The sequence below is a fragment of the Esox lucius genome, chromosome 17, assembly GCF_011004845.1.
Source record: "Esox lucius isolate fEsoLuc1 chromosome 17, fEsoLuc1.pri, whole genome shotgun sequence".
Classification (NCBI taxonomy): Eukaryota; Metazoa; Chordata; class Actinopteri; order Esociformes; family Esocidae; genus Esox; species Esox lucius.
In genome coordinates this window covers 13,717,247-13,861,425 of record NC_047585.1, presented here as the reverse complement: position 1 = coordinate 13,861,425, position 144,179 = coordinate 13,717,247, and the positions used below count along the sequence as shown (strand labels likewise).

The following is a 144,179-nucleotide window of genomic DNA, read 5'->3' as shown; positions in this document are numbered from 1 at the left end:
CAAGTAGCTTTGACACTCTAACTCCTCACACTGGTGGTAATCAGGTCCTTATCACTGACCAGCACGCTGCACATCTGCTATGTGTCACAGCGGAGGAGGCAGGCACAAAGTTTAAAGGAATCATTCCTTTTAATGTTTTGCCTCATAAACGTAACCGCAAACTGAACCACATAACACACACAACTGGTGCAAACAATGAGGGAATACCAGAGCAACTTAAATAAAGTACCCAGTTAGAGGCAACACGGGACAGCTGCCTCCAATTGAGGACAACCAAATCTGCAGCGCGGAGGCACCTATATGAAAAGCAGCATTACCACTGGTAGTCATTGCAGAGCTCGCAAACTGTTTGAAGCTCTTAGGAGTCAAATTGGAGGTTAATGAAATAATAAAAATAACATAGGGGATCCTCATATGCAGGCTCATACTGTTTTAGTGTCTTTAGCAATAACATGTTTGAAAACCCCTGCTGTAGACAGATCCGCTCTGTTTTTATTATCCTGTGACCCAAAACACTGTGCCACCCTGGCGAGATAAACATGATGGATTCTGGGTACGTATTTGACCCGGGACCTCATGGCGCTGCTGGAGCTGCCTCTGATAGCAACAGCTGGTGCTGTTATTCTTTCTGCTCATGGAGACTGTGTGAATGTGTGAATGGTGTGTCTGCTTTGAAGCGAGAGGAGTAAGCATGGTCAGTATGTCGAGGTCCCTGTAATCAGAGACCAGGGGTGTGCAGGGAGGGGGGGGGGGTTGTAAACACTTCCGAAGAATATTGCTCTCCCTTCTCTCCCCAAGACTCCTGGCAAGGCGTTAAAATGGATAACACCGAAAAGGAGACACCTTATACAGAAAACAACTAAACAGTAAAAAAACTTTATTAAAAGCCCCTTAAATTGTATACAATCCATTAGCTGTAATGGAGGTCCAAAGTACAGTATCTCACAAAAGTGAGTACACCCCTCATATTTTTATACATATTTTATTATATCTTTTCATGTGACAACACTTTACTACAATGTGAGTGTACAGCTTGTATAACAGTGTAAATTTGCTGTCTCCTCAAAATAACACAACACACAGCCATTCATGTCTAAACTGCTGGCAACAAAAGGGAGAACACCCCTAAGTGAAAATGTGTGAATTGGCCACAAAGTGTGTGGCCACCATTACTTTCCAGCACTGCCTTAACCCTCTTGGGCATGGAGTTCACCAGAGCTTCACAGGTTGCCACTGGAGTCCTCTTCCACTCCACCATGAAGACATCACGTAGCTGGTGGATGTTAGAGAACTTGCGCTCCTCCACCTTCCGTTTGAGGATGCCCCACAGATGCTCAATAGGGTTTAGGTCTGGAGACATGCTTGGCCAGTCCATCACCTATACCCTCAGCTTCTTTAGCAAGGCAGTGGTCATCTTGGAGGTGTGTTTGGGGTCGTTATCATGTTGGAATACTGCCCTGAGGCCCAGTCTCCGAAGGGAGGGCATCATGCTCTGCTTCAGTATGTCACAGTACATGTTGGCATTCATGGTTCCCTTGAGGAACTGTAGCTCCCCAGTGCCAGCAGCACTCATGCAGCCTGAGACCATGACACTCCCACCACCATGAATGACTGTAGGCAAAACACTTGTCTTTGTACTCCTCACCTGGTTGCCGCCACACACGCTTGACACCATCTGAAGCAAATAAGTTAATCTTGGTCTCATCAGACCATAGGACATGGTTCCAGTAATCCATGTCCTTAGTCTGCTTGTCTTCAGTAAACTGTTGGCAGGCTTTCTTGGGCATCATCTTTACAAGAGGCTTCCTTCTGGGACGACAGCCATGCAGACCAATTTGATGCAGTGTGGGGCAAATGGGCTGAGCCCTGACAGGCTGACCCCCCACCCCTTAACCTCTGCAGAAATGCTGGCAGCACTCATACATCTATTTCTCAAAGACCACCTCTGGATATGACTTTGAGCATGTGCACTCAACTTATTTGGTCGACCAAAGGGCGAGGCCTGTTCTGAGTGGAACCTGTCCTGTTAAACCGCTGTATAGTCTTGGCCACCGTGCTGCAGCTCAGTTTCAGGGTCTTGGTAATCTTCTTATAGCCTAGGCCATCTTTATGTAGAGCCATTTTTTTTTCTTCTGATCCTCAGAGAGTTCTATGCCATGAGGTGCTATGTTGAACTTCCAGTGACCAGTATGAGGGAGTGTGAGAGCGATGACACCAAATTTAACACACCTGCTCCCTATTCACACCTGAGACCTTGTAACACTAATGAGTCACATGACACCGGGGAGGGAAAATGGCTAATTGGGCCCAATGTGGACATTTTCACTTAGGGGTGTACTCACTTTTGTTGTCAGTGGTTTAGGCATTAATGGCTGTGTGTTGAGTTATTTTGAGGGGACAGCAAATGTACACTGTTATACAAGCTGTACACTCACTACATTACATTGTAGCAAAGTGTCATTTCTTCAGTGTTGTCACATGAAAAGGTATACTCAAATATTTACAAAGATGTGAGGGGTGTACTCACTTTAGTGAGATATTGTAACTTAAACATGTGTAGGATGTTTGCTAGTCAACAGGTTAGTCAGGATTAGGTCTAGGTTATATCTTTTTATTTGAGAACAAGTCTTTTTATTCTTAGTCTTATTATTTAAAGCTAAAAAACTACGTCGTTGTAACAACTTTTTGACCATTGCTGGATTAAGGTGGTATTGTAGAGATACCATAGATCATGGACACATTTTAAAAGACCTATGAAATTAATTTGTATTCATCATGAAATTCGTTTTCCCTGCTTTTATACATGAAAAAACAAAACATTGTTAAGATTGATCATTTATAAACTATTATACAACCCTGTTTCCAAAGAAGTAGGGATGCTGCATAAAATGTAAATAAAACAGAATGCAATGATGTAAAAATATTTTAATCCCTATATTTAATTGAAAATTGTACAAAGAGAACATATCAAATGTTGAAACTCCATCCATCCATCATCTTCCGCTTATCCGGGGCCGGGTTGCGGGGGCAGCAGTCTAAGCAGAGATGCCCAGACTTCCCTCTCCCCAGACACTTCCTCCAGCTCTTCCGGGGGGACACCGAGGCGTTCCCAGGCCAGCCGAGAGACATAGTCCCTCCAGCGTGTCCTAGGTCTTCCCCGGGGTCTCCTCCCGGTGGGACGGGACCGGAACACCTTCCCGGGAAGGCGTTCCGGAGGCATCCGAAACAGATGCCCAAGCCACCTCAGCTGACCCCTCTCGATGTGGAGGAGCAGCGGCTCTACTCTGAGCTCCTCCCGGGTGACCGAGCTTCTCACCCTATCTCTAAGGGATCGCCCAACCACCCTGCAGAGAAAGCTCATTTCGGCCGCCTGTATCCGGGATCTTGTCCTTTCGGTCATGACCCAAAGCTCATGACCATAGTTGAGAGTAGGAACGTAGATTGATCGGTAAATCGAGAGCTTCGCCTTGCGGCTCAGCTCTTTCTTCACCACGACAGGCCGATACATCGACCGCATTACTGCAGAAGCTGCACCGATCCGTCTGTCAATCTCCCGTTCCATCCTTCCCTCACTCGTGAACAAGACCCCTAGATACTTAAACTCCTCCACTTGAGGCAGGCACTCTCCACCAACCTGAAGTGGGCAAGCCACCCTTTTCCGACTGAGGACCATGGCCTCCAATTTGGAGGTACTGATTCTCATCCCCACTGCTTCACACTCGGCTGCAAACCATCCCAGTGCATGCTGAAGGTCCTGGTTTGAAGGGGCCAACACGACAACATCATGCGCAAAGAGCAGAGACGAAATCGTGTGGTCTCCAAACCTGACACCCTCCGGCCCCTGGCTGCGCCTAGAAATTATGTCCATAAAAATTACGAACAGAACCGGCAACAAAAGGCAGCCCTGCCGGAGTCCAACATGCACTGGGAACAAGTCTGACTTACTGCCGGCAATACGGACCAAGCTCCTGCTTCGGTCGTACAGGGACCTGACAGCCCTTAGCAAAGGACCCAGGACCCCATATTCCCGAAGCACTCTCCACAGGATGCCGCGAGGGACACAGTCGAATGCCTTCTCCAAATCCACAAAACACATGTGGATTGGTTGGGCAAACTCCCATGAGCCCTCCAACACCCCGTAGAGGGTATAGAGCTGGTCCAGTGTTCCACGGCCCGGACGAAAACCACACTGTTCCTCCTGAATCCAAGGTTCTACTATCGGCCGTATTCTCCTTTCCAGAACCCTGGAATAGACTTTCCCGGGGAGGCTGAAAAGTGTGATCCCCCTATAGTTGGAACACACCCTCCGGTCCCCCTTCTTAAAAAGAGTTGAAACTGAGAAGTATTATTGTTTTTGAAAAAATAGATGCCCATTTTGAATTTGATGGCAGCAACAGGTTTCAAAAAAAGTTGGGACAGGGGCATGTTTACCACTGTTTTGCATCACCTCTTCTATTAACAACACTCTGTAAGAGTTTGGGAACTGAGACCAATTGCTATAGTTTGGAAAGAGAAATGTATTCCCATTCTTGCTTGATATAGGATATATGTTTTTTTCTTTGCATGGTAGAGTTTTAACTTGCATTTGTGGATGCAGCGATGTTCACAGACACTGGTTTTCTGATGTGTTCCTAAGCCCATGCAGTGAAGTCCACTACAGAATGATGGTTGTTTATAAAGCAGTGCCACTTTAGGGCCAGACGATCACAGCCATCCAATATTGTTTTTTTACCCTTGTCCCTTGCGTTCAGAGATTACTTCAGATTCTCAGAATATTTTAATGATACTGTGTACCGTAGATGATGAGATAATCAACCTTTTTGTAATTTATGTTGTGATATGTAAATCTTAAATTGTGGCAATATTTGCCCATACAGTCTTTCACTACGTGATCAGTGGCGTTTTTATATGTAAAAAAAAGAAAGAGCGGCTTTCTTCTAGCAGGTGTTGTAGTACACATACTGGAGAGAGAGAGAGAGACCTTCTTGTGTAATTGCTCTCCTTCTCTCTCACACACATAAAATTACCAATGTCACATTTACAAACCTAAATTAGGAATGCAACCAAGCTCAGAACCAATGTGCCTACAGGGCCATACGCAAACAGCAATGAGCTCAACACCACTGAAGGACACAAAGAAGCAGAAAGACAACTTTTTAGAGATAGCGACTCATTCTATGACAACATCCTAAATAGATAAGCATGGACACAGTGATACTCATCACCATCTATATCAATCGATCCAGCACAAAAATATGACCAATGCTCAGATCAGCACCACAAAGGCAGGATGATAAAATATGCTTTCACTCACAAAGGCTGAGGGCTCATTTGAAGAGAAAGGTGGCACGGCAATTCTTCCTCTGGGCAAACTTTTTGATTACTTTGGGAATGAAGTCATGCATCTGCTGAATCAGCTGGCTTTCTATAGACAACATGACCAATGCGTTGAGTCGCAGCTGTCCCATGGTATTGCGAGTGAAGGTTTTTACCCTCTTCAAGGTGGAAAAGTTCCTCTCTGACTCGGATGTCGTCATAGGTGTTGTTATGCTAATGTTCAGCAGAGTGACGGTTGTCCTCTAGGTTGTTCTCATAGATGGATCTCAGACTTCAACTTTTCCTTGTTTCCTAGAGGCCATAGTTTCACCGCACAGTCAAGCTCAGATGTAGGGAATGACAGGACAAATTGTGGGAAGAGCGAGCTGTCATCCAGCTTGGCAGCGATCAGGTGGTCACTTTGTGAAAACCTCTGCTCCACCTGGGAGATCACTGTGTCGCATGCGTCCTTCATCAACGGCGCTGTGTTGGTTACTCTTTGGCCTGGCTTGTCTGTTCCATCGTGAATGGTGGCAGCACATTCATCAGTTTGCTTCCGCATATTCTGGACATTCTCCTTGAAACGGGTGAGCGCACTGCTAATACCAGATGCATTGATGCTCCGTTTTTGCAGAGTGTTGTATAAAACATAAACTTCTGGCATAAGGAAGAAAAAAAGTTCCAGCAGCTGCAGAAAGGCTCGGCCCCGGAGTTTTTTGAAAGGCCGTATGCCTCACTTATGGTAGCCTCATCCCATCCTGGTTGTGTGCGTATGTCCTCCATACACAGGAGCAGCGCAGCGCAGTTTTCCCAAACTGCATTGACAGTTCTACTTTTAAAGTTCCATCATACAGTGGGTGGCTTTGGAATGTGTCTCTGTGTTGCCTCAGCAAGCGCTGCAACACGTTTTGGAGTGCCAGAGAAAATCTGCATTTAAATCAGCAAAAAACACCTTCAGGATGCTCATCCTTGCTGAACAAAGTTGTTGCAAGGTCAGGTTCAGCTGGTGAGCAAAGCAGTGAACAAACTGGGCATGTGGGTATGTCTCTTTCATTAGCGGCTGTACCCTTCGGACGTTTCCACTCATTACAGCCACACCATCATAAGTCTGAGCGATCCGCTTTTCTCTCAGCTTCAGTGGTTCCAGTACACCCTTGATGCTATTAGAGAGGCAGAGTCCAGTTTTATCTTTGACTTCACAACACAACCACCATTTGTGATTTACAGGAGACATCAGTTGTCTCATCTGCCTGTATGGCAACCGATGATGTCTCGTCCACTTGCTTGGCTATCTCCTCCCTGTACACTTCATACATACAGTCTAACAGTTTGTTTTGTACAGTACTAGATGTCCCTTTGAAGATGGGGTGAGCGTCATAGTGCCTTTGAAGTCTCAAATTGCCCTCACATATAGTCACAAAAATGCATCTGGTTATTACAGGATTCAGGGAGTCCACCGACTCCTTGTGCCCCCGCAGTGCAGTTTCACACTTCCACACAGTTTAATACATGTTGTGATCCGACTGAGAATGTACCTGTTTTCATCCACCTATTTGTTATGCTGCTCAATGGAGCTTGGGCTGTGACATTTACCCTTCCAAGTAAGCCCAATTCCACAGCATTGTCCAGATGACTCTAGCTGCTCCCATGTTTTGCAATCCTCTCAGAAAGATGTTTCAAATCTTTGTAACCCGCCCTTGACCAAGTACCATCTCCACCAAATAGCAGACATGGAAAACAAAAGAGTGTCTTCTTTTGTATGCTAACTGTTAGCCATGCAATTTAGGGAGATGCTATATTCATAGATATGTAATCTTCGAGAAATAAAAATAACATAATTTTGTTGCAGTTCTTTCTATTGACAAAAGGTGGGGCTGTGCCCCACCTGCCCCTAATGACCAGTCGCCCCTGAGCGTGATGAACCCCTCCCCATCCTCACTTCTGACAGACCCATCCTCTCTGGAATGATCTTTTAATACCCATTCATGTTACTGACCTGTTGTCAATTGAACTAATTAGTTGTGCGATATTCCATCAGGTTTAGTTTTTAGCATTACACAACGTTTCTGGTCTTTTGGTGCTTCTGTCCCAGCTTTTTTTAAATATGTTGCTTGCATCAAATTCAAATGAGCATGTATTTTCCAAGAAGCAATAACATTTCTCAGTTTCAACATTTGATATGTTGTCTTGGTGCTATTTTGAATACTGGGTTTAAATGATTTTCACATCTTTGCATTCTGTTTTTATTTACAATTTCCACAGCGTCCCAAATGTTTTGTTAACAGGGTTGTAGTAATATTCTTCTACCTTTTAATGAACATTCATAGAGATGCTTGTGGTCATCAAGGACATCTTTGTGTTGAAGAGACTCACTGTGTTTAAACAGTGTATTTGTGATTTTTATTTAGGCGAGGCTTTTTCAGAAAACAGCTGTCGATGACATAAACATTTGTATGTAGCTCTGGACAAAATTTGTCCAGTGGGTTCCCCAGAGTTGTTACTTTCCAAAACGGTCACTTGTTTGTTTGTAGCTCAAACACTTAGGAAAAAGCAGATGTTTTCATGTTCCATGTCTTTTGCAGAACATTTTATTCTGATCAAACACAGCAGAAATCCTGTTCTATGCAATACAATATATGAAATTAGTAAAAACACACATGGAGCTATTTACAAAAACACCTAATGTGATGATTGGCTGCGTTATTGTATGGTGCCAACTTTGTTACATGTATTTGCACTATTCTGTGTGTTTATGTTGTATTGTTTTACAGTGTATGCTGATTTCTGGGCCAAGGCTCAGCTGAAAAAGAGATGAAAATGTGTGTGGTTAAATAAAAAAAGGAGAAAACAGTGTGTGAAGTGTTCATGCTGGAGTGTGATGGACTTGATACAGGTGTGGGGGGGTTCGTGTGTGTCCGTGAACATGTGTGCCCATCGCGGGTGTCAAGAGGTGAGTCAACAACGTTGATTCATTCTGACATCGGTTGACAGTTTCCGTAGCGTGGTGATACAGTATATCCTAACGCACATGTGCAGAGCATGGAAAAGCATTTAAACCACGGGTCAGCATTACCCCTCTGAAACAACCATGAGTTTGGTGTCTGTGAAGGAGGTCTGTCTTTACTAATCACACTTAGTGTGGGCGGCAGGAACAAATGTTGGAGAGATTGCTCCTGCTTTCCCATTATTCTGAGGAATGGAAAACCCTCACACTTTTCAGATTTCCTCAGAGAAAAGCATATGGCTACTACCTACATTTTACTTCTCAATACCTTCATGGGAAATATAAATGGGGATTAAATGGGGATTTGTTCCATAAATCCCCATTTAATTTGCTGGTCCCTCTTAGGACCTGGGGAAAGAGTAGGCATTTGTGACACGTGGATTGGCAGCCGAGCGCCTGTGTTTCCAGGATGGTTCATTAATTAAAAGCATTGGACACAGGCTAAGGTCAAAGGTCACTTCCTCTGCTGTCATTTGATGCCATTGACGTGGCCGGAGGCCCTGGCCCACCGGACCTACGCTCTGCTAATATTTGCTGCCCAGTTTGTTTGGTCTGAGGCGCCTCTATATTGAGACCAGGAGGGAGGAAACAAGAGCACAATAACGTCTAAAGAGTTCAAACTGGGAGAGGAATGAGATTCAACCAACAGAGGAACAGACGGCAAATCTGATACAATAGTGTCTGGTGTGAACTGAAGTCAAATAAATGCTTTTTTCCCAGTTGGTGATCTTTCAGGTTTTTTCCACATTCCCAATTTAACTCAAACATAATGAGTAAAGACATTTACAATAGGCAACCTTTTTCTAACACTGTAATAGCGTGAAACCGAAGTCTTTAATGTACTGCCCTGTAAAAGTCATCTGCAGTCATCTGAGGCCTGGCGTGCATTCGATATGACTTGTTTCATCCTGCAGCATGCTCCACCAGGAAGCGCCTGCTGTCAGGTCAAACACTGTATGCAGCACAGCAGCTAATCGTTTTACATTACATCCTAGTCATTAGGCAGACGCCCTCATCCAGAGTAACTTACAGCTAATGATTCCCATGTCCCATTATCAGTGTGCCCCACGGGTCCTATCGGTTGATGAGGACAGCACCTCCCAGGGGGAGACAATGGGGACAGACAGCCATCTTGGTTTCACCTGGCCAGGGGTTTGAAGGAGGTGGCCTCTTTGGGAGGTGACATCGGGACCTGCGGGGGATCAAGTAAATTCATTTTTCTCATTGCTTTTGATTCCATGAGACAGCTGTTCAGAGGGTGATTTATTACGCTAGCGCTCCCCGGGAGTGTAAGGGTAAGGGGCAGCACATCCACAATTATCGCGCAGGCTTGAATTGGTTCATACGACTTAGTCACGGTCGAAAGAGCAGGCTGCTCCTTTTTGATATGACTGGACAAGCAGAACGGGCGAAAGGTAGGGTCGGGGACCATGAACTCAAAATGTAGTGATAACAGGTCCTGCAAGGTTGTAACTGGAAACGAGGATGAGGTGGCTCGGGCCGAACAAGCAACGTGCACAACAAGTCTTAACACAGAGGGAGGATATTGAAACCAGACTCACATCCATTTCGACGTCAGGGGTTTTAAAACTGCCCTGCGTTGCCCTACGACTGAGGCCCGGATGCCTTCCACGGGTCAGTGAGGTCAGGCATTCGTGTGCGTTAACGATCTGGCTGGTTCGCATGCTTCGGAGCTCTCGATCGGAAATAGAGAGCGGGGCTGGACGTGGATGAAAGCGCGTGGTCCGGGTCCCTGGCTAGCCAAGTCATCCACCTGTTGCGCATCGCCGTCCGCCCTCCAGTTGCACGGCGCTACCTGTGGAGGGATCCTGGAGGATTAGGACCCAGAGACCGAGGGATATGCTAGCATGGCGACAGACACTTTCGTTTGCCGCACGAGTCTTCCATGGAGCGGCTGCCCTGGCATGAATACCCTTGCAGTGACGCAACTGCTTCTCGCATGTCCACTTCGCTGGCTGCAGTACTGACATAGACAAAGATATCAACACACACGGCCCGGGGCGTGTTGTTTGCGGGGGAAGTGGGTTGAAAGATGTTTGTGTGTAAGATGAGGGAGACTGAGTGGTCAGATTGAGCGTGTTTGCAGTTTGGCTTTATTGAATCAACAATGTTTCAGCAGTATTTTTGAAACGGAATTTCCTTTTGTTTGTCTGGGAAAATACACGTTGCTAAATAAAAAGTATGAGTGTCTGTAAGAGAAAACAAGATTGTCTGGATTCTAACCAGGGGGAAAATAGTGAAGCGTGTCCCTGTGAAAGGCCTGAGGCAATTCGGCACTCAGACTGTCTCCAGACAGAGGGGCTTCCTTTAAGGAGCAGAGGGCGCTGAGGCTATGGAGCACAGATCCTTTGGCTGTCTAGTTGAGGTAAAGTTCACATACACCCACTCTCATAAAGACAGGATAACCTTTCCAAGTGGAGAATGAGGTTAGTGGTCTTGCATATGACTGGGGTGTTGTGTGCCTCTAGTTTTAGAGGTATATCTCCAGTACAGATGGTGGGACTGACAGGTTTTATACAGGGTCAGAGACTGTCTGAACTGGCTCTGTGATTTTATGCCCTGGTTTCTCTGTTTCTGAAGATGGGAGCATATGTGAAACAGCCTCAGACACTTTCCGAGACTTGGATGGATGTGTATTAAGAGAAATGCATTTGAATATTACTGGCAGAGATGTGGAGCTATGATGCCATTCACACAGTCTTGCAGGATTTTGTTTTTAAACAAATCATATATCGAGACAATAACCACATTGTCTTCCAGAACAAGAAAACCGAATGTCAATGGCACCTCGCATGCATTCAGCGGTTTTCAATATGATTCAATCTGGCTCTGTAGACTGGCTGACTCCATTATGTGTGTTGAGTAAAGCACAGAACACATGTGACATACACATCCACATTAGCTGCAAGTCTTTCAACAGAGCTGGTCTACAGAGAGGAAACAGTTCCCCAGCCCGTGGTGGTGAGCTCAGTCTCTCCTCCCCCTGAGCTGGCAGGGTTTGTTGGCTAGCTCACCTTGCGGTCATTGAAAAGGCGGGGGAAGTATTCTCCCCTTGTTAGGGGTAGCTGTAAATCACAGCTAGGCAAACCGTGCAATTTTGAACACTTGAGCTTTTTCAGAAACTTCCTGGTCCTGAAATCAAAAATGAGTTCATTTGGATCATTTGGGCTCCGGGAAGATAAGCTGTTGCGTTTGGCAGTTGCTTATCGGGGTCCTAATCCTTAATCCTATTTTGATCATTATTTCTGCATTTGTCCAAACATCAGAGGAAGGTAAACCCTGAACAGAGGGGTGGTTTATTCCTTGTCTCTGAACTCTTCCTCTTCCACCCTGGGAATGAGTAGACCATTAGATGTACTTTAGCAACGCATTGATCCACTCCAATCTACCCTGGCGTCCTATTGTCAACAACTCCATGTGATCACCCTCCCTCTTTCCGTATGGCTCACATTAAACTCACTGGATAGTGTGTTATACACTGTCAACTCTGTAATACACTGTCACACCACCTGTCATAGAGGGCAGAGAAGGAAGTGGCACTGCCATTGTACCAGTAGTAACACAGTAATGTGTGGTAGAAATAGAAAATGAAGAATAAAGGAAATTCTACTTCTCTCTTGTGAGAGAAGCCAGAAGCCTACAATCACTTTGTAGGAGCTACAGAGTTCAATGGCTGTGAGTGGAGTAATGGTGCCCTGGTCAATCATATCAAGAGCTCTGCATAACACTGGCCAGTATATTATGGTGGCAAGAACTCAAAAAGTACCTTTTGAAAGCTTGGGAATTACCCAGCTGTGGTGTAGGAAAATATTTTGTGATCAGAGTTTTTTTTTTTATCAGAGATAGAGGATTGAGGCCAAAACTTAAAGGGTTATGTGTTGCAGGGACCCAACACTGCCATTAGAAGGGGCTGGGCATTTTGTTTAAATTCAAGGAAGAATGGAGCAAATGGAGCAAAATACAGAGAAATACTGTGAGAGAACCTGCTATAGTTCACAGAAAAATACGATTCTGGGGAAATTCAGGGTGTCCCATTGTGCTTGAGACAATGCAAGTGCAACATGAGAGTGGTTGAATTTTGGACAAAAATGTTATTGTCCTAAAGTGGCCCAGTTTAAATCTGGCCACAAGCATCTTCCAACCACTCTGAACAATCTACAGCAAATCTGCCAAGAAGAATGGGCCAAAATGAATTCACTAAAAGGAGAGAATTGTTCAGGATATTGAATACTTTTGCAAGGCTTTGTACTCACATGCACATCATTTACACCAGGCCTCTTCAACTGAATTTCTTCTTTTAGTCTCTTCCTCATAGTGATTTGCACTCACCTAGTGTCCCAGACTTGAATCAGTCCCTGACTAAAATTATAGGTTGAAAAGTGTGTTTTGGCACTCTGGGACTGAGTTGAAAAGCTTTAGTTTACATGCATAGCCGATGGAAAAGTTCTTTGAAAACCCACACATGTAACACAAAGTGTATTTTTATGTGTGCTAAAAGACGCTGTCGGGGGCCAACATCAGATCCAAGGCACCTTACTGGGCAAGACGTATCTTCATTAGGTATGACGGATTTAACATTCTTATTTTTAGGAGTGTTTTCTGGCGGCCCGTCAAAGCGTGTCTGTGCTAATCACAGGAGCTGACGAGAGAGCTGGCGAGACACTCAAGGTCATGTAAGACAGTGCAGTGTGGATCCCATTTTAGCAAATCATTCAAGCCACCTGCTTGATCTCCAAGATCATCTGGCTTCAGCCCCACTGGAGAGCACACAGTTTGTTTGTAACATTGTCACTGACCTCCGATTTAAAACGACTAGGTTATGTATTGGCATGTGAGATTGGTCATTTCCTCTCAGCTTGCGGTATATTTGCTTAATTTTAACCGTTTGGTCAAGTATTTATTCTACGTAACAGGCAAACATTTTAGTTGATGCTGGTTCGACAGGGGAGCTTCGATTTTAAAAAGCAGTTGAGCTTTCTATACATTTCATGCTGAACAGTTTGAAGAACATCCCAGACCATGTGATGTGGATCAATGGTATGTGGCCACTTGTGTGAATTCTAGCCAAGCATTTCGTCTCTCCTAACCAGGTCCAATTCAGGGGCACTGACCTGGGACACTGAGAGAGACTGTCTGCTTGCCAGTCCCTTGCCTTCCTGTCTGCCTCCCTGTCTGCCTCCCTGTCTGCCTCCCTTCCTCCTTTACTGCCTCCCCCGTTTGTCTTCCTCCCTGTCTGTCAGCCTTCCTCTCTGTCTGTCTTCCTCCCTGTCTGTCTGCCTCCCATCCTCTTTCTCTGTCCTCCTCCCTCCCTGTCTGTCTCCCTCCGTCTCTGTCTTCCTCCATCTGTCTGCCTCCCTCCCTCCCTGTCGGTCTGCCTCCCTGACTGCTGTCTGTCTGCCTACTCAGAATCTCCCTGTCCTTGTTAGTACACTCAGTCTCCATGGAAACGGCACCCCGCTGAGCGGGGAGGTAAGGTTGGGGGAACAGTCAGATTGTCATCTTGTGTGTGTTCGTACGTGTGCGTGTGTGTGTGTGTGTGTGTGTGTGTATGTGCGCACGTGTGTGACAGGAGGGGGAAAAGGACAGGTCAGGCTGATGGGATGTCTCTGCGGTTCCTTCCCCGTGGCGAGCCCAGAGCGTTCCTCCCTACCTGGGTCCCCAACAGCCTCAGCCGTCAGCCCAGCCCAGAAAACCCTCCCAGTCACACCGGCATCAGATCAGCCAACCGTGAGCTGCTGAATAATTAATCACTGACAGGTAGGACATGGCTGCCTGTCTATATTCTCATCCCCCTGTTCCCTTCGGGTGATGCGTCCCAAGAGACAGCAGAAAGCAGTCCGTCTTCATTTGACTTGGTACACTTACAGTAAGTAATCTCCTGAAAGAACGGATGAATTATTTCTCGCACAATCAAAAGTTCTAGTATCACTAATTAAAGCGTAGTGCCAGGGAGTATCGTTGTTTTCACTTTCCTGAAATTGATTATTGTGATGCTAAGGCTATGAGAAAGCAAATGGGGCAGGCCCGGTTATAATCTTATTAGCAACTAGTTTGGCAAATGGTCTCACACACACACGTTCACATGCCTTGGGCAGACTCAGCCCATCCGGATACTAATGATGGTGAATAAGTCTAGGCGTCAGTCAGGGAACCAGTGGCCCATGGTGAGAACATCATTTGGCTCAGCTCTGGATAAGGAACCCAGGCCTCCCTGAACACTGTCTCATTGTGGGTTCCTAATGATGAATACAATGAATTGTTGTTCGTGTTTTGATTAGTATGTTGTTGAAGACTAAAGAGTGAGTCATTTGTTTCTAGGTAACACAGTCTAACTACTAATATGTATCGTCATATATATTGTGGCGAGTCGGTTGTATTTGACGACCCACCCCTACCGAGCGATGGCGTTCGGGACCATGAAAATTGCACACTGGGAGATTTCGGAACATCCTGGGGTCCGCTAAGAAGGGCAGCCCTGCTTTTCCACATCTGCCTGTCATGAGGGCCAATTATGATGGAAATAAAGAGGGGGACAGGAGCCTCCCAAGGATCAGTTCTGTTGTGATACGACTACTGATCTGTGTCTGTCTGCCCCCCTCTAATTGACTATGACGATAACATGTACACAACGCCCGAGGGCCTTGCACCTCCTGTCTCGCACCTCCTGCCTCGCACCTCCTGCCTCGCACCTCCTGCCTTGCACCTCCTGCCTCGCACCACCTGCCTCGCACCTCCTGCCTCGCACCTCCTGCCTGCCTCTGTGTCCAGGCTCTGCCCTCACTACTTCAGTAGTGGGCATGGAAAGTCCACCCCCTTTCAAAATGTGGCCTTACAGCGTGAAATTAAGTCACATAAAATCTTAACGAATAAAATACTTTTTTCTGTGTTTGTTAACACTCACAGTAACTCACAATATCCAAGTGAGAAGAATACCTGAAAATTAATTCAAATGAAACCAGTAAAATACAGTTTGGAAAACTAAACTTAATACTTGGTTGGAACCACCTTTTTCTTGAATTACAGCCATGAGTCTCTTTGAATACGTCTCTACTGACTTTGCACACCTATACAGTGTAATATTTGTCCATTCTTTCTTGCAGAATTGTTCAAACCCAGTCCAATTGTATGGTGACCGATTATGGGCTGTAATATTCAAGTCATTCCACAGATTCTTAATAGGATCTGGGTTGGGGCTCTGACTAGACCATTTAACATTTTGCATTCAGACCAAAAAGTAAAAATGTGGACTCATCTGACCACAGCACCTGTTGCCACTTGGCCTCAGAATCTATAATGTGCTTTTGGCCAAAGCTCTAATGAGACACGATGTTGCCTTTTTTGAGGAGTGATTTCTTATGCCATCCTGCCACAGAGGTCAGATTTGTGGAGCGCTTGTGATATTGAGGTCACTAGCCTTTGCCATAAAGATCTAAAGCTCCTTCAAAGTTGCCATTGGCTTCTAGGTAGCCTCTCTGATCAGTCTCCTCAACCATTCATCTAGTTTGTAGAGATGGCCTGATCTGTGTAAGGTCTGGGTAAAGTCTTTTAAGTAATTTATATCCATCCCCTGACTTGTGTCTTTCCACAATTTTATCTCGTAGATCTTTTGAAAATACCTTTCCTTCCATAGTGGATTCTTTACTTCGAATTGCACTACTAAGCTGTGGAGTCCTCTATAAACCGCTGATTTTATTCTGAACGTTATTACAATTGACACAGTTGGGAGACAATTAGCTTGATTTGTGATCTGAGAGTTGATTGTTAATACCTCAAAGCAAGTTTGCAATTGCAGTTCTAAGCGGCGTGTTCCCTTATCCAGACCCAGTGGCATGGGGGGGGCATCACGGAGGGGCATCAAGGCTGGCATCGGGGGGGGGGGCATCACAGGGGGCATCACGGGGGAGCATCACAGGGGGGGGCATTGGGGCAAAATAGTTTAGTTAAAATGCTTCCCAATACTGTACATATTATTGTTGAAAATGTAGCTCTCTGGCCATCTGCAAATCACTAACCTACAAATGTGTAATTACTGCAGTTACTACAAGTAAGCTGTGTATTTTGCTATTATATAGCCTCAGTAAGCCATGCATGCAAAAATGATTTGCTTTCCCTCCCTCGTGCTGAAGTTACTATTCTACATTTGTGAATAGGATTAACGTGCACGCCCATCCAAATCAAATGTTTGTCCAACACGTTTGTTCCAGCGCTGGGCCTGCCCTTATCCAAATACGCTAGTTTACTGTTTGAGTTTTTTTTTGTTTCTTTCATTCGAATATTGTGAGGAAAAAGTCTGATTTTATATGTTTTCATTTCAGGCTGTAAGGCAACATCAGGTGAACATATTGGAAGGGGGTTGCAACTTTCTATATCCAGTGTGTATATACTATATATATATTGCGTACATAACATGCGTATATAAATCCATGGGATTCTGTGCCTTGATGATTGATCTGACAGGTCTGCCTGTAGCCTAGGAAACAGGTCAGGTATGTGAGAGAGGCCACAGAGCTCGGGGTCTGGTAGCGCCTATTTAAAGCGTGACCAGATAAACTTGCACGAAACAGAGTTGATGTCACGGTCGTGGAGTGGCTGTGAAAAAGGTACAGGGTAGATTGGGGTCTTGTAGAGTTCACTGAGGGACAATATCTTTTCTATGTTTTCCGAATTTGTTATGACTTTGTGTATAAAAAGTATTGCAATAGTCTAAGCTTAGCAAAAGTGTGTACAAGTTTCTTGTTTTGTCATTTCAGAAGCTCGTTCTATCCATTTTGTGCCTCATCCCCAAAGGGAGTTCCGCCAAATCTGTCATGGCACAAGAGATCCCAGAATAAATCTCCCAGGGTTTTCTTCAGGTGTCACCCGGACCGAACTTCCACTGGCTCGTTATACAAGAAGGCATCCCTCAGGGTGTTGCGTGGCTCATGTAGCCATGGTAACGCAGCTCAGATGGGACAGCGCAGGCAATCGGGGGGGGAAGGTGAGGGTTGGCGCGTGCTACGTACGCGTGTCGATTTTAATGACCTGCGCAGGTGAACGCATATCACCCCGCGTGGACGCGGAACCCAGCTCCCAGCTGTCACTGCCTCACTGCGGGGGAGAGGGCACATGACCCCAGGGGACGGGAAGTGGAAGGCGGGCCTGTCCGAGGCGTGGGATGTCAGGCTGGCATGTCTCCCTCTCCCTACTGTTCATACAGGGGTGAACCTGGGTCAGCCAGGAGTTTGCTAATGCTCCATTAATATTAACAGCGTAGTCGCTCCTGAATTGATGATAGACCTTAACAGAGGGCTTAGAGGACAATGTGCCAATACAGCCGGTGTTGCCAGATGGGGGCCTCTTCGGAGTTGGACAAACAGTAGGACGAAAGAGAATAGACACATCCAACTTGAGGTGCAGGACTGAAACATATATCGCCACCCGTTACAGTACAGCAAACATTAAGCCTGTTCTCTGCTTAATCCTGAGCCACAATAGCCATATGATGATAGCTAGTTATCTATTGTAACGTCAAAATCCCCCTAGGCTGGGGATTAGCGTGCAGTGATGTGTAGTGCAATGCAACTCTTATGGAGGGCAGACTCTTTTACCTGACTAGTGTGCTAACGAGAAGCGACAGTAAAGATGTGGCTGATTCACTTCATGGCACCAGCAGTCCATTAGCATTAGCCAGAATGACAGATGATTAGAAGAGAGGCTCAGAGTGGGATCACCCTGAGTGACAGCCAAATGAGGGAAACGTGAATGGGAAGGCAACAGGTAAAAAAAGAAATACAGCTTGATTACTTAATCAGACTATCCCTTTTGATGGTGCAGCCTCTAGCAGGCTCTCTGGAGCAGTTTAATGAGAGGAAGAATCAGATTCAGGTAGTCGGCTAGGAAGCCAGGGAAGCCAGGTATGGTTAAATCACCAAGCCAGCAGTAAATTATTTTGAATATCAACTATCAGTAGATTATAATATCCAGTAGTGAACACATTTACAATAAAAATAAAAAGATTATTCAAATTATTTATTCACACCGGTTGTGATGTTTTTACGTAAAAAATTATCCCAGTCAAATATCAGACAGTATTTTGAAATCTCTGACTTAATCTAATATCAACTAACTTCACATATTCAATCAGACTTCAGTATTATCAGCAAAACCCCTGATTGGTTCAAGCTACACCGAGGCTCATCTTGTATTCCCACGCTGCACCCAGCTCATTTGTACAAGGTGAATTAAACAAATTCCATTTCCCTTTGTACACAAACTCTGTCCTCCGGCACTGAATGTCTGTCATGATGAGGGGCAGAGCTCCGTGGAAGCCATTTAACTGCTGAGAGGTGGCTAAGGTCTTCCCATATTGTAAGCAGAGAATAGTCATTTTCCACAGTATTCATCTCTCCCCATGTCACCAACTCCTCATACGAGGAAATCCCACAAGAGAACTGGGAAGGCTGCTGGCGCTCTTGGAGATTTTATAACAAAGAGACACTTGCTCTGTGCCAAAGAGACGGGGCTTCAGCGATAGCAGTAGGACTACTTTCTGTTTCTGAAACCCACTCTGTGTTTGCAATGGCTATTTCTTTACTGCATATGTCCATAATCCTTACGACAGCTCAGTCTTTCCCTCCCTTCCCTCTGTCACTTCTTCCAATAACAGCCTCCGGTTTCCCGACCATCAAAGGGCGTCCGATGTCATTGTCAGGGTAACGAAGGGCTCAGTCCACAGTGTCCTCCATTTTGAAGACCCTACCGTTGAGCCTTGACGGCAAACATCCACCCCAGAGGGAACCCATCCGGAGGGACACATGGCACTCTTTAAAGGAGAAACTGAGACTCCATCCCCCACATTCTGGTATTGACAACACTAGGAAGATAGCAGTTTTTTTTTTATCATTGCTGAAAATATGCGGTAAAAGGTGTTGTATTAGATTATTTCTTTTGCAGTTTTCCCCTGTAAATATGATTTTCCTGTTGTTGGGGATCCTGTTTATTTCGAGGAGACATGGGGGTACCAAACTAGCTTTTGGAGGTGTGTTTTAAGAAGCTGCTGACTGGCCTCTGCTGTCACAAGGGAAAGGGTTAGTAAATCTGTATCCCCCTTATGAACTAGTAAAGTCCTCTGGTGCTGGGCAGGGGGTCACATTCTGTCTTATCCCACCACGCTTTTCACTGGCCAACCCCTTAGGGCTGTTCACTCACAATGACACTCACAAGGACTTCTTACTGAAAGGATAACAACTACTGTTAATACACAGTTTTGAAGTTGAGTGACACATCCTGACTCAGCATGACTCGGAAACATGATGTGTGATAATAATAATTTTGGTTGTTGTCGCCAAATGTGCAGTCGCTCCACAAACAGTGAATTTTATTTAATCCGATTCACATACAAGTGTTCCAGTGCCTGTTCAAATACTGCTTACAGTGTTCATCCATGTGAGTGAGGCTGGGTGGGAAGGTTAGAGGGCATTTGGAATCAGGTTGACCCTGGCCCAGATTCCCTTCGGAGGAAAGCCTCAGCAAAATGGTCCAGGACAGATCAGATTCCAAAGCCCTAAAAATGTCATAATCCCTCAGAAAGGTAACGCTTCACCCACTGCTGAGAACCTCTGACTTCTGACCTCTCCGTCACTCTGCAAAACACCTCAGAACACACTGTTTACATATCTCTCTGACCCTGCAATTCTTCTTACCTGTTCTGAGTGTAAGAATTTCTCAACAAAATCCCGTTTTGGCTTTATAAAGCTTCACAGACAACCAACAGCAATAGAAGCCAGGACAAAGAAATGAAGTTGTTTTACAAGGTGACTAATCTACATTCTCATGGAGCAATGCTGCCTCCAGAGCAAAGGCCTTAGTCATAAGACATGCGATCTGTGTTGGCTCTTTTAAGTAGCTGTCACACTGAGGCTGGGGATTCTGTCCATGTCGGCCTCTATTGATTCTAGTATCCTGGCAGCGGTCAAAGCTTTTCAGCTGTCTGTTGCCTTTCTTTCAGAAGTGGAAACGTTGGTGATTATATAGATTCATACCAGTGTCTAAGTGTCATCCTCTACAACAGCTTTAGCAGAGTTCAGGGATTAACCTTAGGTTGAAACATAACAGCTACAGGCTGAATCAAAACAAATACAGCTTTTAGCTTATAAAATATCAGTGCCAAAGCAAAAGATGGAGAAATATGGAGCCATGCAAAGCTACAGGACGGTAGAGGAACAGGATGCATGAAGTCAGAAGATCGGACTTAACGGTCCATATGCCTCTTCCACTAACTACACTCATCCAGTGGGATGTCTGTTCAAATGGTAAGCATTAGAATCAAATCCGAAAACAATCTGTGAAAATCAAGATGTTAGATTGGATATGCAGGTGTGTTTGTCTGGCCTGGGGAGGTGGTGGTATGAGTGTCCTTATACTTGATATTCTTCATGCTCTCCTGTGGGGGTGGGGGGACGGTTCGACTGTACTAATCCCCCCGGCAGATGACTGGCGTGTAGCTGTCCATCAAAGTGTGACCCGGGGCCCTCTTTTAATGGAATCCATTCCACGTGACAGGCATCGCTTCTCTCGGCTGGTCGCCGCGTCGATCTCCGGCAAAGCGCATGTGTCGCTGCTTAGCACGCGCCTGAGGTGGCGGTGGCCTCAGGGACTGGATGTTTGTGCGTGACCTGCGTACGTGTTTGAGTGCTCACTCGTGTGTGTGTATGTGTGTGTGTGAAGCTCACGTGTGAAAGGGAGAAGATTCGGGGAGATATGGCCAGGCTAAAGACGTGTGTAACTCTGCATCGGATCTAAAAGCTGCAGATGGATGGAGGAAGCGCCAACGCTCAACGTCAGGCTTTAGAACCCTTATTAGCTGGCACACACTATTAGGCTCTTGCACACACATACACTAACACTCACAGACACATAAAGACACACACATTGAGACACACAGAGAGACTCGCAAAGACAAGCACACACTAAGATACTCACAGACACACACATGGGGACACGCAAAGACACACACACAGACACCCACACACAAAGACAGACACTCATACAAAGAGACACAGAGCCACACACAGAGTCACACACACAAAGACACACAGAGTCACACACAGAAAGACACACAGAGCCACACAGACAAAGACACACAGAGCCACACACACAAAGAGAAAAACACACAGAGAGAATTAGCTATGTGTGGCAGCAGGACAGTATATTTATTTAAGACAGTAGACAGGGGCTTGCTGAGGCAAGAGTATTTACTCAACAGATGAGGCTGTCATCTTTGTTTTAGCGTCGGCCCTCTCTGTGCCCAGACCCACATCCCCCACAGGCCCACATCCCCAACAGGCCCACATCCCGGACAGGCCCACATCCCGACAGGCCCACATCCCTGACAGGCCCACATCCCGGACAGGCCCACATCCCGGACAGACCCAGATCCCTGACAGACCCAGATCCCCGACAGACCCACATCCCAGACAGACCCACATCCCGGACAGGCCCACATCCCGGACAGACCCACATCCCTGACAGACCCAGATCCCCGACAGACCCACATCCCAGACAGACCCACATCCCCGACAGGCCCACATCCCCGACAGGCCCACATCCCTGACAGACCCAGATCCCCGACAGACCCACATTCCCCAACTGACCCAGATCCCCGACAGACCCACATCCCCGACAGGCCCACATCCCCGACAGGCCCAGAGTAATCACTGGCCATTGCTGTGGTGGCATCTCAGCTTTAGCTCAGCAAACTTTGGCCTGTGTGTTCACATCAGAAACGTGTCTAACGCTGAGCTTGTGCCACCACTATCAAACCAGTATAAAATAAAGTGAATATTCTCTCTCTCAGAGGGAGAGAGAACGACAGAAAGAGAGAGAGAGGGATGTATATAATGTATATAATCTTTTATTGTGCATATTTAGTTGTTCTCTTTGTGGGTCTGCTGACTCTCCAGATTCTGATTAGCCATCTGTCACTTCCCCTTTGGGAATGGAATTCATAAGAATGGGCTGATGTGGCACAAACATTGTACTTCTCCCAAACACACACCTCAACTAGCTCTTTCCAAAGATAGCCAGTTCAACAGCCTGCTTCTAAGTAGCACACCTCATCGGGAGGAGTCCTGTCCAAGCGGAGGGATGTTTCATTGTGGTGTGAAAGGATAAAGAACAGCTTTCTGGCTGACAGCGACCCATACACAACATTAAGGCAGGACTGTTTGGTTCATTCTGTAAACCTCTGCTGACAACCATAAGCAGGACTAGTTGAAGAGCCTTCTAGTCATTCCTACATACTTAGCAACAGTGTCACGTGTTTACAGCTCTGTGACGCAGGATTTTCTTATGGGTGAGATCATGCTCCAAACCAGTCCGGATCACTAAATCAATTGAAATATTAAAAGGCTTGCCTGCGGGGTTTTGCAGCCAAGGGAAACGAACCAGTGGTGACTCTGAAGATGACCCGTCTGTCAAACCCGTCCCTACATCAACATCTTTAGTAGGTTGTGGTGATTTTTGCGAGGGCTTTACTTTATGTTTCAGATAGTAGAGCGAGGGTGAGAAAGAGGGCAGAGCTATCAGCCAGGGACTTTCCTTTGGGATTTACTGTCCTCCTGTGACTTTATTCTCAAATCATACATCCTCCTGGAAAGTTGTCTTTCTTTTTACATTTTTGGGCACAATATTCTAACCACATTTGTTGATAAAGTTAACCCAAATCAACAAATTACACAAAATAAATTAAACTTTTAAACCATTCATGCAATGAAAATGAAAAAATACACACCTAGCTTTAATTGGGTGGTACTTTCCTTTTATAATGAAGTTACCTCATCTAGCTGTCTTTTGTAACCAGCAATCAGTCTCTTGCATTGACTTGGAGGAACTTCTGGCCACTCTTTACAGTATTGCTTTCTCTGTCTCATGTTCAAGGGCTTTCCCCCACATACAAAAATTCAATAGGCAGTGTTTTGTTTTTGCCAAACATGGCGTCTGGCATTAAGGCCAAACAACTCCACCTTTGACTTTTCTGTCTGCAGCACATTGTTCCAATACTTTTGTTGTTTACCCAGATGTTGTCTGGCAATGGTGAGTTGTTCTCGATAAATTGTATGAGAGGCTTTCCCCCCCCCCCAAAAAGAGGCTTTTTTCCATGTACAGTAGGTCAGGTTTGTGCAGGCTCTTTCTGCACTTTGACATTGATTGTGGAAAGAGAGGCCTGTAGATCCCTTGATGTTGCTCAGAGGTTCTTAAAGAAATCTCTTTCGGTCAGCAGACTAAGTTGCTAATCTTTTTTGGAAGGACTCTCAAGTTATTCTTGAATGATTTTCTAATAATCTCCTACTGTTTTGCACCTGTCCAAGTTCTTACACACCTTCCTACCACTACTTCCAGTCCTACTGAGAGGAGTCAACTGTTTGACAAGTGTGGGACTGTTTCGCAAAATTATTCTGTGTCCTAGATAACACTGTTCAAACAAAGTGCTGCAGTACTTTCAACACACTGTTCACCAGACCTGGAGGAACTAACTGTAAAAGTACGTCCCTTCTACCTTCCTCTGGAATTCAGCTCCTCTATAATCACGGCTGTCTACATACCCCTGCATTCACCTGGTGTTCCAAGTCGAAATTAGTCAGTACTTTGGGTCCCAAGGCCTGGAGTTGAGAACCACTGGACTAGAGGACATTCACCCTGAGGTAGCTTTAATTGTTGTTGGTGACTTCAACAGGGCAAATATGAGGAACGTTTTGCTGAAATACCATCAGCACACTAATTTCCTACCCGTGGGGATCAGAATCTTGAGAATTGTTATTCACAAATACAGAATAGTTACAAACCCACCCCCCCTCCGGCTTTTGGTAAGCCAGAACACACCTTGATTATGCTCCTCCCATCCTACAGACAACACCTAAAACAGGATGAAATGTTTTTTGGGGCAGTTCAACGCTGGAATGAGAGATCCATTACGACTCTCCAGGACTGCTTTGAAACAACAGATTGGCAGATGTTCTGAGTTGCAGCCGATGGGGACATTGATGAATACACAGAGTCTGTCCCTGCATATATCTCCAAGTGCATCGGCGATGTCGTCCAGAGGGAAAATGTCAGGACTCTCCCCAACCAACAGCCCTGGGTTAATGGTAATGTCCATTCTATGCTCAGAGCACGCTCCTCTGCCTATAGTTCCAGGGACCTGGAGGCTCTGAGGAGGTCCAGATATGACCTACAGAAGGCCATCAAAGATTTCAAAAGAGACTACAGGGATAAGTTGGAGTCTAATTACCACAACTCTGACCCTAGACGCATTTGCTGTGAACTATGACACATCACAGACTATAAAGGGAGAAACAGCAATGATGCCCAGCCTGCCGCCTCTCTCCCCAATGAGCTCAACACCGTCTATGCATGGTTTGAGGCGACCAACACCACTCCTTCTGGAAGACTTGCTGAGGGCCAGGACAGCTACACTCTGTCCCTAACCCCAGCTGACGTCTGGAGAGCTGTTAAAAGAGTGAACCTTCAGAAGTCAACAGGGCTGGATGCCATTTCAGGCTGTGTTCTCAGGGGGTGCGCCGACCAGCTAGCGGAGGTTTTCACCTCTATATTAAATGTCTCCCTGACCCTCTCTGCAGTCCCCTCCTGCTTCAAACAGACCACCATTGTCCCTGTACCAAAGAAACCTTACATCACCTGCCTGAATGAGGCATTACCTGGCTCACAACCATCCTGGGTCTCACCCCAACAATGATGTGACCACTTACAGAGAGGAGGTAGAGGACATGGCTACGTGGTGCCAGGACAACAGCCTTTACCTCAACGTCTTCAATGGTATGGCAACTGCTCCACTGCTGATCCCAAGTCCCTCCAGAGGGTGCTGAAGTCTGGGGAGAGCGTCTTCGGCTGCCGTCTCACCTCCGTGCAAGGCATCTACCATACACGATGCCTTAGGAAAGCACGGAACATCATCAAAGACTATTGTCTGTTCACACTGCTGCCGTCTGGCAGACACTACCGGAGCATCAGGACACGCACTTCTAGACTCACAAACAGTTTCTTCCCTCAAGCCATAAGACTCCTCAATCAGTTACACTGATCTATGAGCATAATGATCACATGAACATTCCAAATGCTCTGATGTCTATGTACATTCAATGTACATTAGAATATTTATGAATGTACCATTCATAGGCATATTACACCTATTTTATATTTATAATAGTCAATACTTCTGCCCATATTGTTCATATTCTCCATTGCACCCCCTTTATTAAAATTGCTGCTAGTTTACATTGTTATCAGGGCTTGACATTGGCACCCGCAGTCACACCCGCATTCACACTTACTAGTCACTTTGGCGGGTGGCATTCTATATATCTATACACAATGTTTTTCCTGCAATAAAAGCTCATAGGCAACAGCCTTCCCATAATCTTGCACCGCCTCTATGTGTTGGCAGGGTAAAACATGATTTTTAGCCCATATCTAAAATATCAACTAAACACTGCAGCTAAAATGACGGTAGGACGAAACTTTTTCCATATTGAGTGTTGTCAGGTGTGTTTCCTACGCAATAGGGCTATTTTTAATGGGCTTGGGCGAGTTGACTTTTTTTCTGGAGACAGTGGCTGAATACAGTTTACGGTCAATGAAATCTGGCAACCTTGCCTACAGGACCACACGGGTCCAGACATCGCGGAGATGAGTAATGTCAGAAAAACAAGTGGATCCTAGTTTTCTTTCACACCCAAGCAAAATATTCCATTAAAACTTAATAACCTCAAACTACATCAATTCCGCAAAACATGTTTTTAAACTTTTCAGGTGACTTCTAATAGCCTACAATTACAGACTTGTTTTTAAAGAGAGATTGCGAGAGAATCGGAGATGAGGGGTGAAAAGAGCATCAGATTAGGGTATGTACTATCACCAAAGACTTTAGGCTATATATGCAATATATAGAGTAAAAAACATAATTAACTTATTTAGTTATTATTTACTTATTTAACATTATAAATATATGAAAGTGATGATGCTGGATCAGCGACAACAGCAGAGCCTAGTACAGCTGAAGGAAGTCGAGGGAGATTATCGATGTGGCGTCCAGGCAAAGATGGGGGGAAAATAAGGCAGTAATAAATACTGCTCTGTTTAGTTTTTTTTATGCAAGTCTATATTAACAAGAACATAGCACAACAAAAATAGACAACAATAATATTGACTGTGATTAATTATAAAGCTAATGGGTGATTTCATATTTCTTTTTAAATAACTTGTTAATAGTTCTAGGTTATGTTAAGAATATATATATTGCTTGAATATTTTGGTTGATATTAGGGAGGACATTGAAAACAGGCTAGATTTAACACTATAATAGTTGTCTTTTTCAAGTATGTAGCTACATTATATGAAGTATAACTTTGGAAAACCACTAGCCACAGTGGCTGGTGAGCAAAAAAGTTAATGTCAGGCACTGATTGTTATGTGTATTTTTGCTATATTTTTGCTTTATATAGTTCTTAATTCTTACTGCGTAGATGTCGTGTGCCAGAGGGGGAGGTGGCCCCAAGTCAAATGTTGCTTAGGGGCCCCCAAAAGGCTAGAGCTGGCACTGGGTAGAATGAACTTATGGTAAAAATGTGCACGCCCCATACATGGCGGGGAATCGTCATTTGAGGAAGGAAAACAATATTGTGAACAGCCCACTGATTTCTTACAGTGTACAATCTCCTCTCAACTGAAGTGTTACACATTCTACAGTGATATCATGATACTGCTCAGATTCTGGATGCTAATCTGCTTGGTTGTTTTTACTTTTGGTAATACATGCAAAGAAGGTAAAGTTTGTTTTATTGATTATTAGGTGTTATAGCTTCCCTCTGTATAAATCCGACGTATGTAGATGCAAACTTATTTTGAATTCCTTTGTCCGTTACCTATGATACTATAAATGTTACTTAAAAAATAATTGAAATCCTAAATTGAAAGAATTACTATTTTGAAAACAATAACTACATTTTCAAGGTGAAAGGGTGAGTAGACGGAATAGAGGGTGTGAACCATGCCCTGAGAATTACTTTAGTAACAGACCAAATGACTCTCAGCAATGTCAACCCTGCACCAAATGTAAAGTAGGTAAGTTCAATTTAAAACTGTAAGATGTTATAGTCAGTGTTAATACATAACTATGTAAAGAAACCTGTCATTGTGATGGATGAACAATGACCTGTTGGTCTTGTATATATAAGGATCACACACCCAATCTGGAGTTGAATCTAACATATGTCAGTGTAACACAAACAATTTGTTTGTTTCGATACAGACCGTGGAAGTAAGGTAGTGACAAACTGTTCAAAGACTTCTGACACTATATGTCAGTGTCGTAGCGGATTCATTAGCAGGGATTCAGTCTCTTCAATCTGCAAGTGTCCAGAAGGCTCTGGCCTGGAACAATCAGGTAGGGAAGAATCACTTCATACAAATGTGTTTTGATGGACTGATTCAAAACTAACTGAAAATAAGTGTAATTCAGCTTCATTTCTAGCTTCAGAAAAAGTTTGCCATCCATGTCCGCAGGGATCCTTTACCGCCAGACATGATTCTGAATGTGTGCCATGGAAAACGTATGTGGAAGAACTAGTTAGCTTTTGTTCAAAGTTTTCCTCAGTGTGAAACAATTCTGTCCTTAATGAAGAAACATTTGAACTGCAGTTTGTCTCAGGGCTACCTGTCTGTCTGTGTCTTAGGTGTAGGAGTGGGGTGAAGACTGTGGGTAACAAAACGTCAGATGTGATCTGTAATGATGACCCAGAGTCAAATGGGACTAAGTTCCCCCCAATACACCCCACATCCCCCACAGCCTCCCCCCAGACCGTATCAACCATGACAACGCCTCATCCCACTGCTGCTTCTGTCACACCAGTCATTACCAGCGAGGGTCCCAAAGCTCCCAAGTCAACAGAAAACTATGAAAACGGTGGCATGAGGTTCTTGACTACTCACCATGACATTACAGACCCATGATGAACATTATGTTACAGCTCATAATTATTTGGCATTGAATGACTAATGCCAAATGTTCATCTTTCAGTAATGACTCGTATTGGAAGCGTCCTACTGCTTACTGTTCTGTTAACTGCTGTGACCTGTATAGTGAGCTTGTAGTTTTGTTTGTTTATTCGGACTATGATTTTTTGTTTCAGGAGTCATGGTGTCGGGAGCCAGTGGAAGAAAATGAGGACACCAACCTTTCCTCCATGGTAAAACCACCAACCTTGGAGTAACCATAATAGAGACACAGCTTTCTGTGTCAAAACAGAAAGTGTGTAACACATATGTGTAAAGTGGTCAATGGAATGCAGACTATGAAGAACAGAAGATGCTGCCAAAATGTCAAAGACATAGTATAGTGAATATCTTAAAATCTGTCATGATGTATGTAATGTAATGTGCCCACAATGTAGTTACATAAGATGATTTTGAAATACGCTATTCTGAAAATGTAAGTACACCACCTGGAACATTTTGTTTTTTTAAATACTTGGACAAATATCTGAGCTAAATTCAATCAACATTCATTGATAGATAACCCAGAATCAGGTGCTCCAAAACAGGTGCAAATGATAAGAAATTTGGAAGGGTTCAGACTTAATTCAACAATTTACTATTTAGTCTGGTTTCAAAAGATCTATCTATGCCCAGATGAAGAATAATTGATGTTAAGGGGTTTGGGAGTGGATACAAATCCATTTCCAAGCTATTTGAAGTACATCAAGGCTCATGTACAACTGGAAAAAAATCCAAACCATAAGCAATTTACACTGACAGGTTGTCCCACCACATTCAGGTGCAGAGCTGACTGAAAGATGCTCATGCAAGTCTCTACGAACCCCAGACCTCTCTTGCCACAATCAGTGTTGAATGCATGAGCCAAGAAACCACACAAACTTGGTCTACATAGGAGACTAGGGAAGAATCTGCTCTCAAAAAATGTTGCCAGACAACACCTGGGTAAAGGCGGAAACTACTGATACAATGTTCCCTGGACAGATACATTTACGTTGGAGTATGACCTTTGAACAGAAACAGTGCCTTTGAACAGAAGAATCTGATAAAGCCGTAAAGTATGACAACATTTGGTGTGTTATGAAACCAAAAATACAGCAAAGGGGACACTGAACTGTTGAGTAGCTGAAATCCTATATCCAGCAAGAATGGGAATATGCACTCACCTAAAGGACTATTAGGAACACCATACTAATACTGTGTTTGACCCCCTTTCGCCTTCAGAACTGCTTTAATTCTACGTGGCATTGATTCAACAAGGTGCTGAAAGCATTCTTTAGAAATGTTGGCCCATATTAATAGGATAACATCTTGCAGTTGATGGAGATTTGTGGTCATAAAGGGATGGACATGGTCAGAAACAATGCTCAGGTAGGCCGTGGCATTTAAACAATGCCCAATTGGCACTAAGGGGCCTAAAGTGTGCCAAGAAAACATCCCCCACACCATTACACCACCACCAGCAGCCTGCACAGTGGTAACAAGGCATGATGGATCCATGTTCTCATTCTGTTTACGTGAAATTCTGACTCTACCATCTGAATGTCTCAACAGAAATCGAGACTCATCAGACCAGCCAACTTTCTTCCAGTCTTCGACTGTCCAATTTTGGTGAGCTCGTGCAAATTGTAGCCTCTTTTTCCTATTTGTAGTGGAGATGAGTGGTACCCGGTGGGGTCTTCTGCTGTTGTAGCCCATCCGCCTCAAGGTTGTGCGTGTTGTGGCTTCACAAATGCTTTGCTGCATACCTCGGTTGTAACGAGTGGTTATTTCAGTCAAAGTTGCTCTTCTTTCATCTTGAATCAGTCGGGCCCATTCTCCTCTGACCTCTAGCATCAACAAGGCATTTTCGCCCACAGGACTGCCGCATACTGGATGTTTTTCCCTTTTCACACCATTCTTTATAACCCTGAGAAATGGTTGTGCGTGAAAATCCCAGTAACTGAGCAAATTGTGAAATACTCAGACCGGCCCGTCTGGCACCAACAACCATGCCACGCTCAAAATTGCTTAAATAACCTTTCTTTCCCATTCTGACATTCAGTTTGGAGTTCAGGAGATTGTCTTGACCAGGACCACACCCTTAAATGCATTGAAGCAACTACCATGTGATTGGTTGATTAGATAATTGCATTAATGAGAAATTGAACAGGTGTTCCTAATAATCCTTTAGGTGAGTGTATTTCACTTTCAAAACTACAGCAGTTGGTCTCCTCAGTTCCCAAATGCTTACCAAGTATTGTTAAAAGAAGTATGATGCAACACAGTGGTAAAGATGCCCCTGTCCCCACTTTTTTTAAATGTGTTGCTGGCATCAAATTCTAAATGGACATGCATTTTTCCAGAAACTAAAAAAAATCTCAGTTTCAGGTTGGTGGAGAGTGCCTGCCTCAAGTGGAAGAGTTTAAGAATCTAGGGGTCTTGTTCACGAGTGAGGGAAGGATGGAACGGGAGATTGACAGACGGATCTGTGCAGCTTCTGCAGTAATGCGGTCGATGTATTGGTCTGTCATGGTGAAGAAAGAGCTGAGTCGCAAGGCGAAGCTCTCGATTTACCGGTCAATCTACATTCCTACTCTCACCTATGGTCATGAGCTTTGGGTCATGACCGAAAGGACAAGATCCCGGATACAGGCGGCTGAAATGAGCTTTCTCCGCAGGGTGGCCGGTCACCCGGGAGGAGCTTTGAGTAGAGCCGCTGCTCCTCCACATCGAGAGGGGTCAGCTGAGGTGGCTTGGGCATCTGTTCCGGATGCCTCCTGAACCGGGGAGGAGACCCCGGGGAAGACCTAGGACACACTGGAGGGACTATGTCTCCCGGCTGGTCTGGGAACGCCTCGGTGTCCCCCCGGAAGAGCTAGAGGAAGTGTCTAGGGAGAGGGAAGTCTGGGCATCTCTGCTTAGACTGCTGCCCCCGCGACCCGGCCCTGGATAAGCGGAAGAAGATGGATGGATGGAAGGATTCTCAGTTTCAACATTTGATGTTGTCTTTGTACTATTTTTTTTATAAATAATAGGGAAAAAATAATTTGCACATCATTGCTTTCTATTTTTATTTGCATTTTACGCCGCGTCCCAACTTTTTTGGAAACTAGGTTGTACATTATTTTGGGTGATTTTTTTAATCAGTCAATGTTGTTGATATCACAAGATTTCTGTGATATGTGTCTAAATATTTTTTTTAAACCTAGCTGGTGTACTCAAGTTTTCACCTGGCTGTATTTGGCTGTTTTTGATGCATAGAATATTTTGGGGCCATTACATTACATTACCCTAATTTCTTCTTTTTAGGATATTCTATTGTAGCTTTTGGTTGGTTTTAATCGCATAAATGCTTTAAAAATATTTTTAAAAAATTGATTTGTCATATTTGGTTATGTTTATGTGTAAAAATGGTGGGAATTTACTAAGATACCCATCTGTTCGAATATGTAAAAGTAATGACTTTCCAGGGGTGTATTTTCTCACATGACTGCAGTGGCCACACTTAATTAGATTTAGATCATAGACATGGATTCCAAAAAACAAGTGAAATTACATTCTACACAGTCTCCAGACTACTTAGTCGAGATAATTGTAATTTGTTACAACCCGACTGGTTGGATATCATGATGTACAGATGTCTGGGCAATGCTATTTCTCAGCAAGTGAGTCTATGAAACACAAAGGCCTTGAGGACACCACGCCTGTTGTTTCAAGTGTTTACTAAGATTCGATTCCTGTTACATTTTGTTGAAATTAAATGTCTGGTCCAGTTGGATGACATGAGGGTTTTGATTAGAAGTGCCTGAGGTATATTGTCCAGCGGCTTGTTAATCACTGCTCCCGTATCACTGCGGTATATTGTGTTGTATCAACAGTTAGGCCTACATGAAGGTTTGGGGACCTTTAGCCCATTAAGTGAGTTGGTCTATGGTGGTTTGTAGTGGATGTGTTCCTGTTGAGTGATATGAGCCCTATCCCTTGTCAGCGTCATTGATGCCTGGACTAGACAGGAAAAAGACAGAGAAAGGCAAGATAGGAATTTACCAAATCAATCCAGTGAGTCTCTCCTTCTCCACATACTCCACCTCCATGAACTGTCTCCCCTGCTCCTCACTGAGTGCCAGCCACCTGTTTCGTGGCCTTATAAGAGGAGGTGATGACAGGAGTTTGTTCAGAGGGGTGGGGGAGGTCTATACAGTGTCATATCCACAGAGAGATAAAAAAGAAGAACACAGAATCCGTGTTGCTGAACACATTGTAGCAGCTTATCTACAGGAGTATTACAAGATCCCATTTACCAGCCGTCAAAATCCCAGATAGTGGGACAAATGAAGTGGTACCATTAAATCAGCCCGGGTTATCACAGACAACAGGGCAAATGAAGTAATAGCATTACGTCCATCTACATTATCCCAGACAGTAGAACAAATGAAGTGATACCATTACACCAGCCCAGACTGTTGTTGTGCGGAGTACACTGAAGAAAAAGTTCACCACTTCCTGCTTTATGTTTTGTTTTTAACCATTTACAGACCTCCTCTGTTATATCCGTTGATTATAACTTGTTTATTATTATTATTAAATAATAGTACAGGCAATAATGCCAAATAACTTTTTGCACTACTTGACATTTTTGATCTCACTCAACATGTGAAAGAGCATACAAACACTCAAGGCTACATTCTAGATCTTGTTATCTCTAAAGGTCTCGATATTTCCTGTGTCATGGTTAAAGACTTGGCCCTGTTTGATCATATCTGTGTCTTTTTTTTATCACCCCAAATGTTCCAGTAAACTCTGTTTCTGTTAATAAAAGGTACATAAATGAGAGTACCAATGCTCAGTTAATGGAAGTCATAGCTATCTCTCCAACAATAAGTGCAGAGTCAGTTGATTTACTCCTTGATGCTTTTACGTTGGATCGTGTTGCACCGTTAAAGGTAAAGAAAACTATGAGCAAACAGAAAGCACCATGGAGAACCACCATGATGGTAAGAGCCGTGAAAAGAGAATGTAGGAAACCGGAACGGAAGTGGAGGAAAACTAAACTTCAAATTCACTTGGTAGCTTCAACAATGAGTTATGCAGGGCCAGACAGCAAAATGTATCGGGAATGATCAACAAGAATATCAACAATACCCGTACTCTATTTGTCATGGTCGACAAAGCAGATAGCATCAGAACTCATGTCCACTGTGAAATGTAATGAATTTGCATGTTTCTTTAGCGAAAAAATATTAGATGGACCATCAAAATTACACAGTCTAACAACAACTCTGTACCGTTACCACGACCACTAAGACATAACTTGGTTATTATGTCGCATTTTAATACAATTGATCAAATATCCCTAGAAGAAACATCTTTAAACTTCGACTTGCTGTCTCGACACCCTGCCATCAAATAAAAAAAATCTATAACAATGGACCTACAGCAAATAGTTAATAGCTCTCTGCAATCAGGCATTTTCCCAACGTCTCAAAAAACAGCTGCCATTAAGCCCCTATTAAAAAAGAGAACACTGGATACATCTATAATGAACCTTCTATAGACCTGTATCAAATCTCCCTTTTATAGCCACAATCATTGAGAAGGTTGTCTTCAATCAACTCAGCAATTTTGTGACCTCAAGCAGCCTCTTAGACAAATTTCAGTCAGGTTTCTGACCTCACCACAATACTGAAACGGCCTTGGTTAAAGTTTGAAATGATATACGGCTGAATACAGATTCTGATAAAATAACAGTTCTAGTTCTATTAGATCATAGAACACATAGATAGGCTGGAAAATTGGGTAGGACTCTCCGGGATAGTCCTTGATTTGTTCAGATCTTATCTAGATGGCCGGAGTTACTTTGTCACCATTGGTAATCATGAATCTGATAGGGTGGCTATGACATGCAGAGTTCCCCAGGGATCAGTTCTCGGACCGCTTCTGTTCAATCTCTATATGCTACCTCTGGGCCAAATTCTACAGAACAAGAATATTAACTAATATTAACTAAAATATTAACACAGCTATGCCGATGATACTCAAATATATATGGCTCTTGAACCGTATGATAACAGCTAAATAGACTCTCTGTGTCACTGTATAGAGCACATATATACCTGGATGAACCAAAATTGTCTACAATTAAATCAAGATAAAACTGAGATGATTGTGTTTGGCAACAAAAATAAAATGATTAGTATGGAGCTGGATTCTCGGGCCCTCAAAACCAGGGACCAGGTGCGTAATCTTGGTGTTCTGATTGACTCAGACCTCTCATTTAACAGTCATATCAAAGCAGTCACCAAAACAGCATTCTATCATCTAAAAAACTATAGCCAGAATCAAAGGCTTGGTGTCCCAAAAAGACCAAGAGAAGCTCATCCATGCTTTCATCTCTAGTAGGGTTGATTACTGTAATGGCCTCTTAACTCCCCAAAAATACTGTAAAACAGCTGCATCTCATTCAGAATGCTGCTGCTAGAATGTTAAACAGGACCAAGAGAACAGAGCACATAACTCCATACCATACCATACCATCTTCTTCCGCTTATCCGGGGCACATAACTCCAATTCTTAAATCTCTGCATTGGCTTCCAGTCAGTTACAGAATAGATTTCAAAGTGGTGCTTTTAGTTTAAAAATCTCTGAATGGTTTAGGAATCGAATACATTTCTGATATGTTTGAAGAATATAAACCGAGCAGGGCTCTTAGATCCATGAACACAGGTCAGCCAGTAGAGCCCAGATTCCAAACTAAACATGGAGAAGCTGGGTTTAGCACTTTTGCTGTACACAACTGGAATAAACTACCAGAAGATTGTGCCCCAAACGTATCCATTTTTAAATCCAGGTTAAAAACACTTCTCTTTTCACACACCTGTGACTGAGCACTTAAACTTAACCACACTGTTTAGCCTTATATCTTCCTATGTTTTTATCCCATTTTTTATCTTTATATGTTTTCTTATTGTATTTTTTATTCTTATGATGTTTTCATTTGTTCTGATGTTTTCATTTGAGTATTTGTTTTTATGTTATTGTATTTTTATATATATTTAGTTTTTTTACTTTGTAAAGCACATTGAATTGCTTCGATGTATGAAATGTGCTATATAAATAAACATGTTTGCATGTGTGATATGCAGAATGAAACCAGAGACAATTTTCCTTCTGCCACCGGACCTAGGAGGACCTGTGGTTTCGTGAGGGCTGGGGTCTGGTGAGGGCTGGGGTTTGGTGAGGACCTGTGGTCTGGTGAGGACCTGTGGTCTGGTGAGGACTGAGGTTTGGTGAGGACTGGGGTTTGGTGAGGACTGGGGTCAGGTGAGGACTGTGGTCTGGTGAGGACTGGGGTCAGGTGAGGACTGTGGTCTGGTGAGGACTGGGGTTTGGTGAGGCCTGGGGTTTGAGCACAACACCTGGGGTGGAAGGAAGTAGTGGGGGCAACGGACCAATCTGGCAACGACGTTAGGAATGAACATTACCCAACGCCATCAGCTATAAAAGGGGTTATTTCAAACTACCCATTGTTATTATTCATGGGGCACTTTACAGCAAAGGGGGCTGATATAATTTGATCCATGTGCTCCTCCAGTTGTGGATGCTGCCGCCGGGTGGAGAGAGGGGTGCCCGCCAGACAAGCGGGATGGGGGATCAGACCCTCCGGAGCCTGATAGGAAACAGCCTTTAATTCATCCCAAGTCACCCCACCACAGCTGCCCTCTTGCCTTATTTCCCAGGGAGGAGAAATGTGAGGCAGATACAAAGAGACAGACTTGTGTCATGTTGAAACAGCAGCTGTCCTCATTTTTTGTTTTGTTTTCTTTTCTTTTTACCCGCAAAGCTCCAGCTGAGTCATAGACTAGCTTTGGGAGAACTAACCTACTCAGGGACCAGATATCGGAGCTCACGCTCAAATCTGAAGGAGCTCAACAAGAATGGACTAATGGTGCCGTTTTCAACTTTATAATCCCTGTAAGAGCATTAGGCTTACTTATTGGGGGAAACGAGTGGACGAGTGGGCTGTGAAATAGACAAAAGCAATCCGCTACCATCCACAAACAGCATAACATTCCGAACGTGTGGTGCTCTCTGCCCATCACGGAAAATAAATATTTTCCGTGATGGGCAGATTGCATGTAGAATGCATGTAGAATGTATGATGAATATATGTCGAATACATTATTTATTATTAAAAATAAATTTCAGGTATGAAAATGTATTTCACCTTTTATTCTGAAATTTATTTAAAAATGTATACATATATTTAACTTTATTCAAATTACATTTTAGGTTTCAAAATGTATTTCACCTTTTACTTTCAAAATGTATGTCAAAATGTATTAATACATTTAAATTTCTAAACAATTAATGTTCACATTTCAAAACAAAATTCATGTAAGAGGAATGTGGGGTCCCTTAGGTGTAACCCAAGTTTTTTTGTGAGGAACAGAAACATTCAATTTGCAGTGGTCTCTTAATTTGAACCCTTCTGTTCCTTACTCAAAACCTTCATTTTCAACTTTTTTGGAAAGGAAAGAAAAAAGTGCAGTGGTCTCTTCATTTTCTCCTGGAGCTGTATTTATTCAGAGATATACATTTGCAAAATGCATTTCATCTTGTAGTCACCAGTATACTCTAACATAGCAACCTGGGCAGGACCACCACTCTCCCCTCTGAAACAGATGGAATAGCAGTTAGCATACTTGCCTTCGAGGCCAAACATCACAGGTTAAAACTCAACCTGCACACAAAAAGTAACATTTTTCAAATGTATTCAAAAATATATTTCCCCAATATACTGTAAAATATATTTAGTATGTATTTTCCAATACACTTCCAAATGCATCTCCACATTTTTTTAAATACATTTTATATGCATTTGGTAATATATTTGTAAATGTATTCTAAATGTATTAATTACATGTCCTTAAATACATTAACTGGCAATTTTCTGTTATATAAATGTATCCCATATATGTTTAAAAAAAAATATTTTAAATGTATTTATTTTCTGTATGGGTGGTTTCGGCCTCAGCGACATCAACAACAAGAGGTGACTACTAAATGCTAAACGCTAAGAAACAAGATATAAAACTGAATTCAGTTTTCCTCACACAGTGAATATTCTAAAAAATAAACTCACCACACCAATTACTGTAGATGCTAATAGGGCTGTTGTGGCTACCGTTTCTGCTCCAAACAAAAATGGAGGGAGGTATGACAGTGCCAACCGCGGTGTTATCTTTTTCCCATTTAAATGCTAATGAGTTCTCTGCTGCCATACTAGTTAAAGCATGGCGGAGACTGGGAATTTGTTCTATCTTATCTCACCCCAAAGTTAACAGCTCTCTCTGTGAGGTTGAGGGACGAGAGTACATGTTCACTCATTATATTCAACACCGATGATATGACCCCAAGGTGTGCTAAGGGCCATTTTGTAAGTTAAGATATGTGAAGCATTCTGTGCTCGTTGATTTGTATGTGTGTGTGTGCGTGTGTGTGTGTGTGTGTGTGTGTGGGTGTGTGCACTCGTGCGTTTGAGTCTATGACACTGTGTGGCCCAGGTCATATTGTCGGCATGTGGCTGTGTGTGTGTTGCTAAGGGTGTGATCTCGTTCATACGTCTACAGTCACCTCAATGTAAGGGAACCAAAGTGTGTGTGTGTGTGTGTGTGTGTGAGGGCACTCGTATCTGCACCTCATCAATAATAAACGCTAGTTAATTAGCTCCCAATCATGTGCCAAAGCTAACAGAGGTTAAAGTTGTCACAGGCGCTTGCAAAATGACTTTGCATGTCTGCTTTAGTCGTTGGCCTTGGCAGGGATGGTACAAGGTCAGGGGAGAATTAATCAAGTCTAATCAAATTCATCTGGAGAATAACCCCTGCCCTCATGCTGCACTCTCCTCTACATTCAGTCATTCACAGTCCACCCAGCCGCCGGTTCTCAAAATAGACACACCACCCAATGAGCATTTAGTGTCATTTACATACATTCTAAAAGTGCAATGCAATAGAATATGCTCTTCTTTTGACAATAGGTTAAACTAACAGACTTTGGCCCAATGAAAGCCATGTATATGTAACTATGAAGGGATACAGTTAAGTAGGTGTAAAAGGGAGGGTAGAAAGCAAAGCAGTTACCATCCGATATTGCACTTTTAATCGTCTCCACCACACTTTCTCACTCGGTTGTTTGGGCACAGTGTACACTACTGATGACTTCAGGCAGCCCAATAGTAGAAATAAATACAGAAACGTGAGTTGAAACAACTATCCAAAGTATTGAAAACCAATGCAGCCGGTCACATAAAGTGGGAGAGAGGGAAATGCGTATGGTTAAACAACAGACCGTAAGTCCCATGTTCAGTAACACCACATTGACAAGCAGGCTGCTTCCACTGAATGAATGCAGTGTTGCAGTAACGAGATGAGAGGTGAACAAGTCAACAGGCGTCTCAATGCGGCAAGTCCCCGACTGACAGGCATGCATCACGTGCTGTACGTTTATGCGATCGTCGGTACTGAGAGAGCCCTCCGTTTGTGGCCTGGCCTAGACTCTTTGAGAAGCTTTGTTGGTAGAGGATCTGGCAAACTCCTGGCGGCTGCATTCCCATCGGAATGTTAGCTGGAAAGACTTTGTCGTACATGTTCCCTGTTGCCAGGACCAAATAATTATTCTCCTCTTGTCTCACGCAAGTGACAGATGTCTGGCTGTTGTGGGCCTGAAGATGAAAATTATAAAGTTGATTAAAAGTAAATAAACAAAGAGAGGCAGCTGTTGGCTACAACACTGAGAAACAACGAGAGAGAGGGAAAGGGGGTGGAGAGAGAGTGGGAGAGTGGGAAAGTGAGAAGGTCAATGAGAGAGAAGGACAGACCTAAATAGAATGGAGAGGTGTGAGAGATGTAATGAATGTGATAGGACAGGAGGAATGATGAACATGTATTAGGAAATAGCATTTTTCTGAAAAAACTGGAAGTGTAGAGGGGGTTGAAAACCTAGTAGCTTGATCTGCTGTCCTTAACATCCCACACATCTTCCTGCTCTATACCTCAGAGATTGTACTGGAAGTGTGTCTGTGGGTAATGTTGTTTCCAGACGCTTCCGCCAAAATCCATGTAGTCAGGTCTCCAACGCTTTAAACTTCACCTTTGCTAACAAAAAGAAAAACCAATCATCTTCCACAACAATTTTTCCCACACCCTCTCCTATACTGGTCTTCCATAATGTTTTTCCACTATTTTGGAGTGATTTCATGATAACGAAAACATTCAATTCTGAATATACTTTACTTAGTAAGGTCACCATACAATTGCATAGTCACTCCCACGAAAGCCACATTTCAGTTGTTGATATCCCTTGGTTAGCCTGCAAAAAAGCCTGGGGATGAGGTTAGTATGTGTTCAACATAAAAGTTATTGTTTCTCAACACTCCAGGCGGCTGTACCAGCTAAAAAACACAGAAACTGTTTTTACAACAAGTTTTTCTTGCTTTCTCACTCTCTGCTACATCAAGGCTTGAGGTCACTCTGTGAAGCTCACTCTTTTCCACAGATGTGTGCTAAGTGCTTTTCCTATTCCCAGAGAGTTATAGAAAGTCCCACACAATGGAAATGAAAAGTTTTACTCAGCTATCTAGTGCCATCTTTGTCCTCTCTGCTGCCCATGATATGGTGAAAGCTGCATGCGTAAGATTTCTCTGAGAGCAGAGGATGTGGTTGTTAATCCGACATTTGCGACCCACAAAAGTCTTAATGTAGTTCAGAGAACTGCGCTGAAGCAGATACCATCAAATGTGGTTGAGAACATCCAATTCGGTTTTGAGTAGTAATCTGAAAAAGGTGAAATGAACAGCCTAGATGTTTGAGCTGAGGGTCGTGGGACATGTTTTGAGAAAGGACTGAAGATGCTTTTGGTTAAATCATATGGAACAAATTATGGATGACAGAAAGCTTCACAATACCCAGAGCACTGTTGGAATCTATTTTATGTAATAGGATGGGGTGAATGAATGGCAAATGCACTATAACTATCTCTTTCTGCAAATTGACTTAAACCTTGTACATAAACTTAGCACCTACGGCTCCATGAGATACAATATTAACATAGAAGCTAAAAACCCTCCAATCCGTCGCCTGTGCCTACATTGCTGCTTCAAAGTGTTGCTTCAAAGAGAAATACAACAGCCGTCAGGAATGAGTGTAAAATAATCCCCTTCCATTATAGATGAGGCTAAATTTCGTATCTCATGTTTGGATCCTGTGGGTTGAATTGATCTCCTCATGGGTTTAGACCTAAACTCTGTGGACATCAGATAATTTAAATGTTTTACACTTTAATTTAAAATGTTTTAGGTATGGGCTAAATCTTTTTTACAGATCTTTTTCATTGTATTTACTTGGATTTTACTTGAATACTTTTTTTTCAGTAGGGAGATAAGACTCACACACTTGATGAACCAGACAGGAAGAGACGTTTTTCTTAAATATATTTGTATTTCCAAATAATTACTGATATGTACAAATAATATGCATGTCAAAACCTTGAAATGCTTGAAAGAAATTCAATGGATTAAAACGGTTACTATAATTTCTTAAATATCCTCTTTACTTTATTAAATGTTCTAGAGCAGTGTATCTTAATCCTGGTCCTGGGGACCCAAAGGGGTGCACATTGTTGTTTTTGCCCTAGCACTCACGCACATGATTCAAATGAAAGACCTGATGAAAGGTTGATTACCTTAATCGAGTATGTGGGTGGTAGAGCAACATTTCAATCAGGTGTGTGAGTGCTTGGGCAAAAACAAAAAGATGTTAGGAAGCATCTGGTCATGCTGGAACTTCTACGATCTTTTTTGGGAGATATTACACTGGTCCCTACTACTATTTATCTAGTAGTTATAATGTATATAAAAGTCCACACTTTAGATGAGAACCTACAAAAATACTTAACTAATGATTAGGAAAGGATTAAAAGGAATCTATATTAAATGACTCATGAATTATTGAATTACTTATTGATAAAAACAAAGTTGTTTATAAATTTGTCAATAACTAGGCTGCTAGGGTCTCCAAGTGTGGAAATTATGATAAATAAATGATGAATACATAATTTTCTAACCATTACAAATGCTGGATTATATGGATTTCTTAGAAACTGGTCTGTTTTTCATTTGTCTCTATGGTTACGGTTATCAACGATTCACATCTCTTAGCAATAATAACCATGGTACCCTCCGATAATATCACTGCTTATCTTGACATTGTCCTGTAACCATGGCAACCATACACAAAAACAAAGGGTTACTTACCATTCTTTCCCCTCCTTTAGTTCTACGATCGTCTCATCAGATTGCTTCATTATATGCAGGTGAAATTGTTGTGCTATCTGACGTGAAACAATGCCAAACCATATGCGTCATGACCCTTCAGGGTCAGGTAATATGAGCAGAATAGCAAATTAACCAGGCTCAGACACGTTGTGGCCAACAACAACTCACTGTAAAATGTACTGTCACATGCTTGATAATCGTCCTTTTTAAATCCTCCTGAGGTCATGGGAGAACCAAAACTGATAGACTAAACACTTTAGCTAATTAAAATCAATGCATTCTCAATGCCAGTTAGCCCTTCAAAAATATAATTAAGTCGGACAAACTCACATAATTATACAATCTGCAACCATCAAGAAAATCCATCTTTTTGAAAACTGCTTGTGGATTAGCCCAGACGTAAACTGGAGGGCAGTTAATGGATCAGCATCATCCGTTGGATACAATGACATTGGGAAGAAAGACTGGGTGAAGAAGAGAAAAATAAATCACCCATAAACAGGCACATCAACCTAGCAGAAAATAAACAAAATTTAAACAGATTTTCAATTAAATTAAATGTATTAATTTTGTTTGGCATATATTATCATATCAACCACTGGCATTTAGGGAAGTGATATATTTTTTTAAACACTAATTTATAGATGTTTGAAAGTGATATGGTTAACCTGTTGTTAACATAATTTTACAATGTATAAAATATTTTTGTTCTGGGCAAATATCTTTCAAAATGAAAAAATATCTTCAAAAATACTTATTATTATTATACATTTTTATTCACAGCTTCACTGTTATCTTTAATATGTGTCAAAATATTCATGGTACTTTTCTGTAGTATTTACACATATTCATACTAATATTCTAAGCATATTATAAACACATTCATTTTCATTTATATTTTACACACAAAAGATCTAAATTGTATTAATATTTGATACATGTCTTCATTAATTATTCACATCTTCTATTACAAGCAAATAAAGCAGAAAGTTCAATACATTTTAAAACAAATGTTTTATTCTAAAAGGTAATCTCAACCAGCTGGCTGAGATGTTTAGCCTATTGAGGTCTTGACCAGCATCAAACAAAACTGTAGAAGGGAAGTAAGCTCTAATTCAACTGTAATCATATGAATGTGTAAATGTAAGAAGTGTGAAAATAATGTTTGTTTCTTGCCATTATATTACTTATTTGTTAATACACATTATTGTGCAATAGTCTTGGGTCATTAAGAAATGTTCTTACAGTGCAAAGGTCTTTGGCCAAAGGTCATTAAGCCATTTCTCTAAATTCTGTCTCTTCATTTTGTAGAATATACATTGTTTAACCTTGCAGTAAACACAAAGCAACATTAATACAATGAAAATTAGCAAAAATATGTTTTTATTTTTATTTTAAACAGTATTTTTTGTGGCCTCCCTTAGAACGCAGAAGGGAAGATATTTTATTTTGCTAGATTGTTGAGTAATTTTTACACGTAGTAAATTCTTATTTCAGTATTTGCCTAGACTCTTCTTTTGGCTTTCACCAAGTTTTCTGCCTTCAACTTGACCAGTTTCCTCAAATGTTTTTATGACATAATGTTTTCTGTTTTTTCATGTTTGTGTGTATTTATTCTAATCTTATATAGTGTCTTTAAAAGCAAATAAACCCTTAATGCCCTGATGAACAGCTTTTCCCAATTTTTTCATGTGGCTTAAGACTTTTTCACAGGACTCTATATATTAACATATTTTAATTGAATGTAATATAATCATTAGTGAGTTGTCTGTTTGGGATGTTTTGTACTCTGCAGCAGAGACTCTATTGCATGTGCAACAGCAAATGAGGATCCTATAACTTAAATACACCAAACAACTTTCTCTAACTACTCTATCAGACACCCAGAACGTCCACTTACCTGACACCGTTTCCATTAGAAACTATTATGACACGACCTTCTATGTAGCCTGTAGAAAGCATTATGCAAGGGTTAAAGCACTGCGTGAATCACAGCTCATCTTAGGCACAACACATAACGTTTGATCCTTAATTTTGGGATCACTCTAATCTGGCATCAGGTGTGTTTACTCAAATCTGTCCAGGCATCCCACTGCTGTCATCACAACCCTTCCCCCATCCACACATGCCATCACCGCTTGTTTTCGTCTCCCTTTCTAATTTTTTTTTTCTCTCTTTCTGACTGTCTCCCTCTCACACGCAAACACATTGTATGATCTGCTTCAAATATGCAAAAGAACAAGTGGGCAGGGCACCGTGAAAACATTTTAAAATATCTGGAAAAGAAATGTTCTAGTTGGGATTTCATGAGGTTTTGCTCAAAAGCCTAAGCAAATCATAGATAATCCGTTGTGCTTTGTATTAACTCGTCACCCTTCCTCTGAAAATGAATTGTGATTTGTTTTTTCTTACTCTCTCTGGCGGCTTATGTTTTTCCCCAGGATATAAATGTGGTTACTTGTTCTGCACTACCAATTCCAGTTGGTAGTTACACGCACCACGCTTGATCAAACTAAACGAGTGCCAATAGCATCACGCGTGGGGCGCCGGTCAATTGCATCATTTTCAAAATCATTGAATGTCCAAATCATGGAAAATAATAAATATTAAATATCACACAACAGAAACACTGCCTAAGCCTAGTGATGTATCAAGTAAATATATCTGTTCAGTATCTGTATCTTTTCTGAAACGTCCAGTTTTTAAGTAACGCTACCTGAGGACTAGACGCTGATGTGTGCATTTTCTAGCCATTGTTTTACAGGCACATCATTGTAAGGGGGCGGTACAGTGGTGTCTGCTGCTAAGGTAAGTTCCCGCCCAATGGGTGGATCTAGTCTACGGGCGAACGCACTGTATCCACCTGCCAGTGCGTCTCCCCCTTCAGTAGCCTTCAGAGCTGCGGTGTGTTGCGCCGCAAGATTCAACTTTACCAACTCCTCCATTTCAAGGAATAACATTAACCCTCTCTACAAGAACTACGAATTGGGATTGTACGCAATTGAAGGAGACAAATGTAGAGAACAGGAGACAAACATTCCAATCTTAGCTTGATTACCAAGTTGATTTGGATCCTATAGCTTTGTTGCGAGGGAATCGTCCAGGATCTCGGCCGCTTCATTCGCACACTGAGGACAGAGGAGAATTGAATATAGGATTTCGTTGAATGCCTTTAAATGACTCGTACTGAAAGAAACACAATTTCTCCCCGGCAATAATAACCAGGTACGCACAAATATATAGACCCTACTGTATAGGCTTCTTAATTAATATGTAATGTTTTGTGCAAAGGCTAATTTTTCTTAATTATTGATTTTATTACTAAGAGATCACTGTCCATGCACAATACAGTAGTTATTCAGTCGAGCAATTGGTGATTAAGGCCTATTGTCTCTTTACGTCTATTGGTATTTACAGTCAATTTACTTTCAGTCCACTTAAGAATGTATGTGTGCTTTGTGTAACCCACGTTTTTTTCTGGTATATATATATTTTTAGAACTAGCCTATTACTATACACACGCTTTTATTATTTTTGCATAGTGGCTGCAGGAGGAAAAATAAGGTTTAATTCCCCGTAGGCTACTGATTGCCATTGGCCATATTAAACCGTTTTGCTTCTCTTGAGGATTCCAGTGCATTTCAAACTGCTGTGGGAACACTTGCAAGGTCTGTTCAGTTACTTTTCATAAGTGTCACAAGAAGCCGAAATTATATCTCTTTAGTTTCTTTTTTGCAACAACTGGCGTATAAACCTATTTGTTGCTGGTTTAAACCTTAAGTTTCTGACAGTGAATTTTCTATTTTTATTGTCAGGTTATAACACAACGATTTCGGATCTTTATCTTTGAGTTAAAGGCATATTCATTTTCTATTGCACATACTTTTAACGTTATTCCGGTTCATTATAACCATCCCATTCCCAAAGGTATAAGGAATGTGTAGGTTAACAATAACAATGTCTTATAATATTAAGTCCAGTCACGCTTTAGTTTGGCTAGATGGTAGGCCTTCAATTTGGAATTTTACACTAGAGGTTTATCCTACCTGGAGGGTTGAGGCTTTCATTCGGAACTTGATCCTAAATCCCGTGGCAGCTTTTAACCCTGGTTTACGATCTGAACAGTGCCATGCATGAGAGATTAGATGGCTAAAGAAGACCTTGAAGTAGGCTTTATGGGCTCCAAAACCCATAAAACAAACACAACAGTCCCATTATCTATACTAATATAGTGTTTTGTTGAATACGCCTATCATTGTCATAAGGCAGTTAAGGATAATTTTCTATTATAAATGACGTCCGTCATTAACGTCAATGTCAGCCAGCGTTCAATGTATATGTATTCAACAACATGCACTACTCATTCATCGGTCATTAAAGAAGCGCTTTGATCGTTTCTTTTGTAAAAGGGTCGTAATAATATAAGACAGCATTGTGCAGTTAACGGGCGTCTCGGGTGTAATGAATGGAGCCGAAGGATTCGAAGTTGTTTAGGGGAGACCCATGTGAATGAACGCGTAGCATCGGCCGCGCCCCTGCAATTCCACTTGGAGTTCTGTAAAGCCTACTCAACCTGCACGGGCATATTACTAGCCGGGATCGACAGGAGCCTGATTCAGCCTGCAGGCATTCCTCTTCAACAACACTTCTGACGCAGAAAGTTGGCATTTTGATGATATATACCCTTAAGTGAATGCATCAACATTGTGTTGTGGTAGTTTTGTTACTTGCCTTAGTATCTGTCTGGTGCTAAATGACAGATAGTTGCCTGTTTCAAAACTGTTTCAAATACAGCAGTTAATGGTAGGTGCACTATGATTCAGGTGTACATGCCAAGCTGATCATCCTGTTTCTCTCCTCAGGTACCTGGACTCCCTCTCCTCCTCTGTGTCTGGAAGAGGAGGGACCATGCTGTGGGACAAACTATGGTTGCTGTCCACCTTGCTGGCTTTGTCTGCCGAAACACTGCCCATGCCGCCCAACGAGCCCCTCTCGGCCCCTCGTGTTTTCCTGTCCTTTAAAGGTGAGACAGACCCACGCTCCCGGATATGTTGCATAAATATTCAATGGTTCTCTGTGACTCTGGATAGAATTCTTCTGTGCGTGATCTGTTGAGGTTGTGCTGTGGGCTTTATTGTCTCATCCTATAGCTTTTGCTTTGCTCCTGGTGAAATGTAGATTAAGGGGACTATGGGCAGGCATACACTTGGATTGGCACAGCATGGTGTCAGTCACAGATTTTCTCTCACAGGATAATCTGCCGAGAGAAATTGGTTGAGAGAGATTAGCAGAGAGGTGAAGCACTGTTTGTGTTCACGGTTCAGGGCCAAAGAGCACCATTAAACAAACGGACTGACTGACAACCTTCCGTCTGGCCTTTGTCTGCCAGTGGCTCCCCTCTGAAATGTAGTTGGATCTAACCATTGTCCAGGCACACCTCCCGACACCCCAGCGTATTATGAATGATGTTCAATGCCACACGAGGCCCTGTCTGTGTGGTGACCTGAACAGTCAGATTGATCCTTGATGGTGATGCTTTGTCATTCCCCTTGTTGGCCTTATTATGATGGGGTTGCCAGGCCAATCACTAGATGAACCCTGGCATTGAGCCCAATGTAGAGGAGGCCTCGCAAAGCCTCCAGTTGAGTTGAAATCCACATTAAATCTGATAGGAGTTGGAGGAGATTCTGTACTTTTTGGTTGTTTTGTCTGTTAGTTATGTTGGACAACATTTGTTACCTCCTCTCAGACCCAATCTTTTTCTCTCTGACTATCTGATACTGTCTCGCTGACTCTCTCTAATCCTCCTTACTTATCTGTTAGTTTCATTCTCTAATCAAGTTTGTTTTCACAACCCAGTGGTTTCTCAGTTTCACAGTTGCACTACTGCAAATTGGTAATTTCTTTCAAATATCCTTTAAATTAGTTCCTTTTTTGTCTTTGATTGGTTTTTGAGAGACCTATATGCTTGACAGAGCAATTCCACTTTGTTGGCGACTACAGCTGAACATGAGCAGCACATTTTCCAATCGTATTATTGTGGCCCATGCTGAGGGGAATAGCTTTTAAATGTGCCCCTATTGATTGCCTTATAGACCTTGCTGAGCCTAATAATTATCTACACATTTTACAAAGCATATCCAAGGGGGACAAGATTCATTGGACTTTTCCGGGAAGTGGGGGTTGACAGAACTGTAACAAGTGTGCAGTATCTAACCTCTCAGAAATGCAGCTCTAATCTCCTTCTAGTCTCCCAATGGTTTTTAATAAGCTTTTCAGTTTTGATGCTCCAAGCTCTACTCCACGCCTTGCAACCAATGGTTCCTGCATGCATAGACTGGCAATCCCTTTCTAACTGAGCAGGTATGCATTGTGGACTGCTGCCAGAATGTAGATCCTAACTTGAGGCATTAGAGAGGTTAAAACCACTAGTGTGGTCTAATGGTCCAACCATATTATTTTTTTCTGGTTAGTGGTCTATTGGCAGACAGTGAGCAGTTTTCTTTTATATGTAAAGCCTCTCACACTTATTTGGACTGTGGCGATATAGAAGCACAAGCACCGACATGACATTTCCATAAAAGACAGATGCATGGTGTAAATAATTTGAGTAACAGGTCGGGTTAATTGAAAGACTGCATTGCCATCATTGGATGAGGACTTGAGTGCTTGTAGATTTGAGGTACATGGAGACAATGTCCATCAGTCAACTACCAGGTAACCTGAGCTTCAGACCATCTCGTAGAGACAATGTCTATCAGTCAACTATCAGGGAATCTGAGCTTCAGACAGTCTCGTAGAGACAATGTCCATCAGTCAACTCTCAGGTAACCTGAGCTTCAGACCATCTCGTAGAGACAATGTCCATCAGTCAACTCTCAGGGAACCTGAGCTTCAGACCATCTCGTAGAGACAATGTCTATCAGTCAACTATCAGGGAATCTGAGCTTCAGACAGTCTCGTAGAGACAATGTCTATCAGTCAACTATCAGGGAATCTGAGCTTCAGACAGTCTCGTAGAGACAATGTCCATCAGTCAACTCTCAGGGAACCTGAGCTTCAGACCATCTCATAGAGACAATGTCCATCAGTCAACTCTCAGGGAACCTGAGCTTCAGACCATCTCGTAGAGACAATGTCTATCAGTCAACTATCAGGGAACCTGAACTTCAGACCATCTCGTAGAGACAATGTCAATCAGTCAACTATCAGGGAACCTGAGCTTCAGACCATTTCATAGAGGCAATGTCCATCAGTCAACTCTCAGGGAACCTGAGCTTCAGACCATCTCGTAGAGACCTTGACCTGCCAGACATACACATTTAATTTATATTAGAGGTATTTTACAGTTATCGACGGCACACTTGTTGAATCCAAATTCCGTTCATGTTAGTTCATGTTGCCATTAATAACTGTATTTTGTCACAGTTCAAAATGTAGGTTTCACATGGCCAAATGATTTTGTTAAATCTCTTATCTTCTGTCGTATTTTTTTTTCTTCCTGAGCGGAGAGAGAAAATCTGCTGCCTGGGTGAAAGCTTTTAGGATTTACATGCTAAACGATGCCCCGGAGGGGAGAGACATGCCACACGCTAGCCAACACATATCTTCATTGTGACATGACAGCTGATTCAAAGCTTTTTGGGTTAGACAAGACACAAAGAAAAATGCTCCAGGTATTTGTTGCTCATGAGCTATAAACGGACATCTGTCATGTTGTATCATTTACAGTTATTCATATGATATTGTCATTTAAGCATTGAGTTCATCCTCAGTTTTCTTGATTAAAATGAATAACAAGTCTCAGATCAGCTGCTGTACATAGTAACGCCCTATCTGACTTGTGACAGCAGAAATGTCCCCTATTCGTCAGCAGTGTATATTACATTTTGAATGTATCTTCTAATCTATGGTTACATTGAACTAGGGGTTACCCCTTTTGGCACTGAGCTCTATTATAAAGGTCCAATAAAGTGTTGGTTGCATAGCCGAAAGTGAGGTCTATGAAGCAGCCAGTGAGCCACTGAAGACAGGCCATTCAGTCTAAGTTATCACCCATGATAAGGGAACAGCAAAAAGCAACTTAGAATGAAGGAATGCACACAAGTCTCCCATACTGCTTTAGCAGTAAAACCTGAATTTGAGCAGCAGAAAAAAGACTGTACAAACAGATAGGCATTTGCGACATTTTACTGCACCTTGTGCAAACGTTGAATCACTGTTGGGGGACAAAATGCTCCCATTTACAGTCCCACATGCAGCAACACACATGCTCACATTCTGTAAACGTTTGAGACCTTTTCCAAGGGCTCATTGTGGGGTGGTTAGCCAACAGGTGTTACAGTAAGTTTATAAAGATAAAGATGGGGCTTAGGTCTTTGCTGAACAGAGAGTGTTTACAGATATCCTTTAGAACCGTCATGTAGACGTTGCCTGGCTTTCTCTGGTTTTCGTTTGGGTGTTTTCCACTGGGAACGGCGGACATTTCAGATAAATTAGGTGGAACACCATTGTGCCTCTTCATTTTTGAAGCGTATTCATTGCCATGACCTTTTTTTTTTCATCCTCCGTGGGAAAACCTCCTATATTTATCCTCAAACAAGCTGTATAATCACGGTTCTATTTCAGGGTGCGGAGCTCCTCGTAGGTCATGACCCCTAAAAACAGGAGCCGGTCACACTTGGTCTTAACTACCTTAACTGCCTCAGCACCCAGTGAAAATGGATCGTATTATCTAGTAATAGCTTGTTACGATAATCTTCAGTCACATTCGAAAGTGATTAAAGTAGGGTTTTTTGAATGTGGTTCAGGGTGAAACACCTGGAAACAGACTTGGTGGTGAACGAGGGAGTAAATAATGATGGACATAGTAAAGGGATACTTTGGGATTTTTGCAAGGAAGCCCTATAACTACCTCCTTATAGTCACATTAATCAATGGACTGCATTTTTCTGTATCTGCAGGACGTTTGAGAGAGGTTTATGCGCAATTGCTATTTAGTGTTAGCACATTGACCGAAGCATATTCTAAGTTCCAGCACGCTAGCTTATAGCATAGACTTCCAGTGGACTAAACATCTTGTCATTGCGCTGACGCTAGTTAGCATTGGCTCAGAACTACCTATGACTTCCTTCATAATGGATACAGAGACCACTCAATAAATTAGACATAGTCTGCCACAACGCCGTCTGCTTTGTCACCAGTATCCAATACAACACTCATCATTGTGATCTTAACACTGCTGTTATATGTAAGTATTACCTCAAATGGTGATCTATGCACCTTATCCGTCTGTAAATACTGTATGTATCACCTCATTTAGTGTAAATGAATTAATGAAATTATTATTATCTTTTTACTTTTGTTTTACTTTGCAATTGTTTTACTTTTGCCACATTGTCATTGTTAATGACAACTAGTCATCCATTGTCTTATTGGAATAAAAAAAAGATGAAATAAAAAAAGTATTTGGCTTCATCTGACTGTGGAAGTAGAAAAAGAGCTTTATTCCTGAAAGTATCCCTTTAAATAAGACCACAGCAGGACAGTCATGTAACTGCTTTAGTTCTCATACAGAACCTCAAGGTTATTTCAACTTCCTCACACTCTTCATCTTTCACTGTGACAATGCAAGGGTTAAATGATTATTGCAGTAGCACAAAGAACTCAGTGTTAGCTAACCTTTCCTGTCATATCTCTCGGGGCATAATACATTCACAGTTCACACAGAGATCTGTTCTGAATATATCTCTGCCTCTATTTTTTTTTTTTAAATGAAGCCATTGCTCATAGCGAACTTCACTTAGCCTTGGCTCAGTGTCTCCCCGTCTCTGTGATTACAATAGCCCAGATTTCTCAGACTGGAGAAGAAGACGTGGGCGGACGTGCCCTTCTAAGGCTGGTGAGAGAGGAAAGTCTGCTCATGGTTAAATGCCTTGGCTGAGGTGTTTCCTAAGCCTTCCACCTGCCTGTGGTTAGTTAGTCTACGGCTGAGACGCACGCTGACGTGTCTACTGAGATGAAGAGCATCACGTCTGACTGACAGCCGGCCTTAGGCTAAGCTCTTCGCCCCACTGTCAGCCTCTGAAACAGAGAGCGACTGGGGCACAGGGTGGGTGGACAGAGGGCGAGATATCGACAGTGAGAGGGAGATGGTCGGCCAAGAAAAAAACACTTGAGAGTGAAAGGGTCGGAGGTTGCAGTCAGCTCTCTGTAATGGAAACAACAGTTGGAATGTGTCTGTGCGTGCACGTGCGAAGTCTGTGCATGCGAGAGTAAGAGTAAGATGCCCATCCCAGGCTGGCAGAGTTTATCTCCCTTCATCTCTCCCAGGCTCCTAGGTTTCAATTATTTGGGTCAATTTCGACACTGGAGCCACAGTTAAGTGCCCACAGCCTAGGTCGTACCAGAAAAGAGGCCTTGAGCGATCAATGAGCCGATGAAAGCTTATCCGCGCCCTACCTGGCCGACAGAGACAGCCCAGACACAGGCTCACTACTGTGCCAAGCCTTCCCTAGTCTTCTTTTCCCAGGCAGGACAAAACATGCCCCGACCCCCAGGACACGGTTACCAGTGTAACCATCCCCACGATACCTGAAACCAGAACCACTTCAGAATCTCCGACTTGTTTTCCTCTGCCAATCATTTAGGATTGCTTCAACAACCAGCGCCTCTGCCTTTCTAAACAAAGGTTTAGAAAACGTTTAGCTTCGCAAAGGTGTAACAGTCACCAGAGGAATGAGTGTCTGGCTCCCGGGTTAGGTCGGCTGATCACGGACGCGCGCACGGTAAGTTTTCGTTGCGGGTTGCTTATCAAGCTCGTTTGATTAGCCGGTCTTGAAGTTGATTGTGGTTTCACATGGGCTGGTGCTAGCATGACCGAAACTGAAAGACCACGCCCAGACCCAACAGAATACCTAAAATATCCGAAAGATCTGCGTACTTTCCTGACTGTCTATGTGTGCCTGGGCCCGAACCTCCACGACACGGAGACCCCTCGGCCAACTGGCACAGAGATCCCAGGCTGTTAAGCAAGGCTGCTACAGTGTGTAAAATCAGGCTTCGTAAGAGGCAGCGGACATGGCTCCTACGTCTGCCCTCTTACCCTGCACATCTGCCACCTCTCCGTGTCATATTTAATCCACGCCCCCCCCCCCCCCCCCCCCCGCCCTGCTCAGCCAGCTGTTTGTGTACACAGCTCTCAGAAGAGAGACACATGGCGCTGTCCAGAATAGCCCATTTTATAAAACACGCCAGCGTGTGCCGTTAGAAATTGTGCTGTTTTGGTGTTTAACCCACGCGTTACATGTGCATTACACATCAGTGACGGTCAGCTCCCATTGGTTCTGGGTCTTTTTTGTCTCTGGACTTTGACTAACAAGGCTTCAGCAGAAGTGTATGTGCGGTGGCTGTGACACGCAAGCCTGCGGCAAACGCTGTTACCTCCGTGTCGCTCTCCAGATGCACCCTGCATCCCAGCAACCTCTGCTCTGCTGTCAAACTGTGATTATTCAAGGAGGAAAAACAGGAGGTGACAGCTACGGCTCTATATATAGTGTCTCTCCTGTCTCAGCTCCTCTGTATATATATCTTCTGTTCTCCTCCTCCTTCTCTTCTTGCTGGTTGGTGAGTGGTTGGCAGCGGGTGGGAGGGAGGGGATTACCTAGTGCACCGCCCACAGCGGGGGCAACCCGTTTTGACACGTGCCGGAGGGGAACGGGGACTGACCAGACATTCAGAAGGGGGGGCACAGTAACTTGTATCATAGTAACTGGTATCACAGTAACTAGTATCACAGTAACTGGTATCACAGTAACTAGTATCACAGTAACTAGTATCACAGTAACTAGTATCACAGTAACTAGTATCACAGTAACCAGTATCATGAGCCTGGTGAGAAATGGACTGCATCCTCTCTTCTTTCTTGCATTCTTATGTGAGCACTGTTGTGTAGAGATGAATCTTACTGCTTGTACATTTGTACCATACAGCTATGCACCCCTGCTTCTGCCCCATGCACAATGATGTCACGGTCTTCAGATGAAAGACTCAAATTTCAAGACTATTCTTCTCAATCAAAGGGTAGAGGGAGAGCAAATGAAAAGCTGATGCTGTTTACACCAGAATGGGCAGAATATTTCGTGTTAGCAGGCAATGGTGGCGAGACAGAGCCCATGACCGAGTCCTTACCCACACTGCACTCTGTCTCCAGTTCTAAAGGCACACCATCCCAATGTAATCACTCTGTGTTTTTATTATTCTCAATCTGTGGCTTTTGGATAATCAGGCATTATAATCAGAGTTTGAGCAATTCCCATGTACAGGGAAAGACAGATTGGCTCATCTCAGGAATCAACTTGTAAGTCTGACTAACGTAAGCCGGCCTATAGAAAGACTGCAGAGAGGGCCGGGCACTGAGGTAGCATGACACAGGGACAGAAGGACAGACAGAGAGAAACAGATGTGGCATGACACAGGGACAGAAGGACAGACAGAGAGAAACAGATGTGGCATGGCACAAGGACAGAAGGACAGACAGAGAGAAACAGATGTGGCATGACACAGGGACAGAAGGACAGACAGAGAGAAACAGATGTGGCATGACACAGGGACAGAAGGACAGACAGAGAGAAACAGATGTGGCATGACACAGGGACAGAAGGACAGACAGAGAGAAACAGATGTGGCATGGCACAAGGACAGAAGGACAGACAGAGAGAAACAGATGTGGCATGGCACAAGGACAGAAGGACAGACAGAGAGAAACAGATGTGGCATGACACAGGGACAGAAGGACAGACAGAGAGAAACAGATGTGGCATGACACAGGGACAGAAGGACAGACAGAGAGAAACAGATCTGGCATGACACAGGGACAGAAGGACAGACAGAGAGAAACAGATCTGGCATGACACAGGGACAGCAAATTTGACAGACAGAGAGACTGAAGAACAGACCGACAGATATATTAAGAGATACAGAAATACGGACAAAAAGAAATACAGACAAAAAAAAGACAGAAAAACTGAAATGCAGACAGGCAGAAAGACAGAAAAACAGAAACACAGACAAACAGAAATGCAGACAGTCATAAAGGCAGACAGAAAAGCACTCAAGTGGCATGACACAGTGACAGAATGACAGACAAAAATACAGAGGAGACCGAAAGACAGATGAGCCAGAAAGACATATGTTATGGACAGACAGAATGAGAGACGAGATAGGCAGACAGAGAGTGAAGTTGAGATGTAGAGGCAGACAGACAAACATGACAGGCAGACAGACTGAGACACATGACAGGAGGACAGACTGAGACACATGACAGGAGGACAAACTGAGAGACATGAAGGCAGACAGCCTGAGACACATGACAGGCAGACAGACTGAGAGACATAACAGGCAGACAGACAGAGAGATTTGACAGGCAGACAGACTGAGAGACACATGACCAGCAGACAGATAGAGAGACATGACAGGCAGACAGATAGAGAGACATGACAGGCAGACAGATAGAGAGACTTCACAGGCGGACAGACTGAGAGACATGACAGGCAGACAGACTGAGAGACATGACCAGCAGACAGATAGAGAGACATGACAGGCAGACAGATAGAGAGACATGACAGGCAGACAGATAGAGAGACATGACAGGCAGACAGATAGAGAGACATGACAGGCAGACAGATAGAGAGACTTGACAGGCAGACAGACTGAGAGGTTGAGATGGAGAGACAGACCAGAGGACTTCAGGTGCAGAGCGTTTTGTCAGTGTATTCCAGTCCACAGTCTCCTGTTCTCCTTGTTCTCACGGTCAGTCTTCCTTCACTGGCCTTTAATAAGTCTCCAACAGCATCCCCTTTTACCATTCAACAGGTTTCCTTTACTTTTTTTATCACAGAAGCGTAACATAAGCAAAACGAAGAAAACTGTAAACAACGAGATCAGCTGGTTTCATCGTTTTCTTCGTTTTAAGTGTTCCCGAACGAATATAATGCTTTTTCCAAATGGCAATATTAACTGTAGATCATAGTGTTCTTCACATTGGGGTCACTTTGGCATGCTTGATAAACGTCCCTTCTCTTTGGCTCTCTCTACTGTCACCCAGCAGGGATGAGAGACTGACGCACTCTAATGGATTTGTCTCTGTGTGCGCGTATGGGTACGTACACGTGTGTTCAGGTCTCTTGGTATCTACTGCAGCCTTTTATCCCTTTTTATCCCGATCTAAATGTGACAGACAGGATAAAAATAGGCTTTAGCCTTGATACTAGATGCAGCAATGTTGTCGTCTCGTTTTCCTAGGCCCTTCAACACAGAGCCAGGGAGTGCTGAGCATTTTGATATCTGCCCTGCCCATTAAATACATGGAAGCCTAGTGTAGAGTTTGGCTACAGAATAAACCTCAGGTTGTAATACTCAGAGGCTACAGAATAAACCTCAGGTTGTGATACTGAAAGGCTGTTGAATAAACGTCATCTTGTGATACACAGAGGCTGTAGAATAAACCTCAGCGTGTGATACAGAGAGGCTGTAGAATAAACCTCAGCTCCTGATACTGACAGTAGAATAAACCTCAGCTTCTGATACTGACAGACTGTAGAATAAACCTCAGCTCCTGATACTGACAGTCTGTAGAATAAACCTCAGCTCCTGATACTGACAGTAGAATAAACCTCAGCTTCTGATACTGACAGACTGTAGAATAAACCTCAGCTCCTAATACTGACAGTCTGTAGAATAAACCTCAGCTCCTGATAGTGACAGTCTGTAGAATAAACCTCAGCTCCTGATACTGACAGTCTGTAGAATAAACCTCAGCTTCTGATACTGACAGTCTGTAGAATAAACCTCAGCTCCTGATACTAACAGTCTGTAGAATAAACCTCAGCTCCTGATACTGACAGTCTGTAGAATTAACCTCAGCTCCTGATACTGACAGTCTGTAGAATAAACCTCAGCTTCAGATACTGACAGTCTGTAGAATAAACCTCAGCTTCTGATACTGACAGTCTGTAGAATAAACCTTAGCTTCTGATACTGACAGTCTGTAGAATAAACCTCAGCTCCTGATACTAACAGTCTGTAGAATAAACCTCAGCTCCTGATACTGACAGACTGTAGAATAAACCTCAGCTCCTGTTACTGACAAACTGTAGAATAAACCTCAGCTCCTGATACTGACAGACTGTAGAATAAACCTCAGCTTCTGATACTGACAGTCTGTAGAATAAACCTCAGCCCCTGATACTGACAGTCTGTAGAATAAACCTCAGCTCCTGGTACAGACAGTCTGTAGAATTAACCTCAGCTCCTGATACTGACAGTCTGTAGAATTAACCTCAGCTTCTGATACTGACAGTTTGTAGAATTAACCTCAGCTCATGATACTGACGGTCTGTAGAATAAACCTCAGCTTCTGATACTGACAGTCTGTAGAATAAACCTCAGCTTCTGATACTGACAGTCTGTAGAATAAACCTCAGCTCCTGATACTAACAGTCTGTTGAATAAACCTCAGCTCCTGATACTGACAGTTTGTAGAATTAACCTCAGCTCCTGATACTGACAGTCTGTAGAATAAACCTCAGCTTCTGATACTGACAGTCTGTAGAATAAACCTCAGCTTCTGATACTGACAGTCTGTAGAATAAACCTCAGCTTCTGATACTGACAGTCTGTAGAATAAACCTCAGCTCCTGATACTAACAGTCTGTAGAATAAACCTCAGCTCCTGATACAGAAAAACTGTAGAATAAACCTCAGCTCCTGTTACTGACAGTCTGTAGAATAAACCTCAGCTTCTGATACTGACAGACTGTAGAATAAACCTCAGCTCCTGATACTGACAGACTGTAGAATAAACCTCAGCTCCTGATACTGACAGACTGTAGAATAAACCTCAGCTCCTGATACTGACAGACTGTAGAATAAACCTCAGCTCCTGATACTGACAGACTGTAGAATAAACCTCAGCTCCTGATACTGACAGACTGGGGCTGTAAGGGGAGTCGTTGCGGTTGAAAAGCACAGAGATGATAATGGATTTTTCAAGAAGTGTTTCTCTTAAGATTCAAAGTGACAGAGAAGGAGATGGCGGAGGATGAGCGTTTGAATATTTATCTTCTCAAGTACGTGTGTGTGTGTCTGTGTGTGTGTGTGTGTCTGTATGTGTGTCTGTGTGTGTGTGTGTGTCTGTGTGTGTCTGTGTGTGTGTGTCAGTGTGTCTGTTTGTGTGTGTGTGTGTGTGTGTCTGTGTGTCAGTGTGTGTGTGTGTGTGTGCTCACTCAGCTCTTGTTTTGTTCATCAGGAGGACAAAGAGAAATGGAGCCACATGTGTCTGGAAGAAGGAACAGGGACCCTGTTTTGAGGTGGAGAGTGACAGTGATAGTACTTGGTTGCCATGGCAGCGTTGCAGTTACTACCTGTCACCCCTACTCAAAAACAAACCAAACTGAGTTCAGATGACTCTGTCTCTCTCCCCCTCACTCTCCCCATTACTCTCCCTCCATCCATCTCCGTCCCTCTCTCCCTCTATCTGTCTGTCTGTCTCTCCCTCTGTCTGTCTGTCTGTCTCTCCCTCTGTCTGTCTGTCTGTCTGTCTCTTCCTCTGTCTGTCTGTCTCTCCCTCTATCTGTCTGTCTGTCTCTCCCTCTGTCTGTTTGTCTGTCCCTCTTTCTCTGAAGAAACGAAAGGAATTCAATCTCTGATCTCCGATTTTGTGTCTGAAGTGTGAATTGAATATGGATAAAGAGCGATGGGAACACAGTAGAATGTGGGACCCTCTTTGTGTGTGTGTGTGGGGGGGGGGGGGGGGGGGGGGGGGGTTAGCATTCAGTGCTTGACCCCAGGGCACAAATTATGGGATGGTGGCTGATCAGGGTCAAGGTGCCTCTCTCTCGCCCTCCTGGCCCTGTTTATCTAGCCAGGCATCATTTATTACCATCTGTCTGTCAGGATAAGTTCCAGTCAGTGTTATGCTGCAGCTGAAGCATGGCTATCGCAATTACATGACAGACAGACAGGCAGACAGACTGACAGGCAGACAGACAGACAGGATTTGGACAGACACTTGGCATACAGAGGACACGGGCCATCTCGCTAGAGACACTGGTTATGTGTGAACTAGCTAAATGGCTAGCTTACTGATAGCTTGCGACAGACCAGGTGTCATGTAGCCTAATATCTAAGTGATCAGTTTTTTTTTTCTTTACCAAAAGGCAAGAAAGCTAGCTACAACTTTCTAGATACTTCAGAGAACACTGATTATGTACATATAATCATGCTGAATGTCCTGTTCAGGATACTGGTTATGCACTGATTAGTGTGGAAGGGCAGGTGAAAGGTGCCAGGGTAGGTAGAGGTAAGGGAGTGGTGAGGGGTGATACTCTGTCTCTACTCTTCTCCCTGGTGTGTCTACGATCTGGAGCAACAAATCACTAGAGTACCAGACTGGCCTGGTTCTGCTCTCCTTTCCTCCTCCTGTTGACAGTTATATGGAAAAGATGAATTGATGGACTGGGATCTGCATGAGAGAATTAATCTGGGAGGGTAGAGGAGAAATGAAGGTGAAGAGAGAGAGAGAGAGAGAGAGAGAGCTTGGAAGAGGAGAAAAAAAAGAATGACAGGTATGGGGTAAATAAAGATGGAGCGAAAGAGAGCTTCAGACTTGGTGTGAGAGACCTGGAGGGAGAGATAGAGAGGGTTGAAATACTGCTAAAGGGCGGAGGGGGCGTCCGTGTCAGGCTTAGAGAGGCCGGGGCAGGTGGCATGTCTCGATGGATGAATGAGCAGGAGGCGAGTGTGGGAGCTGGAGGAGTACTCAGAACAAATTGTCTTTCTGTTTCCCATTAGCTGTCTCTGAGATTTGCTTGAGATGGCTTAGCTCATGGTGGTTAAGTGCCGAGAGTCTAACAGTGCACCTTCAAGCCAACCCTTTGATAGTTACCTAAGGCCATATCATCAAATGTTAGGATTAGAACCTGAATAAGAACAAACCTCAACGTTATTTACACCACCGTTAGCAGCAGGACCTATCTGAAAGACAACAAACCTCCGTCTTTATTTACACCTTCGAATTGTCATACAAACTGTGTTAAACTAACTGTTTGAGAGGTTTTGTGAGCCCATTTGGACAGCAGCCTGGACAGTAGAACTGAGCCTTTTACCCACTCACCGCAGAAGGGGTTGTCTGCCAAAATGAGAATATTTATCTTTTACTGAGCATTATGGGCAAAGTTCCACTTAAGCTTTATAAAAAGAAAATGAATAATTTCCAAGTAAAACCAAGTTTCTTAATGTCTACATTTTAGAGTGCAGACCAGTGAATCTGGGAAGACTGCATCAATTCTGGCCATTATAGAATAGGATGCCAAGTTTCAAATAAGGCGTTTTAGTCAGTCACGTTTCATGGCTTTTAGATACAGCAAGTTTTACCAATCCAGCTATCCCCCACTGTTAGTTAACGAGTTGAGAGGTTAAGGAGGCATTAGAGAGCACACTGGAGTGTTTCAAGGTCTGTTTGCTTGTTCTATGGACTTGTAAAAAACACAATGAAACCCATTCGCTTAATGCATGTGATGGGATGAGGACTGACTAGCTCTTTGGGATGAAGACTGTCTAGCAGAGGTGGGATGTAGACTGACTAGCTGTGGTGATTTGAGGACAGACTGACTGTGGTAGGATGAGAGCTGACAATGGGTGGTGGGATGAGGACCTACTAGTTGTGGTGTGTTGAGGGCCAAGTAGCCGTGGAGAGTTGAGGACCAACTACCTACTAGCTGTGGTGGATGAGGACCAACCAGCTACTAGCTGTAGAGGGATGATGACCAACGAGCTACTAGCTGTAGAAGGATGAGGTCCAACTAGCTACTAGCTGCGGTGGATGAGGACCAACCAGGGACTAGCTGTAGAGGGATGAGGACCAACTAGCTACTAGCTGTAGAGGGATGAGGACCAACTAGCTACTAGCTGTAGAGGGATGAGGACCAACTAGCTACTAGCTGTAGAGGGATGAGGACCAACTAGCTAATAGCTGTAGAGGGATGAGGACCAACTAGCTACTAGCTGTAGAGGGATGAGGACCAACAAGCTACTTGCTGTGGTGGAATGAGGAGCAACTAGTTACTAGCTGTGGTGGGATGAGGCCTTAATGGCCAAAAGTGTAAAATTCCAGGAATGTAGCTTCATTAAAATGTATCATGTCTTCATGACAAAATATGCACAATAGCATTACGAAATACAAATGTATCAGCTGTTATTGTCCTGCACTGTCCATCAAGAATACTTCAAAAATTCACAGAAACGTTAAACAAAAATAAATGGAGAATGCATTTTGTCTGTACCGCTTTGTGTTTACAGTACACTCTATGGTCCCCCACCAAAGAAACAAGCTGGCTAATATATCTTAAAACACATCAATATGCAAGCAGCAGTAGTTCTGCTTGCATATTGTAGAAAACCCAAAATGTATTCAAGTGTGGTTTCACAGATGTAGACTAATGTCGCAGAGTCAAATGCTAAACTCTTTACCTTCTAACCGTCTTCATGTATTTTAATGTACATGGCCAAGGCTCAGTGTCGGATGGTTCTCCATCCAGTCGGATTGGTTTTCACGTCTTTTCCATCGTCATTGTGGCTTTCAGGCTGAGGTAGGCAGAGTGAGAGTCAGTCAGCGGGAGGGTCAGAACACTGAGCCTCAACCACGCCTCCCCTCTGGATCACCCTTGGGTGGGCTAAGGCTTGATGGCTCGGACCCTCCCAGCGGAGTTCTTCCTAGAACAAGAGAGAGGGGAGAGGAAAGCCCCTGAATTTGGAATGAATGAACTGGGGGAATTGAAGGCCCTGTTTGGTGGGACATGAGGTTCCGGACCTTGTTTTCTAGGTTCGTGCACCGATGGGGTTTCTGTGGCGTGGATAATGTGCTGATTGTTAACGGAGGAGATGGCCTCTCATCCTGAACCATTGTGCCAGTTACATTGACACGATGCCAAGATTCTCCCTGTGTCCTGGCTCTTTCGCGTCCCTTCATTCCAACCCGCCTGCTTTGTCGGACACTTCTATTCTCAGGCTCCCTCTGTAGGTGTCTCAATGCTACAGTGTCGATTTGGGCCTGCGTGGAAAGGGCCCTGACTCTGTGTACTGTATGTGTGTGGCTGTGTGTTTGTGTGTGTGTGTTTGCTTGTGTGCACACTTTCGCTTTTTCTTGCATGGGATTGTGTGTGTGTGAGAGAGTCGAGACAGAGTGCAAGAGAGTTAGTACAACAGGGGCCTTGATTCCCAATGTGCTGCTCTTGTTCTTCTTGTTGTCGCCTCCTCACTCATCCTAGTCAAAGAAGGTGCTCCGTCTCAATAGCATCTGGGCATTTGTGTGGGCCGGGTCCATCATTCACTTACTTCATTCATGTCCAGAGGGAAGTCGGGGAGGAGTGGCAGACAACACTGGCAAAGAACAAATGTTAAACGTGTCTCTCGCATTCTGGGTCATCCTTCCAATTGTTCTTTCTTTCTTGCTCTGTCCTCGTGGCGCCCACGCTCGCAGCATCTTTACTCTGAGCTTGAAAAAGGTCCAAAGTGTTCATGTTCAGGAGAATTCCACGTTACATCGGTTGTCTGTGTTCCGCCGGAACCATGTGCTAGACGTTCCAATCCGGCGACGGAACGTCACGGTGGACAAAAATGCTGTTGATTGGTTGGTCATTGTGAACAGGATTTTGATGCTATTGCTCTATTGGAAACAGCCCACAACACAACGTACAGCTTCACTGTCATACCCAACGTTTGCTGGGACCTCCACGAAACACACGAAGAAAAAGTGGCAATGTACTGATTCCAATGGGCCAGTGTACATTGCGCTGCATGTGAATTGAGGGGCGTTCCTTTTCATGCAACGCCTCAACTCTGTAGCCTCATTCTGATAGAGTCCTTTTTAATGGCGTCCACTCAGTTGCGCAACACTAGGACAGGAAACAAAACCGACCTCTTTTGGCAGGGAGAGGCTGTGGGACGTAGCAGGCACCAAATGATCACCTCCTCTATTGAATTTCAGGCAGTCTGGAATATATTAGCCTTGCTGTTGATTAATCCAACGTCACACTGGGGAATAGTTAGGCAAAGCAGAATTTGCATATTAACACCCGTGACCAGATTATGTTGTTCCTGTTATCAAGAATGTTTGTGCTTAATTAAACCGTTATTGCATGGTTAATCTGTCATTAGCAATGAAATGAAGACATTCATATAGACCAGAACGCATCCCAGAGACACAAAGGCTTATTCAAAAACTGGATAGCAAATGTAATGTTGCAAGAAAGTGGTAGACCAGAAGAGTTTGATTTATTAAGTTAGAGGACTGTGATTTCTCAATGCTCCTAGCTAACATCCTTAAGTCCTTGCGTTGCAAAAATAGTAAAAGCTTCAGTGATGAAAAATTGGCTTTGGGCTTTTAACCAGAGCCAGGGAGCATTTGGGTTGTCTGACTCTGCTAACTGGGGGAATAAAAATGACACTAAAGAATTTTGCTCTGCCTTTGACAAATAAAATACCTTAATGTATTTTAAGTACCTGCCAATTTACTTGGTAAAAAATATATTCATATAAAACATTAAAAAAATAAAAAGAAACACACTGAGGGTTTTAATAGCACTGCTGTGGACATATAATGTATCTCAATATATGTTCAGTAGATGTCTACTGAGCTGGTAAAATATGAATAAATAATTATATTAACCACATACCCAGCACCGTCATAATTCAACAAGATAATCAAGAGGCATCATAAAGATATCTTCATAATTTATCCTTAAGATTAAGTGCTATAGAAAATAATGCCATGTATGGTGAGTTTCTGAATTCTTATAAGAGATTTATAATTTCTCTGCTTTTGACAATATTTATGTTTGTGCATTTCTGAGATCAGGAGTAAATCTGAGCCCCTCCTACCAGGGTTTTGTGGAAATATTTTCAGCCTAGGACTGACACACTCATGTTATCATAGAGATACTTTTGTGACTGGCTTCACTTACTGAAGAAATTACATTTTCACTTTGAATTTCGCACAAGATTACAAGAGCTGATAGAGCGAGAAGCCGTGAGAGAAAACCTGGCAGGCTGCAAACAAACAAAACTGTAAGTGGAAAAATGCCATGTCTGCTGTTGGAATCAGGTGGGGGAATAAAAAGATAGCATAGATTGGAGAGAGAGAGCAACAGAGAGAGAGAGAGAGAGAGAGAGGGAGAGAGAGAGAGAGGGAGAGAGAGAGAGAGAGAGAAGGGAACACGCAGAGGAAGGGAAAGAGAGGGCCTCCTAATTCCACACAGGAGAAGTGTCTCTCTCTACTTGTGTAATGGTCTGTGTTTGGGTTTCTTATCACTTCAGAACAGATGGCGTGATTCATTTATAAGCAAGTATGACAGCGTGTGTTCTGAACGCTTTAAGCCCCTCCATGTGTCCCTGACCCAAGTCACTGTCCGTCCCAGAAAACATATTTTCATAGAAGCGGGAGAGGGTGGAGCAAAAACCGTGACTTCCCACTGTCGCGCGTGTTGCTTTTCCTTGCAGATAACACCCCCCCCCCCTAGCAGTGAATGGTGTTGAAAAGGTCACTCTTAACGTTTTTCATCTCCACATGTTTCTGCTGTCTTACCCTGCACTGCAGCCAACAATAACATACCGTAGAAATTCAAAACATTCTCTGATTTGCGGTATCAGAGCGATTCGTTGCTGTATGTTGTGTTCCACTTGCTGCATACATTTCATTCATCTCTTAATCTGAACAAGGGACAATCTTATTAGCTGGATTCATGGTTGGTTTTGCTCAATTACTGTAACGATGAAGAAAAAAAGAGAATGTCACTGTAATGAGAGGGAAGGTTAATTGAAGTAGAACTGAAACTCTCTAGCATCCCTTTCTTTTTCTCCCTCTGATGCACCTCTTAGATTGTGTCTGTAGATTCTTTCACATCTAGATATTTTACTTGCCTACCTTTATCCATGGATGTTACTGTATAAACCCGTGATCCAACATTCAATGGACTTCACATGACTATTCTGGAGAGTAACTGGAGCAACACAGTCTGCTCCAACTCCCCCACAAAACCCTGCACTGCGGACTGACCCTAGTCGTCATGGGTGACTGAAAGGTCAGAGGGTCACAGTGTAGCATGTACCGTCTGTCCGTCAAACATGAAAGGGCTGAAGTGACTAGCTGGGTGATGGTGTTTTAATGGGCTGGGTGAGTGTGTCACTCCCCACAGGGAGAGAAAAGACTGGATTACCCAGGAGATGCAGCAATCTATAGGCCTGTCAGTCTGTCTGTCATTCCGGCCTTGGGGCCATGTCTCACTAAATTGTAGAGGAGGATGAGCAACAAGGGTCCGCCCATTCCAGACGGTTCCCATTAGCCATCATGGATGCAATGGCTACTGACAAGTTTCATCTTGAATGTCAAATCTTCTGTTCAAAGCGCATGAATCTGCACTATTAGTATGCAAATGGCCGTTTTAGCCTGCAATTACCTTGGGAATGTTTCCTGTTTGATAAGTATTCAGCAGATTGAGTTTATTTCTTCAACTCCCTCTCCTTTTTGGCAGTGTAGACTGATGTCAGGTGAGGAGATAACCTCTCCTGTGCAAAATATAACTAGCCGTGGGTTATTTTACTGGAGAGGTTGCTGTCATTTTACTCTGTTGACTCCTTCCAATTCTTGCTTGTGCCATTTATGTGTTGGTTTTTCCCTCATTAACATAACTGCCATGGAAGCGTTTGTATGAACATGTCACACTCACCCAGTAATGGCTAAAAGGGGCTTAATGGAATTCAAAGGTTTGCTGATGCATTTATAAGGACATGACGTCTTAGTTGTTTTTTTACTCACCGTCTTGACTCTTCAATAGACAAGACATATTAAAAAGAATAATATTATTTTATGGCTATTGATTTTCCTACAATTAAAACAAGTAATAGTGGAATGCATCCGAAAATCCGCCCCTGGATTACAGTGATATAATCTATGACATGGTGATATAGTCACTTATTATGGTGATGTAGTCACTTATTTTGGTGATATAGTCACTTATTATGGTGATATAGTCTATGGTATAGTGATATACAGTGGATATAAAAAGTCTACACACCCCGGTTAAAATGCCAGGTTCTTGTGATGTAAAAGAATGAGACAAAGATAAATCATGTCAGAACTTTTTCCACTTTTAATGTGACCTATAATGTGAACAATTCAATTGAATAACAAACTGAAATCTTCGAGGGGGAAAAATTAAAAATAAAAACCTTACAATAACCTGGTTGCATAAGTGTGCACACCCTCTTATAACTGGGGATGTGGCTGTGTTCAGAATTAACCAATAACATCCAAACTCATGTTAAATAGATGTCATTACACACCTGCCATCATTTCAAGTGACTCTGATTAATCACAAATAAAGTTCAGCTGTTCAAGTAGGATTTTCCTGACATTTTCTTAGTTGCATCGCAGAGTAAAAGCCATGGTCCACAGTGAGCTTCCAAAGCATTAGAGGGATCTCTTTGATGAAAGATATCAGTCAGGAGGGTACAAAAGCTGAAGATGAAGTTCACCTTTCAGCACGACAACGACCCAAAGCACACATCCAAATCCACAAAAGCATGGCTTCACCAGCAGAAGATTAACATTTAGAATGGCCCAGCCAGAGCCCAGACCTGAATCCAATTGAACATCTGTGGGGTGATCTGAGGAGGGCTGTGCACAGGAGATGTCCTCGCAATCTGACAGATTTGGAGCGCTTTTGCGAAGAAAAGTGTGCAATAATAAAATAATAAAATCAAAAGGAGTGCTGTAATAAAATAAAAAGGTGCTTCAACAAAGTATCAGTTTAAAGGTGTGCACACTTCTGCAACCAGGTTATTGTGGGTTTTAAATTTTTCCCCCTCAAAGATTTCAGTTTGTTTTTCAATTGAATTGTTCACGTTATAGGTCACATTAAAGGTGAAAAACTTTCTGACATGGTTTATGTGTCATTCTTTCACATCACAAGAACCTGACATTTTTGTATCCACTTCTGATCTCCAACTTTCTCAAGTGTGTATCTGTAGGTAATCTGGGGCCATGTGTTTAGACATGACTAAAAAGGACATTTGAAAATATTGAACACCATTAATTGTCAGTTCTGGTTAATTGTTTTTATGGGTAATAAGTCAGTCATACCTGCAACTTCATATCTGTTGGATATAAAATGTCTGCAATATATCCGTCTAATGTTCAACTGTGTAATTTATTAAAATCGCTTTCAAAACCTTTTTAACAGTTTCCATGGGCTTTGCTAACAGACAAGTGTTTAATAACATTTAAGGCCCATACAGTCTGTTCATTTGATATTTCATTTGATGTTGAACAGCAGGTGTGGGGGGTAGATCGCTCTTGACACCTCTGATATGATAAGTTCTCACCCTGTCAAAGTGGCCTCCATTGAGACCCTGTTCAGATCACAACAAGCTAAAGAGACAGACGCCGCTAAGACAGAAGTGTTTGTACTGACTGAGGTTTCAATAGGGAAATGGGTTGGGTAGAAAAGCACCGTTTGACAATGAAATGTTTTGTCAACCGTTTACTGGCATAACAATCCCCTCCATCAGCCCTTTGCCACGATTTCCATCAAAACAGCCTTCTGTGACACTCCCCTCTTCCTACATTCCTTAACACACACCCCTCCCTGAGTCTCCTACCCCCCACACCCCCCCTCCCAGAGTCTCCGCCCCCCCACACCCCCTTCCCAACCGCTATCATTTCCTTCGTCCTCGAGGAGAGGCGGACTCCCTCTGTGAGGCCAAGGAATGGCCTGACTGACAGTTCTCCACCTCATCTCTCTCCCCACCCTAACCACCCCCCTCTCCTCCCTTCATTCCTGCCACGCAGTTGAACGAAGAGGAGAAAGGGGACGACTCAGCCTTGAGGATCTCCCAGTCAGTCGGAGCACCCTGCCGACTTATTGTCAGTTCTCTCTCTTCGATCCCCCGGGAACCCGCTTCCCTCTGCTGCTGTTGCGTCAAACTCAAAGCCCGGATCACATCTATGATGGGGGATGAATGTACCCAAAAATGGTGTGTATTTTGTCTTTCCTATTTCCAGTGAATGAGGTCCAACCAATTCTGCCAAGTTCACACTGTCAGTGGTTCTTTCGTGAATTCATGAAAAGTAATTTGAGGACACCTCTGGTTGGGATAAACAAGGGATGGTGGTGGGATGTTCTCCTCCATTGATCTCAAAGTGCACATTGTGCGGAGCGTGAGATCCTCTGGGCCAATCCCTTCAGAGTGGTCACGCCGCCAGGGAGCAAGCCGACTGGATCAATGGCCCGGAAAAGTGTCTAGGTTGTTCTTCTGAGGAACCAGATTCCAGTTGGGTGTTTATCCCTCGGAGTGCTGGGTCAGAGACCTAGAGAACCCAATCGCCCAGGCCCAAACCCGGGAGAGATGGGAAAACAGAGCTCACATTTCTGAGGATCTATTTCTCAATCTCTCTCCGGAGTGGCACTGTCACGAGCTATCGAATTGAAACACAATATTGAAGCTGGCTCTTCCCTGTAACAAAAACAGCGCAGGAGTTAAATGGGATCACTTGTCGGAGGTCTCAGATTGTTTTTGTTCGAGAATGTACTGTGGAATTCTCAGAGTAACCTTTTGGTTAATATGTTATCTTAAAGCCAAGGTCGTGGTTTCAAGGTTTAGCGAAGCCGATGGAGAGAATTTGCTTTTTCAGTGTAATTATCCACAAAATCCCCACGCTGGGTCGGTTCAGTATTGATTTGTTACAGCAGACCTGTTTGCAGCCTGGCTTCCAGTAATGGAATGGATTATCTAAGCAATGCTGTGTTTTATCCCTTTTCTCGGGATGTTTCTCAAGGGAATACAGGCAGACAGGATACTTGACCTTCAGCAGCATCAGTGGAATAGTGGAGTAGAGCTGTCAATCAATCATTCGACTGAACTAGTCAGTCAAGCAACGTCAGACGAATAGATGTGTGTTTTTTGTTCTGTTGGATGTGGCTACTAATCATAATAACAGCTTTCCTGCTGTGTTTTTCTCCCAGACCATTCAACTCAAGGGTTGATAGGCCGTACAGTGAGCATGGGGGAGGAATATAAAACAAAAAGGAATGGGACTTCAAGTACTATATTGTACAAACAGAGTTGAAGATGATTGATGTTGTTCTAAGAAGTGATTTCATATTTCTCATGGCGGAGCTGAATTGGGGCAGCGTTCAGTTTCGGTGGGGGGTTGATGTCTCCCACATCATGCTCTGTGGCCTCTATGCCTGTCACATCATCTTAGTGGCAGGGCCTCCATCTGCCGCTCAGTGAACACAAAAGCCTGTGAGCTGAATGAGCCAGCTTCACTGCGGGCAGGGCCTCGACCCTGACACCCCTTCACAGAACCGCTCCTTTCACGGCTCCACGCCATGCAGCCAGGCGACCAGCTACCTCGGCCCCCTTCTTTATCCCGGTGTCTCCTGCCTGTCGCATGGCATTAGCAGCGGGAGGTTGGGGGCTCTCTGTTGACACCTACCTGGTCGGGGGTCAGCGCGGTCTTGTGTCCCATGGACGGAGGGGTCAAGTGGGTGCGCTTGTAGCGGTCTGACCCCACCTGACTCACGTCATCGAGTGTCGTAGTCCCCCCCAAAAAGTGCATTGTAAACCACTCCTGAGTGTTCTCCATCCCGACACAGAGAGGGACTTACATGAGGCACCGGCGCATGATGCTGTCAGCACGGCCCTATCTGTCATCATCTTATCATGATACAGCGGAATGCTATCGCAAGCACAAATAAAGGGAAATTGCAGGCCCTTATAGCAAGCGGCACGCACACGCCTTGCCTTCATCGCCCTGCCTCTTCCACCTGCGACATGCCAACTGCCAGAGAAAGGACCGGGGGAGTCAACAAACAGGCTTGTGTTATCTCAATGAGCTGGTATGCGGAGGGCTGGCGGGTGGGGTTTGTTTAGTGGATCCTTGCAGGATCAGACAAGGTGGTGGCCGTGTTGGGAGTGAAGGTGCCGAGGAAGCTGGGCGATAAATCAGCACATAACTTCGCCACACCAAAGGACATCCTGAGAGATGGTGGTGGATACCTTCCCATGACTGTGGTCACAACACTTTCAAAGAATCACCAGTTGTATGGATGGAGGGTTGATGTGGATGTAAAATATATATATATATATGGAATGTGGAATTGTTAGATGAGTCACAGTGATATTGGCCAAGATTCCTGATCATTCCTGGCCTCTTAAAGATGGGAGAGTTTGATTGTGTGAAATGGGAAACAGTTTGTCTTATCTTCCACTACCCGTCCCCTTCATCTTGATCCAGATGAGCTGACTGGAATGATTAAGGAAAACGTTGGTTTGGAATGAGTTCAGATCTAAAGTATAATCACACTGCATGTTTTGTAATGCTGTAAACTGCACTGCACAGACGATGGCTCTAGGAAATGTGTCTCTGGCAGGGTTTGTCCAATAAAATATACCCAATATTAAATTAACTCTGAAACATTTATTTACGACGGAAATCTAGCTACGGTAACCCATTAAACTTGGTACATTATTTAACAAATGTGTCTAAAACATGAATGCATATACTCTGTCTGTTGGGTACCATTGAAAGAGGTGAGGGGTTCCACTTATGCTGTCCTTCTGAGATCAGGGACATTTAAATAAATATATATATATTGACCTTTATTGATATGGAGAGAATGGATAAGACCTGTTGTGAAGTCGCTGATGCTGAATATCATTGGTAGACTCCGAGAGTCTCGAGTGGATAAATGTCATGTTGAGTTTTGGCCAAACAGGTCTTGTCCTTGGCAGGTTCAGAGCTTGAGCTGGATTACTGTATAAGCTGTGGTCTCGGTCCAAATGACTGTAAAATTGCTCACCTAATGAGGCAGAATAAAGGTGTCTATTGAAATGTTCTCTTTTATCTTTACCTTTACAACCCTCAGTGTTCTACTGGAGAGTAGGTGATAATTAAAGTTCAAACTAACATATATTTACAGATGCGTCACCAAGAGTGACTGCATGATGTTTATTTTCAGTGTCTCAGATTGGATTGCCAAACTGCAATACAGCAGAAGCCATTTAGCTTCTACGGCTCATATAACGATCCGTTGTTATTCCTCCAGCTTATGCTCTTATTGTACACCAATGGCTCTCGACCCTAACCCAACTTGGACCCCTGGGTGTACTTGGCCTACACAGCAGGCACTTGAGAAGACTCATGAGACCATCGGCGTACGGTAAAGTGAACATGGAGGGGGGTACTTTCAGGGGTTCTCAGAGCAGAGTGAAATTCATCTGTTATTACAGTATCCAAAACATTAAACAATAAAGTGTCTGCCTGCTCTTACACGCGGCTAAATTGGATCCTTTTAAAACCTTCAGTAACCGGTACAGGAAATGTCATAATGTTACCATTGGTGACATTGTACGCCAAATCCAATCCGAGAGTGGAAAGGTTAACCATGAAAACACTCTAGTCGGGGAGTAAATTCAGCAGAATCCAAACACATCTCACCCATCAATGTAATTGTACCTGAATCTAAAAAATATAAATCTGACAGACTAAAAGGTACCATTTACGTTCGCCTTTCATTTAGAGTGTTTTTCTCAAGCTGTTCTGAAAAGAAGGTTTGGCCAAACAGCCAAGTCACGCATCCAAGTCAGCAGCGCTGCCAGATTAACACCGACACTGCAGCGGTTTCATCCGTAAACCTCCGGCAGACTTTCGGGAAATCAAACCTGAATTATACAGGTAGACTGATTATCCACTCATTTTACAACCGACCCTATGTTGTAATTTTTCACCGTTCAGCCCCGAGCCAGAATGAGCAAGGGAATAAAGAATGAACAGTGTACCTGACTGTAATTATGGCGTGTTTAAATGCTCTATAAGCATATCTCTTTGTCTGATTTGTATTTAACAGCCATTTCCCTCCAACCAACGTAATTCAACCACCCTGAGTATAGTCATTTCGCGTTGGGGCTAAAAATGAGCCGGCAGTCTGGGCTTGTTGAGAATAGTGGGAGGGGGAGTGACAAGTCTCTGGCTGTAGCTGACATGTGAAGAGATGAGTTTTTTTGAAACCATGAAGTACAAATAACAGGGACAATGGGGCGTGGAGGGAAAAGCAAAGAGCCGTCAGGTTGATAGAGTGTTTATATAAGCCAATGTGAATTCTGCTTGAGACACTTCATCTCCCAGGTTCTGTGCTTCAGGCTTTGCATTTCTATTTGAGGCGCGACAACTTTGACCACCTGGGAGGGAACCTACATGCCCTGCACTTCCTGACCGCTGTGGTCCTGTAAGGAAACGTTCACTCAGCTCAGGCCAGTTCCGCCCTCTCTCTTTCTCTAACACCTCTGATGACCACGGCCAACCCTGTCGCCCGTCAAAGCCGTCACTCAGGGGTTTAGTCCCCAAGCGACTGTCGTGGTTAGACCTCGGTGGGCCTCTCAGAATGAGGCCTGTGACTGGGAGTAAGCTGCTTTGAAATGAAAACAGAGTTGAGCGTTTTTCTGCCCACTTTAATCAGCCTTTACGGTCTCACTCTCTCTATGGCCTCTTTGCATTCATTCAGACTCAGTGTCGGCGAGAACCAACCCTGAGTTGCCAAGGCCTTCCTCCTGCCAGGCCAGGCTATGGATGATGAATGACAGCTCTTAGGCTGTGTTGTCAGACTCCTCCCCCCAGGGACTCCTCCCTCCATTATCACCTTCCTACCCCACCGGCATTGCTCTGGTCCCGGGGTTGAAAAAGGACCCGGGGCGGGGGGCCATTTTAGGCTCCCCTCGCTTGCCTGAAGTGGAACACCCAGAGTGAAGAGAGAGAGCGAGCAAGAGAGGTAGGGAGCGAAAGAGAGAGGGCGTGGATGCTTCAATCCCGATAGACCTTGAGTCAACACATGCTACTAATGGTCTCTAAATATACCTCCTAATTACCCCCCCCTCATTTAACCGTGTGCCTCTCATCGCCCATCACTGCAGGCCTCTCGCTGTGTTGGTCGTGACCCCGTTTCAGGGGAGACACCTCCCCACACCAAGCCCAGCACTCCATGTGTTAAATGTGCTGGGGGGGGGGGTCGGGCTAAATAATCCACCTATTTTCGCAGCCTTTACCTAACCCATGGGGCTGGCTGTGTTTGATCTGACTCTGTTGTAAGGTTGAGCGGGCAGTCGGTCTAGAACAGGGAGACATTTTCGATCCCTAAGTGAGCCGCAAGACGTTCTCCAGCGTGAATCCATCACGGGCGTGACAGCGCAGCTGATGGGGAGAGCACTCTTAGTGCCAGGTCAGAGGTCCGCTGGAGACGGGGGGAGAACAAGAGCGAGAATGAAAGTGAGTGGGGGGAAAAAAGCAGAATCTCCTGTTTCTTTCTACGTAATGCTAAGATGGATTTAAAGTCAACTGGAGGCCTCTCTTTAGGGAGAGAGAGAGATGGATGTTCTATTCATCCAAACCACCACCAGATCTCCTTATTCAGCCCCTCCCTGATCCCTCTGACCTCTATTCTCAGCACTGGGCCAGCTACGCACACACACACACACACACACACACTGACCCTACCCCGCCACACTGCCGGCTAGCCTACAAGCTCCAACAATAAACACAGCTTCATCATCGTTACAGAGGCTGGCTTAGCGGCTACGTGTAGCCCAGCGCAGTGTGCACAGTGAACCCTCACACCCACCCTCCGACTCACTAGCCAGGAGCCCAGACATCGCCACAGGGATGTAGGCCCAATGGCAAACAAAGAGAGGAACCATTGTTCTCTACCAGAACCCAGGGATTAGTGTTCTGAGAGACAGGGGAACCAATAGGTTGACACGCCGCAGGGCAACTGGGTCTAGGTATTAGCAGCTCTGCATAAATGTAGCGTCTTTTTGGCATCTCCGAGGCAGTTTTCTATTGAATTTTTTTCGCCTATTGTTTTGTTGGAAGGATGCCATTTTAAACCTTGTTGAGAGAGACAGTTGAACAGGACATGAAAATGAATGTATTGTGTCAGGGGTTCCTGTTCACTGCCAGTTTCGAATTCATCACCCCCCCCAGCCCTCCGTCCCCCTTCCCATCCGCTTGTCCGCCCTTGATTGCCAGCAGCCCAGCCTCCACTCAGTCCAGCCTCCACTCAGTCCAGCCTGCCGGTGTCCAGCCTCCACTCAGTCCAGCCTCCACTCAGTCCAGCCTCCACTCAGTCCAGCCTCCACTCAGTCCAGCCTCCACGTAGTCCAGCCTCCACTCAGTCCAGCCTCCACTCAGTCCAGCCTGCCGGTGTCCAGCCTCCACTCAGTCCAGCCTCCACTCAGTCCAGCCTGCCGGTGTCCAGCCTCCACTCAGTCCAGCCTCCACGTAGTCCAGCCTCCACTCAGTCCAGCCTCCACTCAGCCCAGCCTGCCGGTGTCTGTTCAACTGATCTGATGAAGGCTGAAGAAGAACCCCCGCCCCTTCCCCCACCTATCCATGGCCCCGAAGCTAATCCCAGATTATGCTTAAGCATGTACGAGAACAGGACAAACCCTCTCGCCAGGCCCCCGGTGACCTTTCATCTTTCATAACCTCTGACCTTGGGCCGCCCAGTATCAGGCATCTGTCCATGTCTTCCAATGTTTACCATAGACGAATACTGTCCCACCCATTCACTCTCCAAGCCTCAAGCCTCCTTGAGCTCGCTGCGTGTTAGCGTCATCTAAACTCCCTTTAAGCACTGTGTGCAACAACAACAAATTCCCTTTTTGGTTTGGCAAAAATGTTTTGGTGCTTGCGAAACCAGAAGATTTACAAGTAATTTCTGGACATATTACAACTGATGTAATGAGTTGTTCTTGGACAGCTTGAATGTTTAAAAAAAATGTAAACCAATTACACATCACTTTTCGTTTCATCAGTGTTTAACATCCTCAGCTGGGTCACAGGAAGACCATTTGCAATTGTCTTTAAATGAACTGGCACTGTGTGTTTTCACTCAGTTAAGGCAACTCCTGAAGTGACACCCAACTCCTCCACCCAACTCCTCCACCCAACTCCTCCACCCAACTTTTCCTTTGCCTGTAATGATGAAGTCAAGGTCGGGTGACCAGAGAGACAGAGGGAGAAAGAGAAAACTCTTTCCTGTCACAAGATGTGAAGATCAAAATCTGTTCCCTGGTGGTTCAATTAACCTCCCCTGTCATACCAAACAAGTCCAGATAGACTTCTATAATCTCCTGTTTCCACCCAGGAACTCAGCTGAAGGAACGATGCTGGTGAAATCAATGTTTTCTCCTGGTCTCTTCACTGGGAGACAGGTGTCCCTGATTTGATGAAGGGCTCAGAGTACCACACACACACACACGCGCACGCAAGCACACACACAAAACACACACTCTGCCACTCACAGCTGCGGAGGAGCATGAGAGGATCGGAGTGACAGCCTCCGGAAGCTCAGAGATAAGACTTAATCTGGTGGCAATTATTTCTCCTTGACAGGTGAAGGTAAACACCAATCATTCCATGTGACATGTGTTGGGAGTCAATAGCCCCGGCCCAGGGGGTGCTTGGTGGTGGTCGGGGGCTGATTAGGAGGTGTCGAAGGGAGGCAGACACCCGGCTGTCACATCACAGCTCCTTCAGATCAACCTGGCACTCCGGTAACTCTGCTGTCCTGGACGTCCTCTGCCTCCCCCCTTCTGTGGAACTTCAAAAGGGCCTCTTTTTTTTTTTGTCCGCCGCGCGAGCCTTCGGAGAGGGATTGGTGTATGCGCAATGGCAACAAAGAATTAGTTGGGTTTCCTGAAGTTGTCAAAGTTGAAATGAATGAGCCATAATGGTTACAGGTAGGTGAGGGAAAAAGCTAATGAGATCTCCTTATATGGAGCAGCTTGTCAGTATGCTCAAAAGACATTGGGTCCTCTGTACCGTAAGCACAAGACGACACACACAAAAACACACTTACGCACGGCTGGAGTCAACCCAGCGAAAGGCCAAACACACTTTCCCATGATTTCTCCTGTAGTGAATTCAGACAACATACCGAGATGTCTGTGCAGGTATGTAGGGTTTACTGCTGTCTGCACCTTCTCCCTCCCCCACCTTCTCCCTCCCCCACCTTCTCCCTCCCCCACCTTCTCCCTCCCCCGACTTCTACCTCCCCCACCTTCTCCCTCCCCCACCTTCTCCCTCCCCCACCTTCTCCCTCCCCCGACTTCTTCATCCCTCGCCTTCTCCCTCCCTCCCCCACCTTCTCCCTCCCCCAGCTTCCTTCCCCAACGCCTCCCTCACCTCACCACTGCAGGCATGATCAGGGAGAGATCTCCAGGTCTGATAGCCGCTCCAGAGGACTGAGGGACGAGGGCTGTACCCCCTCTTTCCTCTCCCACTGCTCGGTTCAGTCTAAGGCCGAACCTCAGCCAGATAGGCCCGAGCCGGCGGACAATGGGGTTCTCTCTCTTGGTGCGCCAAGGACACGGTGTGGCCCAGCGGCCCAACGCCCCGACCCGGACCGCCTGCCCAACACTAGCAAGAGCAGATTGTAGAATAATCCTCAACAGGCGGACGAACAGAATGTTTCGGTTTCATGCCAGATGTTACCGGCATGCCGGCCTGGTAGACAGAGCTGTTCTCTTGAAGCCTTCTCAGCTCCACTACGACGGGAGGTTCCATCAGGTCTGCTACATCATGGCCAAGGTCATCAGTTGCAGGACCTTCCCTCGCTCTCCCTTCCTGACTTTGTCCTGAGCGTTTTTAGCTGTGGCAGGTGTTTCAGTTCGAGTCTTCTTTCTTTCTCAACTTTATCACCTAATTACCATGAGGTCCCAGGACGCACTCTGGTCTAGTTGAGCACTTTCTGGTTGTGATTACAGAAGCCTTGGTGAGTGCTATGGTGATGTATACCAGTTCTCTCTGCTCTGGGTGGACCAATTGTATCGTATCACTGTTGGATATATTATTGCCGGTTGGCACTGGATGTACATGTGGAGTGAATGTTTTTTCCTTTACCCATCCCCTCACCTCACCACATGGTTCTAGATAAAAACCAAGCCGTAACTGTGGAGAGTATTTCCCTCACAAGGGTACTGTATGGACTTAAAGTCAGATAAAAAGGTGGGCTATGTGGTGCGTGCTAAGCAATGGGACAATAATTGTTAACATGGGCCATTCTGACCACTTGCTGACATAAGAAGTTAATACCAGAAAAATGTGAAGTCTACAAGACATTGAATGTTACATGGTGTCATTCTATTAATCACTAGATATAATGATGATCACTACATTCATGTTAACACATCAGTTCAGGTAAATAAGCAGACTGCAGCCAGGGGCCCAGGTCTGGTGGTTTATGGGTAAATAAAATATATCCAATTAGGGCCACTCTTCAACAATATGCTTTAAAATATTATGTAGAGACAATGATGGAGCAACAACCACTCTTTTCTGGCCCGCAAATGTATTTAAACAAGATTAGATTTTTTTTTTTGTAAAAACCCCATCTCATCATCCCAGCCCATCGCATTATCCTGGCCCATTCCATCCAATCATCCTAGCCCATCCCATCATCCCAGCCCATTCCATCATCCCAGTCCATTCCATCATCCCAGCCCATCCAATCATCCCATCCCTTCCATCGCATCATCCCTTCCATCCCATCATCTCAGCCCATCCTATCATCCTAGCCAGTCCCATCATCCCAGCCCATCCTATCATCCTAGCCAATCCCATCATCCCAGCCCATCCTATCATTCTGAGTTAATGTGATGGAGAACCATCATCATGCCGTTCCTGTGATTTCACCATGCCTCTTCCAGCCACGTGGTGAGAACATGCTGGAACCTGCTAATGGCAAAGGAGGACATAAAGGGAACCGTCAGATTGCACTTCAGTTTGCCTAGATTGACGAGAGTCTGCGTGTCAAGTGGAACGGACACGCTCACAGAGATGGAGACGGCAAAGGAGGGTCCACATTCAGGCATCGCGAATGGAAGGCTAAGTAGCCTGTCGGCCGTCCTGTTGTCGGTCCTACGTTCATGTCATGCCCAGCGGGTGACCCGGTGTCCCTGCTGCGGTCGGCCAACCCGGACAAATAAAGGGGACCAGCCAGGCAGGAAAGAACCAGACATCTGGTCTCAGCGGGGTTAAACTCGCTCCCGTCCCCAACTCTCTCCTAGTCTCCAGATCTCCAGTCATATTTCATGCTGGGGCATGCTTCACTGTACATTTGGCACTGGTTGTCATTTACCCAATTTGAAACAAGAGACACCACCCGTGTTTAACAGTACAGTAAGTTTAGCCACAAGGAATTTGAAATGCGGAGTCTCATGCCAAGCCTTTTTTTTTCTCCCTCTGTTTTGTTTTATGTTAAACATAGCCTGAGAATGTTTCCATTATCCGATAATGCTTTTTACTTACGATGGGAAATTGCTATCTCTGGAAAAAACGTGAATATGTATTTTGTAAGATGATTGTTGGATGCAAGGGTGATTCTGAATGCGATGACATAAAATGCCCATCTTGCAAAACAAACCACAGAGCGCAAGCAGTTTTTAATGTAACCTAAGACTGCAATCATTCTATTTTAAAAGGATTCATTTCACGTAATGTTTTGATATCGTTTCAACATGGGGAGAACACACAGCTCCGCTGTACATTTTCTGTGTACTATCCTGGCCATGATTGGTCTCCATCAGAGCGTGCGGATATTGAGTGTTGCGCTGTTTCAATATTCTCTGTTGGTTTCTCAATGCCTGTTACTGTCGTTCACTCTCCTACTCGTTGCCAGCTGGAGGGTACAAGTGTCCTTAGCTGCCAAATCCAGAGTTCAAGGAATCTGTAGGTTGCTGGCTTAAGACTTCTCTGTCATTGGCTCCGGACTCGATTTCAATAGGGGTTAAATGATTTCTACACTTACACCAGAAATGGTAAACATTTACAAAACGATTTTCATGCGGAGCGACGGGTTATTGGAGAGCGTCAGATGAGACGTAACCAACTGCAAAGGCTGGCATGACTGATAAGGTATTTGATGGATGCCGTCTTCCTGTCACATGTAATATTCCTGTGTCGGTCTCTCGCTTTCCGTCTGTGAATAAATGTGCCTCTCCCCTGACCTGGGACCTGCTGGGGACTTTGGCTCTGCCTGTCCGTCTACCGGCCGAGTGCTTCAAGCAGAGCCGCCGCGCCGCTGCGGTCCCATTTAAAGGAACCTGAGTGCTAATCTCAGCGAAGAGGCGATGAATGTCACATGTCAGCTGGTGACAGCGTGTCCTCTGAACCCGGCGTCTCGGGTGTCACCCTCGACCTGGTGCTCCTGCCATCAGTGGGCTTACGAGCTGCTTGGCTGACTGGCTTATTGCCTGGCTGGCTGAGTAGCTGGCTGGGGGCCTGCCCGCTGATAACCAGAGTGGACAACGACAGGCCTGCTCAGACTAACTTTCACTGCCCTCACGCTGTTAACAGTTAAGCATGTGTGTGTGAGTGTGTGTGCGTGTTTTGTGTGTGTGTGTGTTACTGTAGCTGTAGCGTATCCGTTCTGCATGGGCTGTGAAGACACGGTCGAGTGCTGATTGAAGGGATGTTCCCGTCCGTCCGGCCAGGGGGCTAGCGGGGGTTCGGGTTAGCGGGGGTTCGGGTTACCGGTGTGGATGTGACTCTTCATCAGCCGGTCAGCACCTGCACCCGCGTCCTCACTCTGGTTACACGGAGAGCGACGTGCCAGGGCGGACCAGCGTGCTCCCGTCTCCTCTGTTCGCGCATGCGGCTAGCCGGCTAACACCTGCTGAACCGCGACAATGCCCATTATGCACTATCCCGACGGGAGAAGCCGGCGCACGAACAGCTGAGGAGACCTCTGCCAGCGGCCTCACGGCAGTGCATCGACACCGTCTCCATGGCCTTTGTCCAGAGCCCCTCATCTCTGTCACTCAGTCCGTCTGTCTGGCTGGACGTGACACGTCCATTTCCACGGGGGGGGGGGGGGCGGGGCGCTAAGGCTGGAGGACTTTTCTTATCGAGGAGAGTCTGTCTCCAGCTGTCTCCGTTCGATCCGATAGAGAGTACCTTTAGAACTGGGAGGGGACCGTGGAGGACTGTGGAAAATTAGGAGGACTTACTAAAGACAGGGGGGTCGTTTGTCTGGTTCCAGTGGAGTGGAAAATGAACAGAACTTCCACCGAGTGGTGGTCTCCTCTGGGACGTAGTGGATCCAAGTGCAGGATCAACTTTCCCAAGCTGCGCAGAGAGAGAGAGAGGGCCCACCTTGAGAAACAGAGAGAGCGGGAGAGGCAGACCTCCTGTCAGTTTCCCGCCCCACTCAAGTCTACCGCTGAACTCCTCCTTACCACTAATGGAGCCATTTTCATACCAGACTAGTTCAAACTAATGGCAAGAGGAGAGGGACAAAGGTCTGCTGTGTGCCCTGGACCTACCATCCATCACCCCTCACACCCTTGATTTCACACACACACACAAACGCACGCACGCATGCGCACATGCACACACACGCACACACACACACACACACAGTCATCCACGGCAAAATTTTTAAACCTTTAACTTCAAAGAAATTGTAATATAAATGTAAAGGTACACTGTGATTTGAATGATTTGTTTAGTTTTTTGTTTTATCAAATGTTTTCTGTGTTTCTGTATGTCAGCCAAGCTGGCCTGTTGTGATTTGGTTTGGGAACAATTCAAATTGTTTTACTTATCAATACACACTTCATCGTGTGGACAAATATGTGAAGAAAATGGGAGGTCAAGCTACTGTGGAACCAAGGATACGGGCAGTAGCTGCTCTGCAGTTTCTAGGGTTTACCGCAGTTATATTGTTTCCTGTTGTTTTGCTGATACGATTATCAAACTGTGTGAAACTAACCGCCTCATACAAATACCTAAATCTCTCAACACAAGAGGTTGCAATAGAAATGTATTCCAGTTGTTGTACCAATTAGGGCAGGGCAGTAGCAGCACGCCTAAGATGATGTCAGGGGTCAGGTTTAACATAAATATATATAAATAAATTAAAAACCTCACAGTAAGACAACATATCTCCTATATCATGTCCGCAATTAAATTAAATGTTGCCTTGTTTGGTAGGTCAGAGGGCTCTACAGGTGGCCCTGACATACTAGAGCACTAGAAGGAGAGTCATATTACATGTCTCCATTACCAGGGCCACATCAGAAAGGATGGACAGAGTCTGGGGCACGAGTCTGTCTGATTCTCCTTGTGTTTTTGCCACAGACCGTCTAAGCGGTTTTATCTTGTCCTGTTATTATATTGTGCCATTCGTATAATCCCGAGCCACTGTTCTTGTTCTGGTGTACCCAGGTAGTGTTTCATTATGAGAGGGGAGTGCCTTGTCCATTTCCTCTGAGGGACTCGCATCGTCCATGGAAATGCTTGCTTGCGCGTCGTGGTCAGGATGTGTGTGTACAACATTTCAATACGATAGCAATGCAGAATGGCCAAAACCACAACAACAGCCTGGGAGTTTTTGAATGCCACACACAACTGACTGAATCCCAACAACAGATTGAAGCAGCAGGCATCGTTCCACCACCAGTGCTGTAGATGTCACTGGGTTGTTGGAAGGCTAGATTTGGAGCGTGGTTTTATGAGCGGTTGAAGTTACTCTAAGCATGGCAAACGATTTGTTTTTGTGCGTGTGCTTGTGTATGTTTGGCATGACTTCCAGAAATGAAGGAAACATGATTTCCAGAATGAAAAAAAATATATTTTCATAGCTTGGGCAACCAGCTGGCTGTTAAAGTAACATTCCTTGCCAGTATTGTGTTGCCCCGAACCCACTCCCAATAACAAGGCGAATCCCTTGGTAATGTCTGTGGGTTTCTCAGTGAGTCTATGCAAATTGCCCGTTATGGCCGAATTGTCCAGGCCAACATGATTACATCTCCCTCTGTCTCCCACAGAGCTGAGATCAACTGGTACCGCCCACCACTTCACCTTCCTGCTGAACTCGACGGACTACCGTATCCTGCGCATGGATGAGGACCACGACCGCATGTACGTGGGCAGCAAGGACTACATCCTGTCCCTGGACCTGCACGACATCAACAAGGAACCGCTCATAGTAAGACGCCCCGCCGACTCCGATCCTCGACCCGGTTCCGGACGGAGACGGTAAAATTGACTGATTCCTTTCTCCCTCTCAGATCCACTGGCCCGTGGCTCCTCAGAGGAAGACCGAGTGCGTTCTGTCCGGGAAGGACACCAACGTGAGTACCCCCCCCCCCCCCCGCTGACATCACTCAGTTCTGCTCCAACAGGGCAACTCCTCTACTCCTTTGAATCCCTTTCCGTCAGGGGCTAGGAGGTCGGGCGCTGGAGGCTAGGGCTTCTGCTCTACCGCGCCTGTTCGTACGGGTTAACGACTTTACACACACACACACACACACGCTCACACCGTAGCCCTCACCCTCCCTCACCCTCCCTCACCCTCCGCCCCCACAGACCTGAGAGCACCATTTAAATTCATATCGAGGTTCGATCTCCTCCTCTGACTCCTCGTTTGATATGCTCACACATGCACCACCCCCCCCCCCCCCCCCCCCCCACCGCAGCCCTGAGGGGTGTGTCTAGGCATGACGGAGAATGAATGGATAATAGCCGTGCTCTCCTGCCGCTATGGAGAGGGTAGGCTTCTGTTTATCCAACTGGAATGTTCATTTAGACGCGCTCGGTGACCCGCATTGCTCACAGCCCCCGGCTGCAGTATGGGCCCCCCAACCCCCCCCATCCCCCCCCCCCCCCCGTATGTGCATGTATACATAAGTGGGTGTGTGTGTTTTGTGTGGAGGGTTGGAATTCCAACACCGAGATACTAACAGATTAAACTGGCGGTTTACATCTTGGCCCACCGGGCCCTTCTCAGGATGTGACAGATGATGACAGTTCGAAAACAATTCACTGGGGGATGTATTGGATCGGGCTGGGAGGTCAACGTCAGTCATGCCCTCTGTTCCGGGCAGGGGGGGGTGGGTGAAAAATACACACACCTGTGCGCGCGCACACACACATCCACAAACACATGGTCGCACGCACCCTCCTCCCACACACACAAACACAGAGGCTCAATGCAATGAATGAGACCGCAACTGTCATGTTGTTGGGGTTGGATGTGTTCAAATGACTTATCCCCTCTTCTACACACATTTCGCTGGAGAGCCGCACAGCTGGTATGCGAGATTAGGGGCCTCAGATCTTTCGGGACACAGATCTGGCCTCATTACTAACACCTCTGAGACTGGTCCACCAACCTGACCTTTTCTAAAGCCGGACTTCAGCATGTGAGAGTGTGTACATGTGTGTGTGATCGGTAAATTTAAGCCAGGGTGACGTACTGCAGGCAAACACAACTCAGATCATTCAGAGGTGGTCGGAAGTTGTTTGAGGTAGTAAGCTGATGGATGTGTGTACCCCACATTTTTCTCTTTAATGGACGTCATTAACTGTCTTAAATTTAAGCCCTAGCTCTCTTAAATGAACACCCTAATTGTCTTAAATGAACACCGTAACTGTTGTAAATGAACACCTTAATTGTCTTAAATGAACACCCTTATTGACTTTAATGAACACCCTAACTGTCTTAAATGAATGCCCTAATTGTCTTAAATGAATGCCCTAACTGTCTTAAATGAATGCCCTAACTGTCTAAAATGAACGCTGTAACATTCTTAAATGAACGTCTTAATTGTCTTAAATGAATGCCTTAACTGTAATTTATTTTGGATAAGAGCTTCTGCTTAATGGCCCTAATTGTAAGATGCATTCAATCATCCATTGGACGTTTGAAAGGCTAACTTACATTTTGACTGTTATTTTTTAATTCCCTCTTGTCCCTCATCTCTTACTGAAAGTGTTCCTTTTTCTCTTTTCCTTCAGGGGGAATGCGGGAACTTCATCCGGCTGATCGAGCCGTGGAACCGGACCCACCTGTACGTCTGTGGAACCGGGGCCTACAACCCCATCTGCACCTACGTGGACCGAGGACGCCGGTCCCAGGTAACAGCATATGAGATCCCTGAACGCAGTGTCCCCGTGAAATACCCTCAGATCTGTCACTCAAAACCTCTCCTCTGCGTCATACCCATAGTCCTCTCGCGTTCTCTCCTTATTTCCTGTTCCTCTGTGCCACACCAATTAGCTCTGTCCGTGGCCCGGTTGAACCCAATAAAAAGCTTATGGTGAGCTCTCCACAGATGAACGGCTCCCATTTGCCCGGCAGTTTGCATCGCGCTGTTGGCGCTCCTGTTGGCGAGGCCGCTAAACGCCACAACAGGCGGCTAACTGCCGACCACGGTGCTGCCGGGATGAGCATGTTGACAGTGTGTTGAAAACAACTGCCACCACGTCCTCCCTGGCCGCTGTCCGCTCACCTGTCGGTCTGTAGTGTTCCAGCTCGACCGCGAGGCTCTGAAAGCCCGTCAATCCTGATGGAGCCTTCTATCCATCATCGGCCTTGTAACTCGGCACATCCCTCCCTCGCTCTCTCGTTCGCCGAGCGCCGGCCGTCAGAGCTGCAGCAGCTGCCGTCCCCAGTGCACACTTACTGTTCCTCTCCTGCCTGTTTAATCTCCCTCTTTAATTGGAGGGCAAGGTTTCAATGTACAAGCCTGTTCTCTTTTTGTCAGCACCGCCGCCCAAGGCCCCGCTAGCTATGCCTCATTAAATGTAAAGGTTATCCTTTGTTAAAATTAGAGGTGTAAACAAAACGTTTGAAAGTTCCCTTCGTTTTCATTCCAAAGTTCTCACACGTCCTCAGCTCCCGAGGTTTTCCAGATTTTACTTCATAACGCATTCAGAACTGTCCTTGACGGAATTGTTGTTGTTTTTTTCGCAGTTTTTCTCCTTTTCACCGACATTGGTTGTCTTCTTCGACAACCTATTTTTTTTATGTTGCTGCCTTGTGACTTTGTGTTCACTTGCATGGTATTGCATGGCATTGCATGTTTTTGATGCGTGTTTCTGGCAACTTAAATAACGTCTGATTCTGAAACTCATCTCATTTATGTATGCACCGTAAATAAAATCCTCACTGAACTCTCTAGCCTGGTTTCCCTAACAGAGTTATGAGTTGTTTCTTTTGGGCTTGTCATCGCTGCAAATCTTTATGTTTCTCATGGAGTCCACTCTTGATTTCTTCTTTTCGTTGGTCATCGTCCTTCTGTTGCTTTTCGGTCATGGGTCTTTAATTGAGCTTTTTCCGTTTTGCTCCTGGTCAACTCTTGGTTTCAGTTGTCACTGAGTTTCTTTTGGTTCTGGGGTCTCTGGTCGGGTGTGGTCGGTTGGACCCTCACGGTAATCGGGTGGAACCTGTGCTGTTTTTTAGGCTCTGTACCTGCAGGCGCCCAAGTCCGGAGGGAGGACCAGCCGGGCGGCAGACTACAGCACTACAGCAGGGCCTGTGGAGTCAGAGGTGGGCTGTGGGCCGTGGGCAGAGAAGGGGCTACTTTAGCCAGGGGTTTGGGTCTTTGTCTGGGACCCTTCTGCAGTCTAAGAAGCCAAGGCTTATCATTGTTCCACCTGTTGAGATCCAAAATGGACGCTGTGTGGTGTAAATGGACGCTGTGTGGTGTAAATGGAGTTTTAGGTTAGGGTGAATATGATCTCAGTGCAATAGTAGAAAGGTCTCATTCATTTAAGTTGGTCCGTATAAATTAGGCAGTCCGTCAACAGTCACATCTTATACAGCTTGATATCTGACTACAAAGTATTCTGCTGTACTTCCTTTGTCTACTCATCTTGGCTCCTCGTATGTTGAGAAGTAGGCTGCATACTAATGTCATTCAAATCATTCACGCAGTGAATACCGCACACCACGTCATAACAATAAACCAGCACTTATCATATAAAATATACTGTCAAAATGTTTGCAATAAAAACTTTTTTTTTAACCAAAGCACCCCCAGTATCTTGGAAACAAAATAATGCTTTTAAAATGTACTGCCTTCATGTGGTTTTGGGAGCTATTCTGGGAGGGCTCCTAAAATAAATGGAGCCATAGACACCAGCGTATAAACAGTCCAGCTCTGCCTATAAAAAGTGCTTCTATAGGTTCAGATGAAATCAGTCTGCCAATCTTTCTTTATTTTTTGGGGAAAGGTTTTGTCCAACTTGTCTTTTAGTCAAATAAGAATTGCTGACGGGTGTAATATTCCTTCTTTGGTCTTAGATTTTTTTATGCTTGAACAAGGAATGTTTTTATCGGCAAACACATTATGTTTTAAGAGATTAATAAAGTAAATCTGCCATATTTTCAAATCCTGGTTGCGGCATACGGACAATGCGTGTGGCGGCGCCAATTGGCTAAGCACCGTCCAAGTTTGGGGGGGTTGGTGTCACCTTGTTGTGCTCTATCACTTCCCTGTGGTAGTTCAGTCCCCTGTAAGCTTAATCCTGGTTGTTGGCTGATGAGTACGTTCTCCTCCAGGCTCATTGGTGCTGGTCAGTACTTCCTGTTTGAAATCATGCAGTGTGAAGAAGCAGAACAGCTTGTTTAAATGTGTTTCGGGGGACACATCTGCATATCCTACTGGGAGAAGCTACTATAATGCAAGGCCATATACGTTTTTGTCAGTTTTGGCAGAAATGGGAGGTCTGAAGGAAATGGGTTAACATTTGAATCAAAATAGAAAGGAAATCTGTTTTGATAATAACAGAACGATCCACCATGATGTTAACAAAAGGCATCGTTCACTTCATATTACCATGCCCAGACCTAACACACGTGTGTGTATCTGATTCAGAATCCTAACACAGAATGCTCTGAATCTATTTGCTTACCAAGGATTGACCTCAGCCCCTTACCTGTTTGTGTTGCCCCACCTGATCCTCGAGTGCCCTCTCTTTGCCGCTCTCCCTCAGGAATATGCACCGCATGTGAAAACCTAAACACTTAAAACACAAATAAACACAGAGTCAACTCCGTTCTTGATTATCAATGGAAACGGCAGCATGGTTTATGTTGGTTTAGGTATCATTGTGTCTTGCACTCTCCCGTTACAGGAATATACCTTCCGTTTGGACCCAGGCAAAGTAGATTCAGGGAAAGGCAAATGTCCCTACGACCCAAAACTCAACAGCGTCTCAGCTTTGATTAGTAAGTACCCTGTTTGTGTCACCTCACTACTTTCATTTTTGGGAAGTGCTGAGTAGGCAACACATGGGTCAGGTCATTCCAACCTGGTCTGTGGTCTGCACCCTAGACAACGTTCAATCAAATATGTCTACCTCTTTTAAGACAGATTTCTCTTCATTTGCAGCTACCTCACGACAACCATATCAGTCCATTGTTACACTTTCATCTTAATCAAAATAACACAAAGCGATTTGCTGCATTTGAAATTGTCTGTAGTTTCCGATGTTTTGTCTGTAAAGGGTTGATAAAGGGAGAGGCGTATATCAGTGCATTCTAAAGTTCACCAGGTTGCCTGTTGTTGTGAGCAGCTTAAAGCCATTTGGTCATACTTGGCAGTCGACCTTTCTGGCATGGCTCCACTGACCTCCCAGCCACCCAGGGTTGTTTGTAAACTTCCCATGACCCCTGTTTAACCCTCCATGTCAGCCCACACCTAGAGCTGATCTAGGCGGAACTAACAAGCATTGGTTCACTGAGGCAACACATCCGCCGGCAGCCCGACCACAGAACCGTCCTACCACACGGCCAGTCATACCAGACGACCCACACGATAACCTGGGAATTCCCCGCATTACGAGGGGGGGGGTGTGCGTCGCTCCCCCTCCCACCAGCCCGGACTGGGATCGGTCACCTTGCCAACAAGGGTGTTGGATCGGTTGCGATGGACCGAGGAACACGTCGTCTTGTCTTCGGGAGGACTGTCAGCGCGCCAAACAGGACCCATACTGGGGCAACACCTGCTCGCCGGGCATTTCCCAGGCCTACGGCCCCAGGCTGTTTACCCCCGACCCATGCCAACAACCACATCCTGCCCTCCGGTCCCCAGTGTCGCCCCCGGGATCTCCCTCCTGTCCGTCCAGCCGGATCTCTGGCCACCAGCTGGACCCTACTGTTGGCCATTTGGGAGGGGGGGGGGCATTGTTTTCCTGACCTAGAGAAAACACGCTTACATCTCCGTGATAAGGGATTGGCCGTTAACTTGCCGTGTAGTGTTTACTTCCTGTCAACCTTTGTGTTATTGTCTGTGACCTTTCATTAATTTTCCTCTCTTTCTCTCTCCCTCCCTGTCTCTCTCTCTACTCGTTTTCTCTCTCCCCCCCTTTGTGATGGACAGATGGGGAGCTCTATGCCGGGGTGTACATCGATTTCATGGGTACGGATGCGTCCATCTTTCGTACTCTGGGGAAACAGACAGCCATGAGGACGGACCAGTACAACTCCAAATGGCTAAATGGTATGATGTTTCCACCATGCGATCGTTTTCATTTTGATTCAGTCTCTACATGAATGTTCTATGCTTGGCAATGCTGGATGTCATATTATTTTTCTCAATGCGTACTGAAAATGTGCTGTAGTATATATGTATATATATATACAGCTCTGGAAAAAATTATGAGACCACTGCACCTTTTTCTTTCTTTTCCAAAACAGTTAAAAAGGAAAGTTTTGAGTGAGGATCAGAAGGCTTCAATTTGCAGTGGTCTCTTATTTTAACCCTTCTGTTCCTCACTCAAAACCTTCCTTTTTGACTTTTTTGGAAAGGAATGAAAAAGGCACAGTGGTCTCTTAATTTTTTACGGAGCTGTATATATATATATTTCCTATTACTAAAGCTAGTTTCCAACCCATAGGAAAGGTAAAGAAATAATTTCCCCTCCCTGTCACGCATTTGCCTCTGCCCCTCGCAATCTAACAAATACTGTGAACACATGCGTTAGCATTTCAACTAATTATTTCAGAGTTGTCAGGAGAGAGGTCATGTGGACAGCCTGGCTGAGCGGCGCTCTTATGACCCATAGTCTAGACAGTGGGCGTATGTAGGGGTGGCCGGCTGGAGGGCGTAGGGAGGTCGCTGTGACCACCATTGATTATTTCCGAGTGGGGCTGGTTACCACTGTGACCCAGCTGCCTCCCCTGACTGCACCCCTAACTGGGGGCCTCCCCGACCCCACCTGAGTCCTATTCATCGGCCCCGGGGCCACAGTTTAAGGACATCCCGCCTGCCACTTTTCCTAAACAAGTTAATGTGCCACACCCCCTGTCAGGGTGTGCCCCCCCCACCCCCACACGAGTCTGTGTACCCCGCCCTATAATCAGGTACCCCCGATTGGGTTCTGGTCTTTGTATCAGCGGAGGAGAACAGGTTTAGCTGGATGTTTCAAGCGGAGCTTCAATCAGTAAAGCGGCGTGATGGAAGAGGATGACGCCATGTTGTGCTCAGCGAGTGACGGAGATTAGGGACATATGACGTGTTCGGCTTCTGGACTGACTCTCACTAGCATCTGTCTCGTCATCAGCTCCCTCTTTCGTCCACTCACTCCATCTCCCTGTCTTTCTTTGTCACTCACTATTCGTCCCTCTCTCTCTCTCACCCCCCTCTCTCTGTCTCTCCTATTTTCTATTTCAGATCCCACATTCATCAAGGCGCAGCTTATTCCTGACAGTGCTGAGAAGAACGATGACAAGCTCTACTTCTTCTTCCGGGAGAAAGCTTCAGAAATGGGCCAGAGTCCGATGACCCAGTCCAGGATCGGACGGATATGTCTGGTTAGTGTCCATCCTGTCCATATACTGTAACACGTCATCAGCCGAAACATGCAGACTCATTGTGGACGAGGTCGTGTTGTGACCTTTGCTTGGTATTGCGACCTTTGACTCTGCAAACCAAGTATCCGGTCATTAATGATGCAGGGACAACCCCAGAGTAGAGGGGTCTCCGTGGAAACCCGCCATATACCATTTCTGTATGTGCCCATTAAACACAATCTAGCATAAAAAAACACAATACAACCCCCATCCACACACACACACACTTCCTCAACAGCCAATGAGCAGTATAGGAAACCCAAACCTAAGGGAAAGCTCTTGTCCCCTGTGATAAACTGTTCAAGTGGGAGATTTTGCCTTTGACCTCCAATATATACACATAAACATACATAGGCATGTAAACACCAAGGCTAGTGTTTATCTGGTGACGGTATGAATAGCCCAGTGGCTGCAGTGACTCAGGACATTGTTTACGCTTCGATGGGTCAGGGGGTGACCCTGGGCTGTGCAAACCCCTCCCCCTGCCTCTGCATGTCTCTTATTGGTCCCCGGGGAAGCTGCTCCTGTCTGTCTCTGTATTCCGCTGTCCTTCAATGAGTCCCACTGGAACTAGCACTTCTGGCATGGAAACCCCCATAGGACTTGGTGGAAAGATGTGAAACAATTTAAGAATAGATCTAATTCTAGTGTAGGAGCTACAAAACTCTGGAATACTCTGACCTTTACATGTTGTTAATGATTTCATTCTAATATTAATTGGGGTATGATGTCAATTATATTATTCTTATTATAAATGATGGCACACATTTTTCCACTTCAACACTCAAAATCGTATTTTGTGCAGAAGATAGTTTGCAACACACAACGTATATCATTTTCACTCCTCCGCCTCTTTGTAGGGTTTGGCATTGGTCCACATCAGATGAGGCAGACGGTCTGACACCCAGTTGACTGCATTCCTCCCGGTCCTCCTCTCAGCCTGTGTTGACCGCTTGTTTTCTTTTAAAAAACGGCTGTGGGTATGGAACCGCGGGCCGGTCCGTGAGCGAGGTTTGTCTAGGGGTCGAGTTTGACAACGTCTCTGGTCTGTTGCAGAACGATGACGGAGGACACTGCTGCCTGGTCAACAAGTGGAGCACTTTCCTGAAGGCCCGGCTCATCTGCTCCGTGCCTGGTGCGGACGGGATCGAGACACACTTCGACGAGCTCCGTAAGTAGGCCGAATTTCCAGGCTGTGGTGGAGGCAAGTCATTATGTTCCTCACGGTCTTAAATGTTACCCTTGTCTTTCTACAACCCTGTAAGACATTAACACAGTCAGCTCCATCCACTGTATAAGCTTGAACTTATCATCCATTCAGACCCCACTCTTTCTAATAGCTCTGTGACATGTGAGTTCTTTTGAACCGTCCCGATCTTCGCTCCAGTTTGGTTTGTGCTTCGTTTAAGTCTTGTTTCTGTTTCTACACACCTCAGACGAGCAGGAATCAGGGATCTAGGTTCTAGACTCGTGCAACACCATCTAAGATTCCGTGGTCTGTTATTTCATTCTGTTGCAGTGGGACGAGGTTTTGGATGATTGAGGACCGGGCCGATGACCTGACTATTATTGCTGAAAGATACCGTGCTGGACACTCGACAAATCCGCGCACAGATTTCCCACAGACAGTTTCATTGTGTTTTCACCGTTACTGCGTTTGATCCGTCAGTGGGCGTCTGCACAAACAAGTACGGTTCTCCTCTACCCTCGTAGAGAACCACCGCGGGGAGCTCAGAGGGCGCTACAGGCTGTGATCAAGCCGCCTCCGTCCCGCCCGAATAACAGCCTGTTTTTCAACACGGCTCCTGTATGATAAGCAGGTCTGGGATCAGCTAGGCTTAATTCCAGTGCAGCGTCGGGCTGAAGGCGGGAGGTGGAGGTGTCTGCGGAGGGCTGGTAATGAGGCTCAGGGCTTTAGGGCCTGTCTCCGGATCAGCCAGGAGGCGCCCCACTGGGTTACAGGGATCATCCCCGGCTGCCACTCACGCCGCACCTCACGCCACATGACCGATCGCTCAGCGTCTCGGGAAAACATCCGCGAGAGATGCGTCGTTTCGTGCTCCCGTCGAAAGGATAATGAGCGCAAGCTATTAGCGGGACGTTTCATTAGCGGCCCCAGTGACTAATGTGATTTGGTTTTATTGTAGGTCATTTGTTTTTACTGCTGCCATCAATCACGACTAGTTGTGTTTGTTTTATCGTATATTAGGCGCGTAGCCTGAGGGAGGCTCATTTCGGGCTTAGGCTGAGGGCTCAGAATGATCCGTTGTTATGATGTCTACCCAAACCACACATGCTTGCTGTATGTTCAGCAATTGTTACTGAGCACTTTCTCAATGTAGACGTCTGTTTTTCTTGCTTCTCTTGTTTTTCCGCAGACTTCTTAATGGCGGAGAGGGGGACTGTGGGGGGGGGTTGAACGAGGGGTCACTAGAGGGACGGGAGTAAAGCGAGATCTTAAGGAAGAGTCTCGGTTTTGAGAGGAGAAAGGATTCAGTCTTCTCGTCTTCCCGGACCGGAGTGTGAGCTGTGTACAGTAGAATATGGAGGGGTGGGGGGTTGGGGGGGTGGATCGGGAAGGGAGAGAGAGAGTTAGGTATCAGTATTTGTGTTACCTTTTTGAAGTGTGATAATGAAGGTGGAAATACGTTTTCTGGTTCATTTCATAGTTTGTTATAATATTATAATGCTGAACCTGAAGAGACGACTCTTTTCTTTTGCCTCCACAGTTTAAGATGTTTACTGTCTGCTGTCATTTTCCTCAATTTTGAGCAAGAGGCTTTTGCGTGTATAAGACTACATATATATGTCACCAAGGGAGTTGTGTGGTTTTCATTTGTTTTCGCTGATGTTGTGTGTTGATGTTGTGTATTGATGTTGTGTATGGTCCATACACAACATCAGCGAAAACAAATGAACATACAACATCAGCAAAAACTGTTGAAAACCACACAACTCCTTTGGTGACATATATATGTAGTCTTATACACGCAAAAGCCCATACCATCTGACAGGCAGACAGAACTATGTCTCTCTGTTAACCCACCATGACTATTTATAATATGGTCTTCATTCACACATTGCCTGCAAGAATGATACTTGTTGCCTCTCAACCCATTTAAAAACAAATATGTTTTGAAGTAAATAAATGGGAATGATATTACGACCACAAGGGAAATAAGCAGTTACAGTGAATCATACATTGCAAAAGAAAGCTTATATTGTAATAGATATGGTATTTTGGCATCATTCTCCAACAAGAACAAAGTGTTTTCTTTGCAGGCACGTTGGTACAGACAATATAGATCCTTCATATGCCTCAATGGATCTTCCTCTGCTGACACTTCAAAAGTCCAGTGAGAAAAGTCAATGATGCCACTTGTTCCAGTGTTCTCTTTCCCCTCCCCTTGTCTACAGCCAGAAGGGCTGTCAGACTGGCGTCAGATGTGTTATGAAGTTCTTCAGTCTTTGCCAAAAGTGAATTCCCATTTTTGTTTGCAGCCCTTACCTGTCATTCTCTTGCCTTGCCTGTAAGAAATGCTCCTGATGATTACTAACTCATGAATGTCAAAGAAACCCAGTCACTGGTGTAGATACAGAGGCTAGAAATGTCTCTTTATAAGAATTAAACCTTGATAAGGCTTTAGGTAAAAACTAAATTACCTTTTTGTTTGAAATGTTCACCCAGAGGGGTTTGGAGAGTGTTTGTGTGGGCAGGGCTGCTGTTTTGTTTATCAAGCGTTCTCCTGTTCGACTTTGTCTTTGCCAAACTATTTATTTGAACAGCTTAGGGTGTGTAGCTGCGTGAGGTCTGTCTGTATCTCCGAAATATCTGGATGAATAAATACCCATGACATGTGTACAGAGTTATCCATGGAGGGTATAATGTTCCGTGGGTCTAATCATTTGATATTTTTAGTTATTGGCATTCCTGCTGGCTTCTGACACTTTTCACATTTAATCTCCCTGTCCTTGAAGAAGGCAGGCTCCTCCCTCTTTTCTCTTGATGAAAAACATTTCCCCCGGAACTGTGGTTCCAACCAGGACCTAAGGTGTTACACTTCTCAACTGAGGTAGTCGAGATGGATTTTAATTTCCCACTTTATTGTTTTTCCTTTCACGTTTCCCTCATTAAACCATCGAGGGACGCAGGGTCCAAGGTCCAGTTACTTCAGCTGCGAGGATCACGGGAAGCATATGGCTCACATTATATACCCACAGATCTCCATTTCATACCTTCCCCCTCTGAGACCCAGGAATCTGTGTCTGCGATGGAAAAGTTTGGATTCAGGACCCCACATTGGCCGGAAACACTGCTAAATAGCCTGACCGCCGCTGTGAAGTCCGATCTAAAATGGCTTTTTTCCTTTGCCAATCCAGGGGGCACATACGATACTTTGTTGCCACTTTGAGTCACGTGGTATTCTCTCTTTGTCTAACAGGGGACGTCTTTATCCAGCCAGCTCAGGACACCAAGAATCCCGTCATCTATGGACTGTTCTCAGTTTCAGGGTAAGTCAGTTGCTCCCGGCCTAAGTCACTGAAGCTAACAGCACCTTGTGAGACAAGCACTGTAACTGAAACAGGCTATCCTGTGTGAGACAAGCACTGTAACTGAAACAGGATATCCTGTGTGAGACAAGCACTGTAACTGAAACAGGCTATCCTGTGTGAGACAAGCACTGTAACTGAAACAGGCTATCCTGTGTGAGACAAGCACTGTAACTTAAACAGGATATCCTGTGTGAGACATGCACTGTAACTGAAACAGGCTATCCTGTGTGACACAAGCACTGTAACTGAAACAGGCTATCCTGTGTGAGACAAGCACTGTAACTGAAACAGGCTATCCTGTGTGAGACAAGCACTGTAACTTAAACAGGCTATCCTGTGTGAGACAAGCACTGTAACTGAAACAGGCTATCCTGTGTGAGACAAGCACTGTAACTTAAACAGGATATCCTGTGTGAGACATGCACTGTAACTGAAACAGGCTATCCTGTGTGAGACAAGCACTGTAACTGAAACAGGCTATCCTGTGTGAGACAAGCACTGTAACTTAAACAGGCTATCCTGTGTGAGACAAATACTGTAACTGAAACAGGCTATCCTGTGTGAGACAAGCATTGTAACTTAAACAGGCTATCCTGTGTGAGACAAATACTGTAACTGAAACAGGCTATCCTGTGTGAGACAAGCACTGTAACTGAAACAGGCTATACTGTGCGAGACAAGCACTGTAACTGAAAAAGGCTATCCTGTGTGAGACAAGCACTGTAACTTAAACAGGATATCCTGTGTGAGACAAGCACAGTAACTGAAACAGGCTATCCTGTGTGAGACAAGCTCTGTAACTGAAACAGGCTATCCTGTGTGAGACAAGCACAGTAACTGAAACAGGCTATCCTGTGTGAGACAAGCACTGTAACTTAAACAGGCTATCCTGTGTGAGACAAGCACAGTAACTGAAACAGGCTATCCTGTGTGAGACAAGCACTGTAACTGAAACAGGATATCCTGTGTGAGACAAGCACTGTAACTGAAACAGGCTATCCTGTGTGAGACAAGCACTGTAACTGAAACAGGCTATCCTGTGTGAGACAAGCACTGTAACTTAAACAGGCTATCCTGTGTGAGACAAGCACAGTAACTGAAACAGGCTATCCTGTGTGAGACAAGCACTGTAACTTAAACAGGCTATCCTGTGTGAGACAAGCACAGTAACTGAAACAGGCTATCCTGTGTGAGACAAGCACTGTAACTGAAACAGGATATCCTGTGTGAGACAGAGGATGTCAGCACGTACCCCTGCGTGAAAGGGGTCTCCGGTGAGAGGCACAAGCCCGCGTTCCCACGTGGCCGGCCTTTTAACAAGCCATCCGTCAGCGAAGGCATTCATGTAAACGGGCCCAGTGCTCCTGACCCCTTCGTTTGTAAACGGAGGGGTTTTGAACGGGGGATACGAACGCTATTAGACTCCGGGCAGCCAGTCATAATAATAAACACGTCCGTCTGTGTTTGTGTCTGTGAAAGACAATGTACCTGTCTCACTCCAGGCCTCCACGGTAACCATCATAGTGGAAGCCCGGTTAATTAGGACTGCTGAGATGCTAATAATAGTCCCCTCAACAGGACAGGCTAATATAGTAGTGCTCCACTGTACTTGAACAGTGCACTGTGGGTGTGGGCGTTTCTGTGTTAGTGTGTGAGACAGCTTGTCTCCGGTGGAGAGTGTTTCCGTGTTAAGCTGGGAACGTTCTCATGTAAAGTGGGCATGAGAGTTGACTTCATGAGTGGGAGAACGTAGCCGATCTCTCCGAGAGTCTTCTAAAGCAGCCGTTTGCTGTCTTCATCTGTGTGCCGTCCAGGTCTGTGTTCAAGGGCTCCGCGGTGTGCGTCTACTCTATGGCTGACATCCGCCAGGTCTTCAACGGACCCTATGCTCACAAAGAGGGGCCCAACTACCAGTGGGTGGCCTACACTGGAAAGATCCCCTACCCTCGGCCCGGGACCGTGAGTAAAATACAAAAGACACACCTAAAACAGATTGATATAGTGTCAACATTATATAAATACATTGGTGGTGGTTCTCTCTTTGCCAAATGTAGTGTCCCGGTGGAACGTTCACTCCCAACATGAAGTCTACCAAAGACTACCCAGATGAGGTGATCAACTTCATGAGAAACCACCCCACTATGTACAACGCTGTATACCCAATGCACAAGCGCCCCCTGGTGGTCAGGAACAACGTGGACTATGAATTCACCACCATCACCGTGGACCAGGTGGCAGCTGCAGATGGGAGCTACGAGGTCCTGTTCCTGGGAACAGGTCAGTGCTCTGAGCCTCCGTGGCCCGCTGGATCATATAATTGTGTTTTCTTTTCCACATCGATGCATAATCTATAGAAAACAACTTTCATGTGTTTGGATTTAGTTTGAAGTGCACGGCTGTGGAAATTACAGTTCTGTCTGGGGGTGAATGTCACTTTTATTGTAAAGAGGGTCTGGCGGTGGTTCCCATCATCTCTCCCTGTGGCCGGTGATCAGGGTGTGCATCAGCGGGCGGGAGTTGGGAGCCCCTGGGCCTGCTGACTTCACTGTGCTAATGGAGCCTGGTGATGAATGGCTCCTGTATGACAAGGAACAAGACAGGGACATGTGTTTTGGATGAAGGGTCAAATGAGTGCTGGATGAGTGGAGGGAGGGAGCAGATCAGTGGGAAACTAGTCCCAACGATTCAACTCAAAAGACTGAAGACTTGGCAAAAAAAGGGACCAATCCAACACCGTTTGGGGCGGGCCTTCGTAATGACTCGGCAACATAGAGTTTGGCAGCAAGTTCCGGGGCATACGTTTTCTGGGGTTTGGGTCTTTTAAAACCGCTGATTCCAGACAACCGTGGGTGGAGTGGACCCAGATGTCCACGGTCTGATGACATTAGACTAAAGAGGTCTAGGTTAGAGGTGAACCCAATCTCTCCTCTGGGTCCGCAGACAGGGGAACGGTTCAGAAGGTGATCGTCCTGCCCAGAGACGACATGCAGACCGAGGAGCTGGTTCTAGAAGAGGTGGAGGTGTTCAAGGTGAGTCTCTCTTCGTTCACCTCCTTTCTCTTTTCATGGCCCCTCCCTTTCTCCGACGCCTTCCGTTCCTCGAGCAAGAGGGACCCCCCGCTGTGTAGTACATCAACCAAACGTCCGTCTTTTTCTGCCATTCCAGGTGCCGACACCCATAACCACCATGAAGATCTCATCCAAACGGGTAAGTTGGACAGTCCACGGTGCGACCCCTCAGATCAAACAATCGTTTATTCCCCTAAAAGATCCGGGTGAATCAGTACAGAGCGTAAACAGTAACCGACAACATCCTCCCCTCTCTCTCTCTCGGTCCCCACAGCAACAGCTGTACGTGGGCTCAGTGCTGGGCGTGACCCACCTGGCCCTCCACCGCTGTGACGTGTACGGTGAGGCGTGTGCCGACTGCTGCCTGGCCAGAGACCCCTACTGCGCCTGGGACGGAAAGTCCTGCACCCGCTACTCCGCCTCTCAGAAAAGGTGAGCACCAAGAAAGTGCGCGTGCGTGTGTTGCTCAGCTGAGACTATTGCAAACCTGTGGCAATGTAATGTTTTAGACGCAAGGCTCTGATACTCTCGGGGTATTCGGGGTTCGCGGAACATTTCGTAGTTAACCTCTTTTTATTTGGGAATGTTGATCTGACCCCTCCAGGCGCAGCCGTCGACAGGATGTAAAGTACGGCAACCCCATCCGCCAGTGCCGAGGTTACAACTCCAACGGTGAGCTGACGGGAACGGCTGGCTTAGCCAGAACAGACCCACACAGCGCTGAGGTTTCACCGACAAGAGGCCGTGTGATATTTAAACAATCCAATGTGAACATCACACTACATTTCTGCTGATTTACGATGGTCTGATTTGGTCTGTTAAAAGGGTGGCGTGAGAAATGACACTTCCGATTTGTGTTTGGATGTCTGTGCATGAACGTGGTGTCATAACATCAAATGCTTTGCTGCAGTCAATAAGAACACGCTGGAGATGGTGCAGTATGGAGTGGAAGGGAGCTCTACTTTCCTGGAATGTCAGGCCCGTTCGCCTCATGTGTCTCTTAAATGGCACCTGCAGAAGGAGAACAGCGACAGGAGGAAAGAGGTGAGTCAGGAACGGTCATCGTCTGCAGATACGTACTGAATTTGAGGGCAAGGTGAAATACGAACTGCAGGACAAACTCAGCAAGCTCACCAGCTCATTCCCATAAATAATATGCAATTAAGTATTTGGCTAAAACATTATTTGGGGTACAAAAAAGTCCACTCTATAAGTAGATAGAAAGTATGTAAAAATGTGAATGAACACACTGACAATCAGAGAGAGGACTAGTCAGTCTGTGTAGGATGATGTAGGCTGATGCAGAATAATGATCAGGATGATGTCCCATTCAATGAATGAAACAATGCAAAGACATAAAGGTGTTGATTCACCTTGGTGATGTACTCCGTAAACAACATGAACCTCTATATTCGGCCATGCATGCCTGTTACCTGTTTATCTGTGACTACATCGCCGCCTCACCCCGACCCCTAACCTGACTGAGACTGCCCCCTGGTGGTGAGAAGGGACAGCCCACATAGACACGACTGGTGAACAGTCCTTGCAGAAATCGAGACCTGCTGTTAGTGGGGAATTGTTCGTAAATGAGTGCAATGACAACTGTGCCTGACTCTCCCTGTGCTCAGATCCGCTCTGAGGGCCGGATGCTGAAGACGGAGCAGGGTCTGCTGCTGCGCTCCCTCCAGACATCCGACGGCGGCATCTACCAGTGCACGTCCACGGAGAAGAACTTCAAACACACGCTGGTCAAACTGCAGCTGGTGGTCCTGTCCGGACGCACGGTCAATAACATCCTGGTGGAGACGGGCGGCCCCGCCCAGCCGCCGGTCCAGTCCAGCCCATGGACGCCCAGCGCCGATCAGTACAAGGACCTGCTCAACATCCTGAGCCAGCCGGAGATGGGCCTGATCAACCAGTACTGTCAGGACTACTGGCAGAGGGGAGAGGGGAGTCCGGGAGACCCCGCGCTGGGCATCAGCAGCGTCAAGGGACTCAAGGAGCTGAAGGAGCACAAGAAGCCCCGCAACCGCCGGCATCACGGCGACGAGGAGGAACGCGAGGACGACGATGGCGAACACATCACCGCATCTGAGACATGAGGCCCTGGATTTACGCAGCGTGCCACGAACCAACCCCCCCCCCCCCCCTCGCCGCCCCTGTACAGCTGCCACCATGTCCCCTCCACTCTCTCCCTCGCTGCACACCCCTCCAAAAATGGGACTTTAGTGAAAGGATTTTTATTTTATTTTTACGTTTGAAAGCAACAAGAAAGAGAAACCACTTCACGTAGCAACAATAGCAAGATAGCAAGCAACATCCCGATTGTTCTTAATTGTTAAAAAAAAAAAAGATACACAGTATTTATTGTAGGTTGTACATAGTATGATTCTGTGGATTTCTTTGTACTTAAAATAGAAAAACAAGGCATTTGTGAATAGGTACATCTGTGCAAATATTATTATAATATTATTGTTGTTAGTGTTTATTACAAATTGTGTTATTATATTGCAAATATCTTTATGTTCTGTCTATTGGAGGACTCGCAGCGATGCTTTGAAAGGACATTTATAAGTGTAAATATCTTCAGCTGAATGGACGGATGAGAATGCCCTCCTAAAGGTTTGGTGACGTTGGCTCCATGTTGGGTCCTTTGACTGCTGGCAGTAAGTCTTTGAGGTGGGTGGAGTCAGATAACTGACATGGCAATGGCTCGGAACCTCTGTTAAAGCCATGACGAACAGTTGATTCCCTCATCCAATGGACTTTAACGATGACACTCAACATCATTTTGTTGAACTTGTAGAAAGATGAGGAAATGCCCGTAGGAGACTGCAGTTTTCAGTTTGTCTCACGGCCACAGACAGATGTTCGTGAAAGGCCTTTCAAAAAATATAAGCCCCCTCTTCCTTCTCCAAAAGGAACCCCGGGGCGATGCAAGGAATCACCCGATATCCCTTCAAGTCTTCGTCTTCTCCCGGAGCTGGTCAGGGATGCCTGTGGCCCACTCTGGCTTTCTTTCAATCCCATTCTAACATTGATATTCACAGGTTCTTCCAGAACTCGTTGATGTGGGCTGTTTGTATAGAATGTACCTGTAAATTTGACATCTTAATATTGTACCCTCGAGGCTGTTATGGTTAGAAGAAGCCAATTTTTCGGGGGGAGGTAGCTTGTTGTCATGGGATTTCAAATACATTGCCTTCTCTTTGTACACCATTGTTCAACAGAGATTAGAAATTCATGCAGGCAGCTAAATCATTTGTGACAGTTTGAATATGCAAAATTATGACGAGAGACAGAGAAAGCTTGTTTTTGAAGCCGGTCCACATTCTCTTAAGTTTCCAAACAAATCCAGAAGTGTATTAGTTTGTATTCCAGCCAATTCCCGCTCTCCCTATGAGGTCATTTCAGAGCTGTTACTCGGTTCCTACAGAACGTAAATGTAACATGACTCTCGTTCAAAAGTTGAAGTAACCTGGTCAGGGCTCAACTGACAGACGTGTACAGCAGAAAGTTCCTGTCTCACTGTGGAACTCCTTCTATGTACAGTATCCACAAGCACCGGAATGACCCCCTCTTGACCACAGGAAAACACATACCAAACACTTCGGGATGGCGGCTTTTCATTGTGTGCATGAAATGTATTGAGTACAGTATATGATATTAGTCCATAAAAGCTATGTTGCTGTGGATGTCAGTAGATGTCTCTCTTGTTGTGGGTAATATGTCATTGCAAGGACAGGCAGATGGACCCAAACCCTAGTAATGGTAAACACAGGAGCAAATGGCCCTAATTACCCTTCTCTCTTTCTCTCCTGCTCTCTCCCCCTCTACCTCTCCTTCTCTTTTTCACCATCTTCTGCAGAAAGGTATAACTTCAATGAATTAGCATATTTTCAATATGCATCCTTGGTTATTTTTTGGTATGGGTTTATGAGGGGAAAATCCCTTAGTATGACATAAAGCACAGTTGATGTTATTGTAATGACTTGTGTAAATTGCTATCTCTCCTTTCTCATTGATGTTGCTAACTAATAAATTAAAGCTCTATATTTTATAAAAACAGACGTCCCTTTTTATGTATGAATGAGGCATTCGCTGGCTTCACCTTTTTAGTGGGCCTACTCTATGGATTGCAGTCGGTTTGTGCTTTGACAATTTTTACAATTAGCAAAGTTGACTGATGTAGTAAGAATGGATCAGTAGTGCTTCTCTTTTTTCTCTCTCCCTCTCTCTCTTCATTCAGAGGACACAGTGTGGATTAGCATATGTTACCAATTTCCAGTTGAGGTCAGAGACCTGTCAGGTGACTGTAAAGCCCAGTAAGTACCTCAGAGCTCCCACCCCTCATTGTCCAATAGAACGTGTCCTCAATGTGAGTTCTGAGTTTTTGGTGTGTGTAGTGTGTAGCTCCTCAGACCTTTTATTGTAGGGTCATGTCAACTCTGTCACAGATTAAATTGTCTCTAAAGAGTAGGATAGTGACCTTCACATCAGGCCAGCCTGTAGACCAGGCAGTTTGTTTCTCTGGTACATCTCTATAGCTGAGCTTCTTGTAAACCGACAATAACAGGCTTCATAGGAGCCACACGGAACAAGGGCGTTCGTTCGCCTTCGCGTTAGAACTCTCACCCCAACCTCTCTCTGTCCTACATTCTTCCCAAGTTAGTCATCCTGGATAATATCGATACCGTCCTTATTCTAATCAAGGGAGCTGAGAACTGTGTCTATAAGCACTTGAGCCGATGTGTTTCTTCTGCTGACCAAAGCAAAGTCCCCCTAAAGCCCAACCTGAAAAAGGGTGGGGTCACTCCTACGCCTGTGAAACCCTGCCTCCCGCTCCTCCTGCCCCAAGAGTGTCCTGTCCTTGAGCCCTATTGGCCAACCCTTGTCAGATGGACAGGGGATATCCAAAATCTTCTCTAAGACTCCAAAACACTTTGACATTCGCCTCTCCAAAGTTTGCTAGAGGACGTGCCAGCTCCTTGTAGTTGACGGCACCGGTCGGCCCACCAGGCAATCAGCTAGGTTCCAGCTTTCGGTTTTGAGCATTTCAGGGTCAAAGGGGGGCTGTGAGAATGGGGGCCGGAGCGAGCGCAGAGGATAAGCACTCCAAAGAACTGGAGAAGAAACTGAAGGAGGATGCTGACAAGGATGCCAGGACTGTCAAGCTACTGCTTCTGGGTAAAGTCTGCCTATCTGGTCCTCTGGGGGAAAGCCTGGGTTGAGTATGTGATGTGTTGTCTCATCAGAACATGATATCTGAACATCTCTGAAATTTACTCAGTCCCTGTAGGCCATTTATGGCCCTAAATGACGGGCCAGTAATTGGCAGTAATCTGACCTGAGGTCTGTGTCAGAAAAGTTTACTTAACACATATGTAATATAAATATGTGAAATGGTTGCTCAGTAAACAATGTACCTTGATGAGAGATGCTAACAGAAGATGAAGGCATGATTTTTGTCACTGTTTAGCTTTGAGAGAATTGTAAAAGCATGGCCTCTGGCAACATCAGGGGTTGTGGGTTCGATTCCCAATGGGTACCAGGTCGGAAATGTGGGTAATACTATAGGTCGTGCTGGATAAGGGCCTAGCTAAATGACTTAAATGTAATTATCCGCATCACCATTCAGGTTGTTGAATAATGTGGACTTCTGGGAGGAGAAAATGTTATCTTGTATGGCATTCATCTTTAATCACACAGGTCTGGTTCTTAGAACTAGCTGGGAGCCGTGAAGGTAAACCAAGTTTGATAACTGACACCACAACATCTCCCAAACACAATATTACCTGAACAGATCTTTACATTCATTATGTTTCATTCCTTCACCTTCCTTCCTGAGAAATCGATAGAAATGTCAAAGTTGATGGAAATACATTTTCTTTCTTGTTGTCTTATTATGCTAATATAATGGAGTGAAACGGGTGATATTCAGATAGATTACATTCAGCAGTAGAAACACTGGTGCGACTGATTGCCAGTCACTCTGTAGGAGCCTGGGGGGGACGTCGTATCTTATCCAGCCTTAGCTGCCTCACCGTTGTTCGATACACTTTGGTAATTAATCACCTCAATCCCTTAGTAATCCTAAAACAACAACTGTTGCAGTACAGAAGGCTTAAACCCACACTACCCCACACAGCAGCCCTCAGTAACCTCAGGCAAATCTATTATAGTCCTGCTGACCTCAACACCCTGGACCTATGGGACCAGCAGGTAGCCTCAAGGTTAGTGCGTTGTGCCAATGACAAAACAGCGTTACTGGTTCAAATCTCTGAGCTCACAAGATGAAATAAATCTTGCCACCCAAATAATATTATATACTCTGTGTAAGTATTTACTATTGTATATACCTACAAACCCATATTTGGATCCAAAGTATAAATTGTAGAAAAAAAGTTTTGAATAAACCTTTTCATTATTATCATAGCTATGCCATGTCCAAATGCTGCCATAATAAATGAACACCCTATTTTACGCAGTACCTTTATTTTCAGTGGTTAAATAAACTCACAGACTGGGTTTGAATAATATGTGAAATATTAATACTGCCAAGATGACCCCTACCAGGTATAAACTGTTTAAACATTGCTAAAGTACAGTACTGTGCAAAATGTCTTAGACACCTGAAATTCTAACTAGAGTCATCTATTTCGATAGTGTTTATTTGTAAAAATATATATATTATTATTATATTATTTATTTATATGTCTTGTACATATATATATATATATATATATATATATATATATATATATATTTCTTTTATTAGAATACTATCTACCAAAATAAATGGCCTTAGTTCGACTTTTAGGTGCCTAAGACATTTGCACAGTACTGTTTGTTATAGTTTACATTCAGCAGGTATGACATGGACCACTCATAGAAAACAATTTGAGTGAAATCGCCTGTGAATATAGGAGATAGAAAATGTTTTACCTGACATCACCTACAAAAGGGCTTAGGACAGTAATAACAGGCTTAGGCTGGAGTGTGGATCCTCTGTGAGCCAGGGCACTGAACAGGAGCCACAACCAGACAACCAAGAAAATGGAGGGAACAGCAAGAGAGGAGAAAGGAGGAAAGAGCCAAAGTGAAGGAAGGAAGTACACTTTGGTGGTAAATCCCAAATGAACCACTGCCCCTCCACTCTACCCTTGGCCCTCCATCTGGGCCTTCACATGTCTCCAGTCATTGGTTCAAGTGTCTCAAAGATGAAGAAGCAAAAATGGTCACGGGCGCAAGGGGCTAATTAGACCCTCCAGTGCCTCCTTCCCTTCGAGCCAGCAATGTTGCAGTCACCACTTCCTGCAAAGTGGAATCCCATAAGGGATTGCATTATATTAGCTTCTGCAATGTCACACCAAAGAAGGGTAAGCATACCAGATTATGAGCATTGTGTATTTGTTTACTTCTGATTTAGAGACTTGACCCCTGCACAAAATGAAATATCTCCTATGAAATGTTCAAATGTTAATGAGGTTTATTTGTTCAAAAACAATAGGATGGAATACATTTGAATTTCATTCCAGTTAAAAGCGGACCTTGAATTGTGTCAATCAAGTCAGAAGAGTGCTTCTGAAGTTGATGTGTTTTTAAACCCCTAGCCATTCTGTAGAAGTCACCTTCGGAGTTTCATCAGAAACATGTCACCATGAAGGGGACTGGGGCTGGATTGGGATTTGCTGTGAGATTCTCACTCCCTTGTTTCCCCGTAATTGGTATTACCCAGATCGTTTCACACTGCTTCCTAGTGGCCATGTATGGTACTGTAAGCGATTACGGTTCCCCAATGCAGACTGATGTATCCTTTCTAATGCGTCACCATGGAGTTCATTATGTCCTACCATATGCCTCTCTTACCGTAGCTCTGTATATTGTGTTTTACGAAAGCTTTTTTCCCTGCTTCTGTACAGGTGCCGGAGAATCAGGAAAAAGCACAATCGTCAAACAGATGAAGTAAGTCCAGCAACATATCTGTGCCAAGTGCAATCATAAAACCATGGGAAATCATTTTAGGTCCTAAGACAGCAGGCAAAGCATTTAAGTGGACTCTTGGTGGCCACGAGACAAATGCTTGAAGCTAATGTTCTGTCATTTCATGCATGTTGCCATAGAGCATGGATACCATTTTTAAGTGTTAAACAACTTCCTGTCAGGGCTCCTGGGCATCTTACTACCAAGATACAAATATGTATCCATGTTTACTACAAGGTTTAGATAGCTGGCTGTACTAACTTACCTAATGACAGTTAAAACAAATAAATCTATAAAACGGCCTCATTCGTACTCTGTATATACACTGATGAGCCAAAACATTATTACCACCCACAGGTGAAGCAAATAACGTTGATCATTTCCTAACATGTCAGGGTCTGGGTAGATTAGATTGTAAGAAAACAATCAGTTATTATAGTCACTGTGCTGGATGCAGGAGAAATAGGCAGGAGAAAAGGCCTGAGTGACTTTGACAAGGGCCAAATCGTTATGGCCAGATGACTGGGTCAGAGCATCTCTGAAACAACAAGGCTTGTGGGGTGCTCCCGGTAATTAGTGGTGAGTACATACTGATAGTGATCCAAGGAAGGACAAACCAAAAATGGGCGACAGTGTGAGCAACAGGGTGTTGGGCGCCCAAGGCTCATCGATGCGTGAGGGAAAAGAAAGCTATCGCATCGGGTCAGAACTGACAGAATATCTACTGTGGCACAAGTCACAGAACATTTTGAAGACGTTACGAGAGGAACGTGTCACAACACACAGTGCATCGCACCCTGCTGCATATGGGGCTGCGTAGCCCCAGACCGGTCAGTGCCCATGATGACCCCTGTCCACAGTCGAAAGTGACTGCAATGGGCACACGTGTGTTGGAACTGGACCTTGGAGCAGTGGAAGAAGGTCGCCTGGTCCGATGAATCCTGTTTTCTTTTACATCCTGCGGACGGCCGTGTACATCTGCACCGTCTACCTGGGAAGCGACGGCACCAGGATGCACTGTGGGAAGACAAGTACCGATGGAGGGAGGGTGATGCTCTGGGCAGTGTTCTGCTGGGAAAACCTGGGTCTGGCCATTCATGTGGACTTCACATGTGCCACAGACTTAACATGGTTGTGGACCAGGTACACCCCTTCATGGCAACAGTTTTCCCTGATGGCAGTGGCCTCTTTCAGCAGGATAATGCACCCTGCCACACATTGTTCAGGAATGGTTTGAGGAACATGACGAAGAGTTCAAGGTGTCCCCCTGGCCTACAAATTCCCCAGATCTCAATCCAATTGAGCATCTGTGGGATTTGTTGGAACAGTCCGATCCACGGTGGATCCACCTCACAACTTACAGGACTTAAAGGATCTGCTGCTGATGTCTTGGTGCCAGATACCACAGGACACCTTCAAGACCAGTCCATGCCTCGGCAGGTCAGCACATGTTTTGGCGGCATACAGAGGACAAACAGCACATTAGGCCGGTGGTCATAATGTTGTGGCTCATCAGTATGTACACATTATTTGATTTGGGGCCCACTAGTGGTCAGGGGGCCCTTAGCAACCACTTGTGTCTCATTACATAATGCAGACCAATTTGTCTCAAATGGTAAATGTAACAATCTTCATCTTAGCAACCACTTGTGTCTCATTATATAATGCTGACCACTTTGTCTTTAATGGCAAATGTAAACATCATCTTGGGCTTCTCACAACAGAATTATCCATCAAGACGGTTACAGTCTGGAAGAGTCTCTGGAGTTCATTACCATCATCTACAGCAACACCCTTCAGTCCATCATGGCCATCGTAAAGGGCATGACTCAACTCAACATCAGCTATGGTGATACTTCTGCTCAGGTAGCTACTGTAAACTGTCCCTACTAGTGTTTAGAGGTCAAAGCCAGTCGTCACATCTACCAGCAACACTAACTCAGGAATGATATTATTTGGGATACGGTGTAAAATCATTTGTCAAACAAGGTGTAGTAATCAAGTACGGATTGTGTTTTATTTTTCATGCGTCTTGCGTGCGTTCATAGGACGACTCCAGGAAGCTCATGCACCTGGCAGATACAATAGAGGAGGGGACCATGCCCAAGGAGCTGTCTGACATCATTCTCCGGCTGTGGAAGGACACTGGTATCCAGGCATGCTTCGACAGGTCCTCGGAGTACCAGCTGAACGACTCAGCTGGATAGTAGGTTTTTCACTTCTATCTCTGTCCATTCCCTCCGATTCCAATGAAACATGACCGTCACATCCAGTTCACACAGGGCTGATTTCCCAGATGCATATAAAAAGCCTGGTTCGAATAGGGAAGCAGGTAGTGTTGTGGCTTGAATAGGCAATGATAGCTTGTATTAGCTGCAGTGCATAAAAGCAAGTTTCTGACTGAATCCAGACCGGAAACGAGTCCTCTATGAGCAGATAGAGAAGAGAACACACATGACACGTCATTACATATGTTCCATTATTGTTAACCTGCAGAGAAAGTCTCCTGGATGGATAACTCTAGAGATCCCTTCAAACTCAGCGCCTGATTTTAATTAGTTCCATTACTTAACCGCTGGCTTAAATGAAGCTTCAAATAATTTCATTTAAAAATGTGTATTGATGAACCGGACAGAGGAGGCTGGTTGACCATGACCTCCCTCCCTCCCTCAACTAGCTATCTGAATGACTTGGAGAGGCTGATCCAGCCTGGATATGTTCCCACTGAGCAGGACATGCTGCGATCTCGAGTGAAGACCACTGGTATCATAGAGACCCAGTTCGGTTTAAAAGACCTCAACTTCAGGTGAGGCTAAAAACACAATGAAAGACAAATGACACATGCATCTATCCACAATGATCAGAATCACACACTGAAACACTGAAAGGCTACAGGACTCTTAAGTAACCTGGTGATAAAATACTAACGACATAGTTACAGCAGCATAGGAGCATAGTAATAAAATCCGTTGATCAACAAGATGCCAGTTGTACTCTTCTGCAGGATGTTTGACGTGGGTGGCCAGCGCTCAGAGAGGAAGAAATGGATCCACTGTTTTGAGGGGGTGACCTGTATTATATTCATTGCTGCTCTGAGCGCATACGACATGGTGTTGGTGGAGGACGATGAAGTGGTAAGAAACATCATCGCCTCACATCAAAGACACAAGATTGAGTTAGTGTTTTGAAACATTATCATCATATCATAGACACTAAGATTAAGGTAGCATTTTAGAGAAATTACAATTGTAGCAAAATTCATTGTTAGTTTGTATGTACGTGAATCTATAGCAGAGGTGTCAAACCGGTTCCACGGAGGGCCGAGTGTCTGCAGGTTTTTGCTCTCTCCTTGTACTTGATTGGTTAATTAGGTCACTGATTGGTTAGTTTCTACCCTCACCTGGTTGTGTAGGTATGAACTAGGAACCAATTTATAGGAAAAACCAAAAACCTGCAGACACTCGGCCCTTTGTGGAACCGGTTCGACACCTGTGATCTATAGGTTTCTAATTTCTTCCAATGTTCTCCTCATGAAGAATCGAATGCACGAGAGTCTCCACCTGTTCAACAGTATCTGCAACCACCGGTACTTTGCTGCCACCTCTATTGTACTCTTCCTCAACAAGAAAGATGTTTTCACTGAGAAGATCAAGAAGGCTCACCTAAGCATGTGCTTCCCCGATTACGATGGTAGGTTCACAACCCGGCTCGCACCGGCTAAAACAAACTGTATTCACAGGTACCCAACCAGAGGTACTAGGACCCTGGGGGTACATGAGAACATACAGCTCAGGAAAAAATTAAGAGACCACTGCACCTTTTTCTTTCCTTTCCAAAAAAGTTGCAAAGGAAGGTTTTGAGTGAGGACCAGAAGGGATAAAATTGAGAGACCACTGCAAATTGAACGCTTCTGTTCCTCACTCAAAACTTTCCTTTTCAACTTTTTTGAAAAGGAAAGAAAAACGTGCAGTGGTCTCAATTTATTCCGGAGCTGTATATGACACTAAGGTTACTTCAGGAGTAGCAAAATTCTGTTTGTGGTACAGTAAAAAAGGTTGGGAACCCCTGAAGACAGCTGTTATTTCAGTTCTGTTGAGTCTTGACAATTGCTAAAATATTGTTGGATTCTCTGTAGGCCCCAACACGTACGAGGATGCTGGTAACTACATAAAACTCCAGTTCCTGGATCTCAACTTGCGACGAGACATCAAGGAGATCTACTCACACATGACCTGTGCTACAGACACAGAGAACGTCAAGTTTGTGTTTGACGCTGTAACTGATATCATCATCAAAGAAAACCTCAAAGACTGTGGGCTCTTCTAGGAGACATATAGGTAAGTGGGACTTTACGATACTGAAAGAATGCCTGCCAGTAGAACTATGTCTGTTGAATCACAAAGGCCATAAACCATATAGTAATTTCACTGGAAGGGGCAACATGACACACTACAAACTAGCACATCTCACGGTCCCCAACCAGTGGCACGCGCTGCTATTTCTTTACAACAATCTTCTCTCTCTTTTTCAAAGTTTCAGTTTACAACCCCCCACCCCACCATTCAAACTTTGGGCACCGATCTCCTGAAGAAGACCAGACTAATGGGACCAAGATGGGCAAGTTTCTGCAAGCTGCCTTTCAAAAGAGAACACCACATACAGACACTCACACAGACATTATTGGAACACAGCATAACCAAAGACATTCAGTTCATTTGAGACCTGGAACAGGAACTCTGAGGTTTAATGTCAAAGAGAATCTAATCTGTACAGAACTGTTAACTCATAGTCAAACTTGAAATAGGAAATCCTCTTCATTACAGCGCTATGCAAACTGTAGTTGAAAGGTCAACACTTGTCAGCAAGTGCTTCTCTTCCCAGACAGTATATGTGAATAGCTGTCGATTGGCGCTTCAGTAACAGCCCGGGGACTAGCCGGAAACAAGACGGCCACATCAGCAGACACACTTCAACCTGTATTACAAAACGTTACAATACCCATTCATCTGTGAAATTGGTTTGTATGTATAGATATAAGGCATTCTGAATTCACAATAAACGCTGCATGTCACACCGATCAGAAATGACCTTTCAATTGCTCTCTGGAGCAGATCTTTAGCACTACGGACTGACTCAACACCAAACTATAAGCATAGAGGGCGCAATGGGAAGGCCCTAAAAGCAGAAGGGTAACTTGTATGTAGAATTATTAACTGATAAGTGACTGGCTAGTAATGATGCCGTACTCTAACGTCTGTGAAAACCTGGTCACAAAATAATTTGAATAAATTAGGTCTTTAGGCCACACATCCTGTACAGAAATGAAGAAATATGTGTATCAGAAATTAAGATATTAAAGCTTCTTTAGAAAACAAACCTCTTCACCTGTGTTGTTATTGTTTATACTTTATTTCACATTAAGAGTTTTTTCAGAAATGAAGAGAAAGACATTAAAACCATAAAGTACTGTTGAGTTGAAAAGTCCACTTAGGTAACTTTCAAATTTATTAAGACCGGATTACAGTTATGTTAAAACATAACAAGGATGTTCCACAGGCAACGGAAGCACAGCTGGATGTCAAGAAGACAGTCATTTTTAACACCAGATTAAAACTTAATCCCAAAGAAAATCCCTGAGTTTCCCGTCATACTGCTTCTCAGAGGCAGACTGGGCTCAGTCGGCACGTCAAATTTTTGCACAACATTATAAATGACCTGGGTAATAGGCACCTCAAGAAAAGTGACTGGCCCTGAGGAAAACAAGTGCAAATAAGTCAAAGGAAGAAAATGGGCCTTGCGGTTAGAAATGCCTGGGTTCATTTCTTGTCCCAGTCCAGGCCTACTGTTATTTAAAATATTGTTGGCACCATTATGTGAAGGACCCACATGGAGATATGTCAATTTGTTCAGGTTGATTGTCTACTGATACTTTGGATATACTTGGTGACTAAAACAAATGAGAACTAAAACAAAACAGCCCAACCTGTGTACAAAACATATCTGCAATAAATGTCTGACAACGTAAACTGCCTTTTCACAAGTAGCCCTATTCCGGTCTTATATTTCGTTTTTAACTGGATATTCGTATTTTGCCTTGATCGTTTTCCACAAAATCTTTTTCCAGACATGATACAATTGGTTGAAAAATCTGAATTGGCCTGTGACTACAGGCAGCCATACAGCCCTTCATTTCACATGAATACTATAAAAACGGTTGTTCAATCGATACCGACAAGACTCTTACACATCCTTCTGAAAATATGACATTTATGGCTTTGTTCAAACATTGTTATGACAGTATGAACTGCATGTGCGGTGATCAGTTTAATGATATTGTCCTAAAGAATCATTTCCACCTTATGGGGTGGACTCCTAATGGAAGAACCAGTCTCTTTATCACAGCCATCTTGGCTTCATTATAATCTAGTCAAAGCTGTATCAGTAAGGTACCAAAAAGCCTAAGGCACAAGGGTCCATGTGATTATACATCTCACTGTAATGACACATGAAACCACATCCATTCATATGCCGTAGTGCAGGACCACTGGGTGATTTGCATATATCACATTACACAGGTACCTAAATATGGATTAAAAATATATATATTAAAAAAAGATTTAAAAAAAATAAAAGATTGATGAGCCAAGCTGTGGCCTCTGAAAACCTTTTTTTACTTTCAGAAAAAACCCCTGGGACATTATAAGAGGCCTATGAGCAGACATTGTATCAACAACAGTCCCCAGACCAGACGTAGATTTAGAATACCTAGAAACACAATCCCCAAACGACATAATGACACCAAACCTACCACCCAATGAGTCACACTCACAGAATGTCTGCAGATTAGGTCTACAAAAAACCTCTTCCTGCTGGACACTTTAGAAAATGTCCCCCTGTGAACACTGACTGATGCATGTTATGGAACAATACCACAAAAGGATAATACTCATTCTTTTTCATAGGCATCCTAGTGTCCTGAGCATCAGAGCAGCTGGGCAGGAGGTGAGCTGAAGCTCCATGGGTCCTTCTCCACTCCTCTTCACATAAAGTGCACTTGTCTCACGGGCGTCCTGTGCTCAGAGAGCTCAGAACAGTCCCACCATGTGATCAATCTGTCTCATGTACACACTTTTAAGAGGGAGCGAGTACCTCCGCTCCTCTGGGATCCTTTCACACTGAGGAGAGGAAGCAGAGAGGATGATTCACACTGAGGAGAGGAAGCAGAGAGGATGATTCACACTGAGGAGAGGAAGCAGAGAGGATGATTCACACTGAGGAGAGGAAGCAGAGAGGATGATTCACACTGAGGAGAGGAAGCAGAGAGGATGATTCACACTGAGGAGAGGAAGCAGAGAGGATGATTCACACTGAGGAGAGGAAGCAGAGAGGATGATTCACACTGAGGAGAGGAAGCAGAGAGGATGATTCACACTGAGGAGAGGAAGCAGAGAGGATGATTCACACTGAGGAGAGGAAGCAGAGAGGATGATTCACACTGAGGAGAGGAAGCAGAGAGGATGATTCACACTGAGGAGAGGAAGCAGAGAGGATGATTCACACTGAGGAGAGGAAGCAGAGAGGATGATTCACACTGAGGAGAGGAAGCAGAGAGGATGACTGAAACTGGGGAGAGGAAGCAGAGACGAGACAGGGCGATTGAATCTGAGGAGAGGAAGCAGAGAAGAGACAGGGCGATTGAATCTGAGGAGAGGAAGCAGAGACGAGACAGGGCGATTGAAATTGAGGAGAGGAAGCAGAGAGGATGACTGAAACTGAGGAGAGGAAGCAGAGACGAGACAGGGCGATTGAATCTGAGGAAAGGAAGCAGAGAGGATGACTGAAACTGGGGAGAGGAAGCAGAGACGAGACAGGGCGATTGAATCTGGGGAGAGGAAGCAGAGACGAGACAGGGCGATTGAATCTGAGGAGAGGAAGCAGAGACGAGACAGGGCGATTGAATCTGAGGAGAGGAAGCAGAGACGAGACAGGGCGATTGAATCTGAGGAGAGGAAGCAGAGACGAGACAGGGCGATTGAATCTGAGGAGAGGAAGCAGAGACGAGACAGGGCGATTGAATCTGAGGAGAGGAAGCAGAGACGAGACAGGGCGATTGAATCTGAGGAGAGGAAGCAGAGACGAGACAGGGCGATTGAAATTGAGGAGAGGAAGCAGAGACGAGACAGGGCGATTGAAATTGAGGAGAGGAAGCAGAGAGGATGACTGAAACTGAGGAGAGGAAGCAGAGACGAGACAGGGCGATTGAAATTGAGGAGAGGAAGCAGAGAGGATGACTGAAACTGAGGAGAGGAAGCAGAGACGAGACAGGGCGATTGAATCTGAGGAGAGGAAGCAGAGAGGATGACTGAAACTGGGGAGAGGAAGCAGAGACGAGACAGGGCGATTTAATCTGAGGAGAGGAAGCAGAGACGAGACAGGGCGATTGAAATTGAGGAGAGGAAGCAGAGAGGATGACTGAAACTGAGGAGAGGAAGCAGAGACGAGACAGGGCGATTGAATCTGAGGAAAGGAAGCAGAGACGAGACAGGATGATGGAAATTGAGGAGAGGAAGCAGAGAGGATGACTGAAACTGAGGAGAGGAAGCAGAGCATGACTTGTACGAAATACAACAAGTCCTCAATATGAAGTAAAGTTACGTAAATCATGTCTGTATATCATCCAGTGCTGCTAGTTGATCATGGTAATAGTACGCGTTTCCAGACGCTAGGTCATTACATTACTAGTGTTGGAGGAAAGCCTGTCGGAGGTGTCCCGGGCGGTCTGCGCGGCCTCCTCCAAGGGGAACACGTCGCTCCACTGCTTCTCCCGGAAGCGCTCATCGATAGGCACCATGTGGCCCTCCGTGGTGAAGATGTACTTGTTCTCTGACTTATGCAGTGGATTCTCATCATCGAACAGCTAGGGGGAGAGATGGGTCACGGGGCTAGCGACGAGCAAAAGCGGTCTTGTTAGCTGGGAGGACAGCCGATGCCCAGGGATACGTACCAGGTAAAGGTATTTGCAGGTCTCACTGAGGAAGAAGCTCTCCATGCGGTCCTCTTTGGACTTGTCTACTACGTGGTGCAGAGTGGCGTACCCGCACCTGTGAAAGACACGCGTCAGTCTGGGGAACGCTAATGTGACTTTTTTTGTTAATCCACATCGCTGTCTCATACCTGACTTTGGCATTTTTCTCCAGACTCTCAAGGATATCCATTCCCACGTGCAAATAGAAAGGATTCTTGGTTGCCTGTGCGGGGAAATTAATAAGATCACTAGGAGCGGCTAATGACATAAAAACGGGCAACCCTGTATGTTAGAGCTTGTCTCCAGCGTATTACCTGGTACAGCAGATAGGTGGACTCCACCAGCTCCGGCCTCAGGGGGTAGAAGAGCACGTCAGGCGCCTGTAACTGCCAGTTGTACCTCTCTGGCAGGGCCCCAAAGCGCTTCCAGATGGCGTAGTAGAAGGCATGCAGGCAAATGGCCTCCTCCACGTCACCGTTCAAAACCTGAGGTGTACAGTGCAGGGTCAGAGGTCAACGCAGGGGGAAAACCCCAGCATGAAGAGGAGGAACGCTGCTGGCATGAACGCGCCACAACAGTCTACCGAAACTACATTGACTGGGCTAATGTTGATTGACATGTGGAGGGCCAAGCTGCGCGCCATTCCCAGAGGGGGGGGGGGGGGGGGTTCTACCAGGAGGCCGGGGAAGAAGGCTTGCAGGGAGTCGATCCAGGTGTTCATGATGCGGCCGTTGAACATGTTCACGTTGACGTACAGCGGCGGGTCCCCTTCTCCCTCGTTGCACGACTCCCTCCTGCAAGTGAACGGGTGGGAGCGGTCTCAGTCCACATCGCCGCTACGATGCGACCGAGACCCAGCGGCCTACTGCCAGATCAGTAATAAACCCTGATCAGAACCCTGTGTACACCCACACACACGGCCTCAAATGGAGGACTGACCCTCTCCTTAGATGGTTCTGGATGCTTTCATAAGACGCCTGGAACATCCAGTAATCTTCTTTCTCTCCGAAGAGAATGTAAGACTTGAGCAGGTACTCGTAGAAGGAGTCCATCCCCGCGCCCAGGCCGCTCTGCTTGCCAACCCACTGACCCGTCTGTATGTTCACCACGTTACCTGGGAGTCGAAGGGGAAACCGTGACGTTCAACAAGACGGGGGGGGAAAGATATGGGTACACGTAAGCGAATACATGCGCGCAAACGAACCGCCGAAATGGCCTCTGCTCACCAAGTAAGCCGGTCTCGTTGCTCCGGAGGTTCCAGAGGGCACGGACAGCCCGTCTGGCAACCCACTCAAACGTGGAGTCTCCGATCAGCCGGCTCAGGATGCCAAACTCCACCAGCAGGGAGCCAGCCCCCGCCGTGCAAGTCTCATTGATGCTGTCTGGAGGGACGCCGCTCTTCAGATTCACCTGAGGAATGAGAGGCACGAAACACATTGTAATAACACTGTGCGATAAACCCTGTAAATTGTTGATGACAGGCAGACCGGAAACAATAAGGTCTGCAGTCTAGAACCACTTTACACTTGAAACAGTAAAACTAGTAGTTGCAAACTTTGAAAGCACGTATTTCAAAGGGTGACAGTAGAGAAGCTTAGGCTAGATAGCTAACCCCAGCTACTTCATGCAAGAAAGAAAAGCTTACGCCAGGCTAACTAAAAAGTATCACTTAACTGGGTGATTTCTAATCGCAAAACCCATTCAGATCCATAGATAAATAGCAGGCCTACCGGTTTGGTGCAATAGAGCCTATCCTTTTAGAATCACTCAATTAGCCAGACAGGCTCTCCCCTAAGATGCCTAAACTTAATCTAGTGCCACTTATCAAGCTGTGATCAGACGATATCAAGCTAAAAGTATCAACTCATGGAACAATGATTTTAACCAAATCTCTTTAAGATAATGCCAGTATAAACTTTGTTTTGCCATAGAATTTCAACAAATAAACTTTGTATTTAAACATATTTCAGTAAGATCTTGTTAAAATTGTGTATGTTCCACAATCTTAAATCTTGAGAAGTTGTAAAAATAAATATATATATAAAATGGTATGACATTTTTGACAGTTTTGTAAAAGAAAAGATTACGGAAATTCAATCACACATCAACAAAATGTAAACATCCGATTGGATCAGACACTCAGCACTTCAGCACTCAGATACTGACAAATGGTATCGGAGCATCCCTAAACAAATGTTTTCTTCGACTCGCGTGGACCGCGCCGTTCTCCTCTCACCCTGGGGTAGGGAATGCCTGTGCCGGTGTTCTCGAAGGCGGGTAGCAGGCGCACCGCCAGGTCATGGGCCAGGTGCAGCAGCTCGTTGTCATAGTCCTCAAGGCCCACGTCGCCGAAGGGGTGCTTAGGGTCAGTCAGGAGGATGTGAGCGGAGATCAGGCTACCCAGAATCCTGCAGGGACAAAGAAGGAACTACTGAGCGAGTCCCTGGTTTCAGAATATCAACTGTGTTGAGAGAAAGGCATTGAGCTTGGCTCCTGCCACTAGATAAGGGCTTCCGTTTGCCCTACTTTAACCACAAACACCACAACACCTGCTGTGCTTGTTTTCTTTGCTTGTTGGAAAGAAAGCTATATTTTGTGGTTAACTGAAATTTTAGCTGCAACTCCAACATGGTTGTATAATTATTTTCTCCATCGTTTGACTGTGAGCTAACGAAACCAGTTTAAGGGAATATTTTTCCAAGTTCCAAATAATACCTGATGTTAGCCTCAAAAACTTGAACTGTGGAGTCCTTGTCAAAAGACACTGTGTCGATCACCAGCTTCACAGCTCTGTGAAACTCTGAAACATTCCCCAGAACCTAGGAAAGAAACACTGTTAAAAAGACCTGCGACCGAATATAATTTCCCTAAAACCTCACATGGACAGAAACCGAAATACCAATTAAGAACAGTTACCAATAGAGTGTCAAGGGTGTCGATGAGGGTCAGTGAATAGTTTCCCAAGACATCATTGATGTTGATGTTTGACCTGAAAAAAAAAGTAATAAAAAGAAAACAAAGGTTTGAAACTAACCAAAGTAAAGGCTACATTAGGAGCACTAGGCGGTTAATTACAGGTTCACATTCAACACGATCACAATTACAACAAATAAGCCTGATTCAGCTTGAGAGAAAGTACAATCTGTTCAAGTTGGCTCTTTTTGCCTTTTGTTGTCCAATTTTAGAACGTATGTGGCATACTTACATTGCTACATGTTGCTTAAGAGCATTTAAGTTAGAATTGGTGAGCATATAGAACCCTTGCCTGGGGACTAGATGACCGATGAAGAAATTCAGGGAAACAGACTTTTTTTTTTTTTTTTTTACAACTATAAAATCTACATTAACACAGTGGTCAGTCACAATAGAGCTGTTGAAAGCAGAACGTACGCACTTAAATTTACAAGACATGGCATTTGTCTACCAGCCTATCAGATTAATCAATCAAGTTACACTACAGACGCCAACTGTACGTGCGTGTTACCAGATTGCTCCTAGCCCTAGAGATGACTCACGGATTGATCACGTCAGGCCCTCTCCCTTCACAGTCAATAGGATTCAGCTCATCCTCGGGAAAGGCATATTTCATATAGTTGTCATATCCAAAGTAGAACATGTCTTTGGCCATTCCCTTCATCTTTGTCTTTAGTTTGTCCGGGAAGGAGCTATATCTCTTGTCATACTCGTCCCGCTCTCCTTCGAAGAGGCTAAGATAAGACTTCGTCTTCGTAGGTGAGTCGTCTTTACTGGCGCACGACGTCTTGCGCTGTGCGTCTCTGTGTTCATGGATTCGTTGTGACCAAGAGTTGACTGTTTCTGTTGCCCCATCTTGTTCCTTGAACAGTTCTATTCTGTGCAAATTGAAGTTGAGGGGGAAGTTAAACCCCCAGCTAACGTTAGGTCCCAGTCCAAACGCCAGCCATAGCACACAACTGAGAGTCAGCCTGAGCACGACAAGACCAACCACTATTGACCTCCATTGCATATTTGCCCAGGTTCGGTCTTAAAAATCATAGTTCAATTGGAAAATTATTTGATGAATAGATAGCTGAATTTAATTCCACTGTTGCTAACAAGACACCCACCTCCGTTGGCTGACAATGTCGAAACAGTACTTCACTCTTCCGGTCAACTAAACCAGCCCCTCCCGGAATCTAAGGTTTGATAGGAGCTGCCGTAATATCGTCATCATCATGAGGGTCTGGCCCGTTTTAGCAATTGGCTATCATGCATGTCAGTTTTGCTGTGAGTCTAGCAACGTAACTTTAGCGCCAATAGAAAACAGACACAAGCATGAAAAAGTAGTGCGGGCGGAGACAGAGTATGGTCTTCGGTTCGGTTTTCATGCGTTTTCTACGTGAATATATTATATAAAAATAGAATGAATGGAAGGGGCAATTTATTGGCTTTATTTGGGATTTATGTTGTATTTATTATATAAACGTGCATTTCAACACATCCAATAGGAATAGATGTAAGTATATAACTTCTGAATAGCAAGCCCTGAACATGGGTCTCCCATAAAACGTACTTGATCGGAAAAAAGATCACACCTAAGTACTGACATGTATATCTGATGATGGTGTTACATATCCTGCCGTTTGGTGTTATCATAGCATACCAGTAGTCTGAAATTAATATAGGTACAATAATTAGTCAAATGGTGAGTGGAGTGGGGTATGTTTTCCTTAATTTTAATGTCAAACATTGTTAGCATAAGTCACCTTTTCTACCCCGATTTAACATATTTATAAATTCATTATTGACACCATAAATATCTAGCACCACTGCAAATATCGCAACTCTGAGTGTGAACAAAGAAAGATAACAGTACAATCTCTAAATTAAAAAGCATGCCTTTTATTTCTTTAATATATGAGTGGTGTTCTTTGTTGCCAAGATAGGCTCACCTTGCCTGCCGCTTTCCTTTAGAGATATTTCCCAAGGCACTTTCGATATCTGCCTCTCACACGCTCACACGCACGCGCACACACACGCACGCACGCACACACACACGCACACCTCATAGACCGCACAGAGGACGTAATTCTACTAAAGTCAATAACAAAGCTGATAACCACGCAACCAGCCACTATAGCTTCACCTTCAGTACATTCAAACTTGTAAAATATAATCATATGTTCATATACGTCGACATTAGTAAAACTTTAATTATATATTTGTACATACCTGACTGCTGAACTAATTACTTTGCTACTTCATTGCTCTTTCATTTTAAAATATTTTGACTCAGAAATAACCATGAAACAGTAATAATCTCACAGTAAAACGTGACTGAAACAGGAGGGGAACCTGGAAGTCCCCACTATTTTCCCAATAATGTAATAAACATATTTATGTACTTTCCCCTGGCTTTACACAGCACTGTCTGGTAAACATGTACCGTGATTCAAAGCCCCATTGGCTGAACGACCCATCCTCAGTGTGTGGGACGCCTCAGCAGCACACCCTACCCTAGTGTTATAGACAGTTGGGCAATTTGGCTTCTAGGCCTGTCGTGGAGCCTGTACCACACTGAAGGCAAATGGAGATGTACCCTCTCTCTGTTCAGGGGACAGAAATGGCCCCTCTCGTGGTGGAGGTGTAAAGCCGTTTCTTCTACTCATGGGATGTAAAGAGCGGTGGGACGTACCATATTTTCATAGTGCAGTAGTGTGGGGCATTGTTTGGGGAGAAACGGGGGGTAAAGTAATGGGACGGGGGTGGGATCGGGGGGGTCACGAGCAGGACAGTGCAGCAGCTGACTACATCATCACAGAGGGAGCAGAGTGTGGTGTGAGGAGGGTAACGTGGCTGGGGAGCTGGGAAAGCCACTCCTCGGATTTCAGCTCCTCCGGGACTTTGAGTGTTGGATGAGCCACTGCAGTGTGATATCTAGAAGGCAGGAGAGGCATTGGGTTGAGAGGCCACAGGGGAAACACAGAGGACACCTAAGGCAGTGGGTCAGTATGGAACGGCAACACGTGGCAGACAACACAGGTTTATATACACAACGACACAAATAAAAACTCCTGTCACCTCCTCTTACTTACCTATGTTGTCTTTCTCTTTGCAGGAAATGGAGTAGCAGCATATTTCTCTGTCTTGGATAGCTGCCAAATTCCTGTAGAAGGAAATGAGTAGTGAAACATTATATACGTTGCTGCAGTATGAAGTGCGTTGTTGGTTTTTATATGAACAGGCCAGCAGAGGGAGTTGTTTCCATTTGAAAATCAGTGCAGTGCAGTGCAGTACCAATTATACTGAACACAGGGCCTGACTTCTGGGGTTACGAGAATCAGCATGGGAGCAAAATACAGAAGAGCTTGTTTCAATTAAGCCATATGAAACACGTAGAACATTTTAGTGAACAAGACGAGATTGGCCTGGGCTATTGTTTGTGTTTAAAAAAGACTGGGTTGCTTTTTTTTTTTTATAACATTTTGTCATTGTCTGAGTCACTCCTATCGGTCATTTGAGAGTTTCTGCTATTGCCCCCTATAAACAAAATTATGTAGAATTGGTTGCAATCTTTCAAAATCATTTATAATTATATTGCTATTTAAAACATATTCAACTTTAATAAGCTATTAAGTAATCTATCTTAAAGGGAAAAAGCACACACAAGATAGAAATAATATTCACAAGTCATTAAAATTAACAATGGTGTGCCTAAATTCCTGACATCCAAACCTCAGAGTTGCGATTACCATTCATAAGTACTCTGTTAAACGTATCAATATTATATTAGCGACATACACCGATCAGCCATAACATTATGACCACCTGCCTGATATTGTGTGGTTCCCCTTTTGCCGCAAAAACAGCCCTGACCCATCAAGGCATGGACTCCACTAGACCTCTGAAGGTGTGCTGTGGTATCTGGCACCAAGAAGTTAGCAGCAGATCCTTTAAGTCCTGTAAGTTGCGAGGTGGGGCCTCCATGGATCAGACTTGTTTGTCCAGCACATCCCACAGGTGCTCTTATTGGATGGAAATCTGGAGACCTTGAACTCATTGTGTTCCTCAAACCATTCCTGAACCATTTTTGCTTTGTGGCAGGGAACATTATACTGCTGAAAGAGGCCAGTGCCATCAGGGAATACCGTTGCCATGAAAGGGTGCACATGGTCTGCAACTATGCTCAGGTAGATGGTACGTGTCAAAGTAACATCCACATGAATGGCAGGACCCAAGGTTTCCCAGCAGAACATTGCCCAAAGCATCACACTGCCTCCACCGGCTTGCCTCCTTCCCATAGTGCATCCTGGTGCCATGTGTTCTCCATGTAAGCAACGCACACGCACCCGGTCCTCCACGTTATGTAGAAGAAAACATGATTCATCAGACCAGGCCACCTTCTTCCATTGCTCTGTGGTCCAGTTCTGATGCTCATCAGACCACACAGGCCAGCCTTCACTCCCCATGTGCATCAATGAGCCTTGGCCGCCCATGACCCTGTCACCAGTTCACCGCTTTTCCTTTCTTGGACCACTTTTGATTTGTACTGATCCCTGTTGACCAGGAACACCCCACAAGGGCTGCAGTTTTGGAGATGATCTGACAGTCGTCTAGCCATCACAATTTGACCCTTGTCAAAGTCGTTAAGATCCTTACATGTGCCCATTATTCCTGCTTCTAACACAACTTTGAGGACAGAATGTTCACTTGCTGCCTAATATATCCCACCCACTGACAGGTGCCATTATAACGGGGTTATCAGTGTTATTCACTTCACCTGTCAGTGGTCATAATGTTACTGCTGATCGATGTACGATCTAAATATAAATGACAGTTCTTCATTCAGTTAGAAGTTGTCCTGAACTTGAAAGGATAAGTTAGTTTTGTAGAAAACCTCAGCTCAGATCCATTCGATGCTGTAAGATTACTGCTGTAGGTTCACTGATAAGGAACACCTCATACTTCTCATACTCACAGTTTTTCAATGAGTTGCTTCTCATCTAGGGCACTAGGAAGATCTCTTTTGTTTCCAAGCACCAAAACCTAAAAAGTGCAGTGTAGTTGTTACTGACTGTAGACTGATTGAAGAAACTCCCTCATTTACATGTCGGTAAAGCGGTTTTGGAAGGGAACACCTACTTACAGGAATTCCTTGCAACTGAGGCTTGTCTAACAGATTGTGCAGCTCATTTCTGGAAGCTTCCACTTTCTCACGGTCTGCTGCATCCACCATATATCTAAACAATTTAAGAGATTTTAAGACAGTCAACAACATGTTTTCATTGGTATAAAACAAATCAACTTAAAGCATGACTGTTGCACATATTGTGAATTAATGAAAGTCTGCAAAAGTGAACAAGACTAATCTTCTTCAGCATTCTTCTTCTCTTCCACCATATCAACTGTATACATGCAGGCTGCCAGGAACGGCCAAACAAAGGGATACTCACACAATTGCGTTAACTCCCCGACAGTAGCGTTCCCACATGCTCCTGAACCTTGGCTGCCCTCCTATATCCCAGATCTGGAAAACCAACCAAACCGAAATTAGGTAAACTGTGGGACATTAAGGTAGCCTACATACTGTAATGAGGGAAGACCCACCTTGATGGTAACGTTGCCTTTTGTGACCTTCCTCATGTTGAATCCCACTGTAGGGATCATGTCTTCACTAAACTGCCCAGACTGAAAAACAAAAGACCATTCTGAGCTGTTATGAACAAACATAAACGCCATGTGAATTTGTTCCTGATACAGACGAAAATCTGTGAATTTACTCTGAAGCAAATAATATAATGGACACAAACCATTGCAACTTACTAGGTTTTATATTTAACTTTCAAAACATTAAACCAATTGTTCTGCCAATGTTTTAATTTACCATCTAGCAAATCTATTCAACATCCTCTTCACAAGTGTTTTACATTGAATTTTGTTTTTCCCCAAAAAATATTTTTAACCATTTACAGACCTCTATGATATTCTGTACATTTTATTAATGATTTTGCTGAACTACTCTGTTATATCCGTTGAATATAACTTGTTTATTATAACAGGGGATTTTAACATCCACAAAGATAATAATAAGGACAATAAAGCCAAAGGCCTTTTTGCCCTACGTGACACTTTTGATCTCAATCAACATGTGAAAGAGCGTATGCACACAATGCCACATTCTAGATCTGGTTATCTCCAAAGGTCTCAATATTTCCTCTGTCATGGTTAAAGACTTCGCCCTGTCTGGTAAATTCTGTCTTTTCTGAAACACTGATCACCCCGGATGTTCAAGTAAACTCTGTTTCTGTTAAGAAAAGGTACATTAATGAGAGTACCAATGCTCAGTTATTTTAGGCAATAGCTATCTCTCGTACAATAAGTCAGTTGATGTACTCCTAGATAATTGTAACACCAAAATATTGAATGTCATCGATCGTGTTGCATCGGTAAAGGTAAAGCAAATTATTATAATTTGCACCTTGTAAAGAGAATGTAGGAAAGCGTAACATAAATGGAGTAAAAATCTCATCCACTATGACATCTATAAACAAAGCCTTTGTAGCTTCAACTGAGATATTCAGGGCTAGACTGCAAAATATCAAGAAGAAACAGTTTGACATCTTAAAGCTCCCACATGTCTGAACACACTGCCATCTGACTTTAAAACTCTTTTTAGCTCAGGTGACACAGGTGAAGTGAATAACAATGGATCTACAGCAAATAGTTAATGGCTCTCTGAAATCAGGCATTTTCCCAACGTCTCTAAAAACAAGCTGCCATTAATCGTCTTTTAAAAAAGAAAACACCGGATGCATCTAAATTGAACAACTATAGACCTGTATCAAATCTCCCTTTTATAGCCAAGATCATTGAGAAGGTTGTCTTCAATCAACTCAGCGATATTGTGAACTCAAGCATTCTCTAGACAAATTTCCATCAGGCTTCCGACCTCATCACAGCACTGAAACAGCTCTGATAAGTGTTAAATGATATACATTTCAATACTGATTTGGATAAAATAACAGTTCTGGTTCTATTAGATATCAGTGCTGCATTGTAAATCATAGAACACTTCTAGTCAGGCTGGAAAATTGGGTAGGACTCTCAGGGACAGTCCTTAATTGGTTTGTCCCAGGTCTTATTTAGATGGCCGGAGTAACTTTGTCGCCATTAGCAATCATGAATCTGGAAAGGTGGCTTTGACATGGAGTTCCACAGGGATCAGTTCATGGACCACTTATGTTCAATCTCAATATGCTACCTCTGGACCAAATTCTCCTCTCCGGGAGCCATCACCTTATCGTGGTGGAGAGGTTTGTGTGTTCCTATGAACCTGAGGGCTGTGTTGTCCGGGCCTTGGTGCTCCTGGTAGGGTTTCCCATGGCAAAGTGGTCTCAGGGGAGGAGCCAGACTAAGAATGGTTCAAAAAAATACTCCATGTATAAACGAGAAAGAGGAGGAGTTACCCTGCCCGGAGGAAGCCTGGGGCCCCCGTCTGGAGCCAGGCCCAGAGGGAGGGCTCGCCGGCGAGCGCCTGGTGGCCGGGTTTGCCAGGGAGCCCGGTCGGGCAACGTGGCACCCCCCTCTCTATCCTATGGGCCCACCACTCATAGGAGGAACCGCTGGGGTCGGGTGCGCTGCCATATGGATGGCAGTGAAGGCCAGGGGCCTCGACGGACCAGACCCGGGCAGCAGGGGCTGGCTCTGGGGATGTGGAACGTCACCTCTCTGTGGGGGAAGGAGCCGGAACTTGTGAGGGAGGTGGAGCCCTATCAGTTAGATCTGGTGGGGCTTACATCCACTCACAGTCTCGGTTCTGGAACTGTACTCCTGGATAGGGGATGGACTTTATTCTTCTCTGGAGTTGAACAGGGTGTGAGGCGCCGGGCGGGGGTTGGGATACTCACAAGCCCCCGGCTGAGTGTCGCTATGTTGAAGTTTACCCCAGTGGATGAGAGGGTCGCCTCCCTATGCCTACGGGTTGTGGGGGGGGAATCTCTGACTGTTGTTTGTGCATATGCCGGAGTATTTGGCCTTCTTGGAGACCCTGAATGGAGTCCTGTATGGGGCTCCAGTAGGGGACTCCATAATACTGCTGGGGGACTTCAACGCACACGTGGGCAATGATGGAGACACCTGGAGAGGCGTGTTGGGGAGGAACGGCCTCCCTGATCTGAACTCGAGTGGTCGTTTGTTGTTAGAGTTCTGTGCTAGTCATGGATTATCTATAACGAACACCATGTTCGAACATAAGGATGCTCATAAGTGTACGTGGTACCAGAGCACCCTAGGCCGAAGGTCGATGATTGATTTTGTGATCGTGTCATCAGATCTGAGACCGCATGTTTTGGACACTCGGGTGAAGAGAGGGGCGGAGCTGTCAACCGATCACCATCTGGTGGTGAGTTGGGTCAGGGGGTGGGGGAAGACTGTGGACAGACCGGGAAAACCCAAACGGGTAGTGCGGGTGAACTGGGAATATCTGGAGGAGGCCCCTGTCCGAAAGATCTTCAACTCACACCTCCGGCAGAGCTTTTCTGGCATCCGTTTGGAGGTTGGGGACATTGAACCTGAGTGGTCGATGTTCAAAACCTCCATTGCCGAAGCTGCGGCGGGGAGCTGTGGTCTAAAGGTCTTAGGTGCATCAAGGGGCGGTAACCATCGAACACCCTGGTGGACACCGGTGGTCAGGGAAGCCATCCGACTGAAGGAGGCCTTCCGGGATATGTTATCCCGGAGGACTCCGGAGACGGTTGCAGTGTACTGACAGACCCGAAGTGCTGCGACCTCTGCTGTGAAAGAGGCAAAACAGCGGGTGTGGGAGGAGTTTGGGGAAGCCATGGAGAAGGACTTTCGGTTGGCACCAATGTGTTTCTGGAAAACCGTCCGCCACCTCAGGAGGGGAAAACGGGGAACTATCCAAGCTGTGTACAGTAAGGATGGGAGACTGTTGACCTCAACTCAGGAGGTAATTGGGCGATGGAAGGAACACTTTGAGGAACTCCTAAATCCCATTAACATGCCCTCTATAGTGGAGGCAGAGCTGGAGGCTGATGGGGAAGCATCGTCAATCTCCATGGCAGAAGTCACTGAGGTAGTCAAATAACTCCACAGTGGCAAAGCTCCGGGGATTGACGAGATCCGTCCAGAAATGTTGAAAGCTTTGGGTGTGGAGGGGATGTCTTGGATGACACGCCTCTTCAACATTGCATGGAAGTTGGGGAAAGTGCCTAAGGAGTGGTGGACCGGGGTGGTGGTTCCCCTGTTCAAAAAGAGGGGACCAAATTACAGGGGTATCACACTTCTCAGCCTCCCTGGGAATGTCTACTCAAAGGTACTGGAAAGGAAGGTTCGGCAGATAGTCGAACCTCAGATTGAAGAGAAACAATGCGGATTCCGTCCTGGTCGCGGAACAACCGACCAGCTCTTTACTCTTGCAAGGATCCTGGAGGGGGCCTGGGAATATGCCCATCCTGTCTACATGTGTTTTGTGGATCTGGAGAAGGCGTATGACCGGGTACCCCGGGAGATACTGTGGGAGGTGCTGCGGGAGTATGGGGTGAGGAGGTCCCTTTTGAGGGCTATCCAATCCCTGTATTTCCAAAGTGAGAGCTGGGTTTGGGTTCTCTAAAGTAAGTCGGACTCGTCGCAGGTGGGGGTTGGCCTCCGCCAGGGCTACGCTTTGTCACCAATCCTGTTTGTAACTTTTATGGACAGGATATCGAGGCGTAGTCAGGGAGGGGAGGGGTTGCAGTTCGGTGTCCTGGGGATCTCATCGCTGCTTTTTGCGGATGATGTGGTCCTGATGTCATCAACGGTCTGTGACCTTCAGCACTCACTGGACCGGTTCACAGCCGAGTGAGAAGCAGTTGGGATGAGGATTAGCACCTCTAAATCTGAGGCCATGGTTCTCAGCAGGAAACCGATGAAGTGCCAACTCCGGGTAGGGAATGAGGCGTTACCCCAAGTAAAGAAGTTCAAGTATCTCGGGGTCTTGTTCGCGAGTGAGGGGACAATGGAGCAGGAGATTGACCGGAGAATCGGAGCAGCAGGGGCGGTATTGCATTCGCTTTACCGCACCGTTGTGACGAAAAGAGAGCTGAGCCGGAAGGCAAAGCTCTCGATATACCGGTCAATTTTCCTTCCTACCCTCACCTATGGTCATGAAGGCTGGGTCATGACCGAAAGAACAAGATCGCGAGTACAAGCGGCTGAAATGGGTTTTCTCAAAAGGGTGGCTGGCTTCTCCCTTAGGGATAGGGTGAGAAGCTCAGCCATCCGTGAGGAACTCGGAGTAGAGCCGCTGTTCCTTTGCGTCGAAAGGAGCCAGTTGAGGTGGTTCGGGCATCTGGTAAGGATGCCCCCAGGACGTCTCCCTAGGGAGGTGTTCCAGGCACGTCCAGCTGGGAGGAGACCTCGGGGTAGGCCCAGGACTAGGTGGAGAGATTATATTTCGACACTGGCCTGGGAACGCCTCGGGATCCCCCAGTCAGAGCTGGCAAATGTGGCTCAGGAAAGGGAAGTTTGGGGTCCCCTGCTGGAGCTTCTGCCCCCGCGACCCGATACGGATAAGCGGATGAAGATGAGATGGACCAAATTCACCAAAACAACATTAACTGGCATAGCTATGCAGACAATACTCAAATATATATGGCTCTCAAACTGTATAACAGCTCAATAGACTCACTGTGTCATTGAATAGAGCACATAAATACTTGGATAAACCAAAATTGTCTACAATTAAACCAAGATAAAACAGAGATATGTGTTTGGGAACCAAGATAAGAGAACTACTATTAAAGAGCTGGATTCACAAGCCCTAAAAACCAGGGACAAAGTGCTTTTCCACTGCATGGTACCAGCTCGACTCAGCTCGCCTTTTTTGTTTTTCCACTGGCCAAAAGTTGGGATAGTATCTGGGACCAGATACCTTTTTAGTACCTGCTTCGTCGAGGTTCCAACAGAGGTGAAGCTATACCAAAAGGTGATGTGAAAACACGTAAGACTTCTGATTGGAGTGACTCAAAGAGTGATAGCCATCCAGCGTCAGAGAATGGTTAAGACGAGAACAGCGCCTATTTGCACGGCTGTGCCAGGAGTCCTTGCATTTAAATGGGTTAATTTCAGTGCCAGTGCATAGGACCAGACTTAAAAATGTAAACGATCCCAAAACTCCTCTCGGTTTGGACCTTCGCACTGGCGTTGAATTCAACTTGTTAACCCTGTGAGACCCACAATACGCATTGTTTTGTAACCTACAAAAATACCTCGTCTTTTTCCTCCTCTGGGTTTTTCTATAGGCTAATTGGCATATATTGCACTGGTCAAAGTAGTAATATCAAGCCAAACAGAAGCAGCCTACCAAGCTTTCAAACTATTTTTGCAGTCTGCAATGTATTAAGACCAAAGTTACTGCTCACGCGTGCTTCCTCGCTACTACCAGTATAAACGCTGCCTTGTGTAGCCTACAGTAGGCTATGTTGAGATAAATAAAGTTTAAATAATGCTGATTTAATACCCATATGTTTTTGTTTTATTAAATTGTACATTACAGCCAGGTATAACTTCCGAGGTTTAAAACTCCATTATACTGTTGAAATTCTCACACCTTATCTCTGGGAAGAATAGGTAAAGACTGTCTTTTGTCTTACACTCAGCCACACTCACTCAGACTTTACACCTGGCTCAGTTAGAGAGACAGGATTAAAACCCAACCATTAACATACAACTGAAACTGCCGCCTATACAGTAGGAAGAAACCTGCTATCTCCAACCCCCTGATGTTCTAGTCTAGGTTAGGACAATAGAATGTAAATTACTGTAACCGTGTTAAGATTTCACATCTGTATGCAAGAACCTGTTGATCTGTGACCGAAAATAACCCCAAATGGGAAGAGTTTAGAGCATGCCCTTCTTTCATTGGACAGCGAAAAGAAAGATTTGTCCAACATGTCACCATGCCAACGAAGAGCCAATAAGGATGGGTTTTACTCACGAGAGTGAAAAGTAACCACCCCGTGGCGGGAGAAACAAAACCAATGGTTGATCTTCATTCGGGGCGAATATTTGTGGAAGCTTGAGAGTTAAAACAAGTATTTGACTGCTGCAGCGTATTTCATGTATTGTGACTCATCATTTTCTATTAATAAATCTACTTTGTTAAATCTTCATTCGGACCGAAGCCTCGTCCTTCTTCAGAGATTCTGATACACGCAAATTCTTAACAGCTACTCGAGTCAGTCAGCGTGGTATTATAGCCGGCAATTATTTATACCTTTTAATAGAGACGGAGGGGTTATGTAGGTTGTTTTAAATGTGTTGGCGTTGAAATGTTAGGTGTATACGCTTAAATCTAACAGAACATTGCAATTAGGCCATCTTTTATATTGCAGGGCGATAATTCTATTATACTTTTTCACTGTTTTTCAAACAGGATCTGTTATCCAGAGTTTGTTTAATTTTAAATTGGCATGTTCAAAGTTTGTCAGTTTTTCTGTTCACTGCAAGGTTTACGTTAGTTGGCAAATGCTGGCCTTTCGCCGGTATTAGGTGTACGATGTCTCCATTGTTGTTCCCGTGTGTGTCGCGTTGGAGGTAATGTCATGGCAGTTTTCCTGCGATGTCACTATGGGCGGGTACAGGGTACTATCTGCAGCGAGAAAACCAACAGAGGGAGAGCCGTGTAGAGCCGAGTCGAGCTGGTGCCATGCAGTGGAAAAGCGCCACAAAGGACTGTTGAGTTTATCCAAGCTCTGGAGCATGAGGATTTAGATACCGGGGTGGTTCAGTAAACAGTTATGGGAACTGTAATTAATTGAGGATGAATATTAAATGCACATATGGACATGCCATAAATGTCCCCCTGGAAACAGCCCTGTAAGACAATGATGCAGAGATTATATCACAAAGGGACTAACAGGTTCATCCTAGCGCTGGAGTGAAAGGATTGAGATACTCGGGTGGAGAACTGTAACAATCTTACTGTTTTATTCTATTGCATTTTATATATATTTTTTCACTGTAAATCACATTGAATTGCTTCTATGTATGAATCGTGCTATATAAATACACTTGCTTGATAGCTAGTAAAATAACTTTTGCATGGAATGGTCTATAATTAAACCTTTTTCATAAAGGAAAAATCTCCCGTGACCCAAGTTAGAGATACACATCTCAGTAATCTGATCAATATCAAAAACATTTAACAAATGCATTCCCAAATATATCAGTACCTAGAAACATTTCATGTTTTTCATTTTCATGTCTGGCTATCAACACAACCAACAGCATTACTAATGACATATTTCTGTCACACCACCTCAAACATCTTATTGAGTTATCCAAGGCATTTAATTTAACTCAACATTCTGTCTTACTAGGCAACTTAAAAATTGCTTTCACTAATAGTAAGGGGGAGCAATACATGAAACTGTTTGATACACAGCAAATACCTTCTTGCATGGGAGGGGACAAAGCTTGAAAGTGTTGATTACTTGAAATATCAGAGTTTGAGAGTACATTTGGATTATTATTTTTAAAGGACACTGATTCCCAGAAAAACAGGCCTAATTTTATGCATGGGATGCTACACAGATCCAATCATTTGTTTTACCTGATCTTTCTAAATTATAATTTTTTTACAAATTTAAAAGTGTTGAGAACAAACTGTTTTTAACTAGGGCTAATAGAAACATTGTGGATATATTAGTAAACAATGCAGATTCTGTTGGTATTATAGGTCCTTCCATTTATTTGGGATAACTAATTACACAGTAGCAATAGTTTTATAGACCTGTCTAGTTGTTGTACAGTCTTAATTATTTTATGCTATTATCAATAAATTCACTTGAAGTACTATTTCTATTATTAGTGAGCTTAAAGGTTTGTGAAGCTTACAGCCTCTAAAGAAAATGTATTTGAAATGCAGACATTTCAGGGCCAAAATCAAGTACATTCTAAGATCTTAAATAAGAATGAGAGCAGGGAATTAGGAGAGAAAGGGAATTAAACACATACAAATTTAAGCAAACGTAAAAAACAAAATCATAGACTACACTCTTGACATTCTGCTGTCTACTGTCTTCCCTTTTTGGTGCTGTCAAAACTCTCAGCATGACACGGTCATTGTCTGGCACCATCTGTAACAGCACATTACTTCATTAGTCACCTGACCAGGGCTAGGTGGAAGTGATTACGGAAAACTTGTGACCGAAGTCTTCTTTACTCACTGAAATACATGACAACCAACCAAAGAGACACCTCCCCATCAATAGCCCACTGGAAACAACTGCCTTTCACAATCATTCAATTAGCTAGTCTCTTTTAGTTTTGGATCATGCACAGCTGAACTGCCAGAAATGACCATGACTTCCAAAAACTCAGAACAAAGACTAGAATTTTATCACAACATTCTTTGGAGAGGATTTTGGAGAGTAGTTGCAACACTACTGATTACACATTTGCATACTATTGCTACCTGCTTGTAGAGCTAACAAAATAAAAACGTCCTTCAGTACCCAGTGCAGGACAGGGATCCAACTCAGGACTATTACACACCGAGTTCCATTATACCGTCATACTTTATATGACAGTAGACCTGTTTTTACGTTCTGTTACTGTTATAGAAATTTCTTTTAAACAGTTCTAATCGATGGAATTACCATCACATTACAAAATTACACTGTCATTAGGAAACATCTTTACACCCTCTGTTACCAAAATAAATGTCCTAATTACACTATGTATTTGTACTTATCAGAGAGGGTACCATGTTCTAGATTACTATGAAACATTTTGCTTACATATTTTCTTCATTTAACTGATATTTTTTCACAGCTTATGGTATTTAGAATAAGACCAATTAGAGGGAAAAATACCCAAATTGGATTGCCCATGTAAATGTAACCTGCGTCCACATTGTACAGGTGATCTGTTTCGAGGATGAATTACAATGTGGGTATTACGTCAGTCACTGGTTTCACAATGGGTTATAAAACTACCTGTCAAGAGACATGTGATATCAAATCAATCGCCAGAGACTGCAATGATGCCATCAACTATAATCACCAGGAATCTATTGAATTCTTGTTTCAATAGACTCAACAGAATAGCCTAATGTTTTTCCAGCTTAATCATTTTTATTCAAGAGGCATTCAGCACAGCACAGCATATATATATATATATATATATATATACATAATACACACACACACACACACAAATCTGGATATTTTTCAGACCATGAAGAGCTTTGTGGTCACATCAACAAACACAGGATCAGTTTGTGGTTTCAGTGACGCGTCTTGACTAAGTCTCATGGTTATTGTAGTTTTTTGGTGCTTTTGAAATCAAAAAATTACCGTATAACACAATTTCACAACACGTGGGATGACCAAATTACCACTAATGGACATACAATGTTAACAGAAAATGAAATACACATTATCCCCGTTCTAGTACCAATAATTGGTAAATGTATAACTGCTAGCATTAGCTGACCGTCAGACGCGAAAGGAATGCTTGCAGTTTAAAACAGGTAGCTAAACAGTCAGTACAATCATTGCCTCACAACTCCAATGTACCTTTCCTATTTAGCCTAAATACCTCCACAACGGAACGCTGCAAGAACGCTTTACTGGTTGTAATATTGCTACATCAGTACATATTGACTAGTATTGTATGGCTACCGTATAGCATTATAGCAAGTTTGCAGCAAAACTTACTCCAGCGACAACATTATTCCGTCATCCCCAATTTCAGAGTTGTTAGCTAGCTAATAATACAGCTTCGCTTCTATCAAATGCAAGAAGACAACACCATGTCAGCAGACTACTATAGCGAACTAGTTATAACGTAGCTATCGGCTATCAATGGTAAATAGCTGACCATACAGTACACGCTAGCATGCCAGCAAAACATGCTAGATGTGCTTTTTACTGTACGTTAACCTTGACTGATTTTGCTGATATCACTAGCTAGCTAGCTAGTACTAACGTAACATAGCTAAAGGGCTAGCTAGCTGACGTCAAGAAGCTAATAGCTAAACATAAACGTTCCGTAGCTAGCAGCACAATTAAAACTAACTTACAGCTATCACGTTAACAAATGTGGTTTTCCCGGAGTACTGAAGTCCAACCAGGGTCAACTCCATCTCCTCTTTCCAAAAAAGGGACCTAAACCAATCCAAAAGCCGGTTTATGAGTGCCAACATATTGAAGCTGATGTTCCCACTCAACTTGGACTAGAAAATAGGCAGTGTTTTTGTGCGGCTTTTGAAAACACTGGTTTGGTTTGTTTGCACAAGCGTGTGGATAGTAGAGGAAGTGCGTGGAACTGTCATATGACTTGCGACGCCTCAGTACGCCCAGCACCCACACCGACCAACACTAAGGTTCGAGGATCAAAACCGCCATGTATCATGCATATTTTGTCACTGGCTGTACCTTAAATCGCAGACTTTATACTTTTTTTGTTCCTCTTATTTCATGGAGTCTGTTTGGTCAGAAACATGCACACCAGCAGCCCGCTGGAGGTCATTTTGTAGGGCTCTGACAGTGCTCCTCACACAAAGGAGCAGATACCGGTCCTGCTGCTGGGTTGATGACCTATGGCCCTGTCCAGCTCTCCTTGTCTAACTCCCATCTCCTGGTATCTCCTCCATTCTCTTGAGACTGTACTGGGAGACACAGCAAACCTTCTTGCACGTATGGATTAGCCATCCTAGAGGAGCTGGACTACCTGTGCAAGCTGAATGGGCTGCAGGTACCACCTTATGCTACCAGTACTGAAAAGGACACTAGCAAAACACAAAACTAGAGAAGAATCAGTCAGGAAGGATAAGGAGAGAGAAATTGTCTGTGGCCACCACCAGCAAAACCATTCCCTTTTTGGGGGTTGTCTTGCCTTTCCACAGTGTACCTGTTGTCACTTTGTTTTGCACCAAAACAGGTGACATTGATTCACAATCACTTATGTTTCCAAATTGGACAGATTGATATCCCTAAAGTTTAATTGACTTGATATCCCTAAAGTTTCATTTACTTATACTGTGATGATTACGTGTTCCCTTCATTTTCTTTAGCAGCGTATATGGTATAGATTAGTATGCCATAAGATTAGTGTGTCCAAAACCATAGAACACTGAAAATAGTACGCAAAAAGTGTCGCATACGTCGATTAATGGGCGCTGCCCATTAAACTAGTTCCTGTTTCACAAGCCCATTTCCGCAGAAATTTTGTACATGCACTATTAAGTTATCATCACCTACTGATAGTTATTGCATCAATGACGTTCACATATGAAAGAAAAGCTAACGTTGTTGTGCCGTGATATGAAATAGCTTTGGCAGTGTTACGTTTGTCTTCAGTCTCGCTAGCATGGGCTCAGTTCTTATGACTGTTCCAAGTACCGGTAGTAAGATACTAGCATATAAGCTATTAAAACATTCATTGGCAAAACATCCATTGGCAAAAGCCATACATTTCATAGATGTTATTTTTAGATTAGATTCAACTTTATTGTCATTGAACAAGTACAAGTACAGAACAACAAAATGCACTACTTCCACTGTTTGTAGTTGAAGAAAACTTCATAAAAGACATTATCAATTTAACACAATGCTGGTGTCCAAGGGCGCCGTATAGGGGGGAAAAGTTAGTACAATTCCAAAAAATAGGTAACAGCTGCGCAGAGGGGGCCCAATTAGAGTTTTTGTTATGGGGCCCAAAATTCCCGGCGGCACCCCTGCTGGTGTCTAGCTAAATATACAAACACAGCGTGAAGTTAATGCACAACAAAATTGTCTGTTGAGAGGCAATTTTATGATGAGGATGTACAGTGTGGGGGAACAAGTATTTGATACACTGTCGATTTTGCAGGTTTTCCTACTTAGAAAGCTTCATTATTGTTTTGCGAGTAATATACAGCTCCAGAATTTTTTTTTTTTTTAAAGTAGAAAAGGAAAGTTTTGAGTGAGGAATAGAAGCTTTCAATTTGCAGTGGTCGTTTAATTTTAACCCTTCTGTTCCTCACTCAAAAACTGCCTTTTCGACTTTTTGGGAAAGGAAAGAAAAAGGTGCAGTGGTCTCTTTATTTTTTCCAGAGCTGTATATACAGTGGGAAGAACAAGTATTTGATACACTGCCGATTTTGCAGGTTATCCCACTTACAAAGCATGTACTTTTTTATCATAGGTACTCTTCAACTGTTTGTGACGGAATCTAAAACAAAAATCCAGAAAATCACATTGTATGATTTTTAAGTAATTAATTAGAATTTTATTGCATGACATAAGTATTTGATACATCAGGAAAGCAGAACTTAATGTTTGGTACAGAAACCTTTGTTTGCAATTACAGAGATCATACGTTTCCTGTAGTTCTTGACCACGTTTGCACACACTGCTGCAGGGATTTTGGCCCACTCCTCCATACAGACTTTCTCCAGATCCTTCAGGTTTCGGGGCTGTCGCTGGGCAATACGGACTTTCAGCTCCCTCCAAAGATTTTCTATTGGGTTCAGGTCTGGAGACTGGCTAGGCCACTCCAGGACCTTGAGATGCTTCTTACGGAGCCACTCCTTAGTTGCCCTGGCTGTGTGTTTCGGGTCGTTGTCATGCTGGAAGACCCAGCCACGACCCATCTTCAATGCTCTTACTGAGGGAAAGAGGTTGTTGGCCAAGATCTTGCGATACATGGTCCCATCCATCCTCCCCTTTGCAGAAAAGCATCCACAAAGAATGATGTTTCCACCTCTATGCTTCACGGTTGGGATGGTGTTCTTGGGGTTGTACTCATCCTTCTTCTTCCTCCAAACATGTCGAGTGGAGTTTAGACCAAAAAGTTCTATCTTTGTCTCATCAGACCACAAGACCTTCTCCCATTCCTCCTCTGGATCATCCAGATGCTCATTGGCAAACTTCAGACAGGCCTGGACATGCGCTGGCTTGAGCAGGGGGGCCTTGTGTGCGCTGCAGGATTTTAATACATAACGGCGTAGTGTGTTACTAATGGTTTTCTTTGAGACTGTGGTCCCAGCTCTCTTCAGGTCATTGACCAGTTCCTGCCATGTAGTTCTGGGCTGATCCCTCACCTTCCTCATGATCATTGATGCCCCATAAGGTGAGATCTTGCATGGAGCCCCAGACCGAGGGAGATTGACCGTCATCTTGAACTTTTTCCATTTTCTAATTATTGCGCCAACAGTTGTTGCCTTCTCACCAAGCTGCTTGCCTATTGTCCTGTAGCCCATCCCAGCCTTGTGCAGGTCTCCAATTTTATCCCTGATGTAGTTACACAGCTCTCTTGTCTTGGCCATTGTGGAGAGGTTGGAGTCTGTTTGATTGAGTGTGTGGACAGGTGTCTTTTGTACAGGTAATGAGTTCAAATAGGTGCAGTTAATACAGGTAATGAGTGGAGAACAGGAGGGCTTCTTAAAGAAAAACTAACAGGTCTCTGAGAGCCAGAATTCTTACTGGTTGGTAGGTGATCAAATACTTATGTCATGCAATAAAATGCAAATTAATTATTTAAAAATCATACAATGTGATTTTCTGTTTTTTTGTTTTATATTCCATCTTTCACAGTTGAAGTGTACCTATGATAAAAAATGACAGACCTCTACATGCTTTGTAAGTAGGAAAACCTGCACAATCAGCATTGTATCAAATACTTGTTCTCCCCACCATAGATGCTATTTGTGTTGGAAGTAAACTTAATAAGAAACGTTACTTAGTTTAACACAATGCTTAATGGCATCTAGCGACATATTACTTGCTAATAAGCTTTTAAAACGTCCAGTGGAAAAAGTCATACAATTCATAGACACTATTTGTGGTGGAGGTAAACTTCATATGAAACGTTACTCAGTTTAACACAATAGTTAATGGTGTCTAACGGAATATTCAAACATAGCGTGATGTTAATGAGTGACAAAATTATATAATGTCAAGAGGCTATACTGACACTTGGCAAATGTACAATTCCTTGTTGAAATTACGTTAAAATCATTTTCAGTGAAAAAATAGAGATGAATGTCATTTTGATCTGTGAACATTAATTGTTTTGAAATACATTTGGACCAAATTGAAATGTATTTATACATTTCCACATACAGTGGGGAGAACAATTATTTGATACACTGCCGATTTTGCAGTTTTTTTGTTGGTTATTAGTTATAGGACTGTAAAGGTTGGAAAAGTGATTTGTCCATTCTTGTCCCTCCTGGATAGCTAGATCGCTATGTTCATTGTTGAGGTTTTTTTTCCAGTTTTCCCAGAATTGATTTGTTTCTATAGATCACATCCTATAGAAACATCTCATTGAGCTGGTTCTTGACATGTTGTTCTTTTTTTATTTTTAGGGTATTTCTGTAATTTTTTTGTGCCTCTCCATATTGACGCTGTGTGTTTTGGTTGTCTGGGTCTCTGTGTTTTTGACTGGATAGGTTTCTCAAATTCTTCCTTAATTCTTTACATTCTCTTTCTAACCATTTTTCACTGTTGTTAATTTTATTAGGTTTTCTGGTTGGAGTATTCAGGATAGATATGTTAGCTGTTAGATAAAATATACTATTTAGGCTTTCCACATCCTAAATAGTTCACATCTTTGCTATTATAGTGTAGTTTGCAGTATTTAGGTAGTTGTCTAGCAAGGACTGGATTTGTCTTTTGCCAATTGTTCTTTTGTAGATTTCTACACTATCTTCCATCTATAGCATTTCTTTATAGAATGCAGATTGTTGGGTTCAGATGCATTATGGTGAGTTATTTCTCTGTTTAGGTATAATGTGATTTTGCTGTGGTCTGAGAGAGGTGTTAGAGGGCTTATTGTAAATACTCTGATAGATTCTAGGGTGAGGTCAGTAATAAAGTAGTCTGTAGTACTGCTGCCAAGGGGTGAACTACAGGTGTATCTACTATGGCTACAGTGAGGAAAAAAATTATTTGATCCCCTGCGGATTTTGTATGTTTGCCCACTGACAAAGAAATGATCAGTCTATAATTTTAGTGCTAGGTTTATACACAGTGAGAGACAGAATAACAACAAAAAAATCCAGAAAAACGCATGTCAAAAATGTTATAAATTGATTTGCATTTTAATGAGTGAAATAAGTATTCAACCCCTCTGCAAAACATGAACTAGTACTTGGTGGTAAAACCCTTATTTGCTATAACAGAGGTCAGATGTTTCTTGTAGTTGGCCACCAGGTTTGCACTCATCTCAGGTGGGATTTGTTTCCCACTCCTCTTTGCAGATCTTTTCCAAGTCATTAAGGTTTCGAGGCTGATATTTGGCAACTCAAACCTTCAGCTCCCTCCACAGGTCCCTCCTTCTTTGAAGTATTGTTCATGTCTTCTTGAATTACTTCACCATCACCCGCAAACAGATTTGGGGAATAATGGATTATAAGTAATCTGTTACATGTAACGGAAAAATAGTTACAAAAAACATATTACAAAAAAACAGTAACTGTAATCGAAAAATATTGTAATCGGATTACAGATACTTTTGAAAAAAATTATGATTACTTTTTGATTACTTCAACTGAAAAATAATAGTTGTGCGAAATAACCAAAATATGACATTCGAAGAGAAAAGGTGTGTTGGAAAGCACTCTGGATGATTATTTGCTGGATTTCAACTCTGTCCCAGATCCTTTGAAAAAGAGAGTTGCGACACTCCCATAGACCGCCATAGGAACTTTGGAATGCAGAAGAAACACGTGTCGTGGAGCAGCCAATAGTTCCAAACATTGATAGTTCCAGAATTGAAGACCATTAATATTAGGAGCTTCCAAAGTACGCTCGCTGGTAAATTGATGAAATTATTGTAATTTTGACTATTAAACACATTTTCCAACCTCTCATGAATCTAGTCAGTAGTTTTGTTTTATGTAGCCAGTTTTAGTTAATGTTTATTGGAAGATAATATAAATGTAAACACTTTGTAAATGTAAACACTATACAGTAATATGAACATTAACAAAACACTAGTACAACTGGGTGAGGAACAGCCAAACTCGGCTAACAACATTGGATGAGACCATTAACAGACCATTATCCAACATTGGATGAGACCAAAAGTTATACTGAGCACTACAAAAAAAGTTTTCAGATATGCTGTCCAAGCTCTTTTAAAGAAGCACAAATAAACTGACAATGTTGAGGACTGTAGTGATCATCCAAAGAAAAACTTGCTGCAGCAGATGAAAGACACATTATGCCACAAACAGCATCATCCCTTGTTTTCGGGAGATGTTTAGCAGTGCCATCAGGTCAGAGCTGCAGAAAAAGGTTGAACCCTGGTACACCCATCTATTGTCTGTTCAGAAGTGGCTATCATTGAAGATTTGGGGCAAAAAGATGTACCTCCGACATAGAAAATAGGCCAAGAGACCTGGATATGCAGGAAAATGACAGCAGGTGCTCTGGACTTTGTGTATGTAAATGTATATGTGTGTGTGTGTGTATATATATATATGTGTGTATATATATATATATATATATATATATACAATTTATATATTATGGGTTAGGGTTAGTTGTGTACATATTTATACTTAAGAGTAGGCCTATACTAGTCTGTACAATGTGTACATCATATCATATGGATGTATTATTCATTTTTTTGTGTGTGTGTGTTTTCTAATACATGGTTTAGTCTATGATTAAGGAAGGATGAATGGGTACATTGGCCATATTGAAATCAATCCCATTAACAGTTATGGGTCGTATTTAGGAACATAGTTAATTCACTCAGTAATTATATCTCCGGTTTCATTTCATGAAGTTAATATTTACCGAACATTGCTGCAAATATAGTCGTTGCTGTAAACAGGGGTGTCAGTTTGTGTTGAAAAGTGGTGGGGACAAAAGATGAGATGAAAAAAACATTACAGCAGGACGGGAAAAATATTGAATAACGGTGCCTTGCATCAAAAATGGGCATAGCGTAGGCCAGTCAACAACACGACAATACTCAGCATAAAAAATGACCGTTATGGTCGCATATATGGTATTTTTACTTCTGTGCCCCTGAGAGTACGGTCCCACATTGTATTTAGAATGTTCAGTGATATCGCTTAACTGCCAGATTCAAACTGTGCTTTCACACGTGGGCTGGCCAGAGTCGGACGCGTTCAGCGCTGTCATATATATTTTAGGTTTCAGACATTTCAATAAACATAAACTAATATGAATAAATAATAAAATAATAAATTTGTAGTTTTTAAATTTGTTTGTAACAATCTATACAAATATAATTTGCCGAAGAGTTATTCATATCAGACAAACATAGGTGGAAGTAACTATTAAGTTTACTCTATTCTTCTCACAGTTCACCGGCCACTTTCTTGTATGTATTTCGGGAGAAACTGATGAATTACGTGCTCTAAATCTGACTGACAGGACAACATTGCGGTACCTATCTCACGTTATAGATCAAGGTTTTTAAAAGACCAAACACACTCACTTATATGTATTTGAGAATCGGATTATCAGATAGTTGATGACATGGTAAGCAAGTTTGTGAATATTTTGAACAAAAAAGGAAAAAGTTAATAAAAGCGATATCTGTCATACAGTGTTATTGTGTTATTGTGTGTCACGTCTAAACTGCATTGCATGTTTTATTTCGTGCAAATAAACCTTTAACATTTATTGGTTCGCTTGATTTTTCAGAACATTTTAACCAAATGCTTTCAAAAAGTGGTGGGGACTAAATCAGCCATTTCAAAAAGTGGTGGGGACATGTCCCCAGCGTCCCCAGTGTGAATGACACCTATGGCTGTAAATGTGTTCTACGTTATGGGAGTCCATTTCCCTCCAAAATTAAACACAAAAACATATTAATGCTGTTTCCGTCACTCTCCCCCCCAAAAAAGTATATTGTATGCATTTAATGTTAGCGTAAACATAATAATAAATGTACATTATGTGTCAATATTTTCCTATAATTGCTGCAAATATAGCTGCTGCAGTCTGTCCCGCTTAAACTCATTCAAACTGGTTGACAGCGCAGCTCTGTTTGGAACTATTGAGAGCTACATAAACCACGTGACTGCGTGGCGGTGTCGCAACTCTCTTTTTCAACCAATAAGGTATATCTGCAGACCGCATGTCAGGGGCGTTACTTAATATGGGGGTTCCTGAAAATGAAGTTACGCCCACTGAATATTAAGTTACGCCCACTGGTGTTTGCCATTGGTCAGTTTAAATGGGGGTTCCTTGAATATTGAGTTACACCCACTGATGTTCGCCATTGGTCAGTTTGGGGACATCCTGGTTTGACACATGGTTTGACGCTATGTGGAGTGTACTAATGGGGGAAGAAGAGTTACAACTTTATCTCAGAGTCCATGTGATTTCATTCAATATCTTTTGTCAAGATATAACACTAGGTCCAATACCATGTACTTGTATTTTGTTTCAGGATTCAAATGGTTTGATAACATACAACTGAAATATATTAATTTGAAGACTAAAGTGTCTCAAAAAAAAGTTTTAAATGTTTTGGTTACAGTCAATAATGAGACACTAGAAATCTGCTGAGTGCAGTTATAATACAGACATATGCATACATACACATGCACAGTCATACTCCCTATGCCTGCAATGGTCAGTTTTTCTTTGAGTAGCCATTGCTTGGTTATATATGATATGTCTCATATCAGGCCTCCATTTTGCACAAGTTTATACAAGATTACCATTTAAGCATTTTCCATAGACTCAACATATTACATAAATGTGAACATGCTGTGTAAGGTACATTGTGCGGTGGACCTGGGACCAACAACTTCAGTGTCAGCTAAACTGTTCTGAAGGTCCTTTACCGAGTTCTGTGGGTTCTGCTGTGTAGATCTGACCAGTTTTCATACAAATCATTGTAATGGTTTCTCCCTCCTTTCACTTGCACTGTTCAATTTAACAACATTGTTCTAGAAAGTTGAAAGTGGTAACTGGAAGTGTTGAATTTTCTATAGCCTGTTGCAGAAAGGAGGCAAGTTTCAATTTGCATCATGTAGAGGTCAGGTCAAAATCTGTTTACAGAAATATACATTTTTCCGGGGGTGCCTGGAACATGCACATGTTTAATTCTATGACGTGGTTATGGACTTAACATTGTTGGGAGGAATATAAGTGTTACATGTCTTGGAATTGATTATCTGATGTCTAATTTAACCCTTATTCTAAAAAACATGAATGGGGAGAGAGCTTCTTGTTCTTCCTCTAGAGTTGAGGCCTCTGAGCATCTGCACAGCACCCTGTATTTCCTCATCATTCAGGGGTGAGGACTTGTACCCGGTCTCAGAAGAGGCCCATGTTGGCATTTACCCAGGCAACAGCATCCCCCAGGTCAACAACGCATCTTGGCAACTGAAATGAAAGATCACAACAATCACATAGAGAGGTGTACAAAGTACAAAGTAAAAGTACTCAACTAGGTTCAGCTGTGTTCACCACCTTCACCACTTTAGGGAAGTATCTAATTAAGATCTAAGTAACCAGGTAAATGGAGTAAAAAAAAAACAGTGATCAATAAAATAAAAAGGAAGCATGTAAATTATCAATTAAGGTCATTTTTTAGTTATTAACTCTGTTTAGGTAATTTGGCTCATCCTCAGCAACTTTCCAAAACTGGTGAACACTGCCAAATACTTCAACGTTTTACACCAATGCATAGGGCCATGACAAATTATTATTTGGTTTACATTTCTAAATAATGACAACATAGTGTATATGAAGCAAATAAATGGTTAACAAGTAGCCTACCTCATCGCGTAGCTATATCTCTAAACGTAGCTATAAGGGTTGTCGTGTTTTCTGTGTTCTGTCACTGGCAAGCTATTCGAATCTCATAATCAAATAATTTAGTAGACAGGCGATCTTAGAGATCATGTTAACTATTCCTAAATATATAGCTAGAGGTTCACATGAAAGCACTTACCGAAATCTTCGTTATTGACCTTGTAATTCTTCCTTTATAAATGAATGCACTAAATCAAAAACACCACACCAATGGAAACCGTCAATGGGCTTAACTTAATATTAAGGAACCCCCATATTAAGTTATGCCCCCGACTTGCGGTCTGCAGATATACCCTCATCTTTTCAACGGCTCTGCTCCGTCCATACAGGTAGGCCATGTGATTCTGCTTGCTTTGCATCTCTGAACATTGCATTCATTGGTTCTCATTGGCTGCTGACGTCATTTACTTTAAACTAAGAGTGCAGATTTAAAATCGCAGGGGGGTTGCCAAGATGGCGGCAAGTTAGGAGGTGTTTCTGAAGTGTCGTCGGGAAAGTTTTAGGTTGGATGATATTACAAACAAAATAGTGTACATATTGTATATGAATGAACAAATACATGAGGTTGGCGTTTAATCTCTCACTTTGAAGCAAATTTATGGGCAGAAGAAAACATTAACAAGCTCCAGCTGCTACCATATCAATGCCTGTGCTTGAGTCAAGGATGGATGTTCAAAATGCATGTGACGTTACCCTGGAAGCTATACCTTTTCATCAGAGGACAAGAACGAATTGAAGATGGAAGAGACACCGAACAAATGGTTTGACTCTCAACCCAAACTTTGCGATGTCCTTGCTACTCTTCTTCATGACACCCCCATTAAGCCAAGTTTGAAAAAGTCTAAGCGCGAGCACAATGAGCATTATGACATGTCCGCTGAAATTTTGACGGCTATTCGCGAGTTTCGCAATGAGATGTCACAAAAAAATTCAACAATTGACAAGACAACCGCCGTTACTGCAAAGCAGATTGAAAGTTTGTCTTTGACCGTATATCAGCTTGTTACTGAGGTGACTACTCACAAAAAGACGTTGAAAGTCGTGTCTGCTGAGATCCAGGATCTTAAAAAGGTGAGCACAACTTTGAAAGAAGAGGTTGGAGATTGCAAGCGGTACAGTTGGAGGTGGACGCTGAAGCTGCATGGGGTGCAGGAAAAAGATGGAGAGGATACCCGACATGTTGCACTCAATATCCTTGGCAAGGTGGTACCTGGCATCAGTGAGAGGGTGGAGGATGCAGTGGATATCGCCCATCGTCTCGGCCCGCGAAGAAATGATGGTACACACAGATCCATTATTATCCTATTTGCTCTTCGTCGTTACCGGGA

The 144,179-nt window shown here is 44.2% G+C and overlaps 5 protein-coding genes across 10 annotated transcripts; 2 read left to right on the top strand and 3 right to left on the bottom strand.

Moving 5' to 3' along the window:
- Positions 1 to 44,583: 44,583 nt before the first annotated feature.
- sema3fa (sema domain, immunoglobulin domain (Ig), short basic domain, secreted, (semaphorin) 3Fa) lies at positions 44,584 to 101,140 on the top strand. 4 transcript variants are annotated; one of them, XM_010896110.5, is made up of 19 exons: positions 44,584 to 44,927; positions 46,565 to 46,725; positions 81,645 to 81,805; positions 81,888 to 81,950; positions 83,617 to 83,736; positions 85,064 to 85,150; positions 86,740 to 86,833; positions 87,987 to 88,106; positions 89,280 to 89,419; positions 90,515 to 90,629; positions 93,901 to 93,970; positions 95,827 to 95,971; positions 96,067 to 96,289; positions 96,953 to 97,041; positions 97,178 to 97,219; positions 97,355 to 97,512; positions 97,685 to 97,752; positions 97,991 to 98,124; positions 98,709 to 101,140. In XM_010896110.5, exons 2-19 carry the CDS (start codon positions 46,611 to 46,613, stop codon positions 99,180 to 99,182), a joined length of 2,418 nt encoding a protein of 805 aa, XP_010894412.1. In that variant the 5' UTR covers positions 44,584 to 44,927; positions 46,565 to 46,610; the 3' UTR covers positions 99,183 to 101,140. The 4 variants fall into 4 exon arrangements, with proteins under 4 accessions (XP_010894412.1, XP_010894411.1, XP_010894414.1 ...); XM_010896109.5 differs by having other exon boundaries at positions 97,670 to 97,752; XM_010896112.5 differs by lacking the exon at positions 85,064 to 85,150.
- Positions 101,141 to 102,006: 866 nt separating this feature from the next.
- Positions 102,007 to 110,439, top strand: gnat1 (guanine nucleotide binding protein (G protein), alpha transducing activity polypeptide 1). 2 transcript variants are annotated; one of them, XM_010896107.3, is made up of 9 exons: positions 102,007 to 102,267; positions 105,003 to 105,045; positions 106,788 to 106,929; positions 107,112 to 107,269; positions 107,741 to 107,869; positions 108,068 to 108,197; positions 108,600 to 108,753; positions 109,199 to 109,400; positions 109,597 to 110,439. In XM_010896107.3, exons 1-8 carry the CDS (start codon positions 102,162 to 102,164, stop codon positions 109,387 to 109,389), a joined length of 1,053 nt encoding a protein of 350 aa, XP_010894409.1. In that variant the 5' UTR covers positions 102,007 to 102,161; the 3' UTR covers positions 109,390 to 109,400; positions 109,597 to 110,439. The 2 variants fall into 2 exon arrangements, with proteins under 2 accessions (XP_010894409.1, XP_034142917.1); XM_034287026.1 differs by lacking the exon at positions 102,007 to 102,267 and adding an exon at positions 103,873 to 104,773.
- A 14-nt stretch (positions 110,440 to 110,453) lies between these two features.
- Positions 110,454 to 118,832, bottom strand: edem1 (ER degradation enhancer, mannosidase alpha-like 1). 2 transcript variants are annotated; one of them, XM_010896104.3, is made up of 12 exons: positions 117,604 to 118,832; positions 117,005 to 117,077; positions 116,804 to 116,907; positions 116,325 to 116,496; positions 115,315 to 115,498; positions 115,028 to 115,202; positions 114,762 to 114,882; positions 114,403 to 114,573; positions 114,238 to 114,311; positions 114,068 to 114,164; positions 113,798 to 113,980; positions 110,454 to 112,238 (listed from the first exon to the last, which is right to left on the bottom strand). In XM_010896104.3, exons 1-12 carry the CDS (start codon positions 118,071 to 118,073, stop codon positions 112,149 to 112,151), a joined length of 1,914 nt encoding a protein of 637 aa, XP_010894406.2. In that variant the 5' UTR covers positions 118,074 to 118,832; the 3' UTR covers positions 110,454 to 112,148. The 2 variants fall into 2 exon arrangements, with proteins under 2 accessions (XP_010894406.2, XP_010894407.2); XM_010896105.4 differs by lacking the exon at positions 117,604 to 118,832 and adding an exon at positions 117,294 to 117,567.
- On the bottom strand, positions 112,596 to 113,791 carry LOC117592889. The gene is made up of 2 exons (XM_034287027.1): positions 112,917 to 113,791; positions 112,596 to 112,813 (listed from the first exon to the last, which is right to left on the bottom strand). The coding sequence occupies exons 1-2, from the start codon at positions 113,725 to 113,727 to the stop codon at positions 112,650 to 112,652; spliced, it is 975 nt and encodes a 324-aa protein (XP_034142918.1). The 5' UTR covers positions 113,728 to 113,791; the 3' UTR covers positions 112,596 to 112,649.
- Positions 118,833 to 118,928: 96 nt separating the features above from the next.
- On the bottom strand, positions 118,929 to 133,365 carry arl8ba (ADP-ribosylation factor-like 8Ba). Its single transcript, XM_010896106.3, has 7 exons — positions 133,134 to 133,365; positions 122,654 to 122,734; positions 122,500 to 122,573; positions 122,193 to 122,286; positions 122,025 to 122,092; positions 120,142 to 120,212; positions 118,929 to 119,983 (listed from the first exon to the last, which is right to left on the bottom strand). The coding sequence occupies exons 1-7, from the start codon at positions 133,254 to 133,256 to the stop codon at positions 119,934 to 119,936; spliced, it is 561 nt and encodes a 186-aa protein (XP_010894408.1). The 5' UTR covers positions 133,257 to 133,365; the 3' UTR covers positions 118,929 to 119,933.
- Between the last annotated feature and the right edge of the window lie 10,814 nt (positions 133,366 to 144,179).

What these genes read in the sequence shown, in the direction of transcription:
- gnat1 (XM_010896107.3), top strand. Translation starts at nt 102,162, where the DNA reads ATGGGGGCCGGAGCGAGCGCAGAGGATAAGCACTCCAAAGAACTGGAG. An exon ending in TGTCAAGCTACTGCTTCTGG is followed by an intron (nt 102,268 to 105,002) that starts GTAAAGTCTGCC and finishes GCTTCTGTACAG; the next exon opens with GTGCCGGAGAATCAGGAAAA. An exon ending in ACAATCGTCAAACAGATGAA is followed by an intron (nt 105,046 to 106,787) that starts GTAAGTCCAGCA and finishes TTCTCACAACAG; the next exon opens with AATTATCCATCAAGACGGTT.
- sema3fa (XM_010896109.5), top strand. Translation starts at nt 46,611, where the DNA reads ATGCTGTGGGACAAACTATGGTTGCTGTCCACCTTGCTGGCTTTGTCT. An exon ending in CAGGGCCTGTGGAGTCAGAG is followed by an intron (nt 85,151 to 86,739) that starts GTGGGCTGTGGG and finishes CTCCCGTTACAG; the next exon opens with GAATATACCTTCCGTTTGGA. An exon ending in ACAGCGACAGGAGGAAAGAG is followed by an intron (nt 98,125 to 98,708) that starts GTGAGTCAGGAA and finishes CCCTGTGCTCAG; the next exon opens with ATCCGCTCTGAGGGCCGGAT.
- arl8ba (XM_010896106.3), bottom strand. Translation starts at nt 133,256, where the DNA reads ATGTTGGCACTCATAAACCGGCTTTTGGATTGGTTTAGGTCCCTTTTT. An exon ending in AAGGCAACGTTACCATCAAG is followed by an intron (nt 122,574 to 122,653) that starts GTGGGTCTTCCC and finishes TTGGTTTTCCAG; the next exon opens with ATCTGGGATATAGGAGGGCA. An exon ending in CGGGGAGTTAACGCAATTGT is followed by an intron (nt 122,287 to 122,499) that starts GTGAGTATCCCT and finishes TAAATTGTTTAG; the next exon opens with ATATATGGTGGATGCAGCAG.
- edem1 (XM_010896104.3), bottom strand. Translation starts at nt 118,073, where the DNA reads ATGCAATGGAGGTCAATAGTGGTTGGTCTTGTCGTGCTCAGGCTGACT. An exon ending in CAACGAGACCGGCTTACTTG is followed by an intron (nt 115,203 to 115,314) that starts GTGAGCAGAGGC and finishes TTCGACTCCCAG; the next exon opens with GTAACGTGGTGAACATACAG. An exon ending in CCACCTATCTGCTGTACCAG is followed by an intron (nt 114,312 to 114,402) that starts GTAATACGCTGG and finishes TTCCCCGCACAG; the next exon opens with GCAACCAAGAATCCTTTCTA.
- LOC117592889 (XM_034287027.1), bottom strand. Translation starts at nt 113,727, where the DNA reads ATGATTTACGTAACTTTACTTCATATTGAGGACTTGTTGTATTTCGTA. An exon ending in CCCTGTCTCGTCTCTGCTTC is followed by an intron (nt 112,814 to 112,916) that starts CTCTCCCCAGTT and finishes CCTCTCTGCTTC; the next exon opens with CTCTCCTCAATTTCAATCGC.